The sequence below is a fragment of the Colius striatus genome, chromosome 2 (genome assembly GCF_028858725.1).
Source record: "Colius striatus isolate bColStr4 chromosome 2, bColStr4.1.hap1, whole genome shotgun sequence".
In the NCBI taxonomy this organism is placed as follows: domain Eukaryota; kingdom Metazoa; phylum Chordata; class Aves; order Coliiformes; family Coliidae; genus Colius; species Colius striatus.
The window spans coordinates 46447547-46584230 of NC_084760.1; the positions used below are offsets into that span (position 1 = coordinate 46447547).

The following is a 136684-nucleotide window of genomic DNA, read 5'->3' on the forward strand; positions in this document are numbered from 1 at the left end:
TGGGGATGGCATGGAGGAAGCCCACTGCCAGGGCTGTTAGTTCACAGCAGGATAGAGCTACTCCTCCACCCCTGGGGCCGCTGAGCAAAGCCAGGCCCCACCACAGCTGGCTGCACCCCACATTACAACCCTGTGGGGACTCCTGGGGCTGCACTGAGCCCTCAACTCACCTCTGACCCTGCACAGCTGATTCACAACCCTCCATCATCATCATCACCACCCTCGAGGGCTGCTCTTGGCCACCAGCCCGGGCCAGACCCAGCTGGGGAGGGGAGAAATGAGTCAAAGGGCAATTAAACATTAACTGCAGGCAGGAGGACAGCTCACAGGGCTTCCTTTGTTCCAAAGGAAGGGGGGTTTAATTTATAAAAAGAACACAACTTAGAACGTGACATGTGTGTGGAATGGTCTCCAAACATCTGGTCTGCTCTGTAAACAGGAGAAACCTCAAGGCTGGTGGCCAGAGTCACCTGAGGAGCAAACAGCAGGAGCTCTGGAAAGTCCCTGAGCAGCAGGAACCTTTAAACCACACCAGGCACCAAGATCTCACCCTCAAAGTGAAGTGTGCCATTCAGCAACAGCATCATTTACCCTCCTCAATGGGAAAAAAACCCCCATCAAAACCACAAAGAAACAGGTTTGAAGCCAGAGTTAAGTGCTCTCCTCCACTAGACAAGTGGGGAGGTTTCCAGTGAAGTCCAGAGTGTTCTAGAATGTGCAGAACAAGACCCCCTTGGTATAACTCATGCACACCCCACTGATTTCCCCCAGCTTTTTGTACATCAGGGAGGGGAAAAATTGAGGCATTTTAAACATTAACCTCTTGTAGCAACAACTCCCTTTGGTTATTGCTACACCAGAGGAGCAAAAAGTGTTTCCTAGCTTATTCTTTCCAGCAACCCAGCCCCAGAAACCAGAACGAGAGGAGAATGATTCTGGCTTTAAAGTCCCTTAATGCTTGCTGCCAAAAAAGGAGGTGGGGGATCTACTGTTGATTCATGATCTGTTTTGAAGGGGAAACACAGAAGAGCTGCCTTGAAGTGAAAAATAAGATATATATTGCACCGAACATAAGAGAAAACTCTTTCAAAGAGGGTAAGTGTAGAGTGGGGTGAGGACACATACACACAGTCAGTGGCTTCCATACCATAGCTTGGTGTCCTCCTGACCTTCCCTACCAAGCTCCCACAGCAGCAAGGAAAGAAAACAGAGGCCTGACAAAACCAGGGCAGCCCAGAGAATCCCCTGTTTGCTCTCCCCCAGGAACCTGGCAGCCACCACAGCTTTGCCCTCCCTCAGGAATGCAACAGCCAGATCCCAACTCACCCCAAGCACTTGTTGGGGACGGACACAGCTGACAGGCAGCTGTGCTGGGGGCTGAATTGCCTCCTCTTGGCTAAGCACCCTCCTCCTGCCTGTAAATAGCCAGGGCCACCCACACCTGAGGACAGGCCCTCAGGGAGCCTACTGGCACCTACTTAGAGCTTGTCAGCACAGTATGAGGAGAGTGCTGGGAGAGAGAAGCATGTGGCTTGAGGACTGCAGCCTTCAGGGCTCTTCCTGATGCTCAGGGGGGTGGAAAGTGGTGGCAGGAGACTCTGCTGTGAGGAGGGGGGTGCCTGGGGACAGCCATACTCCTGCAAAAGGGACCCTTCTTGGCACCACGATGGCTTGGGGAAATGGGGAAAAGGACACTCTTGGAGCCAGTTTCTCCCTACAGTGTGAAGTTTCCTCAAGGAACCCACCTTTCCCCTCTCTGCCAAAAGGGAGGTCGCTGGGGTTCAGAGGGAGGGAGACAGCTTTGCCTGACAAGTAAAACCACGCCTTCAGCAGGAACAGCCCCACAGGGGTGGTTCTGGGATAACCCAGGACTGACAACCCACTGCCTATCCTGGGCATCACCCACCCAGCACACTGATGCTTTCAGGAGCAGCAGTTTTGGGGTCAGAGATCTTGCTCTGCCCTTGCTGCATCCACAAGTTACGAGCCACACATCCAAACCCTCCCACGGCTGGTGACTCCTGTGAGGTGGGACACAGACAAGGAGGGAGAGACCTCATTGCTTCTGGCACTCACACTCACCATGACCTGGGGCCATGGATGCAGGGAGGGCTCCAGGGTCCCTCTCCCCTCCTCAGCACTCTGCCCCTTTGCAGCACCTCGCAGTTGAGTGCAGTCCTGCTCCCACAGCTGGTGCTGGGAGCACCTGTGGGCACGTGTGAGAAGGAGAGGGGTCTCCCACTGTCCTGGGGGCTATCTGGGAAGAGGGGAAGGTTTCCAGCTCAGAGTTGTTCTGTTCCCTACTTGATGTTTTTGAGGAGTGCAGTCCGGGCGTTCACCACGGCCTTGAAGGCGTCTTCGCTGCCGGGAGCCACACACTTGTCAGGGTGGAGCAGCACGGCCAGCTTCCGATAGGCTTTGTTCACTTCATCCCTGCAGATAGGACAGGAGTTAGGAGACCAAGAGGCACAGAACAGAGCCCAGCAGGGCCAGGAGCTTCCCCCAACACCCTTGTGAAGACACTTTTGAAGCATTCCCTCAGTGGCACTAAGGGACTCTGGGCTTTGAATCAGAGAATCACTTTGGTTGGAACAAGACCTTAAAGCTCCTCGAGTCCACCCCCTCCCCTCACAGTGCCAAGCCCACCACTACCCCAGGGCCCTCAGCCCCTCCTCATAATTTGGAAGTGATGCTATGGAGAAAGAGCTGCAGAAAAGCACACAAAGACACTTCTTGGTGTGGCATGAGAAGAGGAAGAGGGGGAGAACTCTTCCCATGGGGTGGATATGCCCTCCTCACTGTGGGAGTGCACAGGCGCCAATGCCCTACCCATGCCAGCCCCGTGCTTGTGCCACGTGCTGCAGGCCTGTGGAAGAGCAGGAGGTGGAAGGCAGCACAGAGTGACACTCACCCTGACTCAGCTGCGCATCACACGCCCACGAGCTCACAGCACTTCAGCCCTTTCACTCTGAGGGGGTGGATTCTGGTCCAAGGCAGATATTTGGATTCCAGGTACAGGCCATGGAGAGAGGGGGGGCAGCTCCTGAGGGAAGTGACAGCACTAATGGCACTGTAGACCTGCTCCTTGAGGGTGAGAGGAGGCTGGAGGAGGGGTTTGGCTCAAGACCTGCATCTCAGAGAGCCAACAGGAGGATTTCTGACTCTCAAATGATAAATGTTATCCAAAATTCCAGTCCCCTCCAATAAGGAGTACACAAGGGGAGTCACAGAATCCTTTTCATTGGAAAAGACCTTTAAGATCATCAATCCCAACACTAAACCATGTCCCTCAGCACTGATCCTTGTGTTTCAGAGAGAAGAAATCAAAGCATAACTCTGGTAGCCTTTTTTTAGCTGCTCAAGTCATACAGCACAAGTGGGAGATTGAATATCTAACCTCTTACAGAGGCCATCATCCCAAGGAAGGAAAGAGAAGGCTTCTCTTCTGGGAGTATCATTTCCAGGGGGAAGAGCTCTATCAATGCCTTTTGGAAAACACAGCAGCATAAAAGCTTCTCCAGGCACAAATCAGAGATTCTCTAAGCAGTTGAAGTTGGCAGGGCCCTGCGGAGCTCATCCATCCCAATCCCCTGCTAAAACAGGTTCCTCTCAATCAGGGGGCACAGGGATTTCTCAGCACTGATGAGGTCCCCCTCAGCCTTCTCTTCTCCAGGCTAAACAGCCCCAGGTCCCGCAGCCTTTCCTCCTCACAGAGATGTTCCAGTCCCCTCAGCATCTTTGTAGCCCTGCACTGGCCTCTCTCCAGCAGTTCCCTGTCTCTCTGGAACTGGGGAGCCCAGAACTGGACACAGGACTCCAGAAGAGGCCTGAGCAGGGCAGACAGGAGAAGGACCTCCCTCCACCTGCTGCCCACAATCTTCTCCATACAGCCAGTGAAGAGCAAGGAAAATCAAGCTGGAGCTGCTCTGAACACATCTGTCAAGTGAGTGACTAGAATTGGCTCAGCCTGAAGGCAGGATGCACGGTTGGGCAGCTGGCAGGGCTAAAGTTCTCATGTTCTTGATTTCCTCCTTGCCTCCAGCCTGGGAGGGATATTTGGTACTCAGGAGTTTGTGTTTCTTTTGCATTGCCTCAATTTTGGGGTAGATAATTGTGCCCAGTTCATAGATAAACCAAGGAGAGTCTGATAAGCAACTAGCCTAAAACATTAGAGGGTTAGAGAGCTTACAGACAGTCAGGTGAATGCTGAAGTCCCTCTCACCTCGTGGCACCGGGTTTGACCCCCAACATGTCCCAGCTGTCCTTGCTGCTGCGGATCCTGCGAATGGCATCTGCCTGCTCCTTGGTGAAGCCGACCCCCACGCTGGAAAGGGGCCGCTTCCCCCCATTGTCACATAGGTCAATGATGGCTGAGTAGAAATTCTGCAGACACAAGGAGGACTTTGTGTGAAAGAATGGTCCCCAAAGGCAGTGGCAGTGCATAGGAGACTCCACTGCCATCACAAGCTGTGATTTCATCCTCTAAAGCATGAGGGAGATTTGGACAGCTGATGAACGTTCACATATAAAATCAGAGAATCCTTTAGATTGGAAAAGACTTTTAAGATCATCAAATCCACCCCCTCCCCTCACAGTGCCAAGCCCACCACTAACCCATGTCCCTCAGCACCTCAGCTACACAGCTTTGCAATAGCTCCAGGGATGGGGACTCCACCAGCTCCCTGGGCAGCCTGGGACAGGGGCTGACAACCCTGTTTCATATTGTCCTGTCACTCAGCTCAGGAGCAGAGACTGTCTCCCCCTTGGCCACAACCTCCTGTCAGGGAGTTGCAGAGAGTGATGCTGTCTCCACTTAGGCTCCTGTTCTCCAGGTTGAACACCCCCAGGGCCCTCAGCCCCTCCCCAGCACACTTGTGCTCCAGCCCCTTCCCCAGCTCCGCTGCCCGGCTCTGGACACGCTGCGGCCCCTCAGTGTCCCTCTGGCAGTGAGGGGCCCAACACTGAACACAGCACTCGAGCTGCGGCCTCACCAGGGCCCAGCACAGGGGACGGCCACTGCCCTGGGCCTGCTGCCACACCACTGCTGATACAAGCCAGGGTGCCACTGGCCTTCTTGCTCACCTGGGTATGCTGCTGCCTCATCTTCAGCTGCTGGCACCAACCCTCCCAGACCCTTTCCTGCTTGCAGCCCCTCTGCCCCAGCCTGGAGCGTTGCCTGGGGTTGCTGTGGCCTACTTTTCGCTATCTGGGCCATTGGGGACTGAGATAGCCCAGTCTCGGGGAAAACAGATCCTGCAGGGGGCCTTGGGACAGACTGAGGAGGCCAGGTCACACATTGATCTCAAGCCCCCTTCAGTTCAGTGGTAGACCTGAGTAAGTCTAGGTGGGCATCTCTTCTTTGTGAGCCCAACATGGCACGAGGGATCATCAGGTATCAGCAATACAGTACTAGGCCCATCTCTGGACTGGAAAGACCATTACTGGTCCTAAGCTCAACAGCTACAGCTTTCTCAAGGTGATATTTCACTAGGAAGACAGCTCTGGGACAGAAGAGGCAACAGGTTTTCAGAGAATCCCAGAATTGCGGGGATTAGAAGGGCCCTGCAGAGCTCATCCAGCCCAAGTCCCTTCTCAAGCAGGTTCCCCTCCATCAGGGGGCACAGGAAAGTGTGCAGGCGGGTTTGGAAACCTCCCAGAAAGGAGCCTCCACACCCTCCCTGGGCAGCCTGGGCCAGGGCTCCCTCACCTCAACAGTAAACTTCTTCCAGTGGCACTTGCTGGGTTCCAGCCTGTGCCCATTACCCCTTGTCCTGGCACTGGCCACCACACAACAAACACTGGCCCCATCCTCTCCACACCCACCCTTTAGGGATTTCTCAGCACTGATGAGACTCCCCCTCAGCCTTCTCTTCTCCAAGCTGAACAGCCCCAGGTCCTGCAGCCTTTCCTCCTCACAGAGATGTTCCAGTCCCCTCAGTATCCTGGTAGCCTTGTCCTGGCTTCTCTCCAGCAGTTCCCTGTCTCTCTTGAGCTGATGAGCCCAAAACTGGACACAGGACTCCAGATGAGACCTCAGCAAGGCAGAGGAGAGTAGGAGGAGAACCTCCCTCCACCTGCTGCCCACACTCTTCTTGATGCGCCCCAGGATGCCACTGGCTTTCTCAGCAACTTTTTTGGATCCAAGCAGTTCAGGGGATATCCTGTCATCAAATCCCTGCTTCCTGTGGTGTCTGTGCCCACATCACTTTCATTTCACCTTACCTGAAACATCTCGTTGATTCCTTCTCCTGTCTGGGCTGATGTCTCAAAGTAGAGGAAGCCCCGACCCTCTGCCCAGAGCCGCCCCTCACTTTCATCCACGCTGCGGTGTTTGGCACAGTCAATCTGGAGCAGGGGTAAAGGCAGAGATCAGACCCAGGCAGGAACCACGTGCCCATAGCAGCTGGAGGAACATAGCCCCAAGGCCGAAAGCCTCACAGTGGGTAAGAGGCATGTCTGATTGGAGGGGCTGTTTGCTTGTCCTGAGGCCATATGGTAAAAAAGCACAGCAAAATGGAAGTAAAAAGGCCTTTGAGGAGTTTATCTAGTCCAGAGACAAAGTGACCTCTATTTGATCCCTTCCTGACTGATGTGTGACTACCACATTCCCAAAATCCTGTTGAAATGAGGTCTCCAGTGCTCCTCACACATAAAAAACTGCTTTTTAGGTTTTAAGAGTATGCTGGACAGCATATTTCATGTCAATTTCCTCACTGAATTCATGTTTCACTGAGTCTTTTGACACTGAAATGTTAAAATAACAAAATCAGTTCCAGTTTGTTTTCCCTGTATTCAGGCAGGCAAGCAGAACGAAAGCAAAGCTGGGACAGATGAGATCCTGTCTGGGCAGTGTACATGCATCCAGTAACAGCACATAAAGAGCACAAACCAGAGGCAAAAGTCTGCATCTGAAATTCAAGAAACTACTGGAAGTGTTTGAAAATTAAGTTCCGTTCTGTGTTGCTTCATTTCATCAGCTAAAGATCATCTGGTACAGGAAAAGCCTCATAGACAGAAAGACACAGATCTGGCTTTTAGTCTTCTAAACAACCTAACAACATCTCCCTTGCTGCAGCTGGAGCCCAACAGCCTGGGCTCCAGCTGGGAACACCGGGAGCCCTTAGGGTTTGCAATCAGGACTATGTTGCAGCTCAGCTCCCCACCATGCCCACCTTGTTGGCACACACAACGAAGACAATGTTCTCCATGTTGCCGTGGGGGCCCAGCTCCTGCTTCATCTCTGCCAGCCACGCGTCCAGCGCGTCAAAGGACTCCTTCTGCCCCACGTCATAGACCAGGATGACCCCCTGTGTGTCCTTGTAAAACTCGTTCCTCACCTGCAGGCAAGAAGGGAGAGTGTTGGCATCAACCACAGGCTAACAGCACATGGGCCAGAGGATTTGGGGGAATGCTATTAGATACCGTGATAAAAATCTTATCTCTGCTGAAGAAGAGGATCCCAGAAAAAGGACAGATGGGGAAACACAAATATTGCCCTGACTGCAAACCCATCCCAGGGAAGTGATCAACCCAGAAAAGATCCACCTCCACACACATACAAAAAGCAGAGACACAGACAAGGTGTTAGACAAACTCTGGAAGGTCTGAGAGTTGTTTAGAGACCTCTTTGCACATGTGTGATTCCTTGTGTATGAGGCAGCAGGACATAGCATCATAAAATCATTTCAGTTCTTCTTAAAATCGTTTTAGACCTTCTTGCTCTTGGCACCTTGCTGACAGGAGGCTGTAGTGAGCTGGGGGTTGGTCTCTGCTCCCAAGCTACAAGCAACAGGACAAGAGGAAACAGCCTCAAGTTGCCCCAGGGGAAGTTTAGATTGGAGCTGAGGAAGAACTTTTTCCCTGAGAGGGTTGTCAGCCCCTGTCCCAGGCTGCCCAGGGAGCTGGTGGAGTCCCCATCCCTGGAGCTATTGCAAAGCCGTGTAGCTGAGGTGCTGATGGACATGGGTTAGTGGTGGGCTTGGCACTGTGAGGGGACGGGGTGGAATTGAAGAGCTTAAAGGTCTTTTCCAGCCTCAACAACTCTATGATTCTACAACACACTACAGTTTACAAGCACTAAATGCTGAAAACACAAATCCAACAAAGCGGCATCAGTTTTCTGTCTTGTCACTCCTCCTTTGCCACATATTTATCCAGCGAACTGACAGATGAAGCCCATTACACTTTCCAAGGACTCAGAGGCTTTCTCTCATCCATTGTCTCTCATATGGATTGTCTGTGGTATAGCCAGAAAGTCAATACACACTAGCAGCTCCTACATCTAAGTGACAACTGTGCTGCATAGACCTCTGCTGATCTCATCTGCATCTGATCAGTCTTTACTGTCTTGTCTTTCAATTTCTTTATGCTGCCAGTTGTGTTCCCCCATATCCTTGCTTTCTGCTCTATTCCAGGCTGTTCTTAATTTACTACATCCCACTGGTTCCTTGTACTATGTCAGGACTCACAAACCCAAATCAATAGAGAGGCAAATAATACAGAAATCCTTTTTTGTGCCCAAAACTTCAGTGCATGCCACAAACAAATGCTGAGAGGACTGGGGAGGAATGGGAGGCTTAGGAGATAAATGAGAGTTGATAGCCAGGCAGTCACCTGACCAGTATAAGCCATTACAGCCCTCATTGTTGCCTCACTGTTTTGCCCACCCTCATTTTTTACTCTTTTCACAGAATCACAGTGGTAGGGGTTGGAAGGGATCTCTAAAGATTATCTAGTCCTATCCACCTACTAAAGCAGTTTGACCTAGATGAAGTCACACAGGAACACATCCAGGCAGGTTTGGAAACCTCCTGAGAAGGAGACTCCACACCCTACATTGACAGCTTGGGTCAGGGCTCCCTCATCCTCACAGTAAAGCAGTTTTTCCTTAAAGTGGAACTTCTTGTGTTCCAGCTTTTGTCCATTACCCCTTGTCCTGACATTGGACAATACAGAATAATAAAAAAAAAAAAAGAGGTGTTGTCCCATTCCCTTGACATACACTTTTCAAATACTAACACTAACACTTTTCAACTATTAATGAGGTCCCCCCTCAGCCTTCTCTTCTCCAGGCTGAACAGCCCCAGGTCTCGCAGCCTTTCCTCCTCACACAGATGTTCCAGTGCCCTCAGTATCTTGGTGGCCCTGAACTGGCCTCTCTCCAGCAGTTTCCTGTCTCTCTGGAGCTGGGGAGCCCAGAAGTGGACACAGGACTCCAGATGAGGCCTCACCAGGGCAGAGGACAGGGGGAGAATAACCTCCCTCCACCTGCTGCTCACACTCTTCTTGATGCGCCCCAGGATGCCATTGGCACATTGCCGCTCATGTTTAGTTTATTATCAACCAGAACTCCCAGGTCTCTGTCCACAGAGCTGCTCTCCAGCAGGTCAAGCCCAACTTTTAAATCACATTAATTGGTATTATCACATTAGTTAGCATTTATCACATTATAAACTGCTCTTTCCTGACACTCTGTACATTTTTTTTATTAGTCACAAGATGCTGCTTTGCCAAGCATCAAGAGTACAGTTATAGTTCAGATACATTTGGTATACTGGTATACATTTCACAGTTAAAACAACAGGATTACACTGGATAAACACTTAATGTTCCTTTCTGCCACTTCTAGGCCCGTTTTATTCCTTTGTTTATAATTTAAACTAAATGTGATTAGCAGTGAGCACAATCACTCCTTTGTGCCAGCTCTCCAAAGTGCACGTGGTAGTCTGTGTGTTCAGATCTTAATGTTCCATCTTGCCAGCTCCTCTGTGTAAACAGTACTGTTTCCTACTTGTATAGCAAATAATTTTAGAATGGAATAGAATATGACAATTGGAAGGGACTTAAAATGATCATCTAGTCCATCTGCAAGTATTCTACAGCACTTTGTTCATGGATTAGGATGATAGTATGCTACAAATGCCCAAGGTAAGCTCCAGAAATCTCTCAATCTGAGTAAATTTAACCTCAAGATGGGCAGCTTCAGAAGCAGAAAGAGGTACTTGGAAGTAAGAGTTAGCCAGGCGGGAGTGGCAGCATGGCCAAACCTCACACACATGGTCTCTGAGAAAGCTGCTGGGTTACTCCTTCTGTCAAGAGTTATTTGTGGCATTATTGGTTTCAATTTTAATAACTTTGTTTTCCTTTTCCTTATCAGCCAGAGGGACTAAGACGAGGTCACTAGAGCCGTTTATGCCAGTGCTGGCTGTTTCTGCCTGCGTTGATCTGCACACTCAGCCGTGTGTACGTATATATAAGACTAGTATAGGTGTGCTGTGTGTGCCCACGGGGGATACACACTCAGCCTTGGAGAGTATTGAGAAGCTGTGGCAGCTTCACCTCCATCAGGGTCCTGCATTTGACAGCCTCTCTCTGCAGGGAGTCACTGCAGTGGGGATTTCTAGCAGTGGCTTGAATTAGGTGTCTATGGCAGGAAAGAAGGGAGTCTATTGTAGCAAAGGAAGCTCCTAAGAAATGTTCCTAAGTTTCCCAACCCAAAATAAATTTCATGCTGAACTGAGGAAAGCTAATGGGTGCTGAACATTTCCAAGGTGGGCTGGCTGAGAGCAGCACCTGCCTTACCTCATAGAAGAAGGGGTGTCCTGCCATGTCAAAGATGTTCACCTTGATCTCTCGGTCTCGAACCTGCACTCTGAAAGAGAAGGGGGAAATGCTTCAGAAGTCTCCAGCTCAGCCCTTGCACAGGCTGTGCCCCAGAGGAATAGGTCTTATCTCTGCCAGCCCTATACAGAAGGCCACATGATTTCTGACACAAGCACCTTGGTTTATATCAGCAGTGGTGTGGCAGCAGGCCCAGGGCAGTGGCCATCCCCTGTGCTGGGCCCTGGTGAGGCTGCAGCACAAGCCTGGAGCACAGTCCTGCTGGGGAGGAGCTGAGGGCCCTGGGAGTGTTCAGTCTGGAGGAGCCTGAGGGGAGACAGGATCACTCTCTGTAACTCCCTGACAGGAGGTTGTTGCCAGGGGAGGTCAGTCTCTTCTCCCAAGTAACAGGTGGTAGGACAAGAGGAAATGGCCTCAGGTTGCCCCAGGGGAGATTTAGATTGGAGCTGAGGAACAATTTCTTCCCCAGAGGCTCATCCAACCCTGGCACAGGTTGCCAAAGGTCATTCTCAACCCTGGAGCTACTGCAAAGCTGTGTAGCTGAGGTGCTGAGGGACAAGGGTTAGTGGTCAGGGACAGAAAAATCAGTAAGAAGTTCTGGGTGTTGGGGTTTAATGGCTAGAAAACTGTCCTGAGAGAGTCATACAAGGAGGACAGCACTAGCCGTGGATGGAGCATGATAATGGGGAGCTGCATTACCAGGGGAAGGCAGATTATGCAAGTTACCATAGTATTAAAACAGAAATGCAGACTCTGCCATGGAAACTAAGCAGACAGGGCAGTGTGGTTACTCACAAGGTGGAGGTGTGGGACAGCCTCACTGTACCTCTTCTCTGTCTCTGTGCAGGGAGGTGCCTCCCACAGCAGATTCCTCACCCAGGCCAGAGCAGACCCACACCCATCATCTGAGATCCCAGAGATCATCCCATTCTCACAGTGGCTCATCTTGCTCTCTTATGATTCCTCACCACAAAGTGACTTACTTGGTGACGCCGTAGTCGATACCTATAGTCGCCAAATATTTTGGGACGAACCTCTTCTCACAGTAACGCTTTATAATGCAGCTCTGGGAAAAGGAAAAGGGAGTCTCAGTGGGATGTCACCATATTCCCTAACATTCACATTGACAGGGAGTTTGCTGGGTGGGTGCACAGACATTGAGTTGAGTTGGAGGCCTGTGACCAGTGGGGTTCCACAGGGATCGGTTCTGGGGCCAGTCTTGTTCAACATCTTCATCAATAACCTGGATGAGGGGACAGAGTGACCCTCAGCAAGTTCCCTGATGGCACCAAACTGGGAGGACTGGCTGATTCACCAGAGACTGTGCTGCCACTCAGCCAGGTCTGGACACACTGAGAGCGGGGCAGAGAGGAGCCTCCCGAGGTTCAACAAGGGCAAGTGCAGAGTCCTGCACATGGGGAGGAACAACCCCATGCACCAGGACAGGCTGGGGGTGACCTGCTGGAGAGCAGCTCTGCAGAGAGAGACCTGGGAGTGCTAGTTGACAATAAATTAACCATGAGCCAGCAATGTGCCCTTGTGGGCAAGAAAGTCAATGACATCTTGGGATACATCAAGAACAGTGTGTGAAGCAGGTCGAGGGAGGTTCTGCTCCACTTCTCCTCTAACTTGGTGAGGCCTCATCTAGAGTCCTGTGTCCAGTTCTGGACTCCCCAGCTCAAGAGAGACAGGGAACTGCTGGAGAGAGGCCAGTGCAGGGCTACCAAGATGCTGAGGGCACTGGAACATCTGTGTGAGGAGGAAAGGCTGCATGACTTGGGGCTGTTTAGCCTGGAAAAGGCTGGGAAGGGGGCTCTTATCAATGCTGATAAATTCCTAAAAAGCAGATGTGGAGAGGGTGGGGCCAGTCTTTCTTCTTTGGTGTCCAGTGCCAGGACAAGGGGTAATAGGCACAAGCTGGAACCCAGCAAGTGCCACTGGCACAGGAGGAGAAACTTGTTTGGTGTTGAGGTGAGGGAGCCCTGGCCCAGGCTGCCCAGGGAGGGTGTGGAGGCTCCTTCTCAGGATGTTTCCAAACCCGCCTGGACACGTTCCTGTGCCCTCTGATGGAGGGGAACCTGCTTGAGCAGGGGCTTGGTCTGGATGAGCTCTGCAGGGCCCTGACAACCCCCATTTGGGGATTCTGTGATTCTGCCCCAAGTCCCTAAACTACCCAGAACCAAAACAGCAAACATTCCCATTAGCAGCTTGCTTTCTGCAAAGCAAGGAAAGCCCGGATCCCAGCCAGGTTCGGTTATTCCTTACCTGTTTGGAGATCAGAGTGCCAAGAAACTCGTGATTTATTCTCCCACAGAAAACATTCCGCCTACAGGAGCAACATGTTCAGGGGCCCGGGGGTTGCCCGCTCCCAGAAAAGGCACGGCGAACATTTCGGCTGCCCGAGCAGACAGGGCAATGCTCGCTCAGGTTCACATCAGCTCCCACCAGCCCCACGTCTGCCCCTGACTGGCAGAGATACCGCTTAGGGAGGTCAGTCGGCTGATACCGGTCACGGAGCAATAGACGCCATCGAGATGAGCGCCTTGGAGCAGCGGCTGCTTCAGCCCTGCGCCGGGGTTGCCGCGCGGCGGTGAATACGAAGGAGCCCGGGCGTGGTGAAGGCCGCTGTCAGCACAGACCCCGAACGGCGCCCTGCCTCCCACCGCCTGTTTCAGGGCCCGCCCCTTGCCCGGCGGCCAATGAAATCCGCCGTTACAACTCGCAGCCTCGCCCCCGACGCTGTTAAACCTTCACTCCGCCCATCCTCCCGCCTGACACTGCTCCTGATTGGCTCCCGCCGGCCGACACGGCCGCCAATCCGCGGCTCTCTAGCAGAACGGCCACCTGCCCGCTGCTGTGCATTGGCTGCGGGCCTGCCCGGTACCGCCCCCCCGCCAATCGCAGCGCCTCACCTTGCCCACCTCCGCGTTCCCCATGGAGATCACTTTAATTCGCAGCGCCTTGCGCGTCTCTTTCCGCTTCGGCGGGTTCGCCTCCATGGCGGGCCGGGGCGGTGCAGGCCGGGGCGGGCCCGGTGGAAGCGGCGGAAGGAGGGAGAGAAGGAGCGCAAGAGCGCTGCGGTCCCGGGAACCGCCTCAGCGCCTTGCGCCTCTGCTCTCGCGAGACTTCCGCCGCCAACGGCCCGTCGTTCTCGCGAGAGCTGTCGAGCGGCGTTGGCGCGCGCCGCGCCGGCTGAGGCCGTCACTGGCCCACAGGGGGCGTTAGAGAGGCGCGGTGGGGAGCGGGCGGCGCCGCCGTGAGGGGCCGGGGCCGGGGCCTCTGCCCGCGCCGGGAAGGGGCTGCGCGGGGCCGCGGCGCGGGAAAGGTACGGGCCGGTGCGGGGCCGCTGAGCTCGCCTGGTGTCATGCAACGGCGCCCAGTGGAACTGGAGGACAGTGGCCAGTGGAGCTCCACAGGGATGGGTTCTGGGGCCAGTCTTGTTCAACATCTTCATCAGCGACCTGGATGAGGGGACAGAGTGACCCTCAGCAAGTTCCCTGATGGCACCAAACTGGGAGCACTGGCTGATTCACCAGGCACTGTGCTGCCATTCAGCCAGGCCTGGACATGCTGACAGTGGGGCAGAGAGGAGCCTCCCGAGGTCTTGCAGTGGGGAGGAATAAGCCCCTGCACCAGGACAGGCTGGGGGTGACCTGCTGGAGAGCAGCTCTGCAGAGAGGCACCTGGGAGTGCTGGTGGGCAGCAAATAAACATGAGCAGCAATGTGCCCTCGTGGGCAAGAAGGCCAATGGCATCCTGGGGGCATGAAGAGAGTGTGGGCAGCAGGTGGAGGGAGGTTCTCCTCCCCCTCTGCTCTGCCCTCCTGAGGCCTCATCTGGGGTCCTGTGTCCAGTTCTGAGCTCCCCAGCTGAAGAGGGACAGGGAACTGCTGAATGAAATGGCCTCAAGTTGCCCCAGGATAGGTTTAGTTTGGAGATAGCGAAGAACTTTTTCCCTGAGCGGCTTGTCAGCCCCTGTCCCAGGCTGCACAGGGAGGTGGTGGAGTCCCTATCCCTGGAGCTATTGCAAAGCCGTGTAGCTGAGGTGCTGAGGGACGTGGGTTAGTGGTGGGCTTGGCCCTATGAGGGGAGGGTTTGGACTTGATGTTGTTAAAGGTCTTTTCCAAATGAAATGATATTATGATTCTATGATAGGCCTGGGGTTGGGTCTGAGTCCACTCGCCTCTCTGGGGATCAAGGGGAGAACAGTAGCCAGCTCACCTCTGGCAGGCCCTGCCCTCCATTTCAGTTTTCAGAAGGATGGCTCCTGTCCTGGCCCAGCTTCAGGGACTCCTGAAGCACCATGTAGTCTGATACTGGCCCTTCCTTGTTTCTGAGCACCCCAGGCTATCTTGCTGTCCTGGTGGGCTCAGTTGCGGGGGTTTTTGTGGCCCTGGAGAGCTCGAGGTAGAGAAAAGCAGTTGGGGATTACATCTCTTGTCCTTCCTGACATAGAGAAGTGCTTCCCCCCAGCCTGGAAGCCCTCTCTCTTGCTTCAGCTGGGTCTGTGCAGGGTAAAGAATAGTCAGGGAGATTGGGCAGGATGCAGCTCACAGCCATTCTGTGAGGGTTTAAGTGCAAATAATGGATTTGGTCTTTTTTAGCTGTTAGTGGACTTCTCATAAAACAGGTTCTTGAGGAGGGGACATTGCTGGTTGCTGAGACATGTGGCCTTGGGTGACACCAGAGCTGGCAGTGCCCCCCTGGCACTCCGGGATCTGGCCTACAGTGTCTGAGTAAAGGGGCCTATCGCTGTGCAAGGGCTAATCTAGGGCAGGGCCATCCGTGGGGACCCTCATTGTAAATGTCTTTAATTGCTCCTTGTAGCCCAGCAAGATCCTGTGAAGAAGGGGAACCTTAGCATGATGCCTCGAGGACAAGGTACCAAGAGGGGACACACGGCTGGGGGTCTGGAGGGCCCTTTTCCCCGGGGCAGGGCATAGCCATCTTTTGGCAAGGAGCTCCCCAGGCACACAGTTTAAGCAACTCTCAAGGGACTTGACAGAGATGGATATGGGAGGGATTTTTATTAGTTGAGATGCCCTGAGCTTAGGGATCCTGAGAGTCTCCCCTGCCACATCCTGCTGGAAGCATGTCTGGCTGTTTAGTGGCCTAGTCTGGAAATGGGAAGTGGTAGAAATGTGTGCTAGGGGAAATGTGGGCTGTCATTACTGTATGCTATGAACAAGGCATGCTGTCTGTTGAGTCCTTGAAACTTTTTCTGGCTTCCTCCTGACTGGCAACTGAGAGAAGCTGCTCTCTGGCAGGTCTGTTTTAGGCTGTTTGGGATCTTCTGCCTCATTATTGTGTGCCTAGGTGGGCAAGTGTTGGGCCCCTCACTGCCAGAGGGACACTGAGGGGCCAGAGCGTGTCCAGAGCTGGGGAAGGAGCTGGAGCACATGTGTTCTGGGGAGAGGCTGAGGGCCCTGGGCGTGTTCAGCCTGGACAAGGGGAGCCTGAGGGGAGATGTGATCACTCTCTGCGACTACTTGACAGGAGGTTGTTGTGAGGTGGGAGTTGGCCTCTGCTCCCCAGTAATGAATGACAGGATAACAGAGGAAACAGCCTCAAGTTGCCCCAGGAGAGATTTAGATTGGAACTCTGAGAGGCTTGCCAGCCCCTGTCCCAGGCTGCCCAGGGAGCTGGTGGAGTCCCCACCCCTGGAGCTATTGCAAAGCCGTGTAGCTGAGATGCTGAGGGACATGGGTGAGTGGTGGGCTTGGCACTGTGAGGGGAGGAGGTGGACTCGAAGATCGTAAAAGTCTGTTCCAACCATAATGATTCTATGATTCTATTTGTTCTCATAAATCTTTGCCAAAATAGTCCTGCAAACCATCTCTGGGTGGTTTGTGACTCCAGCTCTGTTCTCCATGTCATCTTATCTTTAGCTTTCTTATCTTTAGTTTGTTCCTCATCTTCCCGCTGTCTGGCTGTGTGATGAAACTAGGAACACTTCTGTCTGCCAGTTTAAGCTTATTCCTTTAACCCTTCCTCTGCTGGTCCTGTGCATCCATGTAGAGACTTTTCAGTTAATAATGGGTGTCTTACATGTTTCTTACAAATGTTTCTTACAAATGTTTCTTACGAATCCATCTGGCTGATTTGGTGAATTCAGCTCTTCCTCCTTGAGATACTGACTGGGGACGCCTCTGGGCAGCTCCTTGCCTTGGCCCTGGGCTAGTGTCTACCTTCCTGAGGCATGAGGGATCCTATCTGCTCACGTTTTATAATCCCCATTGCCAAACAGGAGGCAGGTGCTGCTCTGCCCTGATCCCAGCTTTTTAAGAAAGATGAGGTTGGGGTTTTTTTTTGAGCTTTTCATCCTGGTCCAAGCTTGTCCTTCATTTTTTATGGAGATGAGGAGAAAGAAAGAAGGTTGGTTGTTTTTTCTCTTTATTTTGGTACCAGATATAAAGCCCTTTGTGAGGTTTTCTCTGGGTTGGGAAGACCAGAGCCCCTCTATGCCTGGACAGGAGGATGATTGGGATAGCTTAGCACTGATTTTGGGCAGCATAAGGACTTATGGCAGCCCTGCCTACTTACAGGTTTGTGATATGACAACAACCACCAGACTAGCATCTTTAGGGATAAACAATTTATTTCTAAATAGCAGTACAGTAATAAATACAGATCAGTACTGCAATTATCTGGGTCATAATGACAGAAAATACTGTAATTCACTTATATGAGGCAAGACCTCATATCCAGGCGTGCAAAGACTTGCACAACCATGGCTATTGGGCAGACAGGGAGCAGAGCACAGCTTCTTCTCTGGATAAGTGACTTGGACCAGGCTTGAAGAATCCCAGATTCCCTGATGGGACTGTCTTCTTTTAATTGTTGTGGTGCAGAAACACCATTTGGACTTGTTAATGCATCATCACATCCCACCTCTACTACCTTTCCATGCTGGTTCTGTCCTTGGCATGGATGGGTCTTGGAAATAATGTGTGGGGCAATTCAAGCTTTGCATTTCACGCTTTGTTTGGATGAAGAAAGAGTAGTCATCTTGTTGTAGGGATGTATGGCCAAGATTGATGGTGATGCCTCCCACCTCCCTTTCTGGGAGTGTTGGGTGTGGAAAGAAACTGAGAAACCATTGGAATAGTGCAGGCTGAAAATCTGGGGCTAATAAGTAATGAGGTAGCTAAAACAAATAAGAAATGGCTCAAATAAAAATAAGAACTGGGAGATGTAGACAGACATTGAACATTCCCATGGAGGTGGGAGACCACCTTGAAGGGCATTCCCAACAGTCACATTTCACTGTGTGTTGAGCATGTTCCAGGATTTGTGTGTGAACTGGGATGGACAGGTATAAACATTTGATGTGCCTGTTCCCTTCCCTGCTTCTATAACTGATGTAAGGCCGTGTGCTGCAAAAAATCTTCCGTCAGAGAATGGAGATAGGAGGTATAGGCAGTCAGAGTAGTATAGTTATAATCATATCCAGGTAGGGTAATAAAGTTACAGATACACAAATAAACTAACATAGACCACAGAATCCCCAAATGGTGGGGATTGACAAGGCCCTGCAGAGCTCATCCAGCCCAAGCCCCTGCTCTAGCCCTGTTAAATTGCCCTGTTCCCCTCCATCAGGGGGCACAGGAAGGTGGGTTTGGAAACATCCTGAGAAGGAGCCTCCACACCCTCCCTGGGCAGCCTGGGCCAGGGCTCTCTCACCTCAACACCAAACAAGTTTCTCCTCCTGTGCCAGTGGCACTTGCTGGGTTCCAGCTCGTTACCCCTTGTCCTGGCACTGGCCACCACACAACACTGGAACACTGTCCCCATCCTCTCCATGCCCACCCTTTAGGGATTTCTCAGCACTGATGAGATCCTCCCAAGTCATGCAGCCTCTTCTCCTCACAGAGGTGTTCCAGTCCCCTCAGTATCTTGGTAGCCCTAATTTCTGTATGTACTGTCAATATCTACAGAAGAATATGAAGCTTGTGAGTGTACACAGCCATTCCTGTCACACACCAGTGTCGTCTCAGCATGTCGTTGGGTGCAGTATGAAATCACAGGCTCCCCTGGGGAACTAAGATGTGAATCAGAGTCTCTAAAAGGATTTTTTTCACACCTGAGCCCCAGTTGCGGCTCAAGGACACAAGCTTCAGTGTCTCCTGGTCCTCCCTTGCTCACACTCCTTTGGGTCACCACTGCATCATGTGATGACAACATGATTTAGATGTTTCCACCTGTGTGTGGGCTGAACCTGCATTGTTCATGTGAGCGTACCCAACGTTTCTGGCTGGTGTAGGCAGGATTTTTTGCCCCGTGGCTGAACTGGCCCCACCACTATCGTCACTCTGCTGTGTTTGTTGGTCTGGAGTGTGTACATAAAGTTGTGGTGGTGGCAACCTTGCACATGTCCCCTGAGTATTCCTGTGGGAAAGAACCAGTGGTGTTTGGGCAGGAGAGGCAGAGCGCGACTTAGTTTCTCAGTGGTGTTCTGCTGTGTTGGGATGGGAGGCGGAGTGGTGCAGCACCATCCCCAGGCTTTCTGATTGGGCAGAAAAACAGCATTTCTCATCTGTGGATGTCTGAGGCCCAGAAGGCATTGGAGATGGTGTTGCAGCCCTCACAGCCTGCAGCAGCATCTTCTGGAGCAGGGCCAATGCAGGCTGATAGCCATGAAACACCAGTGCTCCCAGTAGAGACACCCACCCATTGCAGATGGAGGGAGGGCAGTGCTTGGCTTTTTGGCAGAGATGCTCCTCCGTCAAATGCCCGTCCCCTGTGCTGGGCCCTGGTGAGGCCCAGCTCCAGTGCTGTGTTCAGTGTTGGGCCCCTCACTGCCAGAGGGACACTGAGGGGCCGCAGCGTGTCCAGAGCCGGGCAGCGGAGCTGGGGAAGGGGCTGGAGCACAAGTGTGCTGGGGAGGGGCTGAAGGCCTTGGGGGTGTTCAGCCTGGACAACAGGAGCCTGAGGGGAGACATCATCACTCTGCAACTCCCTGACAGGAGGCTGTGGCCGGGTGTGTCAATCTCTGCTTCTAGGCTACAAGCAACAGGACAACAGAAAACAGCCTCAAGTTGCACCATGGGAGGTTTAAATTGGAGATGAGGGATGATTTCTTCCCCAAAGGGTTTTCCAGCCCTGTCCCAGGCTGCCCAGGGCTGTGGTGGAGTCCTCATCCCTGGAGGGATTCCAAAGCTGTGTAGCTGTGGCTGAGGGTTAGTAGTGACTTTGGCAATGCTGGGGGAACAGTGGACTCGAGGATCTTCAATGTATTTTCCAATCTCAATGATTCTGTGATTCTTTCTGCTGCTGCAAGTGATCCACCTGTGTGCAGCATCACCTCATGCTGTGTCATTGTCCCTTCTCCCACTCCTTGTCCCTCCTGTGCAACACACATCCAAGAAATGGATCCTTGTGCAAGAAATAACTGGGATTCATGTGAGAGGTGGAACGTTGTGCCTGAAAATCATCAGGGTGCAAGAAGAGCCCATCCCTGGGTGTTGTGCAAGCGATGTGGTGAGTATTGGTGCCAGAACAGCCATGGGTGTGCATGAGGTGCTGCAAACACCTCGAGGCTGAGGGCAGAGGTGCAGAGCAGTCATGGGGAGCTTGCCTGGGGCCTGGGACCCAGCTCTGTCCCAGGTGCATGGCTGTGGAAAGGATGCATGACTGATGCTGGAGACCCCGCTGCGGTTGCTGCAGCAGGTCTGTGGCCATGGAAACAGCTGCAGGAGAGCAGGGGGGATGCAAGGAAAGAGGGAGCAGACGGACCAGGGATGGATGTGGCTGACAAAGAGGTGCCCAGGGTGAGCCCAGCTGCAGCTACCTCTGGGTCACTGCCTGCCCCCAGCACCTCTGGCCAACTCCCTCTGAGCCATCCCAGGGCTCAGGGCACAGCAGTCTGTCTCTGCCTCGTATGCCTACCCTGCCTGCCATGCTAAGCTCTCCACATAATTTCTAAGTCCTAGGTGGGGTACATCTTGTGTGTCCCGAGAGCATCCCAGGCCCCAAGGTATTTGGCATTGCCCTTGCCTGCTGGAGGGGTGCGGGAGGCTGTGCTGGACCAGGGAGGTGTGCTTGGACTGCTCTGGGCCAGGCTGGAGTGTGTTGGAGTTCTACTTGTGGAGGTGACAGGTAGAGGATGAGAGGCAGTGCTGGCTTAACTCTCCTTCATCCTTGTCTTGCACCAAGATTCAGGAGGAGCCACATGCCTGAGGTAGCCTGGCCCCCCACTTGAACCTCTCTGAGTCTGTCCCAGCTCTGGCAGGATTGCTTGTGTCTGTCCTAGGTCTTTGAGAGCAGAACTTCTGCTTGGCTTTTCCAGTGGCAACAACTTTTGGGGTTCAAACCAGCCCTGTGTGTTTTGGATGTGGTCTAGGGGAGGACACTAAAGGCTTGTTGTTGGTAGAGCTGGTGCTGGTGTGAGTGGGTGCTGTCCCCAGATCACCAAGGTGACTGTGGGAATTTGTTTCCTTGCCTGTTCTGATGACCACTGTGTCCTTTCACAGCAAACTGATGGCCTCACGCATCCCCATGAGCCAAGGGACAGGAGTTCCTGGCCTGGGAGAATTTGCCACATCTGCTTCAGACTCTTCCTTCATCATCAGGTTTTATTCTAAGGCTTTAAATTCCTAATAAAAAGTATTTTGTGAATGCCTCTGGGGCTGGGCCTGACTGAAGACACTCAGGAGGCTCATCCCTCAGCCTGTGACTGCTGCCATGTCCCCTGTGAAAGTCCCCTGGTCTCTGGGGAACATGGATCTTCGTGCGACTCCTCCACCACCTGGGGAATCGACCACACAGATCAGTTCCCAAAATGGTTTAATTAAAACATAATTTCCCTGTGAGGAGGCTTGTGAGGCAGCAGCTATTGCCTAATTAGATGATCCAACCCGGGGGCTTTGCTGTGTGGGAAGAGATGCAGCAAAAAGCTCAGGGAAGGGAAGATCTGCAGCAGCCTGGTGCCAGCACCTCCCTGGCACCCTGCTCCTCCTCAGGTGCCCTGTCCCCTTGAGCCTTGTGCTTTTCCCCAGCCAAAGCCCAGGGCAGCATCTTTGCTTTGTTGGGTCACTTGTGACAGGGTCTGGGCTTGGGCTTTACTGGTGGGTGGGTCTTGCGATGCATGGCACATGCCATGGCTGCAGGGCAGCTAGGGGAGGTGTGAGGGGCTCTGGCATAAAGTCCCTTGTGTTGGCCTGGACAGCTGGGAAAAGGGTGGAATGAGTCCAAAGGGTGGGAAAAGGTAAATGTGAAAGAGAAGAATTTTATCTGTGTCAGGCTGGGCATTACTGCATAGCAATCAGCAGTGCCACACTGTTCTGTGCCATGCTTTGGTATGTTACATACACCGAACTACACCAAACCTTCCTGAACGAGGCTGTGCCACAATGTGCTGTGCCATGAGGCAGGCTGAGTGCCAGGTCCTGCCCTTGGGCCACAGCAACCCCAGGCAACGCTCCAGGCAGAGGGGCTGCAAAGCTGCCCACAGGGAAAGGGCCTGGGGGGTTGGTGCCAGCGGCTGAAGATGAGGCAGCAGCGTGCCCAGGTGGGCAAGAAGGCCCATGGCACCCTGGCTTGTATCAGCAGTGGTGTGGCAGCAGGCCCAGGGCAGTGGCCGTCCCCTGTGCTGGGCGCTGGTGAGGCCGCAGCTCGAGTGCTGTGTTCAGTGTTGGGCCCCTCACTGCCAGAGGGACACTGAGGGGCCACAGCGTGTCCAGAGCCGGGCAGCGGAGCTGGGGAAGGGGCTGGAGCACAAGTGTGCTGGGGAGGGGCTGAGGGCCCTGGGGGTGTTCAGCCTGGAGAAGAGGAGCCTGAGAGGAGACATGATCACTGTGTGCAACTCCCTGACAGGAGGTTGCAGTGAGGTGGGAGTTGGTCTCTTCCTCAATAATGAATGACAGGACAACAGAGGAAACAGCCTCAAGTTGCCCCAGTTGAGGTTTAGATTGGAACCCTGAGAGGTTTGTCAGCCCCTGTCCCAGGCTGCCCAGGGCTGTGGTGGAGTCCCCATCCCTGGAGCTATTGCAAAGCCGTGTAGCTGAGGTGCTGAGGGACGTGGGTTAGTGGTGAGCTTGGCACTGTGAGGGGAGAGGTTAGACTCGAGGATCTTGATGGTCTTTTCCAACCGTAATGATTCTATGCTATGCTGTGCCGTGCCATATCTTGCTGCCCTTCTGCAGCCCTTCGCCCTGACACCTCTCCACGTCCTGCCCCTGCCTGGCATGCAAGTGCTGCCATGCCCCAGAACATGGCAGCTTTTTGTGCCTCCCTCCTCCAACTCATCCTCCAGCAGAGCCCAAATCCTGGGAGCTGTGGCAGTGACCAAGATGGGAATGCCATCATCTCCACACCTCGGCTTGTGGCTCCCCCTCTCTCTCTGCTGCTTGGGCTGTCAGGTAAGAAGAGACCCTGCGTTCTTATTTATGGTGCCAAGCAGGAGTCACAATTTTTGGAAAGTGACGACTACACAGGTGATGAAGCATGGGAGTAATGCAAAGTAAAATCACCTCGGGGAGGTATTTCCCTCCTCCCTCACCCCTTCCCAGCACTCTGAACCCTTTTTTCTGGCATCCCTGTCTCCCTAGGGCTGACTGAGCCTCCCCGCATCTCACTCTCCAGAACTTTCTAGAAGCAGTGACCTGGATCTGTCTGCATTTCCTGCGCCGTCCCCCTGCAGCCCTTGCACATGTCTGTATTTTGGGAGCCTAGTGCAGCTCCCACCTGCCTGGGCTGGCTGTAGCTGGTGCAGGGAGAGGCCATGGCGTTCACAATTGCCACTCGGGTGTCTGCAGATGGCAGGGCTGGTGCTCTGTGGAGCTGGCTGGCCGTGAGCTGGGGGGAGCACATGCAGTATCCCCTCCCTACAGGTAAAATGGGCAGGTGATTATTGCCCAGGAGAATAAGCCCCCCAGTGCTTATTGCACTTTGGGGTGCTTATTGCCCAGGAGAAGCGCTGCTAATAGTGAGCACGGGAAGGATGGAAACCCCACTGTGAGAACCCAGGGTGCCTGAATGGGGCTTGCCGGAGGAAAGGATGCTCGGGAGCTCACCGCTGTGTTATTGGGGGACGCGGGGGACAGGACCGAGTGGATCCCGGCAGGCTGGCAGCCCCTAGGGCTGCTCCCGCCCGTGGCTTTACCCCCGGGCAGCCTTGTGCAGGGGGACAGCGCGGCGCCGGTGCTGCGGGGCGGGATGCCCGGGCACCATGACGGATGTTGCGGTGGCAGGGGCAGGGGGCCCGGTGCCGCAGGGTCCCTGCCGTACGGGGCCGTTACCGGGCGGGGCGGAGCGGGGCGGGGCGGGGCGGGCGCTGCGGCCGTGCCGGCGGGAGGAGCCGCCGCCGCGGGGACGCCCTCCCGGTGCCGCCCCCGGCCGGAGCCCTTCGGTGGGGCAGAGCCGGGCCGGGCACCGCCGCCTGCAGCCGCACCGAGCCGAGCCGCGCCGACGGCAGCGGCCATGTACGGTGAGTTGCCCGCGGGGAACGAGCCCGGGCGGGCGGCGCCAGGCCTGGGCTGGTAACTGGGCCGATAGCGGGGCCGTGCGGGGCCCCCAGCCTCGCTTCCCGGGATCTTGGTCTCGTCCCCGCTCCGGAGCAGGGCTGTGCAACCCCTAGGGCCCGGTGAGGGGTTCAGCGCTTCCAGGGTCAGGGGAGATGATGCGGTTCACCTTTCGGTTACTGGGGACGTATCCCTTCTTTGGGGTGGGGGGCAACTCTATGCTATGTAGATCTATGCACCCCCCATTTAGAGAGGCAGGTGACTGTTCTCTGGGATTGAGGGGATTTTGGTCTTTTTCAGGGCAGTGCACCCCTGAAGTTACTGAGGGGTCATCCCCTCTTTGCATTTGGGGAGACTTTGGTCCTATATAGAGCTGTTGATTTCCCTAGTTACTGGGAGTAACCCCTCGTTATGTTTAGGGGGACCTTGATCCTGTATAGAGCTGTCCATGTCCCTAGTTACTGGGGGTGACCTCTCTTTGTGTTTGAGGAAGACTTATGTCTTTTACAGGGCTGTGCACCCTCCTAGTTTCTGGAGGATGTTCCCTCTTTGGGGCAGAAACACACACTGTGAGCCCATAAAGGCTACAAATGCCACCCACCCCCCCCGTCATTGGGGCATTGCCCCCTTCCTGAGGGACCATGGACTGTTAACTCCCCCTCAACCTGAGTCTCTGGGGTCATGTGCTCCCCAGGGCTGGAGAAGACCTTACTTCTCTACGGAACTAACGACCCCCATACTGGCAGGGATCACTCAATGGGGTGGGTGCTGTATGGATGCTATAGCCTTAGATGCCATGTAGGGCTTTTCAGCTCCACCTGATTAGTCAAGAGGGGGACAGAAATGTCACCCACCACATCCCCCAAGACCAAGGAGGATCTTGGTTGTATATATGCCCACCTCTCTGCGATACAGAGGAGCTATCTGGTCCCTGGCACAGGGCAGACCTCAATCCCATATAGACTGCCACTTCCTGAGGTGTTGGGGGCTCGCTGTTCCTGTTGTCAGCCCTCTATGCAAGGTGGCATATGAGGTCCCCTGGCCCCAGCCAGGGGTGGACGGGGCGGGTGATGCCACGTGTGTAATGGGGAGCAGCTGGCAAAGCAGCTGGCAGCCCCCCCGGTAGCTCCCCCGGCTGGGCAACAGGCCACGCTAAGCTGCCGGGAGCTTTTGGGAAGGGCTGGGGGGGTGGCTGGGTGGCTCTTAAATCCTCGTGCCTGCTGCCCAAGCATCCTTCCTGGGCTGTCAGCACAGGGCGAGCACCACGGAGGAGGGAGCCCCTCACTGTTGCCCTTGTCTGGCGGCTCCCAGCCCAAACTGATGGCTGGGGAGTCTCTTGGGTGCTGCCGACCCAACCCCATCTCTGCAGGGTGCTGCGGTGCCTGGGGGGTGAGTGAGCGGTGGAATACGGTGTGAGGGAGGGAGATGGGTGGGCAGGGTACTGTCCCCCATCCTGAGTCATGGGGTGCTCATTTTGGGGCTCAGTGCGGTACACACAGATGGGGAGGGGCGGTCCTGAGATGCGTTGTGATGTGGCGCTTACCTCCTGTGGGGAAAGGAGTGGAGCCGGTGGGCTTGGGGAGTGCATTCCTACCCAGTGGGGCCAGGGAGAGGGAAGCTGAGGCAGGACACGCGAGTGCCGTTCGTTCCCTTTCCTCTCCTCCTCAACGGTGCTGACTCCTCCGTGGCCTCCATTGAGTCATTCAGGGCTCCCAGCTGGTATTTTTCCACTCACAAAATGAGGGGGATGCTTCCCACCTCTCCTCAGCTGTGTCAGTGACTGCCACCTGCCCTGGGGATGCAGCCCCTCTGCAGCCCCCACACGCCAGAGCTCCCTCCCCCGCTCTGACTGCAGGATCCCCTGTCTCTGGTGTGGGCTGGCAGCGATGCTTTCACTGTGGGACAGCCAGCCCCACGTGCTCCCGATGATGCCTTTTCCATCTGAGCTCCCCACCTTGCTCAGGGCTTTTGCATCTATGCTGAGACTTGCACCAATTTTGGAGAAGGAGGGGATTCTTTTGGCGATTTGTGCTGCCTGCAGGCAGAATTTGTGGGGAGCTGCAGTCGTCATCAGAGCAATTTGCAGCAGCCTGGAGCAGGTAGTAATCTGCTCTGCCGGGGAGCTGCAGCCCCTCTGCAGACCTGGGGGAGAGCTGAGCCGTGGCACCCCAAGAACCCCACCAGCACCCCTGGTGTCAGCTTCTTCATCTGGGATGTGACATGTTCTCCTCCCCTGGGATCCTGGCTCAGTACCCACTGGGAATGGCAGTGCCACATCAGGTTACAGCTCTGCTAGCATCTTGAGGAAGCCACTTGCTTGGAAATACCCAGCATTTCCTTAGAATGAGGAAGGGCAGAGCATCTCTGGGGACCTGAATGTGACTTTGAGGACAAACACCAGGCTGGTGCCTTCCCGGGTTAGCACTCGTGGCCAGGCATTGCAGCGACTCGTGGTCCTGGAAGACATCCAGGAGCTGGAAAGCGCTGTGGGATACTTCGGATGAAAGGTGCATTAGGAATGCACAGGATTATTGGTATCTTTTTAATCTCTCATTTAACTATCTCTTGGCCTGGGAGATGGATTAGATGGGTGACTGGGGACAGGTTGTTTTTCTCTGTGGACAGGACAAAGTGGAGCAGGACACTTGCTTTGTTATATGAGGGAGATGTGCTGCCTCCCTGGGAGATGATCAGAGGGGCAGCACAGGGGGTATAGGCTACCTTTTGTATCCACTCATTCTGCTGAGCTGGTGTTTGGATGTGTGTGGCAGGAGCAGCATGGTTGGCATGGCTGTGCCTGGCACCCATGGTTTATATGGGGCCATGGTGGTGGCTGTGCACACAGAGCAAAGCTGTTCAGGATCTGTGCTCGTTTTCAGCCAAGCTCCAGTTTCCTTTAGCAGTGAAAATGTGGGGGCCAGGCTTCAACCACGGCTGTGCCAACACCTGGGTGACTGGAGTCGTGCAAACCGCAGTTTTATGAACCAAGCCTTCAGGCTGGTGTCTCCGTCTCCGGTGGGAGCTTGCTGTCCCAAGCCAGGCCTGAGGATTAGCTGCTCCACAGGAGGTTTCACACCACAGGAGCTGCTCTCAGGCTTTGGCTGGCAAAAGAACACACTTACCCCATACTTGGGGGCTGCAGGAGCCCAGTGCTTTGTGTACCCAACCCTCAGTGACCTTCCTGCTTCGCCGCCGTCTCCAGGAGCCTGGGCTTTCATTCAGAAATATGTGCAGAAGGCAGAAGGAGCTCGTGGGGCGGAAAGCGCTTCAGCTGACCAGGGACACAGCCGGAGGGAGAGGTGTAGGGGGAGAGCAGGAAGCTGCAGACATGGAATGGGCTCAACATTTCCAGGAGGGGTTCCGGGTGCCCCCCATACTGCCAGGAATCCCAACCCTCTGGCCCCACAGTTTGTTTCCTCTCCGCTCTCTCACTTTGCTTTCTGGCCGCTGTCTCCTCCCACGACATCGAAGCTGCAAATAGAGAAGGTTCCCTATTTTTTTATATGTAGCTATTTTTTTTGTCTTTCAGCAGCAGCTGGAGCAGGGGAAATGAGGTTTTTTGGCTGCCCTGGGGACGAGGCGTTGTCCCCTGCGAGCAGTCTGGGGCTGCCAGTGTGCCACTGAGTCACAGCCAGCAGCCGCACAAGCTGACGGGTTTTACACTAAATAAATAGCACTCAGTGGGACTGGATGGCTCAGCAGGGGAATGTCAAGTGCAATTAAGCTCTTTTAATTTTTGGGGGGGGGCTTTTTTTTTCCCCTTCTATGCTTTTTAACTAAATGATCTGAAAGTGCTCGTAGAGGGAAAATGGGGCTGTTTGTGGTGCTGGCAGCGCTGGGGGCTTTCCTGAGCCTCCTAGCCATGGCTCTCACACTGGTTTGTGTTAAACCTCAGTGCCTGTGACCGACTCCAGGGCTCTTTGCCTGGTGCATTTCGTGATGGCATTACCTTGTCCAGTCAGGATTTTAACCCCTGCAGTGAAGATGGGGACTCCTCTACCCAAGAGGGGATTGTGCCAGGCCAGGATCTCACATTGCTCACCTTGAACCTCATCAAGCCCCACTGCTCAAGGGCTCTGGTGATTGCTTGCACAATCAGCAATTGCACCAGAAAATGCACTTTCAAAGATGCTCTGCTCTCAGATGAACCCTTTGCTGAGCCCTTTGCAGCGCTGTAGCTCTGTCACAGGTCACTCAGCTTTGGGGATTGGAGTTGCTCCCCCTCCACAGTGACTGTGAACAAATCCCAAAAGGCTGGAGGGAAAGTGTGGCTGTGTCCGGTCTCATCACATTTCTGCCTCCCTGTAAACCAGGGTGTTCAGTCAAGTTTGCTGCCAAAAACTAAAACGGCTGTGGGCTTTGATGTAGTGTTTCTTGGGGAAGTAGGAAAGCGCAGAGATGTGTGTGTTCAGCACCTCACAAAGGTCCTTATTGTGTTTTTTTGTTGAACATGCAAAACAGGGCAGGGAGTTTGCATGTGGGGTTTGGATTTAGAGATAAAAAAGTATCTAAAAACCTTTCAAACTTGCAAAGCTTTCCCATGTCCTTGGCCATTCGCATCCTGCAAAATGAACCCGGCTCTTAATGAAGCAGTCTTTGTTGCCTGGCACTGATGCTGCATGGCCCTGATCTAGGTGGACCTGCTTTAGCAGGAGGGTTGGACTAGGTGATCTCTAGAGGTCCCTTCCAACCCCTACCATTCTGTGATTCGGTGATCCACCTTCCTCAGAGCTTCCCCACCTACGTGGTCTGGACCAGATCCACCACATCCATGCGACACCCGGCGAACATCTTACGATGAGGAGAGAGTTTGAGTGAACCTCCTATTTAAGCTCTTTTCTCCCCCAAGTTTTCCTTCTGCCATGTGTTGTATAATGAAATCGGGCACCCATTAAGGTGCTTAACTCCCCTTCTTCTCCCCTGACGTTGTCACTGCCAGCATGCCAGGTACATAATGCAGACCTCCCGGCCTGCAGCTCTGCCTTTAATGGGTGGTTTCCCCTGTGTGCAAAAGGTTTAATGTGGTCTTAATGCCCCAGTCTAATCACTGCTGTGAAATATTAATTAATCTGGCGGCTGTGGAAGCTCTGCACACTGCAGTGTCGGAGTTGCAGGCTGGGTTGAACAGGGAAGTGTAAATAACGGATGGCTGGATCCATCACTTGTGTAAATTGTCAGTGGGGCTGATTTATGTCCCACCACTCCCCACAGAGTTGTTCAAGCTGGATTTGATGCCTGCATGCCTTCAGCTGTCAGCATTTGGAAAGGGGGAGAATGGGAGTTTAAGGCAAAATCCAGGTGGGATTCAGAGCTGCTGGCACCAGTGTGAATCACAGAATCATTACAGTTGGAAAAGACTTTTAAGATCACTGAGTTCAAACACTCACCTCACAGTGCCAAGCCCATCACTAAACTCACCCATGTCCCTCAGCTATGCGTCTTTTAAATATCAGGGATGGGGACTCCACCACCTCCATGGGCAGCCTGCTCCAATGCCTAATAACCCTCTCAGGGAAGAAGTTCTTCCTGATATCCAATCTAAACCTTCCCTGGGGCAACTTGAGCCCATTTCCTCTTGTCCTATCATTCATTACTGGAGAGAAGAAATCAGCTCTAGATTCAGCCTCCGGAGCAGCTCTCATCTGAGGGGTCCATGCGTGGGCTGAGGTAACCCTGGCTCGGAGCTGTGCTCTGGGGCTCTGTGTGGAGCTGCCTCACCCCCCTCCCTCCCTCCCTGCAGCTGTGGTGTGGCTGTGTCAGTGGCAGCGAGGTGAGAGCGATGCATGGAGGAGTGCCAGGGGGAAGCTGCGAGTTTAATTGCCGAGCTAAAAGGCTTTGAGGTGACGGTGCCCACTGAGTGGGCTGCGGGCGATGTCTGGGAGAGCATTTCCCTGTCTCCAGTGTGCTCCCGTCCATCCCGCTCAGCGACATGTGAAATCCAGCCTGGCAGTGGCAGCCTTGGCTCACCAGTCTCGGGCGTCTCTGCTCTTCCTTTGCTGTCAGCGCCTTGAAATATTTCCCTGTCCCTTCATGCTGGCGTCAAGAGATGTGGCTCCCTGTGATCAGCGCTGGCTTGTGCTGCCCTTGGAGGTTTGGGTCTTGAAAGTGTCTCTGCTCACAGATGAGCTGTCAGCTTTTCTAACACCCCCTTTGCAGATGCTGACTCGTACCGAAGGGCTCTCGGATGAGCGGCGATTAACGAGCATGGAAGAGAACAAGCCCTGGCTTTGCAGCCCAAGCCTTTCAGCAAAATCAGGAACTATCAATTAACATCAAGACATTGCTCTGAATTACAGACCTGTGGGAGTGAGCTGGATTTGGCTCCCCAGTTCTTCCTCCCACAGTAAAGGTGAACCACCCAGGGTCCCCATCTTTTCATGGCTGCTCTTTTCCATCAGCTCTTCTTTGCACTGGGCTGATCCAAACTGCTTGACCTGGCTCCTGTCCCGGCCTGAGGGCTGCCCTTGCTGTCTTTGCCCTGTTCCCAGCCTGGCATGCTGTGAGGAGGGCATTTGCCTTGGTTTTAATTAGTGCCTAGTGTGTTTGGCTCTCTTAAATGCGATTAGAGAGAGATTTACTGGCTTGGACTACAGCTCTGCCATCCGTGGGGCCACGCTGATGTATGTCTGGATCTGCCTGGGCTCTGAGAGAGTGAGAGGGCAAATGGAATCTGGCTGATGGGTGCAGAAGCTGGATTTTTAGAGTAGGTTTTCCTGCCTCTTAGGTTGGTAGCAGAAGCTCAGAGGAGCACCTGAGCAAGCCATTCCTTCCAGAGAGCTCACACCCATGCTTATGGCTGTGGGCTTTCCCCTGGGAATGACTTTTGGGGAAGAAGGGGATCTATAAGCAGTGCCCTACATCTCTTTCAGTGCTCACCATTCCTCTTGGCACTGAGTCTCTCCCTTCTCTTTGCCGACATTGCTTGTTTCTTGCCTTCCTTGATCTATTTTTTCTCCCTTGCCCTGGGGTGGATGGAAAATAGGACTGGTGGGTCTCTGACACGACTTGAATGTTGCTCAGTGGCATTTCTAATAACAGGGAGATTTCATCCTTTTCCCCGGGCAGGCTCACCCATTGGGTGCCAAAGTGCCAAGAGAGTCAGAGTGTGGGTACGAAAGAGTCTCGCATTGGCTGCATAATGAGATTTTGCTGAGCAAATTAGGACAAGGTCTCTGGGTGGATGTGGGGCTTGGGGGAAGACAACTGTGGGCTGGTGGTACCACCCCTACCTTCAGGCCGGTGTTTTTGCTTGGGGTTAAGAGAACGACTTTCATGGGATATTGGGTTTAATGAAAGGATTTTGCATGATTTAATTATGTGCAATCAGTTGGAGTGCCCTGATTAAGTAAATTCCAGTCCTTGAACAATATAGCCATAAGGTTTTCCAGCCATGCTTAATGTAAGGTTGCCTTTGGAATGAGGAGAGGAGATTAACAGGAGAAGGCTCAAAGTTCGAGTGCATGGTCATTCCAGGGGGTGAGCTGGGCCTGTGTCCTGTTCTAAGCTGGCCATACTCAATATCCAAAACCCCAGTTATAGCTGGTGCCAGTGACTGCCCCTCTGGGAAGCACATGCAGTGAGTTTATCTGAGAGCCTTAGGGCTCATGGCGGTGGCAGAGCAGCTGAGTGGGGGTTATGCTCACGAGTCAGTCACAGGGACTGAAAGACTGTAATTATTCTCAATTAGATGACTTTCTGGGAGCTGAGCTATTAAAGCAAGAGGCCCTTTTGGCTCTCTTTGCCTCCTGGCAAGAATGCAGATGGGACCGAGTGACACTGGAGAGCCCAACAAATGCCACTGGAGTGTCACAGGCGAGTGCAAGATGGAGGTGACAGACGCATCCTGGGGAGCTGTGGGAGCAGATGCTGCTTCAGGGTTTCTCACCTTATTGCCTCCACAAGGAGAGGGTCAAATAATGTTTCTCCATGACTCAATTTACCTACTCTTTAAGAAAACATGAGCCAGCAGCGTGCCCAGGTGAGCAAGAAGGCCAGTGGCACCCTGGCTCGTGTCAGCAGTGGTGTGGCAGCAGGCCCAGGGCAGTGGCCGTCCCCGGTGCTGGGCCCTGGTGAGGCCGCAGCTCGAGTGCTGTGTTCAGTGTTGGGCCCCTCACTGCCAGAGGGACACTGAGGGGCCGCAGCGTGTCCAGAGCCGGGCAGCGGAGCTGGGGAAGGGGCTGGAGCACAAGTGTGCTGGGGAGGGGCTGAGGGCCCTGGGGGTGTTCAGCCTGGAGAAGAGGAGCCTGAGGGGAGACATGAGCACTCTGCAACTTCCTGACAGGAGGCTGTAGTGAGGTGGAGGTCAGTCTCTTCTCCCCAGTAATGAATGACAGGACAGTTGCCCCAGCTGAGGTTTAGATTGGAGCTGAGGAGGAACTTTTTCCCTGAGAGGGTTGTCAGCCCCTGTCCCAGGCTGCCCAGGGAGCTGGTGGAGTCCCCATCCCTGGAGCTATTGCAAAGCCGTGTAGCTGAGGTGCTGAGGGACATGGGTTAGTGATGGGCTTGGCACTGTGAGAGGACGTGGTGGACTCAAAAGAGCTTAAAAGTCTTTTCCACGTGAAATGATTTGGTGATGGTATGAAAATCTGTGTCCTTGGTTCCCACAGCGGCGGGCTGCCAGCAGGAGGAGAGCGTGACGCACTGTGCAGCTCTGTGCTTGCGCGTCTGTCGCATCCCTGGATGCTGTTTTGGGGTCAGCTCTGACCTGCTGAGCCTCCCCCCTTGCTAACGCTGCCCGCAACTAGCGATGCCTCCTGTGTGGAACAGGAGAGCTTTGGACTTCAAGGACCTTGAAAAACCACCCCCATCCCACACCTCGGGGCCCTCCGAAATGCCCAACTCCCCGCCCGCCCCCGCGTCCCAGTGCAGACGCCGGCAGAGCAAAGCCAGCGCCGTTCCCAGCTGCCATCAGAGCCGCCTCGGTGACTCAGCAGCCGTGCTGAAAGCTCCCTTATTTATTTAAACGGCTGAGCTCCCGCTTGGCTGAGCATCCCTCGCAGCGATGCTGCCGCTGGGCTGGCCTCGGCCGCCACTCAACAAGGAGGAGAGCGATAGCCGGCCCCCCGAACCCCCCGATTCGCTCCTGGTGCCATGGCTTTGACTACCTGGGCTCTCGGCCCTGCGCTGCGGCTCTGCGCCGCCGGCCCTGCCTGCTCCTGGGAGATGCTGCCTATGGCCAGAGCAGGTACCTTCTCCCTTGCTTTGCTTTTCCCCGGGATGCTGGGTTGGATCTCCTGGGATGGGGAAGCTGCTCTGGCTGCTGCTGCTGACCTTCAGTGTCATCTTGTCTAATTTTTTCTTAAATAGTCTGTGCCAGGCTGGGCTGGAGGAATGTGTTGTGGCTGGGGGGTTTTGCCCTCATGGGTGGATGCCTTGTTCAGGACAGGAGCTGTGGCTGCAAGGGTATGAGGGGTCAGGGTGGTGGGTGCTAAAGGAAACTGGTATGTGAGAAGAAATGTCTGAGACCCGTGTTGGGTAGCCTGGTTTTGCAGGGTAGGGGGGTCTATTGCCAGCCCCAGAGTTAGAGTTTGGTGCCTGGAGAGGGGGGGTCCTATATAGACCAAGCACAGGGCTGATTTCAGCCCTGGCATCAGTTGGGTTTGTTGCTCCCTGGAGAGTTCTTGGAGAGAGGAAGTAAACCAAGGGCAAAATCTCTTTCTGTCATTTTTACTCTGCTTTTTTAAGGGTGTCTGTCCCTCTGTGTGTCCAGGCAAGGGTTTGAGGAAGGAAAATTTCTGTTTTCATGTAGACAGAGTAAAAGTGCCCTTTCAGTGCCCTGCTGCAGGGAGCTTATCGTTCTTACTAGACACCAGAAGGTCTCCCCTAAAGGCACCACACTGGCCTTCTGCTGGGCTGTGGTGGGATCCTACCTGCTGGTGGCCTGATTTGCTTTGGATTGAGCGTCGTTCCTGCCTTCCTTGTCCAGACTCAGTTCATCCTCCTGCCCCATGGGACTGATGAGGCACCCAGGTCCCCTCTCTGGGAAGGTGCTTTGTCTCTTTCGCTCTTTCCTGCTGCTGCTTTCTTTAGGTGAGGTCTTAAAAACTTCCTACTTCTGGAAGACGAGGTCATGTTAGGTGAGAGGGAAGGCAAGATTAGATTTAACGATGCAATTATTATTGATGGGATCTGTATTGTATCTGCTCTTTATCTTCATTCATCAGGATGAGGATGTTGGATTGGGAATGCAACTGAACTCTTTGCTCTTCTCCCAAGGCCAGGAATGGACATTAATGCCAAAAATACCCTAAAGTCACAGTTCTGGAAGTGAGGGAATTACCAAGGTGGCAGTGAGAGGTGGAGGGGACCTGGCTACTTGGCTGATGGGATGACTTAGAGGGAAACTCTCCAGGTATTTTGCAGGAATTGCTCATGGCCCTTGCTGGGGTGCCAGCAAGGTGAGATAAGTCACACTGCCTCGGCCCTCCCAAGCAAGGGGAATTTATTAAGAGGATTCAGAAGATAATCAGACACTTGTCTGTGTGAATGGCAAATGAGAATTTATTAAGCAGCCAGATTAAAGGTACTTTGGAAAAAGAACAAAATCGATTGAAGGCAGCTGAGAGTGGGGAGGGAGAGCAGCAGCTATGAGACTGAGAAAATATAGGATAGTGGGAAGAATCATAAAATAGAATTGTTTTAGTTGGAAAACAGCTTGAAGATCCTCAAGTCCAACTCCTCCCCTCACAGTGCCAAGCCCACCACTAACCCATGTCCCTCAGCACCTCAGCTACATGGCTTTGCAACAACTCCAGGGATGGGGACTCCATCACCTCCCTGGGCAGCCTGGGACAGGGGCTGACAACCCTCTCAGGGAAAAAGTTCTTCCTCAGCTCCAATCTAAACCTGCCCTGGTACGACTTGATAGGAATGACCTCCATCAGGCATAAGATTTAGTTCTGCCCTGAGAGAATCTGGCTTTGAGCCCCCATGCCAGTACGAAGGCTTTGCAGGGAGAGCACAGGAGGTGGAAGGAGCTCTTTGTCACCACATTCTTGGGCCAGGGCATCCCAAAGGGGACCCACAAAGCAAATGACAGCTTTCAGGTGGGGTGTGATTTGCCTCCACAATGTGGGTAGCTGCCGTCTCTCAGGAAGTGAGTGAGGCCATTGCAGGAAGTGAGTGGTGCCTGTGCCTGAGCTCATGCGTTCCAGCAAGAGCAGTCACCGGCTCCCACCGGTGCAGCCTTTGTCCCCTCAGCTTCTGTTTCTCAGCAGCGGTTGCCAAAATTCAGCCCCAAATTACTCACACTTCCCTGGGTTCCCAAAGGCTGACACCAGTCTCCTTCACAGGGTCCAGAACCTAAGTAATGCCAGGCCCCAGGGAAAAAATGCATTGAGGAGGGGGATCCTGGTGTGCAAAACCCTCAGAGTAGCACTGAGGAGGCTAATGCCTCCAGCTTACTCTTTTTTTCCCTCTTCCTTTATTTTTTTTTTAAACAAACTGCAGACATTCATAAAATGGTGGGGGTTGGCAGGGCTCTCCAGAGCTCATCCAGTCCAACCCCCCCTGCTCAAGCAGGTTCCCCTCGATCGGGGGGGCACAGGAACGTGTCCAGGCAGGTTTGGAAACCTCCTGAGAAGGTGCCTCCACACCCTTCCTGGGCAGCCTGGGCCAGGGCTCCCTCACCTCAACACCAAACAAGTTTTTATTCATCAGTGGCCAGGAGTCAGGAAAGTGCTGGTAAAGCTGTATGCAGGGGAGTGTATCATAGTGGAGGTGCCCATGGATGTTGAACTCTCTGGTGCTGCAGCCATCCCTGTGCTTTGTGTGTGTGGGAGCACGATGGATGCTCGTGAGTCCACCTGGACCACTGGCCATTCCAAAGCCAAAAGCAGGGGCATCCATGACTTTTGTGGCCCTGAGAAACAGGCTATGTCTCAGGAAGAAATATCCAGGTCACAAATGATCCTTTCCTCTCTTGACGGCTGCCTGAAAGCTGTCACAGCCACATGTGAGAGATTTGGTGCTAGGGCTCATTGCTTTGCTCTGTGTTGGGTGAAGCTGATGCCCACTATTCACTGGCCTATGGAATTGCTGCTGCTGAGAGGGGGTTTGTCTCTCTGAGACAAACAGCTGAGAGTCTGTGCAGGGCACGGGTTGTGCATCACAGACAAACTGCTGTCATGTCTGAAGCCCCTCAAAAAGAAGGGCTGGGTACACTTGTGGTAGTGTCCTGCAAAACACAGATCACTTGGTGTCCCCCTCAGGGGAGAGGGACCACACTCTGGAAGCCCAAAGTGAGGGGGGCAATGGAAGGTATTTGGTGTTTCTCATCAGCTCAGCTTTGGAGTTGTAAACAGGAAAATGTGTTTTCCTTTCAGAGCCTTCATAAGATAGTCTCTCTTCTTGTTGTATCTTGCTGTCTCCAGCAGCCTGTGCTTTTTGTCTCTGCAGGCTCAGTGGGGAATGCAGGGCAGGTTGTGAGTAGCGTATCCTCATGTGAATGGCTGGAGGAAAGCTCTTGGTCTGAGGACCTGCTAAGGAGGATCTTAAAATACAGACACACAGATTTAGGGGAACTTTGGATGTCTTGGTCTCTGGGGGCAGCGTTGTTGGGTGTGAGAAGCAGATAACCCTACAGTGCTATGTTATATGATGCTGGTCACCAGCAATTCCCTGCTTCTTAGCTGCAGTTTGCTTACCGTGGGTTTTTTGGCTGCAAAACTCGGGGGTGTCATCAGCTTGGTGTCCTGTCCTCTTCCTGGGCTTTCCCAATGAATGCAAGGATTTTTTTTCCACTGAGGCCACCTTCATGCAGAGCTTTGCCTGGGGACTGATGGGCTCTGTCTCCTCATTTCCAGGTGTGTGCGGCTGCTGCGGCGCTCTGCGTCCTCGCTACAAAAGACTCGTCGACAACATCTTCCCTGAGGACCCAGAGGTAAATGAGGTGCTGCATTTCACACACCAAAGCTCTGAGGCTCGGGTTGCAGGGATGTTGTGTGACCTGCCCAGAAACAGCTTCTGGGAGCTGGGTGGTGCTTTGACTCTGTAAGTCTGTGCCTGGAAGGATGGATTTTCCTTTAAAGCCTGTTTGTGCATAGAAATGCAGAAGCAGCTCCTCCAGCCACATTGGCCTGGAGGGACAAGTTTCCTTTCCCAAAGATACTGGGCAAATATCGTGCATGGATGGATGAATGGATGTGAGGATGGATGGATGTGAGGATAGGGGACTGGACCTGAATGCGTACATCCTTCTCTTTGCAGGGTAAGGAAGGCATCTTCTATGAGCAGGGGTCTCTTGAGGCCTCAGCCAGGCTTTCAAGCTCAAAAGCTGCTTATGCTTCCAGGATGCAGGGAAGTTAGTCCCCAGCTTGCTGCCTCAATGAATTGGAGATGGGGAATGCCCTGCCAGCTGCTCTTGGAGCAGCCTAAATCCAGCCTCTTTGTCTCCTTTTCACAGCAGAGATTCAAAGGCAGTGGAAGAGGGGCTCTCAGCTGGGGGTAATGAGGCTGGGATTACCCAGGGAGGTAGTGAGTGCCTGTTTTGTCATGGTCTTGGCAACAAAACTGAACAGAGAGGAGGGAGCACCACTGTTTTCCACGCTATGGGGGATTGGGGCTGGCAGCTTGATGTGCTTGTGTTGCTTGGCCGGCCTTTGTAGCCTGGAAGTGGTGATGTCCCCATTTGCCTCCCATCTCCTTTGGGGCTGGGGCATTGCTATGGACTGACAAGTAGTTTGTATTTACAGTGTGGGGTGCTCGATGGAGGCTCGCACTGGGGTCACCTCTGGTTGTGGTGCATCAAAGAACCCTCAGCCGAGGCTAGAGGCAACCCTCGTTTGCCTTCCCTGGGGCACAATGAGTGGGGAAGCTCTCAGACAGGACTGGTGTGCTCCAGATCTCCAGCATCACTGACAAGATTTGCTACGGAGGTGCTCCTGATATTTGCTGGATCTGGCGGTGAGGCTATGAGCCCCTGCACTGCTCTCTTTCAGGATGGGCTGGTGAAGACCAACATGGAGAAGCTGACATTTTACGCCCTGTCTGCCCCAGAGAAGCTGGATCGCATCGGCGCATACCTCTCTGAGCGCCTGATCCGGGACGTGAGCCGCCACCGCTATGGGTAAGGACTGGGAGGCTGTTTCAGCCCCTGCCGTAATGATGATACACCACTAGATAGAGGAAGCTTGGGTGAGTGGGAGGATGTATGGGGTATGCAGCTTCTGCATGCTCCAAGATGTCCTAAAGCTACAAGCACATTACAGAGAGAACTGAGTGTGTTCTGCCTCGGAAAGTGAGACATGCAGGGATGTGCAAAGTTCTTGCAAAGTTGCAAGGGCCCAGGCAAGCTGGAAGCCACGTAATGTTTCCCAGGCACCATATTCTCCATGCTTGAGGAGTCTGTGCATGCATGGTGATGGCAGAATTGCCATCTTCAGGAGTCTGTGGCACCTTCCTGGCCTTTAAAAGCCCACAGTGGCTCTTCTAGAGCCAGGTGGAAGTCTGGCTAGGTATTGGCAAGCGACTAAACAGGGTTTAGTAACTTCCTGTCTGCAGCTTGCTTGGAGTTATTTAGGACAAGCTGGGGTGTGTTGCACCCCATGCCCATCTCTGTTGAGCTATGATGACGTGGCACAAGTGGGAGTGAGGATGAGGGGCAGCACTATGGCGCTTTCCCAGAGAGCACGTGATGGGGAGGCATTGGTCTGTCTCAGGATTGCTTTTTACTCTGTCCTGCTTATCTGCCTGCCTGGGCCCCCTTCCCTTCATCTTCCCTCCCCTGAGAAGCATCACGTCTAGCAAGGCTTTGCTGTGTTTACTGCAATGAGAACAGCACCTGTCTGGAAATAGTATGACTGCCCTGGTTAGAAACTCGGGGGGAGCACGGGAGGGCTCTTTCCCTTTGAATTAGCTCCTGGATTGACTCTTGTTGTCTCCAAAGCAAAGCCATGGCAGACAAACACGCCTCAGCTTCATGCCGTGAACTTCAGCCTGTCTTATCCTGGGGGAAGAGAAGCAAGCAGCCTGCCTAAAGAGTGTTAAAGTTGGAAAACCTTCAAAGCCTCATCTGCATCAGCCATCATCGGGAGTGACAGGACATTCAAAGCTCTGCCTGATGTTCTGTGGTTAAGTGGCTGTTAACAGGCTCTGCTTGCTATGTTGCGAAAAGAAAAGCTTTCAAAGATTTTTTGACATCTAATGACAAGCCTCGGCGGGTGAGGGGGGAAGAGGAATATATTCCTTCCTCCACAGCCTGTGCATATAGGCACATAATTGGGTTGGAGCATGAGCTAATTTTCAAAGTCTAACTTTGAAATGCCTGAAATGGGTCTGGATCAACCTTTGGTGTTGGCTGGAGCAGGAGTCTTGCCCTGTGCAGATACCACAGTTGGGTTTTAAGAGAGTGGCTGAGCACGTGGGTTCCTGTCCTGCATGTGAGACAAAGGGAGCCTTGAGCTCAGGACGGTTGAGTGTCACAGAATCAAAGGAGAAAGTGCTCTGGTTTGAGTTTGCAGCAATGCAACCCACCACCTCTAAGAGGATGGCTGGGGCAGTGCCAAGGTGACAACTTCACCAAGTGTTCCTTTTCTCTCTTGACTCCCAAAAGAGAAGCCATACTATTGGAATAATGTTGGGCATAGAATGCTGTTTTCAGCCTTGTTTCCAACAAGAGTCACAGAATCCTAGGATGGTGGGGGTTGGCAGGGCCCTGCAGAGCTCATCCAGCCCAAGCCCCTGCTCAAGCAGGTGCCCCTCAATCAGGGGACACAGGAACATGTCCAAACGGGTTTGGAAACCTCCTGAGAAGGAGTCTCCACACCCTCCCTGGGCAGCCTGGGCCAGGGCTCCCTCACCTCAACATCAAACAAGTTTCTCCTCCTGTGCCACTGGCACTTGCTGGGTTCCAGCTTGTGCCCGTTACCCCTTTTCCTGGCGCTGGCCACCACACAACAAACACTGGCCCCATCCTCTCCACACCCGCCCTTTAGGGATTTGTCAGCATTGATGAGGTTCCCTCTCAGCCTTCTCCAGGCTGAACAGCCCCATGTCCTGCAGCCTTTCCTCCTCACAACGATGTTCTAGTGCCCTCAGCATCTGTGCTGGCCTCTCTCCAGTAGTTCCCTGTCTCTCTTGAGCCAAGAAAGGAACTTGATTCTCTGTGCTGATTGTTGGTTGCTTCTTCATTTTTTTTTCCCCTCTGGGCTAGTTTTAACCCACTTTGACAGATGGGTAGGAGCCTCACAGATCCAAGAAATAAGTTGGCTGCTTATTTTCACAGCATCTTGAAGAGCTGCAGTGGTGCCTGAAGGACAGGCTGTAGTGTGAGCTCAACCATGCTACGAGACACCAGAGAATGTACTCGAGACTGGTGCCAGATTTCAACAGCTATGGTGTCTCAGGAGCAGGGTTTGACCTTTCTGTGTTTTACCAGCTGGAACCTGGAAGTCCAAACACCCACAGAGGGCAGTTGTCTTCCCAATTGCCTTCCCAGTAGCTGGGCAGCTCCTGCCAGCAGTGCTACTGGTGAGCTCTGTGCTTGTGGGTTTCCCTGTTGCAGCCCTAGTTGGTGGCTGCTACATGCTGCCTTGTCTGCAAATCCTTTTGTGCGAGGAGCTGGTTCCAAACAATAAAGGTTAAAGGAGGAATTGTGCTTGATATCAAGAGATTTGGGCTTACAATATCCTGCTTTCAGCCGTGGCAGGAGATCTGGGTTCAATGTGAGTTGCCATGGTACAGATTCACAGCTGCACGGAGGGCAGAGGTCAAAAGGAGGTTGTAAGGAGCTGCAAAGTTTGTTTTACTCCCACCTCGAATCAAAGTCTACTCAGAGTAGTCAGAGGTTGGGATTTGCTCCTTTGTCAGGCTGTGTTCACACAGTGGGCAACCAGCAACTGGAAGTCAGCATGGAGATGGGCAATGAAGGTGGACAAGAGGGGCCTCAAGTTGCCCCAGGGGAGGTTTAGATTGGAGCTAAGGAAGAACTTTTACTTCCCTGAGAGGGATGTCAGCCCCTGTTCCAGGCTGCCTGGGGAGGTGGTGGAGTCCCCATCCCTGGGAGAGGTTGGACTCGAGGAGCTTAAAAGTCTTTTCCAACTGAAATGATTCTGTGGTCATTGCACAAGCAGCCCATCCAGGGGCTCCAACCACCACCTTGGTAATGAACCAAATGCTGTTGATGCAGAAAGCACCACAGGACCAGTCTGTGAACAGACTTGGGCGGAGGAACTGCTCCAGTTTGTCTTGGAAATATGAAGCAAAACCCAAGAAATTATTCATTTGCAGTATGATGAACTTACCGCTTCTGGAATGGGCACCCCATTGAGATTCATCACTGAACACGAGGTTTTTACAGCTTCTTCTTGGAGGCCGGAGTGCAGCAGGACTGGTTTAATGAACAGCCTAAGAGACGTGCTGTGGAAGCTTGGAGTGAAACTGGTCTGTGGGTGAGCTCAGCCACAGGAAAGGTGGAAAAGGGTTGTGCTGTGCTCAGGGAGGCTTCCTGCATTGCCCAGAGACCCGTCACGAGCGCATCCCCTCTTGCTGCTGTGTTTTGAGTCAGATTCTGGGCGTCCCCTCTCTCTGTTCAGCATGCAGAGCTAAGACTGAGTGACATCCCTGGAGTAACATAGGAGGAGGTAATCCTGGTGTTGGCAATGCTGAATTCTGGTCTATGCACTACTAGAGGAAGCCCTGCTCACTCTAGGAACTTCTGGGCTGATGTGAATATGCTTTTTATGGCGTATTTAAGCACACCATTTCTGGAACACATCAGTCTAATTCAGTGTTCTCATCTTGTCCCTCCTTCCTGGTCAGGACCAGCTGGGTCTGCAAGAACAGTTGGTTGTGATGGTGAGCCCATTCTCTGCAAAGTCTAGTGCTCCCTCATAAGATATAAAGACCGATTCAGAGCAAGGGAATCCCATAAGCAGAGTGGAGGGAGATGCAAGGTGTTGATTCTGTTTCAGTTGGTTCTTTGCTAAGAGGAGAGATGCTGGGAACAGCATCTAAAAATATCCCAAGGGTATTTTGGGTGTAAAATTTTTCTCCTTGGGGTTGGCCAGGGCAGGAGGTTAGTGTTTTGCTGATGGGCACCCAGGTGATTTGGGAGAGGGGAGGAGGAGCAAGGCTGTGGGCCCATGCTGCTCTCAGGGAGTGACCCTGGCCCCTGCCTACTCCCAGATACGTGTGTATTGCCATGGAAGCCCTGGACCAGCTCCTCATGGCCTGCCACTGCCAGAGCATCAACCTCTTTGTGGAAAGCTTCTTGAAGATGGTGGCAAAGCTGCTGGAGTCGGAGAAGCCCAACCTGCAGATCCTGGGGACCAACTCGGTGAGTAAGGAGTGCAGTGGGAGGTGGCAGTGCCCTCCTGACTCTGCCCTCTGCTTTCCACCCCACCTGTCACTCTCAATACTCTGCCCAGTGCCAGGGAAGGAAACCTTGTTAAGAAGGGATAGGGAGCAGCTGCAGTGGAGGGTTTATGGTGTCCTCTCTCACATTTATGGTGTATCCTGCCATATGTGAGGTTTCTGAGCCCTTGGCTGTGCTGCCTGTGCAGTGTCCCTGCGGTTTGCTGTCTGTGACCAGTCACTGGTCTCTGATCCCTGCTGACATGCCTTCCCTTTCTGGAATTTAGCTTTGCCTAAACAAGCCTGAGGACACAGGGCCTGTCAGCAGTTTCAGACAATAGGCCAACTTAGGAGGTAGTCCCCATGGATTTTGGGAGCTCTTTGTGCTCAGAGAAGGGATGGCTTAAACAGAGCAGCTGCTTGCAATAGCTGGTTTAGTTAGACTGGGGATGTGTCAGTCACAGGTGTAAAAGGAGGGGAAAGGAAGTGCACAGATGTGTCCTCCAGGCATCCAAACTATTGATCTTAGCTGTCAGCCAGCAGCCACTTGTGCATGGCCTTTCTGCTGGTTTTTATTGGGGACACTGTGTGTACCTAAGAGCCAGGCTTGTGAGGGCTCTGCCAGTGCCCAGTAGCTTGGCTCAGACAATCGGCATCTCTCCTTGCTGCTTTTTAAGAAGGAGTTTAGATAGAGTTGGTCGTCCTGTGGGCAGGAGGCTGGGCTGGGTGGATGCTCTCTTCAGTGCCGAGGGATACATGGACAGCTCAGCCCTAAGCTTTAATTTGTCAGCTGTGTGTGACAGGGAAAGGGATGGCATTGTTTCTGCTGATGCCTCCCAAACAAGGCAGCATTGTGTCCCACAGTGCTTCTTCCCTCCAGGAGCTGTCACAGTCCCAGACGTGGAGTTGTAGATGCCTCTGCTCAGGCATAGGCAGCAGAGCAGGGATATTTCAAGCCCTGTTCTCCCTCTCAGCTAACTGCTCCCAGCTGAAAGCAGTGTGAGCTGCTCATTGGTAAACCTACAAATGCAGAGTCCTTGGAAAGCAGGAGGATTGATCTGTCAGTTGAAATGCGCTGCCAACACCAGCCTACCATTGCATTTCACTGTGCTGATGCTGGAATAAGCGCCCGGTATGCTGCAGGGGTTGCCTGGGAAAGCCCCTTGCAATGGGAACAGGGTTTGCATACACATCTCTCTGCCCAGGGGTAATGCAAGCTCCATGGGAGACCAGAGGGGTACTAATCGCTGTGTCAAACCTCTTGAGAGAAGTGCCAGACCTTCCCGGATCTGTCTCTGTCAGACATCTGGGTCTCTTGTGTTCAGTGTTGGGCCCCTCACTGCCAGAGGGACACTGAGGGGCCGCAGCGTGTCCAGAGACGGGCAGCGGAGCTGGGGAAGGGGCTGGAGCACAAGTGTGCTGGGGAGGGGCTGAGGGCTCTGGGGGTGTTCAGCCTGGAGAAGAGGAGCCTGAGGGGAGACATCATCACTCTCTGCAAACACCTTGACAGGAGGTTGTGGCTGAGGGGGTGTCAGTCTCTGTTTCTGAGCTACGAGTGACAGAACAAGAGGAAATGGCCTCAAGGTGTCCCAGGGGAGGTTTAGATTGGAGCTGAGGAAGAACTTTTTTCCTGAGAGGGTTGTCAGCCCCTGTCCCAGGCTGCCCAGGGAGCTGGTGGAGTCCCCATCCCTGGAGCTATTGCAAAGCCATGTAGCTGAGGTGCTGAGGGACAAATGGACTTGGCAGTGTGAGGTAACTTGATGAGGTTAAAGGTCTTTTCCAACCAAAAGGATGCTGTGATTCTATGACCCTACCTCGTTTTAGGGGTACCTTGAAGGAAATCTTATGTCTTCATCATGACCTCATCCCTGTAAGAGCCACATGTTTCGGTTGCCTCGAGTAGGAGGCGTTGCAGCAAGACAAGATAGAGCCCATCCTCATGTTTCCTGCCCCTGCAGAGAAAGCTTCCTGTGTTCAGGTACCTGTGGAGATAGGAATGATGCTTCTAGACCATAGATAGGTGTTTTCTTAGCAATGCTGTCATTGCAGTCAGGAATCATGAGAATCTCTGAATGGTGGGGATTGACAGGGCCCTGAGGAGCTCATCTAGCCCAAGCCCCTGCTAAAGCAGGTTCCTCTTGATCAGGGGGCACAGGAACGTGTCCAGGCTGGTTTGGAAACTTCCCAAGAAGGAGACTTCACACCCTCCCTGGGCAGCCTGGGCCAAGGTTCCCTCACCTCAACACCAAATAAGTTTCACCTCCTGTGCCAGTGGCACTTGCTGGATTCCAGCTTGTTGCCCCTTACCCCTTGTCCTGGCACTGGCCACTACATAAAAAAGTGTTGCCCCATCCTCCTCACATCAGCCTTTAGGTACTTATGTTGAAGTACCCTTTAGGTACTAAGTGTTGATGAGATTCCTCCTCAGCCTTCTTTTCTCCAGGCTAAACAGCCCTAGGGCTCACAGCCTGTCCTCCTCAGAAAGATGTTCCAATGTGAGTATTTTAATGAGGAGTCCAGATCAGGAGTCCAGATCATGCTTTTTTATTTGTGCCTTCCCAAGCATGGCAGCAAACAGCACAGAAAACTTGTGAGCATTTATAGACAAGTGAGTAATGAAAATGAGACGCTTCTTCCTAGATCTGCTAATGAGGAACGTGCCTCAGGCTCGTGCTTAATTAGAGGGTGCTGTCTCAAGCAATCTTCACAATAACGGAGCTGATGGCAAAGGCGGGAGGAGGTTGTTTATAGAAACCTGCTTCCAGTGAGTCACTCTCCGCGGCGTGAAATCGCGCCTGAGACGCGTCTCCCTCCTCTCGCAGAGCCAAAGGGGTCGGGCTGTAGAGGGGCTGATCAGCCCCCTGGGCTGTAAATCCATCCTCTAATCCCTGGGGTGAACATATGGAACTGCAGCTGAAATCCACTTTGGTTTCTCATCCTTGTTAGGAGGCTGCTGGGCCACCTCCCCGCTTTGGGTAGGAACCATCTCATTTCCAGCTCAGTGTCATTCCCATTTTATTTTTCCTTGAACCAACATTGATCTTTCATTTAAACAGCTCTTCCCCCGCCTTGATGTTCCTCTTCTGATGTATTTATGTCTGATATATTTATAGGTGCAGTGTTATCCCTTCCCAGCCGTTGTTTTGCTTCTCCCAGGCAGCTGTACTCCTCATGTTTCCCCTCTGCTTGATCTCTGCTCGTCCCAGTTGTGTTTCAGTTGGAACTTGTTGGCTTCAGGCATGGGAGCCCCAAGCTGCCCAGCTCCACACCCATTCAAACTGCAGCAGAAATATTGTTGCATTTCAACCTTTTAAACTCTTTCCTCATTGAAGATACAGCATGAAGCTGCAGAGCAGCTTTTTAACAGGGATGAGATGCCTGTTGGTGAAAATAAGTCACATTCCTCTTTTCCTGCTAGCCCAGCTCTCACTGGGTCATTTCTGTATGTTGCAGAATCCCAGAATGGTGGGGGTTGGCAGGGCCCTGCAGAGCTCATCCAGCCTAAGCCTCTGCCAAAGTAGGTTCCCCTCAATGGGGGACACAGAATAAGGAGCACCGATGAGGTGATCCAGTTTGGTTGCCCGATGGCATGAAACAAGCTGCTGTCCTCTGCATGGATGTGGGATTGATACCTGCAGATGCTGTCTGCAGAGAAGCCTTTTCCTTCCTTCATTTCACAATGTTTCTTGGCCACAAGACTTTTGTGTGGCTCTCCCGGAGCTGCTCCAGTGAGCCCCATTGCTGCTCCTCACTCTACATCCAGTCCTTGCCTTTGGTTGCACATGGGGTTGCCATGAGCTTAAAGAAACCCCACTTTGTGTGCTGCCTGGTACAGAGGTTTCTTATGTAACAACATTTTTCTGGTGAGTAAGAGTTGTTTATCAGTTGGAGCCAGTCCTTGCACTCTGGGAACAGTTCCTGGTGGGGCTGAGCTGCCTCTTTGGCTTGTGCAGAGCCAGCCCTTGCAGATGATGGTATTAATAGCCCAGCGCAGCGAGTGTGTGCCAGTGGGCACGCATGTGACCTTGTGGGCTGCCTTTGCCAGCTGCAGAAGAGCACTTCTGGGGCCCTTTGCTGCCTTCCTGGCAGGGCTGGATGCCAGTGAGTGCAGAAAACAAGAAGTGACAAAAGTCTGAGGAGATAGTCGGGGTAAGGGAGGAACTCCTGTGCAGCGTGACATCTCTCAAAGGTACTTAGAACCCTAAGAAATGCCAGGTGGGCAGATAACCCCTTGGAGGTTGGTTAGGCCCTCCCAGCTGGATGAGGAACCCAACAGTCCTGATGCTTTGACCCAGGACAGCTTACCTGAGTGATGGGTGATGGCTCAGTGTGACCACAGAGTTTCATGTCATGCTGTCATAAGCAGTGGGGCTGCACAGGTATCAGCTCTGCATTGTTGCCCTCTCGATGTTGCTGGGCAGCATTAGCAGGTGGGGTGGTTTAGGGGATTGCTTGTATAGCAATCACTGTCACAATCCCTTCATCTCATGCCCATTCAAACAGCCTCAGCTGCCCCAGTGTGCTGAAGTTGGGTGCAGCTTAAAGCACAAAAGCAGACAGCAGATTTCTCTGCCTGAAATCATTGAATCAGAGTACTTTGGGTGGAAAGGGACCTCAAAGCTCTTCACACTTCAACCCACTGCCTTGGGCAGGGACACCTCCCACCAGACCAGGCTGCTCCCTGCCATATCCAACCTGCCCTTGAACACTGACAGGGATGGGGCAGCCACAGCCTCTCTGGGAAACCTTGTGTCAGGGCCTCACCACCTTCACAGCTTGGAAGAACTTCTTCCCAAGAGCTCATCTCAATCTCCTCTCTGTCAATTTGAAGCCATCACCCCTTGCTCTATCACTATGGGCCCTTGCAAATCTTGCCAAGCAGCTTCTTATGCCCTTGTTTTGAGTGGGAGGATAGAACATCAAGGATTTGTTGGCATGATGCTTATTCCAGGCCAAGGATAAACCTCATGCATTTGCAGCACCAGGTGCTGTTGGGTGGATACTGAATGCTCTGTATGTTCCAGCCAGAAGCTGATGCCGTGGATTTTGTGGCGGCTCTTGTGCCATGGAGGTTTTATTTATTTTTCCTTTCTTAAAGTTGCCCCTGTCATCTTGACTGGATGAGCTGACTTTCTCCCTTCCTGCCCAACTCTTTTTTTCTCATCCTTTCATGAATATGTTTTGAAATTCAGAAGAAACCTTGAAAACGTGTTTATCCTTTCTTCCTGCTTAATTCTCTCACTGAAAGCTTAACAGCCAGATCTGTTGGTCAGCTGACATTTCTGGCAAGCTCCTGTTGGCGTGGCCACACTGGAAGGGAGTGAGGGGACCTCATGCTGGATACCACACAACAAACACTGGATGCTGCAGGTGGGGTCTGGGATGAGGTTAAGAACCTGCTTCCACTTGGTTTCTCTACTGGCATTTCCAAGGCTGTTTCCACCCCCCCCCCCCCCCCACCCCCGCAGCAAGGCTTGGAAAATGTTAGCCAGGTTTTGTGCTGCCTGAAGAGATGGAAGGAAGCTGGGAGCAAATTTATCTCCTGTTACTAGTGTGTTACATATTAGGGATCCCTAACTGAGAGGGGGTTGCAACCCTAAATGCCCTTTACAGGGAACACTGAGGCTTACGCTGAGGTTTGCAGCATGTATAAACAAGCTTGGGTGCTGCTGGAATTTGGTGGGACTGAGTGGTGACATATTCCCACATGGGGACCCCGTGTCCTGTGTGCCACTGGACAGCCTGACTCATGCTGAGCTGCTGTAGGGAAGAGCTCTGTGTTACACTGATGAAGCCCAGAAATGTTTGCTGGTTTATAGAGGAATTTTAGGGATATTTCTATTGTCTTGCCCTCTGGGATGACCCCCTTTTGCTTCTCTCCCAGTTTGTGAAGTTTGCCAACATCGAGGAGGACACTCCATCTTATCACCGCAGCTACGACTTCTTTGTCTCCCGCTTCAGCGAGATGTGCCACTCCAGCCACGATGACCTTGACATCCGGACCAAGTGAGTGCCACGAGCAGGGTGTCCCTGGCCCTGCCAGCTCTGCCTTCTGGGAGAGGCTTTCATAGAATGGTGGGGATTGGAAGGGTCCTGCAGAGCTCATCCAGCCCAAGCCCCTGCTCAAGCAGGTTCCCCTCCATCAGGGGGCACAGGAACATGTCCAGGAGGGTTTGGAAACCTCCCAAGAAGGAGCCTCCACACCCTCCCTGGGCAGCCTGGGCCAGGGCTCCCTCATCCCAACACCAAACAAGTTTTTTCTCCTGTGCCAGTGGCACTTGCTGGGTTCCAGCTTGTGCCCGTGACCCCTTGTCCTGGCACTGGCCACCACACAACAAACACTGGCCTCACCCTCTCCACACCTGCCATTTAGGGATTTCTCAGCATGGATAAGGGCCCCCCTCAGCCTTCTCTTCGCCAGGCTGAACAGCTTCAGGTTCCACAGCCTTTCCTCACAGGAAAGATGCTCCAGCCCCCTCAGCATCTTGGTGGCCCTGTGCTGATCTCTCTCCAGCAGTTCCCTGTCTCTCTTGAGCTGGGGAGCCCAGAACTGGACACAGACCTCCAGATGAGGCCTCACCAGGGCAGAGGAGAACCTCCCTCCACTTGCAGCCCACACTGTCTTCATGCCCCCCAGGATGCCATTGACCTTCTCGCCCACAAGGGAACATTACTGGCTCATGTTTAGTTTGTCATCAACCAGAACTCTCAGTCCCCTTTCCTGTGCCTTCAGCCTTTGCTCTTCCTGGACAAGCATCTGCTTTTGTGGATGGGTTGGATGGAGGCTGCATGGACTAATTTCTTTGTACTGTGATGGAGATGTACAGTGATTCCTCAGAGCTGAGTGCACTCAGGCTGCTGTTCTCTACCCTCTCTTATTTTCCAAACATTAAACCCTGTTATGACTAGATAGGAGGATGAAACAGGAGCCTGGAAAACAGAGCAGCACATCCCCAGCCTCTTTTGCTGTGTCAAATATTGTGTGCAGCATTACACATGTGTGAGAGAAGTTGATTCTGCACTTGCTGTCCTGAGAGCAGGGCAGCTGTGCTCACTCTGACCTTGACGGATGGCAGGGACAAGGGTCAAATGTGCCCTCAGAGTTCCAACTTCTCTTCTTTGGGCAAAATGTGAGCAGGTGAAATGCGGACTCTGCCTGTCATAGGGCTGCCTCAGTGTACCTTTGAGCATTTATTGTCTTTGCTTCAGGGACACAGCCTGCAGACAGCTGAATCTCAGAGCAGGAGGTAAAGACGTTATCCTGGTCCTGAAAGGAAGGATAATGATGATGGGAAGAGGCCTCCCACTCTTAGGAGAATGAGTGTTCACTCAAAAACTGCCTCCTGCAGCACCGTGGTCTGTTATTTTCCCTGTTTAAAGGCAATTCCATCTCTCTAGACAGCGTTGAGGACTGACTTGCAGGAAATGTACCCTGGAGGGATTAATTATGACTAAAGCAGACAGATTAATGTTGTTTACTGCTGCCAAGGCCAGGCCTGTCAGTGGTGTATTTAAAAAGACACGACGCTTGAAATCTCCCCGTGAGGCCCTGATGGCGTAGCACCTGTTGCTCTCGCTGGGAAGCTCTGGGCAGGATGCTGCTGCTGCCAGACAAGAGCTTTAAGTGGAGCCCAGATGTCAGGCAGCATTTCAGCCCATCGTGATGGTGGTGTTCCTGGAGCTGCTGTAGCAGGGACCAGTTGCTTTGTGGAGGGGTAAAGCCCTGAAGTTCACCACTCCTCATGGAGGCTTATCCCCAAGGACCAGACTTACCTCCTTTTAACACTGCAGTTTCACAGAGTGGGGTTTTCTTCCTTAATAAGAAAACAATGCAGAAAGCTCATTATTTTCACATGATATTCAGGGCACTGGTGATGGTGGCTAAATTGTATTAGAGACTGGAAGAGAGAAATTCTTTCAGCTCCTGTAATTAGAACGGAGTGCACGGCTTTCCTGGGCTCTTGGTCCTCCTCAAGAATTGGGTCTCAGTCAGTTGATCACCTTGATTGGATCTGCAAAATATGTTTTTAATACCTCAGAGCGGGTTGTTTAATACATTTATTTCTGCAGATAAACACATGCTGTCTTTCTCAGCTATTAGCCCTGAGTGTTGAAGGGCTGGTTTCAGACCTGCGAATCTGCAGTGTAAGGAGTTTGTTATTGATTACTTTATTGACTAGAGCAGAGTAAAAATTTTTGGACTCAGAAAGGACACAGGTGTCAAAAAGCACTTTTATTTCCTTGTCATTCAGCATCCTCATGGGTGCAGCTCACCTCTACAGCTGCTGGGAACAGGGGAAAGAACCCTCCATGCATGCTATAGCCGTAGAATGGAGACTTCTTAGGGCCAAACCCAATCCTTTAGGGAGACCGGACTCACTGGTGCCACCTCTCCGTCATGGTGGATAGTGTATACAGTGGACATCTGTGGCTGCTGCTTGCTCCCAGGCTTGCTGTGAAAGACAGTGGATGGGAGGAGGCTGCTGCTGCCAGGATGATTTTAGCTGCTTCAGAGCCTTTCCCACTCACGTGTTGGGCTGGGAGAAGCCACATCACAGGGGATGTGAGGAAAGAGGATTGCCCTGGTGTATATCAGGCCTGGAGCTGGGAGCTGGGGCATTGCCTGGGAGAAGGCCAGTGACATCCTGGCCTGTATCAGGAATAGTGTAACCAATAGGACCAGGAAAGTGATTTTCCCCTTGTGCTGGGCCCTGGTGAGGCCGCAGCTCGAGTGCTGTGTTCAGTGTTGGGCCCCTCACTGCCAGAGGGACACTGAGGGGCTGCAGCGTGTCCACAGCCGGGCAGTGGAGCTGGAGAAGGGGCTGGAGCACAGGTGTGCTGGGGAGGGGCTGAGGGCCCTGGCGGTGTTCAGCCTGGACAACAGGAGCCTGAGGGGAGACATCATCACTCTCTGCAACTTCCTGACAGGAGGCTGTAGCGAGGTGGGGGTCGGTTTCTTCTCCCCGGTAATGAATGACAGGACATGAGGAAACAGCCTCAAGTTGCCCCAGTTGAAGTTTAGGTTCGAGCTGAGGAAGAACTTTTCCCTGAGAGGGTTGTCAGCCCCTGTCCCAGGCTGCCCAGGGAGCTGGTGGAGTCCCATCCCTGGAGCTGTTGCAAAGCCGTGTAGCTGAGGTGCTGAGGGACATGGGTCAGTGGTGGGCTTGGCACTGTGAGGGGAGGGGGTGGACTCGAGGATCTTTGAGTTCTTTTCCAACTGAAATTGTTCTGTGATTCTATGAACCCCTCCAGTAATGCAGAAATCACTGTCTTCTCTCCAGAACTTCTGGCACAGTTTCACCCATGTATCTGGGTGTACAGAAGCGTGAAATAAATTATACTATAGAGATATGTAGCCTTTTGGTGTCAATCTGTTGTTCCCCAGGATCCGAATGTCTGGTATCAAAGGCCTGCAAGGAGTGGTGAGGAAAACAGTGAATGATGAACTCCAAGCCAACATCTGGGACCCACAGCACATGGATAAAATTGTGCCCTCGCTGCTCTTCAATTTACAGCACGTGGAGGAGTCCGAAAGGTGAGTGTTTGCTGCTGCAGTGACCCACCTGCTCTGCCAGTGGCTTCAGGGCCCCAGGGCTGCTTTTGTCAAGGTTTTGCAAGGCAGAGGCTGATTTGTATCTGCAGCTTGTGAAAAACAGCCAGTGGCCAGAGGGGAAACCCTGTGAGTACCTCAATGAAGGATGCTGTGGGCAACGGGAGCTTTTCCTGGTGCCTGGTGCCATGAAGGCTCCTGTGGACCCTCTGTGCAGCCCTTGCGGTTAAGGCAGGCTGTTTGCAAAGGCTCTGAGCTGCCTGCTCAGTGGGCTTACCTCTGTGAGGGATTCCTGCTTAATGGCTACTGAAGCAGTTACTGTAAAGCCAGTCAAGAGGAATCTCAGGAACTGAAACCTGGCTTTGGTCACTGGAGCATTCTTCTGGCGTGACACCCCTCTGGCTGTGTGCTTGCCACCAGCTGGGTGTTTGAGGGAGAGTTGAGAAACAGGCATGGATTCTTCCTGGGATTTTTCTTGTGAAGTTTTAGAGAGATCTGAGGGCTTCCAAGATGCTGAGGGGACTGGAACTTCTCTATGAGGAGGAAAGGCTGCAGGACCTGGGGCTGTTCAGCCTGGAGAAGAGAAGGATGAGTGGGGACCTCATCAGTGCTGAGAAATACCCAAAGGGTGGATATCAGGAGGATGGGGCCAGTGTTTGTTGTGTGGTGGCCAGTGCCAGGACAAGGAGTGGGGGGCACAAGCTGGAAACCAGCAAGTGCCACTGGCACAGGAGGAGAAATTTGTTTGGTGTTGAGGTGAGGGAGCCCTGGCCCAGGCTGCCCAGGGAGGGTGTGGAGGCTCCTCAGGAGCCCCAGTGTGGAAAAAGGGAATGAATCTCGTCTGTGGGATGTGTGTGTTCAGGGTGACTTGTGCTGAGCTGTGACTGCTTTGCTTTTCTGCCTCTGGCAAGCTGTGTCCACCCTGGGAGGACATTATGTCCTGTGTCCTCACTGTTAAGATCCTTCCCCCTCCAGCACTGAGCACTGTGATCATCCTCCCAGCCCCAGGGACGTGGGGGCTGTCCCTGCTGCCTGGCACAGCCTGGTGCTACAAGCAGGGCCATCACATCCCCCTCCTCTGCAATCCATGCACCCGTGCTGCTCTCTGAGCTGGCTCAAATCCAGCAGTGCCTGATCACAGGACTTCTCTGGGACAGAGCTCCCCCATCTGCCTGGCAGGTTGGCATTTGGCTGCTGTGGGGTGGCAGTGGGCTGTGTGCGAGGTAACCCACAGCCCTCTGCAACATGAGCTGTGGGCAGACACCATGACCACGTTGCTCCAGCCCCTCCCTGCCCTGGGTTCTGTGCCTCTTCTCCCCCACTGCTGCCGCACACTCAGTGCCACTCTTCTCGCCCTCCTCTGCTTTGACAGCCGCTCCCCCTCCCCGCTGCAAGCCACAGAGAAGGAGAAGGAGAGCCCCACAGAGCTGGCAGAGAGGTGCCTGCGGGAGCTGCTTGGTCGAGCGGCGTACGGCAACATCAAGAACGCCATCAAACCTGTCCTCATGTAAGTTGGGCACTCCTCATTTTTAGCACAAGGGAAACTGAGGTACGAGGAAACAGCCAGCGTGGCCCAGAGCTAGGGCAGAGACATGGGCTCCTCAGGCTCTGCTCGGCATGCAGATGGAGGCTGGGTTTCAGGCTGAGCTCTCATTTTTGTATGCAATGAGGAAGATGGCATGGGGTAGATAAGGGTGATGGAGCTCTGGCCCAGGCTGCCCAGGGAGGGTGTGGAGGCTTCACAGGAGGTTCCAAACCCACCTGGACACGTTCCTGTGCCCCGTGATGGAGGGGAACCTGCTTGAGCAGGGGCTTGGGCTGGATGAGCTCTGCAGGGCCCTGCCAACCCCCACCATTCTGTGATTCTGTAAAAAGTCACCCTGGGGAGGAGTTTGTGTCCCTACCCTAACCTGCAGTGTTTGCTCCCTGCTGCTTCTAGCTATCTCTGGTGCTTAGAGTTGCAAGGTTTACGGGACTGACACTTGCTTTCTCCTTCATTTCCTCTCTTTTCCCAGCCACTTGGATAACCACTCGCTCTGGGAGCCGAAGATCTTTGCCACCTGCTGCTTCAGGATCATCATGTACTCCATCCAGGTGAGGAGCTGATGGCACCTCATGCAGTGCTTGGAAGCGCCCGCAGCTGCCACCACAGCTGAGCTGAGTCAGAGCTGCTGCCGCCGCATTGCTGCATCCCACAGTGCCGAGACTGAGCCCTCCCAATGAGCTCAGGCTACCAAATGTGCCCCAAAATGGGCTGGAGGTGGGCATGGGCTGGGTGGAGGGCAGCGTGGGCCCCGTGGGGATGTGGGGAAAGGGCTGAGAGGTGTTAGCCTGGCTGTGTGCCAGCTGTGCAGGGTTTGGATACTCATGTCTCAGTCCCAGGACTGATTCCCTCTCTCTCACTGAAAAACAAAGGCTTGCTGAATCAGATGGGGTAGCAGCGTGCTGTGAGACACTCTGAAGGAAGCAGCTGGGCTCTGACGGAAAGCTACCTCTTTCCAGATCACTGCTGTGTAAATCAGCCCAAGTTCCTCATCCCTGCAGGAAAGGAAAGGGGCTGTCTGGGGTGAAACGTGACCTTGGCAAATCATGCCAGGACCTGCAGCCTGGCATCCCTGTCCTTAAACATGGGGATGCTCAGAGACAAACCCTGCCAGGCTTGTCTTCTCACTGCAGCCCATGGAAATGTAGTTTAGGTAAACCCCAAAGTGGTGGAAAGAGGTCCATCCTTTCTTTTTCCATGTGGATTTCTCTCAATACAACTCTATTTACATGAGTCCTTGCTTACTCTTGGCCATGACCCTGCTCCCACACTACAGAGCCTGTCCCAAGCCTACTGCCCCACTGCACCCCTTTGGGAGCTTGGTTTGCTACAGCCCTGCCTGGAGAGCTCTTACAGGGGAAAACAAATCACTGCCCCCTGCTCTCGTTTCTTGTTTTTAATCCTGCAAACTGTCAAACACACTTTACAGGAATACTAGATTTTACAAGCTGCCGTTAATGCACATTGGTGATGTAAGGTCACAATAACTCAGCAGGACACTTTTGAAGTGTAGATGTGTTTGGGAAACCCTGGTAAAAATCAAATCTTTTTTTCCATGAAATCCCCAGGATTTCATGTCATTATTTCCTTAGATCTGTATGGCTCTTTAGATTGTTTTTCCTCTGCAAATTGCTCAAAGTTTTTGCTTGGTCCTGTGAAACAGGTTTCTTCCAGGTGCCCCCTCTCATTTTACATCCAAAGCTGAAAAGAAAAGAACCTGACAGGGACTCAGAGCAGGATTCCTCCCCAGTAGCTGTGTGGGTTACAGAAATGGACTGTCACCTCCTGCATGAGGTACCCATGCTGACCTCTGTGCTCTCTCTCCAGCCACAGCACTCCCATCTTGTGATCCAACAGCTCCTGGGGCACTTGGATGCCAACAGCAAGAGTGCGGCCACGGTGCGTGCAGGCATTGTGGAGGTCCTCTCAGAGGCAGCAGTGATTGCAGCCTCTGGATCTGTTGGTAAGTGGATAAATGAATCCTCTCTGTCTGTCTTTTCACCCTTTTCATAGAATGAAAGAATTGTTTCTTTTGGAAATGGCCTTTAAGCTCCCTCAGCCCCTTCCCAGCACATTTGTGCTCCAGCCCCTTCCCCAGCTCCGCTGCCCGGCTCTGGACACGCTGCGGCCCCTCAGTGTCCCTCTGGCAGTGAGGGGCCCAACACTGAACACAGCACTCGAGCTGCGGCCTCACCAGGGCCCAGCACAGGGGAAGGCCACTGCCCTGGGCCTGCTGCCACACCACTGCTGACACAAGCCAGGGTGCCACTGGCCTTCTTGCTCACCTGGGCACGCTGCTGCCTCATCTTCAGCCCCTGGCACCAACCCCTCAGGCCCTTTCCCTGCGGGCAGCTTTGCAGCCCCTCTGCCCCAGCCTGGAGCGCTGCCTGGGGTTGCTGTGGCACAAGGGAAGGAGTTGGCATATGGCCTTTAGCAACCTCTGCCCATTGGCTTCAGCCCATTGATCCAGCCTGACCAGGGCCTTTTACTTGCAGTGGAAATGGTGAAGAGATGTCAGAGGTTTGGGCTGGGGACTGGTGTGTGCTCAGGTGAGCTGGTAATGGGAGATCCAATCTGGAGCACCTAGAGATGCTGGAGATCTGTGCCATTTTAGTGCTCCCAGGAACCACAACTGTACCTATATGCAGTGGCCTAAACCTAGTGGGCTGAATGCAATGCCAGCCTTTGCCTTCGTAGCAGAGGACAAAGGGATTTTCAGGGACTTGCCATGAATATGCTGAGCTGGCAGTGCTCCTGGAAGGGCATTTATATTCTGTCTTGACGAGGGAAGCTAGTGGAGGATAAAAATCACTCTGTGTCTGCCAAAACTCTTATTCAAGCTATTTATGGGGTGACGGGGTGTATAAACCACACTGTCCTCCTGCCCTAGGGCCCACGGTACTGGAGGTGTTTAACACCCTGCTGAGGCAGCTGCGACTCAGCATTGACTATGCACTGACCGGCAGCTACGACTGTGCCGCTGGTGTCGGCACCAAGATCATCAAGGAGCACGAGGAGAGGATGTTCCAGGAGGCCGTCATTAAAACCATAGGTGAGGTGTCCCGTGGGCTGTGCTGGTGGGTGACTCCCTGCACAGTGGGTGTCTGCCTCGTGCATCTGCGGGATTGTCTGGGGTAAAACAAAGTCACTCTCCTAAAAGCAAAAAGTCACACAAAGTCATAAAATCCCTGGATAGTGGGAGGTGGAAGGGCTCACTAGAGCTCATCCAGCATACACCCCTGCAGATTCCCTCCATCAGGGGGCACAGGAACGTGTCCAGATGGGTTTGGAAACCTCCCGAGAAGGAGCCTCCACACCCTCCCTGGGCAGCCTGGGCCAGGGCTCCCTCACCTCAACACCAAACAAGTTTCTCCTCCTGTGCCAGTGCAACTTGCTGGGATCCAGCTTGTGCCTCTTACCCCTTGTCCTGGCACTGGCCACCACACAAAAAAGACTGGTCCCATCTTCCTGACATCTACCTTTTAGGTACCTATAAGTGTTGATGAGATCCTTTCTCAGCCTTCTCTTCGCCAGGCTGAACGGCCCCAGGTCCTGCAGCCTTTCCTCCTCACTCAGATGTTCCAGTCCCCTCAGCATCTTGGTAGCCCTGCCCTGGCCTCTCTCCAGCAGTTCCCTGTCTCTCTGGAACTGGGGAGCCCAGAAGTGGACACGGGACTCCAGATGAGGCCTCACCAGGGCAGAGGAGAAGGGGAGAAGAACCTCCCTCCACTTGCAGCCCACACTCTCTTCATGCCCCTCAGGATGCCACTGGCCTTCTTGACCACGAGGGCACATTGTTGGCTCATGTTTAGTTTGCTGACCACCACCACTCCCAGGTCCCTCTCTGAAAAGCTGCTCTCCAGCAGGTCACCCCCAGCCTGTCCTGGTGCAGGGGCTTGTTCCTCCCCAGGTGCAGGACTCTGCACTTGCCCTTGCTGAACCTCAGGAGGTTTCTCTCTGCCCCACTCTCAGCCTGTCCAGATCTGGCTGAATGGCAGCACAGTCTCTGGTGAATCAGACAGTTCTCCCAGTTTGGAGCTATCAGGGAACTTGCTGAGGGTCACTCTGTCCCCTCATCCAGGTTGTTGATGAAGATGTAGAACAAGACTGGCCCCAGAACCGATCCCTGTGGAACCCCACTGGCCACAGGCCTCCAACTTGCTTCTGTGCCATTGAGCTCCAGTCTCTGGGCTCTGTCATTCAGCCAATTCTATATCCACATCACCATTCCCTTATCCTAAAAGCAGTGCTGGGAAGTGAGGTTTTTGTGTTTCAAGTGTAGCAGTGGATTATCAGCAGGTGGCATTGCAGCCCCAGCCATCTCCTGCAGAGCCACTCTGTGCAGACAGAGTTGTGTTTCTCCCTGGGCAGGAGACCCTCAACAAGGCCAGGAAAGGAGGGAAAGAGGCCAGACATCAGCATATGCCTCAGCCCCAAAAAAGGAAGGGGTAGAGGCAGATATTGGCAGCATCATCCTAGCTAGGCCTGCCCCACCTGGAAGTGTTTGGATGGGTCTTGAATCACACTGATGATAAATCTGCCTGTGGATGCAGGATCCAGGCAGGCCTTGTCCTATCCCAGCCTGGCCAGGGCAGGTGGGCACATCCCATGGCACTGGGTACTTCTGGGGGTGGTGGGCTAGGCCTTGCATGCTACCAGCTCCCTCTTGTCCCTGCAGGGTCCTTTGCCAGCACACTGCCCACCTACCAGCAGTCTGAGGTGATGGTCTTCATCATGAACAAGGTGCCACTGCCCTCCATGCAGCACTCCATCGAGGCTGGCAAAGCCGGGTGAGAACAGAAACCTTCCTCCCTCCTCATTCTAAGCCCTGCCCTGCTCTCCCTGACACTCTCCCTCTGTGTGTGGATGTAAGGTTTTGAACAAAGCTCAAAGTTCTGGGGAGCTCCTGAAGCTGTTCCCACCTTGAGGTGGTCTTTGGGGACAAAGTGGGATGTGGGCATGTTATTGGAAAGTCCAAGCATCAAGAGCTTCTACAAAAGGGCAAGGGAAGGTGAGCAACATGTGCTTTGGTGTCCCAGGTCCCTCTCTGCAGAGCTGCTCTCCATCAGGTCCCCTCCAGTCTGTCCTGGTGGTGGGGTTGTTCAGATGTGATGACAGAGGCCCCTTGAAACATTGAAGCATCAACGAGGAAAGGTGTTTACAGACAGTAGTGCTGCAGCTGAACTCTACATTTCTTCAGGTACCTGCTGAGAGATTCAACTATCAGGAGCTCGGTCCTGGGGTGTCATCCAAAACACCAGGAATTACAAATAATATTCAGGAGCGTGACTTGGGATGTCTCAGGGCAGTGAGGTGGCTGCTGGGGAGTCAGGGCTGCCATGGCTTTTGTGAAACTCGTGTGTGGCTTGATGGGACTGGCTGCTCATCTCTGCCTTCCCCCACTGGTGCGTGGCTCCTCTGAGCTGCCTCAGAGCTTTTCTTACCACCAAGTGAGGGGTGGTTATTTATATCCAGTGGTGGAGGAGGAGAAGGAAGGGAAAACACCCAAACAACAGAATTGCTTAAGAAGTGTGGGAACAGACCACGAGAGCTATTTGGAGCGAGGGTATCAGTGCTGAAACATTTAAGTATGTAGCAAACAGATTTTCATGCTATATTTGTCTTCAAAGTATGGTCAGGCTCTTCCCACTTGTCTCTGATAGGGAGCCTTTGCTGGCTGATAGGAGGCACACTCTGCTCCTTATTCACATGAAAGTGATTCCTGACACCCATGTTCAGTCCTGAGTCCCAGGATGGAAGACACACTGGGGGCTGGTTGCCATTTGGTCAGTGCACCTTTCCTTGCGGCGGGGGCAGAATGGGACTCAGCCCCAGAATGGTGGTCACTTCTGGGTGCTGGGCTGGCTGTGCCAGGCTGTGTGTCACTGCTCCTCTGGCAGCTCATCTGACACTGTGTGAAAGATCATGTTTGGTTTGGATGTGCAGGTGAAGCAGGATTTTGCAGAGGAGCTGCAGGCTGAAGTTCAGCTTGTGGGGATGCTGCTGTTTTTGTGTAGGTCAGAGAATTATAGAATTGTTTTGGTTGGAAAAGACTTGTAAGATCATCAGATCCCTCCCCTCACAGTGCCAAGCCCACCACTAACCCATGTCCCTCAGCACCTCAGCTACACGGCTTGGCAATAGGTCCAGGGATGGGGACTCCACCAGCTCCCTGGGCAGCCTGGGACAGAGGCTGACAACCCTCTCAGGGAAAAAGTTCTCACTCAGCTCCAATCTAAACCTTCCCAGGGGCAACCTGTGACTGTTTCCTCTTGTCCTGTCACTTGTAGCTCAGAAGCAGAGACGGACTCCCCCTTAGCCACAACCTCCTGTCAGGGAGTTGCAGAGAGTGATCATGTCTCCCCTCAGGCTCCTCTTCTCTGGCCCCTCAGTGTCCCTCTGGCAGTGAGGGGCCCAACACTGAACACAGCACTCAAGCTGCAGCCTCACCAGGGTGCAGCACAGGGGACGGCCACTGCCTTGGGCCTGCTGGCCACAGTAGTCCCCCTGTAGCATGAGACAACTTGGTAATCCCTTGGAACCTCCCTGAGTTCCCCCAGAGCCCAGACAGCGGAGAATTCAGAATTTGCTCTTTTTTGCATTAAAACCCCCTCACTTCACTGAAATTCAAGTGTGGTTTGTGATGGCTTTGTGAAAAGCAAGACAGGAGTGAGGAGCAGGGACATCTCCACGGACAGAGGCCCTTGGGCTTCCTCTCACCACTTTTTACCTGCTTAGAAGTGACCATCCTGTTGGGAGCCAGTGCCTGATATCCCTTGGGAGTCACTGTGCGATAGAGATGTCCAGATGTTGGGATACTGCCTTGTTTGTGTTGCCTGTGGCAGGATGTATACTTTGATATTCATCATTCCTTTAAGAGCCTTTCTGCTGAGTGGTAAACCTAGAGCTCATTTGCTCGAGATTGTGGCTGTTTGTGATGATGGCTCTTCAGAAACTGATCCCGCCCTTTCTTGGGCTTTTCCATCCTTTCTCTTGTCTTGTTTTCACCTGGATTTTACCATTTGTTTCTTCTCTCCATGGCAGGGAGAACCGGAATCGACTGACACAGATAATGCTTCTAAAGTCCCTCCTTCAGGTATGAATGTGTCACTGTGCCCACAGGAGCCCCCTCCCTACGAGATCCATGGGGTCCCAACTGCTGGCATGGAGGAGCAGAGCTGGAGAATCTTCTCCCCCCAGTGGTGGTTTATGAAAAGCTCAAGCTGAACTTCCCTACTTGCATCTCCTCTTTCTTGGTGTGTTTTAACCCCTCTCAAGTGACACTGTCACATTGCCTCCCATTTTCTTTGATGTTTGCAGGTCTCTGTGGGCTTCCAGTGCAGTAACATGCTCACAGCGCTTCCCAGTGTCTTCCTGGACAGGCTGCTCTCTGCAGCCCTGATGGAGGATGCTGAGATCCGCCTCTTTGTCCTTGAGATCCTCATCAGCTTCATCGATCGCCACGGGAACCGGCAGAAATTCTCTCCCATCAGGTATGTTCCCTGCCTGGTCTGGGACCTGCAGAGCAGGCTTGGGAGAGAGATCTGCTGGGAATAAGTCTGGTACCGGTTCTGGGGTGGTTTAATGCTGCAAATCAGGGATCTGCTGAGAACCAGATGAGTGGGGAGGCCTCTCTGAGACTGCCCAGAGGTATGTGGGACTACAGGATAGGTGCAATAACCTCCTTGAGTGGGTTAATCGACTGCTGGGCACTGGTGGTGTTTTACCTTGGAGGAAGGAGACTACAATCCCAGATAGAAACATCTCTGTGGGTTTTGCTGTGGTCCTGCTCAGCCACTTTGCCTGAACCTTTTGTCCTCCTGAGCACCACTGCCTTGAAATCCTGCAATGAACATGTGAGTTGCTCAGATGGGTTTTGAAAACCACCGTTGGCTTCCTCCATTGGTTCCTCCCAGGCAGCTCATTCTTGCCAGTAGCTCTCAGAAGTGCAGGAATGGTACCTCTCCTCTCCAGTCTCTGAGTTTTCCCTTCCACTTGGTCTAGGTCTAGGTCACCTTGATCTAGGTGGACCTGCTTTGGCAGGGGGGTTGGACTAGATTATCTCTGAAGGTCCCTTCCAACCCCTACCCTTCTGTGATTTTATGATTCTTGGCCTTTCCTTGCAGCACCATCAGTGACATCTCGGTTCTGAAGCTGAAAGTGGACAAATGTTCCCGCCAAGATACTGTCTTCATGAAGAAGGTAGTGTCAGCATCTGGGTGAAACTGTCCTTCTGCAGACCAATGTGAGGACTGTGCCTCAGTTTCCCCAAGTCACACTGGGTCTTGCAGTACCATTATGCCTCTAAACCTGGGAATGTCCCTGGGAAAAGCCAGTGGAATTCAGTCTCCATCAACGCTTCATGCATGGACCTTTCTAGACTCTTGAATCTGTTCTCTGCCCCAGGAATGCATACCCCAGGATGTGCTGGTATCCAGAAATTATCTATCTGGTGGCTTTTGAAGTTGTCTTATTTTATTTCTTTTTATTGTCCTCTCTGTGACTCCATCATAAGACACGTCCAGCAGTGCAGACTCCTCTGGAGCTCACCTGAGGCCAAGAGAGGATCAGTTTATTACCAGGGAGCAGCAGTGCAGCCCTAAAACCAAAACACCTTGCAGACCTGAGGTTCCCTTGCAACAGGCTCTGTCCTATGCCTTGCTATCAGCAGTGTGTCTCAGGGCTTTATTTTTCTGCTGTGATTTCTATAATGCAGCAGAGACATCCTTCCCTTGGGCTCTGCTCTTGGACCTGCCTGTGCCTCTTCCCAGCCTGGGTACCAGCATTGAACAGTGAAACACCAACTGATAGTCTCAGCTCCCTCTCCCTGAGGCTTTCTTCGCTTGCTCAGTGACAGGAGGAGCTCTGCTCTCTCCTGCATGGATGAGAGCCCCTTTGCTGAGCCCTGCTTTGTTTCTTTGCCTTGCTGCCGCTATTACTCAAGGAGATGCATGGGAGGTAACCACATCTCTCCATGTCCCAACAGCATGGCCAGCAGCTCTACCGGCACATCTACCTGATCTGCAAGGAGGAGAGCAATGTGCAGGCTCACTATGAGGCTCTCTACAGCATGCTCATGCTCATCAGCATTGAGCTGGCTAATGAGGAGGTTGTGGTGGACCTCATCCGCCTGGTACTGGCTGTGCAGGTAGGCAGCGGGGAGCTGGATGTGCCCTTGGGTGGGCAAGCTGTGATGTGATAGCAAGGAGTCTCTGGGAGGGGGTTGTTTGGGGATTGAGGTCTCTGAGGAAGGGCAATGAAAGTGCCTCATCTGCTCTGAGCCTCTCCTGCCATAGTGACATCAGACAAACATGCTGAGGAGAGACCCCAGTCACCTTGGCAGCCTCTGAAATGCTGCAAAGGCAGACTCCAAAAGCTGTGGTGTTTGGAGAGTGTACAGTGCCGTGAGGCACATGGAGACAATGGGCTGAGGCCAGTTTTATGAGGTTGCCTGAGGCCGAGGGCTGGGTCCTGCCCTTGGGCCACAGCAACCCCAGGCAACGCTCCAGGCTGGGGCAGAGGGGCTGCAAAGCTGCCCGCAGGGAAAGGGCCTGGAGGGGTTGGTGCCAGGGGCTGAAGATGAGGCAGCAGCATGCCCAGGTGGGCAAGAAGGCCAGTGGCACCCTGGCTTGTATCAGCAGTGGTGTGGCAGCAGGCCCAGGGCAGTGGCCGTCCCCTGTGCTGGGCCCTGGTGAGGCCGCAGCTTGAGTGCTGTGTTCAGTGTTGGGCCCCTCACTGCCAGAGGGACACTGAGGGGCCGCAGCGTGTCCAGAGCCGAGCAGCGGAGCTGGGGAAGGGGCTGGAGCACAAGTGTGCTGGGGAGGGGCTGAGGGCCCTGGGGGTGTTCAGCCTGGAGAACAGCAGCTTCAGAGGAGACATCATCACTCTCTGCAACTCCCTGACTGGAGGCTGTAGTGAGGTGAGGGTTGATCTCTTCTCAGTAACAACTGAGGGGACAAGAGGAAACAGCCTCAAGTTGCCCCAGGGGAGGTTTACTTTGGAGCTGAGGAGGAACTTGTTCCCTGAGAGGGTTGTCAGCCCCTGTCCCAGGCTGCCCAGGGAGGTGGTGGAGTCCCCATCCCTGGAGCTATTGCAAAGCCGTGTAGCTGAGGTGCTGAGGGACATGGGTTAGTGGTGGGCTTGGCACTGTGAGGGGAGGGGTTGGAATTGAGGAGCTTAAATGTCATTTCCGACCACAGCAATTCCATGGTTCTATGAGACCCTACTGGGGCCTTGTCCATCCTTGTGTCATGGGGTTGTCTCTCTGTTACAGGAGATTGCCCAGATCAACGAGGATAACTTGACAGAGTACAACCGCTGCGCACTCTTTGCCCTCTGTGCAGCTTACCTGAACCTCATCAGCCAGCTCACCACTGTGCCCACCTTCTGCCAGAGCATCCATGAGGTGAGAGGGAGGGACTGAGGATGGGGCTGCAGCCTCATCCACTGCAGCCCTCGCATCGACTCCTGGCCACCTGTGGGATTTGAGCTTGTCTCCTTGCTTGTCTTCTGCAGGTCATCCAGATGCGACAGAAGGAAGCTCCCTACCTACTCCCCGAAGACGTTTTTGTGGAGAAACCCAAGTAAGAGCCTGGATGCTCTTGGCTTGTGCTCAGAGCAAGCCAAATGCCAAGATCTGCTCCCTGCCCTTCTCTGGCAGTGGGATGGATATAGATCTTATATGTCATTATATGTCAGTATGCTGCCAGCTCAAGGATACCTGCTGTTGGCCAGTTCTGTAAGGCTTAGATTGGAGATTGGGAAGAGGTTGGACTTGATGAGCTTAAAGGTCTTTTCCAACCGAAAAATTCTATCATTCCACGATCCCTAGGCCACTGCTGGCTATGCTGTCCCATTTGTGCTACCACAGCCTTGGCATAGGTCACATTTGATGGTGAGGTTCCTTACAGTCCCCAGTGAGTGCCACTGCTCTCTTGAGATGCTCCCTGAGCCCATCTGTATCCCTCATGGTGGGTCAAGAGCCCTTTTGGGCCTCTGGCTTTGCGTCAGTGGGCACAGAAAGAGTGTCAGGCATGCAGCTGTGGTGGAGCTGAGCAAAACCACAAGATCCCTCCGTTTCTGCCCCGAAAGGACTGGAAATCCTGCTGGCATGGTTCTCCCAACCAGAGAGATTGTTTTTTCACTGTCTTCATAGGTTGAGCAAGAGCCTTGACCGCTTAGGCCCAGAGGTCTTCTTCTGGCAGAGCAAGATCAGTGAGGTGCTGGGAGGCAGCGGCTACAACTCGGACCGGCTCAGCACACCCTACATCCCTCAGCTGACAGGTACACAGCACCTTGGGCAGCTCTGGGAAACTGGTCTCTTGTGCTACCCAGTTATGGAGGCAACAAGTTCTTGTGCTACCCATGGGCCTGTTGTTTTTCTGCCCTACCTTTAGAGGTGTAGCCATAGGGAAGCTGAGGCACAAAACAGTGAAGTGGGAGCTTCTTGGGGTTGCTACATGCATGACAGGCTGCCTATGGCTTGGATGGACCTACTCTGTGTTGGGTGGAAAACTGGCTGATGGCTGGGCCCGGAGACTGGTGGGGAATGGAGTTAAATCCATTTGTTAGCCAATCACCAACGTTGTTCTCCAGGACTCAGTGTTGGGGTCTATTGTGTTTAACAGCTTTATCAATGATCTAGATGAGAGATTGAGGGCACCCTCAGTCAGTTTGTCTCACATGAAGCTGTGCAGGAGTGTAGATGTGTGTGAGAGCAGGAAGGCTCTTCAGAGGGCCCTGGCCAGGCTGGAGTGATGGGCCCAGGGCAACGGGATGAGGTTTAACAAGGCCAAGGGCTGGGTCCTGCCCTTGGGCCACAGCAACCCCAGGCAACGCTCCAGGCTGGGGCAGAGGGGCTGGAAAGCTGCCCACAGGGAAAGGGCCTGGGGGGTTGATGCCAGGAAAAGGAGGATGAGGGGAGTCATGATCACTATGTAGCCATCAACAGGAAGTTGTAGTGAGGTGGGAATTGGTCTCCCTAGGACGAGGTAGGAAATGATAGGACGAGAGGAAATGGTCTCAAGTTGCCCCAGCTGAGGAAGAACTTTTTCCCTGAGAGGGTTGTCAGCCCCTGTCCCAGGCTGCCCAGGGAGCTGGTGGAGTCCCCATCCCTGGAGCTATTGCAAAGCCGTGTGGCTGAGGTGCTGAGGGACATGGGTTAGTGGTGGGCTTGGCGCTGTGAGGGGAGGGGGTGGATTTGATGATCTTCAAGGTGTTTTCCAACCAAAATGATTCTGTGATAGGAATCATGATGCCCTCTGGGCTTGGCTTAGTCCTCAGTTCTACTGACTTGGAAGAATTTGAGTGACTGCCACCCTGGAGATGGGACATGTGTCAGTGTTCCATGGAGGCTGCCTGTGCCCACCCTGCTACCTCTTCTGCCCTTTTTTGCCCTCCCTAGATGAAGATCGTTTGTCCAAGAGGAAGAGCATTGGTGAGACCATTTCCCTACAGGTCGAGGTGGAGTCAAGAAACAGTCCTGAGCGAGAGCAGGTACCATATTATGCCATTTCTGCAGAGGCTGCTTGATCCCTTCAGCACTGTGTGCTTTTAGAAGCCTGACAGTGTGTAGTTAAGATTTATCTAATTCTTCATTAGCTAGACAGGGAAGACAAAATATAACGAAAGACTTATGAGTAGAAATGAGGATGGGAAGATTATTCAACTGGTACTACCATGGGCAAAACAGACTTGACTTGGGAAAATTAGTTTATTTATTGCTAATCAAATGAGAGGAGGGCAATGATAAATTAGAACTAGATCTTAAAATGTCTTCCCCTCATGGCTCCCTTATTCCCAGGCATAACTTTACTCACAATTTCCTTTCTTCTCCCCCTGAGCAGTGCAGGGGGATGGGGAATAAGGGGGCATGGTCAGTCCATCACAGATGGTCTCTGCTGCTGCTTCCTCTCGGGGGAGGCCTCCTCACACTTCCCACTGCTACACTGTGAGGTCCCTCCTATGGGAGACAGTCCCCCATGAACTTCTCCAAGGTGGGTCCTTCCCATGGGCTGCAGTTCTTCGTGAACTACTCCAGCAGACTCCCATTCATGGACTGCAGTCCAGGGGCAGATTGCTCCAGTGTGGGTCCCCCATGGTGTCACAAGTCCTGCAGCAAACCTGCTCTAGTGTGAGGTCCTTTCTCCACAGGTCCAGCCAGGCTAGTCCATCCTGAAAAACACAGTGCAGGTTACTGGGAAGGATATCCCTGATCTTTGAGGACAGGATGTATTTTAATGCCAGAATAAAGCCCGGGACACTGGTTCAGGGTTTCTGCTGTGTTTTGAGCCTCACCTGCTTTTCCCCTTCCTTTAGCGAGCACCAGCAGAAGAGATCACATATGAGACGCTGAAAAAGGCAATAGGTAAGAGGTGGAGGCTGGCCTGCTCTCTATAGGGGTGTCCCTGGGGGAGCTGCTCCCAAAGCCATGTGTTGGAGACCCTCTCCTTGGCTTTCTAGCACTGCTCAATCTGTGCTGTCTGCTGGGGAGATGGAGATGTGGTGGTCCTTGTGGGTGAGGAGCAGCTAAGAGCCATTTCCCCTCTGCTTCAGTAGACAGTGTCGCCGTGGAGGAGCAGGAGCGGGAGCGGAGGCGGCAAGTGGTGGAGAAGTTTCAGAAAGCCCCATTCGAGGAGATTGCTGCCCACTGCGGTGCCAGGGTGAGTCAGGGCTGGGGCACCCTCAATCCACCCCCTCTGCTTGGGACAGGCTGGCAGTGATGACACAGCTCTGAATTTTGCCAGACCACCCTCCCTCTGCCCTGCACAGCGCTGTTCATTCCTGTGGTGGTTTAGCCCTGGCTGGCTGCCAGGTGCCCACCAAGTGCTTCTATCATGCCCCCTCCTAAACTTGACAGGGGAGAGAGAAATATAACAAAGGGCTCATGAGTGGAGATAAGGACAGGGAGATCACTGAGCAGTTACCAGGCAAAACAGACTCAACTTGGGGAGAACTGGGTTGATTTATTAACAATCAAAACACAATAAGGAAATGGGAAATAAAATATGAACCTTAAAACATTTCCCCACCCCTCCCTTCATCCCAGGACTCTCCCTCCTCCCCAGCAGCAGCGCAGGGGGATGGGGAATGGGGGTTATGGTCAGTCCATCACAGATGGTCTCTGCCGCTGCTTCCTCTCAAGGGGAGGCCTCCTCACACTTCCCACTGCTACACTGTGGGGTCCATCCCACGGGGTCACAAGTCCTGACAGCAAACCTGCTCCAGCGTGAGCTCCTCCCTCCCTGAGTTCCCTGGTCCTGCCAGGAACTTGCTCCAGTGTGGGCTTCCCACGGGGTCTCAGCCTCCCTCGGGCACCCACCCGCTGCAGCGTGGGATCCTCCCCAGGCTCAGGTGGGTCTCTGCTGCCTCGTGGCCTCCATGGCTGCAGGGGCACAGCTGCCTCACCATGGGCTGCACCACAGCTCACAGAGGAGTCTCTGCTCTGGTGCCTTGGCATCTCTTCTCCCTCCTTCTCCACTGACCTTGGAGGTGTTCTCACATTCTCACTCCCTCCTGCTGTTGCAGTTTTGCCTCTGTGCAGCAACTTCTTCCCCTTCTCCAACCTGTCAATCCCAGAGGTGTTACCTCCATCGCTGATGGGCTCAGCCTTGGCCAGCAGTGGGTCCATCTCAGAGCTGACTGGCACTGGCCCTGTCACATACAGGGGAAGCTTCCAGCAGCTCTTTGTTTAAAGAAGCCCCCTCTGTAGCCCCTTGTTACCAAAACTTGTCCACACAGACCCACTACAGTCCCCTTTGCACATCTGCAGTCACCCCACTAACACAGCCCCCATGTCTGTTACAGGCGACGCTGCTGCAGAGCAAACTCAACCAGATCTTTGAGATCACCATCCGGTGAGTTGGGGCAACAGCCAAGCGCCCCGTACTAAGCACAGGTGTTGAGCCATCCGGAAACCTGCTTGCTGGAGCGTGGGGTGCCTGACCACAGAGACGGTGCTGGCTGTGGGGCAATAGGAGCCACATGTCCCCCAGCATGGAGGTCGGGGTGGGTGCCAGACTGGGGTTGAGGCCTTGGTGGTGGCACCAGGGGAGATTTAGATTGGAGCTGAGGAAGAGGTTTTTCCCTGAGAGGGTTGTCAGCCCCTGTCCCAGGCTGCCCAGGGAGCTGGTGGAGTCCCCATCCCTGGAGCTATTGCAAAGCCGTGTAGCTGAGGTGCTGAGGGACGTGGTTTAGTGGTGGGCTTGGCACTGTGAGGGGAGGGGAGTGGACTCCAGGAGCTCAAAGGTCTTTTCCAACCTGAATGATTCTGTGGTTCTGTGATTCTGTCCACAGATGCTTTGCTTCCTCACCAAATCTCTCTGTAAACCACCTCCTTGTGTTTCAGGCCACCTCCAAGCCCCTCTGGCACCATCACAGCCGCTTACGGACAGCCCCAGAACCACTCTGTCCCGGTGTACGAGATGAAGTTCCCGGACCTATGCGTGTACTGAGGGCAGCCGTGCTGGTAGGGCAGAGCTCCCCAAGGACCCGAGGGGACAGCTCACACCCAAGAACCTCCATCCTGGGGAGAGACTGCTGGCCCCGTGGGGTCGGGATGGGTGGGGACACTCGCACTGAGGCCACCCCAAAATTCTTTGGCACCACAAACCCGTCTCCAGTACTTTTATTTCACGTCCCTCTGCCTCCTCCATGCATTGCGGCGGTTGGCGGTACGGGAGGCTCGGGGCACAGCCTGAGGTGGGTGTTTGCTGTGACTTCCCTCTCTGCCTTCCTCTTTCGGGAAGGTGAGAGGCGATGCTCTGGTTCCAGGCAGAGCATGTACATCTTCCTGGCTGAAAACAAACCTATTCCCTGGGGAATCCCTCCTTGCATTGTGTCGGCCATGGCAAGAGCCCCTGGCAAGGGGCAAGGCTGAAGCTGGAGGGGATAAAAAGCAGGAGGGGAATTGGGGTGCAGTGTGGAGACCCTGGCACAGACCCAAAACCACAGCTTGCCCAAGCTGGTGCTTGAGGTGTGTTGCTAGAGGGGGAATGATCCCCATGTACAGCTCCCTGGCCTGTGAATTTGGATCTTCCTTCAGCCTCTGAGTGCTTCACGGTGCCCCGATGCCCTGGTTGGAGGAGGTGCCCAGTGCAGCACCAGGGTGGCAAACCCCCATCCCACTGTGGGGGCACACAGCAGCCTGGCTGGTTCCAGGTTACTTGAAAACACAGTTTCTGTGGGAAAACTCACTTTTTTTGGGGAGGGAGAACCTCTAAGAGCTATGCCTCTCGCCCAGGTTGCTGGTAGGAGTGTGATGGGATGCCTGGAGCGGTGACACAAGGCACAAGCAACCACCATCCTGGAGAACATTAACACATTAACCCACTGTTTTCATACTTTTGAGTTGGGTTGTTACAGTTTTGATGTTCCTGTCCCAAAGAAAGAATTATTTATGGGGTTTTTTTTTAGCAGAATCACTTTGACAAAGTTCAATCTTAAAACAGCTGAGCCATAACTACAAAGAAACTCCAGTGATGCAGGGAATTAGCTGCTATAGGGAGGGTTTTGCAGGGTTCACCCTGCAGACCCTGTATCTGACTGGGTTTTCTTATTGTACAGTAGGATAAAACTGGATTTGACTGGGGGAAGGAGAGGAGTTTTACTCGAGAATTTTGCTTTAGACACACATGGTAGAAAATTCTGGATCCTGCCAAACCCAAACTGCACGGTGAAGATGGTAGGGATGAGGAAGAAAGGTCAAGTGGGGAGATTTAGTGGTTGGTGGAGGCATTTGGTTGTTCAGAGCAGGTATTTAGCTGTTGACAGGAGGTATTTGGTCATTGACAGAAGGTATTTGGTCTTTGACAAGAGGTATTTGGCTATTGGCAAAGGGTATTTGGCCATTGATAGTGAGTATTTGGTCATTGGCAGAGGGTATTTTGTCATCAATGGGATATTTGGTCATAGGCAGGGGGTATTTGGTTGTTTGCAGCAGGTAATTGGTCATTTATGAGAATATTTGATCACAGATGAGGGTTATTTGGTTGTTCATAGCAGGTGTTTGGTCATAGGTGAGGGATATTTGATCAGTGATGGGGGAGTATTTGGTCATTGACAGAATCTCTCTTGCTCCCAAACACCTTTCAGGTGTCGGTGCACTAAGGCTGTTTGCAAGGTGAGTTTGAGAGCATTCAGTCGGACGGACACTGCCTGCAGCTTTCCCCCCGACACCCTCTCAGCAGCTTGAGGGGCACAGGGGTGTCTCCTGTGAGCTCGGGCAGCCCCTTTCCCTCCAGACAGACAAGTTGCTTCTCTCATTGCCACGTGGAGAGACACGGAAGGGTCTAAAACTGGAGCTGCCGGAGCTGCTTCCGCATGTCGCGTTCTGCCCTGGCTCTGGGTTGCTTCAGCCACCACCCATTTCTCTGCCTCCTCTCCCTGCAGCTCTTCAGGAGATTATTTTAAGCTGTAATTACACATCACCATTCCCTTTTTATTTGTTTTTGGCCCTCAGTGGCAGATAGAGTTTGCTGTTGCACTGAGGTCACTGCTTGTTTGTGTGCTCACGCTGTAATCCAAGCTTAGGAAATGATCGAGTTTAAGAGGACAGGAAGAACAAGGGTTTATTTCAGTCTCTGGGCTTGTAGGGTGTCTCTGCCTGTGCCAGCTCTGCCCAAGGCTACCCCCTTGCTGCTGCCTCTCCTCAGGGTCACTGCATGTCTCCATCCCCCTTTTTGCTCCCTGGGTTATGCCTAGTCCTGCTGAAGCCTGACTTTAGGCTGGGGCAGCTTTTGGGGCCAACAGCAGGAATGTGAAGTGGGCTGCTTGGGGAAGGAGGGTTTGCTGCTATGGCTGTTCTGATGAAAAGCACTACAATTTGTCACAAAATGCAGCAGGAAAAGCAGTTATCCAGATTATGTGTCTGTAGGGAAAAAAGCCCCACACCTCCCAAAGTCTTCAAAGGCCACTGAGAAGGTGTGAAGATGAGCCCAGGGTTTGCTCGTGCTGAAAGAAGGGAGCCACGGGGCACATCCTGGGGTGCACATCATCCCTTTGGGGCAGAAAATACCCCTGGCCTCTGCTGTAGGGGGCGAGGCCGAGGGTTATCCCTCTGGTCCCAATGCTTTTCCCTTTTCTCTGCTCCATGGGACACAGCACCGGGACCGAGGCCATCCCGGCTGCACATCCCACGTCTCACCGCTGCCCCCTCGCGTTTTGGGACCCCAAACTCTCCCTGTAAATGTTCTCCCTCCAGCCCCAACCACACACACGCGGTGTTAAGTGACCTGTTTGTAAATCACCTTTAGTTTAGATACTTGTGTACGTGTCAAAGACAAAGTATATTTCTGTAAGCCCAGCAGGTTTAGGTGCATGTGTGTTCCCATCGCTGTATTTCGGAGCAGTGTGGCGTTTCTGTGTGTAGCTGAGGGCGAGTTTGGGAGGGGGAAAGGGTTGTTGAAAGGGCCCAGAAGCTATTGATCTTTTCAAATGCCCCCTCTTCGTGCCCTTTGTGAATAAATGTTGATGTTGCCACCATAGGGGTTCTGCTGACTCGGTGTCTTCACAGTGGCTCTCTGCCCTGGGAGAGGAAAAATGAGGGGTTGGAGAAGTCTGTGAAGGATGGGGTGAGGAGGAGAATGGCCTCGGCTGGGGATAAGTTTCCTTTCCCCAGCCCCATGCCCAGGATCCAACTCAAACCCCACTCCATCATCATTACACTTTGGGATTGAGTGTTTCTTCCGGTTTTTATCCCCCTCATCTCGCAGAAGCTCCTTGTGTGAGGAGGGGGGGAAGGTCCTCGCCTTCCTCTCAAGCATAACTGAGTGTGAACCCACTCAGCAGGGCCAAAATGGGAACTAAATCACCCAAGTAGCTATCTGAGGGGCCCAAATGTATGTGGCATACCCTGTGCCATGCTGCTCCCACAGCCTCTCTGCTCCTCGACTCATCTAAGATGTCTCTTGCCTCAGAAGAGGGGAGAAAAGTGTAAATGAGCCCTATTTTACTTGAACAATCTTTCCACTGTGTTGTCCCAAATAAATGGGTATGTCCCTTCCCAATGCCTCTCCTGTTTGGGGCCTGGAGGGTGGTGGGTTCATCTCAGTGGGGCAACTGCAGCTCCTCTGTGTGGGCTTCCTGGGGGGAAATCCAAAGCCAACACAGGGGAGCAGCCTGATGATATTAATGCTACTGGGAAGCACATTTTAAAAAATGGGAAGAGAGAATGTGATGCTTTGCCATTTTTGGGGTTTATCTGGCGGAGGTGGTCAAGGTTTGCTTCCCCGTGAGACTGGTTTTAAACTTGGTCCCGTCCCCAGCCTGTGCCCATCCTTTGGTGTTGTTACTTGCCAAAGACTGAGGATTTTGTTAGCACTTGGACTCCTAGTTCATTGTTTAATGGGGAATAGATGAGCTTACCTGAGATGTGGGTGCTGGCTAGGTCCTCAGGGCAGTACCAGGCGGCTGCTGCGTTTCATAGAATCCCAGAATCCCCAAATGGTGGGGGTTAGAAGGGCCCTGCAGAGCTCCTCCAGACAAGCCCCTGCTCAAGCAGGTTCCCCTCCATCAGGGGGCACAGGAACGTGTCCAGGCAGGTTTGGAAACCTCCCGAGAAGGAGCCTCCACACCCTCCCTGGGCAGCCAGGGCCAGGGCTCCCTCACCTCAACACCAAACAAGTTTCTCCTCCTGTGCCAGTGGCACTTGCTGGGTTCCAGCTTGTGCCCATTACCCCTTGTCCTGGCACTGGCCACCACACAACAAACACTGGCCCCATCCTCTCCACACCCACCCTTTAGGGATTTCTCAGCATTGATGAGGTCCCCCTCAGCCTTCTCTTCTCCAGGCTGAACAGCCCCAGGTCCCGCAGCCTTTCCTCCTCACACAGATGTTCCAGTGCCCTCAGTATCTTGGTAGCCCTGCACTGGCCTCTCTCCAGCAGTTCCCTGTCTCTCTTGAGCTGGGGAGCCCAGAAGTGGACACAAGGCCTCCGGATGAGGCCTCAGAAGGACAGAGAAGAGTGGGAAGAGAAGCTCCCTCCCCTCAGGATACCACTGCCCTTCTTGCCCATGAGGGCACGTTGCTGCTCATGTTTATTTGCTGCCCACCAGCACTCCCAGGTCCCTCTCTGCAGAGCTGCTCTCCAGCAGGTCACCCCCAGCCTGTCCTGGTGCAGGGCGTTGTCCCTCCCCACGTGCAGGACTCTGCACTTGCCTTTGCTGAACACTCTCAGCCCCTGTCCAGATCTGGTTGAATGGCAGCACAGTCTCTGGTGAATCAGCCAGTCCTCCCAGTTTGGTGCCATCAGGGAACTTGCTGAGGGTCACTCTGTCCCCTCATCCAGGTCACTGATGAAGATGTTTTCCTCAGGCTGCTGCCAAATGCTGTCATTGCACTTCCTGTTGGTGTGGGGCTCCTCTCTGGCACTCCCTGACAGTGTGCATGAGCTGACCCTGCTGAAATGCAACCCAGCAGTGTGCCCAGAAGTGGTGGAGCCCCACAGCTACCTCCTCAGCAGCTCCCAAGATGGGGTTGCCACGTTGCCCTTTCTCCCCCACACCCCAAAACTCTTTCCCAGCTCTGCCTTTTTTACCCCAAGCTGCAGACTTTTACTTTGCAATCATTTTCCCTGCCTTTACAAGCAGCAGGCCCTTCCAGACTATTGCACACACCGGGTGGGCTTGCAAACAAATGTGGGTTTGAGGGGGTTTTTTTCATTAGAATTCTTTTAATCTCTCATTTACAGTATTGTACAGCTCAGTGAAAGTACGAAAATCACCTGTTGTGCTCCGGGCAGGGCCCTTTCCCCACTCCCTGTGCATGTCCTGTGGGTGCAGTGAAGGCGCTGATGTCTTTATCCTCAACCCCTTCCCTCCAGGAACCCTGGGGAGCGGACAGAACCCTTTGGAGAACTAATTAAGAACAAGATAACGAGGGAGATCTCAAAGTGTGACACATGCCAGAGGGACATACAGCTACTTGGGGAGGTGTGGTGGTGGCAGTGGGGGGGATGGGGATGGTGAGTGCCCCTCGGGCTCTTCCCCCCGCCACTCACTGCCCCTTCTTGTAGGCGCTTTTGACGATGGCGTTTTTGAAGAGAGTCACTAGAGGGGTCTGGCTGTGCTCCGAGCTCATGAAGCCGCCGTAGCGCTTGTCCTTGGAGGGTGCGCGCCAGCGGAAACGCCGCAGCTGGAAGGAGCCGCCGGCCGCCTTCTCCTCTTCCTCTTGGCCTTCCTCCTCTTCCTCCTCCTCTTCTTCCTCCTCCTCTCTCTCCTCGGGTGCTGCCCCGGTGCCGCCGAGCACGAGGTCCCGCCTGAACTCCAGCGGGTAACTCTCGGCCGACTCCTCCTCCACCCCGTTGGGATAAACCTTGATGGGTCTCCTCTTGCGGCCCACCGGCTTCCCCCAGCGGAAGTGCTCCATGGAGTAAGAGCGTTTGCCTTCCTCCCGCTCCGGCCCGGCTCCTTCCTCTTCCTCGCGGCGTGCGGCTGGGCCGGCGGGCGCCGCTGCCAGCGCCGGGCTGCCCCCCGCAGCCAGCTCCTCACGTTTGTGTCCCCCCACACCTCCCGCCCCACCGCCGCTGCTGTTCCGCCGCCCGAACTTGTTCCAGCGGAAGTGGCTCATGACGTACTTGCGGACGCTCTCGGAGAGGGGCTGCAGGTGCCCGTTGCCCGGGTACACGGGCGCCTCGGCAGAGAGGTCGGCTCTGCACGCGGCAGCACACGCCTGGCAGGGGTTGGAGGGGACGTGAGTATCAACCAGAGAATCACTGGACCCCCCAATGGTGGGGGTTGGCAGGGCCTGCAGAGCTCATCCAGCCCAAGCCCCTGCTCAAGCAGGTTCCCCTCCATCAGGGGGCACAGGAACGTGTCCAGGCGGGTTTGGAAACCTCCCGAGAAGGAGCCTCCACACCCTCCCTGGGCAGCCTGGGCCAGGGCTCCCTCATCTCAACAGTAAGGAAGTTACAAAGGGTGAGCACGTGGCAGGGCACCTCTAGGGGAAGAGGTTTGCATGGGGCTACTTGCACAGAGAGCAGTGTTTCACAAGGTGGTTTCATGTTTCTGTCCTGCTGAGGTTCCCTGTGCCTCCTCCGTGGTGGGGAGCTGTGAGACCTGAGCCTGGGGCATCATGGTCAGGCACTAAACCAGTCCTGGGGGACTGGAAACAGTGTTGGGGGGAGGGCACAGCCCATACTGGGGTCCCCAGAGCAAATCTGGCACCTGCACAAAGTAAGCTGCTGCACTGTCCTGCCACCCCCGCTCTCTGCAAGCATCCCTGGTCGTGGGGCCATGCCAATACTCCTGCTCCGTCCCGCCCAGAAGGGATGCTACAAGCTCAGAAGCTGATTTTGGCGTCATCCCCCAGCGTGAAGCCGGGAGGCACCTGCGGGTCATTGGGTCCAAAGCATCACCCCGCAGGGATGCGGGTCACCCCACGGTGTCAGCATCCCCCTCTCCTCCTCCCCCCGCCCACCGCGCCGGCCCCTGACTGTGGGGGGAGGGGTCAGAAAGCAAAGCGAGCGGAGGGCAGTCCCCATCCCCAGCTTACCGAAACGCCGGCCTCGCTGCTGAGGTCCTGGCATTTGCTGCTCTCCCAGCACGGGCCGCTGGCACCGGCAGGGTGCCAGAGCAGCAGCCCCAGCACCACGGACAGGCTGCTCCACACGGCGCTGGGCATCCTGGCCGGGGGCTTACACGGAGGGGGGCTGTGGGCCCAGAGACCCTGCAGGAACTAGGGAAAAAATGAAACAAGAAAAGATCCAATCCCCTCTTTTACTTCCCTTCAGGAGATTCTTGAATGCTTTCTTTGATGTGTCCACCTTTACCCGCTCCTCTTTTGAAGCTGGGGTTGCAGTAGCGGGATGCCCTTCACCGGAGGGGAAACTGAGGCACGGAGAAGAGAAGGCAACACCTGAAGCTGCCTCCCTGCCTGCACCCACACCCCTCTGCTCCTGCTCAGCAGCTCCAAAAAACAGGCAACTTTTCCTCTCTCCCACTCCCTTGCCTCTTCCTTTTGGCTTCTGAGCCAAAAGGCATATCTCTCTGAATCTCGGGTCTTTTGTCAGCAGTACTGCCGGTGACAGTCGCTGTCAGGAGGGGATTGCTGCATCGTCCTCCTGAGAACCTCGTGAAGATGAGTGATGCTGCAAAGGGGAAAGCATTAGGCAGCTGTTTTCAGCTTTCATCCTTTGCCAGCCCCTCACTGCTTGCAAAGCTGAAGCCTCTCAAACAAAAAGAAAACGTGCTCCCTCCTGACCTGTCCCGTGATGCCCCTTGGGCGTCTGTGAAACTCCTGCATGGTGGGAGACAGTGGCAAATTACATGGAATTAGGATTAGAAGAGTAAGATGTGGCTGTTTTACATTGGACAACGTTGAAGTTGTTTGCTTGGCTTTTGGGAAGGTCAATGGCAGGTGCTGGTGGTGTTTCAGTGCCCCAGGGGCTGCCAAAATGAAGGCAGGATGCAGCTGAAACCCCGGGGCTGAAGTTGCTGTTGTGCCATGAAGGATGAGGTTGGGGTTGGTTCTCGGACACCCATGGGATTGGTTCCATGAGCTCCAAAGATGCTCGGGGTTGTTTTCCCTCTGCAAACCTCACCTCTTGCCCAAGCAGCTGGGGACTCAGTGCTCCAACTAAGTGGGGACTTGCCCCAGGTCAGTGGGGACTCGTGTGCTCCTCTCTACTGCAGGAGCTCTACGGGAGGAAAACTTCACCTCACATAGAAAGAAAACAGAAGAAAAATCTCATTTGGGCCCAAAACGTGTGGCTGGAGGGGAGACTTGACCCTTTCCCTCTGGTGCTGGAGCCGCCAGGTCAAGCCTGGATGGAGGAGACTTTGGCAGGTTGAAAAAGCAGCCCCTGATGGTTATGACAACAAATAGCGGTTAGGAAAAGAGGATAAAACAGTGAGAGGGATCAAATTGAAACGTAAAGGTTTAAAGACAGAAAGACATTCTGTCTTCTGCTCTAATTTGTGAGTGTTGCTGCTCGGGATCCCCCAGCACAGCAGCACTGAGGATCCGGGCGGCAGCGGACAGCAGCTCTGGAACACGTTAACAGCCAATAATGCAAATAAACCCGACGGACAACGGAGGTGAGAGGGCAGCAAAGCCGGGGGGAAAGGGAGGATGTGTGTGTGTGGGGGTGGGAGTGGGTTTTCTAGCCCCTCCCTCGCTGGGAAACCCCTGCTCACTGCAGCCTCACCCCCCCGCAGTGACCGGTCCCCGACATCAAAGCCATCATTTGGCAAACTTTCTTTCCCCCATCCCGGCACGCCAAAACACATCGGGTAGAGCCCAAGGGTTGGGTCGCTGGGGCTTTGACGGGGGGGGGGGAGCTTACCGGTAGCTGGGGAGTGGGAGCCCGAGCGCTGCCACCGCAGTCCCTCAGTCCCCCTCTCCTGCTGAGCGTCTGGCACTCGGCCGCTGGTCCCGGCGGCTTTTTATACCCCCCCAAGACGATCGCATCTGAGAGAGAAGGAGGTGGGGGGAAGAAAGGAGGTGGGGGGACGAGAAGGACCATTCGAGGTACTGAACAAAAGATGAGCAAGCGCCGGCTGCGGCCCCGCGGCGGGCGGAGGGATTAACATCTCTCGGCGAGCCGCAGCCGGCAAAGTTTTTTTTCCGAGCGATGCCGCTAATTGCGTTCACAGCTTTGGAAGTGGGGGGCGGAGGAGGGGGGAAGGGGCAGGGGAGGGGGGAAAGGTGGATGGAAAGTCCTTCAGACGACACCAACGGCGGTGGGTTTGGCACCGGGGTGTTTATTCCGGACAGGAGCATCCGTCACTCCTCGGGCTCAGGCGTGGGAGGGTTTTCGTGCTTTGATGGGTGCTGAGGATTTGGGGTTGTCTTTCAGGGGGATAAAAGGGGATTTGGTTCAAAGTAAAGCTCTCGGGTCAGCAGAGGTTTCTCAGTCAAGCTCAGACATGGAGCTTGATGGGCCATATCTGATGGGCCAGAGAGTCCCGTGGCCACCAGCTTTGAGTGCAAAAGCAGCCAGGAAGGCATTTGCCAGCTTTTCCAGAGCACAAGACAGGGCTTTGGGATGCAAGAAGAAAGTGAGGACAAGCAGGGTGAAGCTCAGCCAGCTTCCCCCCTGTCTCTTTCTGCACCCACCAAACTCCATCCTTGCCTCTCCACTGGACCACCTTTGGGTGGCCCAGGGGGACTCCTGGTCTCCCTAGGGTTGGCTTTGGCTACTCTAAGAGCAGTGGTGGCTTCCAGGAGGCTCTTTCATGCATCTTGGCCAAGCCTTGCGTGGTGAAGTGAGAGGGGATGCTCCATCCTTTATGAGGCATGATGGCACCTTGGAAGGGATCTGGGCGTGACAGGGGATAGAGTGATGGGGAAACTCATCCAGTGCCAACTTTCCAGCCTCCCCAGACAGCTGTCTTGTGCCTGGAGATCTCAACTCTCTTTTTCCACGCAAAAGAGGATGGTGACATGCAAACCACCTCTACTGTAGGTTTGCTAACTCCTGTCTCTGCCCTGGGACCGCTTTGGCATCAAAACACGTCTCAAAAACCTGCTAAGTCCCCCTTAGATTAATAGCAGCAGGATGGTGCTCAGAGCTGGTTTACCATGGTTTGCATGGCCTTTTGTGCTCCATCTCCAATGTGCTTGAGGCAGGTCTGACCTCTCCACAAGCATCCCAGGGTGACAGCACCAGTCCTCAGCTGTGCATCAGGATCAAGGGATGAGTTAAAGTTTGTAAGGTCTTGTCTTCCAGCTCTGGACATACCCAGGTAGAGAAAATACATCTGCATGGGGATTTTCCATGTTCAGGGGTAATTTCAAAGGTGGCCCTTGAAGGCTGGAGCACCTAACAGCAACTTTTAGTTGATCTGGGCTCAACCAAGAGCTGGTCTTAGGCTATGAGCATCTCTCTTGCCAGCTCTTATGAAGCATAGCTGTTGACTTTCATGCTTATGAGAAGACAAACTGCAGGGCCCAGTAAAGCCACATACGGAGGTTTACCAGTGAGGAGCAAATGTGGTCTCACCTTGGGTGGGCAAAGGATTTGCTTCTATTTTACTCGACAGAGTCATCTATAGAGAAAGGAGCCACTCCAAAAGCAACCTTCTGGGGAGAGGAGCCCATAAACAGGACTCTGGAGAAACCCGGAGAGTGGTTGAGCCACTCTGTACAGACATCTGCCTCGGGGTGCAGGTGCTCTGTGCTACAGAGGTCTCTGGAGGTTTTCCCCTTTCCACTGGCCAGAGAAGAGGCTGAGAAGAAACAAGAAGGAGGTGCATTAGCAAGATGCAGGTGTGTGAACCTCTTTGCCAAAGGGTATTGGGAGGGAACAGAATCCCTGGAGTACCCCAGGCCGGGATGAAACCCTCCATAGCACGTTGCTAGATGCAAAGCAGAGGTTCAAGGAAGAGCCTGTAGCATTTCAGTTTGCTTCACACCTTCTCTGGACCCTCGTCCTTCCCAAATCCATCCCCAAACCATCCCCATCTCACCGCAGTGCCCACAACTGCGTCAGCTGCTGCCGTCCTCCCTGACGGGTCCCCGGGCCTGCAATATTTTCCGTGACGGAGAGCTATTCTGAGATACTTTATGGCCCAAACCGGAGCTATGATTCCCACTTTAAAGGCTCTTTCATCTTCATTAGGCCAATCTGAGTAGATTATGTTTATAAAGAAGAGGCCAAATCTGTTTAGGAAACCTCGCTGAGTGGAGCGGCTGCAGGTGAGGGACTGAGATGAAGCATCCATCCTCTGCCTCAGCTTCGGCAGCCTGGGCCGGATGCTGCTGAGCTCTCTGGCCCTTCAGACCAGAGAAAATCCCATTAGGAGGAAATTCTTTCTTCTTTCTTCCTGAGCAGAGGAGAGATGAAGACCATCCAAGACCATGTAATTACAGTGCAGAATCAGCATCCTCCAACCCCTGCACCGAGCATGGCTGGCAGCAAGGCCTGACCTCAGGGCTCAGCAAACTGCCCAGCTCTGGAGGCCTCCGTGAGTTTGCAGATGACACGAAGCTGTGTGGGAGCACAGATGTTTGTGAGAGCAGGAAGGCTCTTCAGAGGGCCTTGGCCAGGCTGGAGCAATGGGCCCAGGGCAATGGTAATGAATGACCCAACAAGAGGAAATGGCCTCAAAATGTGCCAGAGAATGTTTAGATTGAAGCTGAGTAAGAACTTATTCCCTGGAAGGGTTGTCAGCCCCTGTCCCAGGCTGCCCAGGGAGCTGGTGGAGTCCCCATCCCTGGAGCTATTGCAAAGCCGTGTAGCTGAGGTGCTGAGGGACACGGGTCAGTGGTGGGCTTGGCAGGGTGAGGGGAGGGGTTGGACTCGAGGATCTGAAATGATTCTGTGATTTTATGATCCTTCTTCACTTTAGGGTTGCCTTGAAGGATATCTGATGGCTTCACCGTGCCCTCATCCCCATAAGAGCTACCTGCGTAGTATGTTCAGCCATTCCTAGCAGGGCTGGACATGGGGTTAAGGCACCCATGGGTGAATGGCCTCATTAGCAATGTGATTTCTGACCTTTCCCTTTTCATTTGGAGAAGAGGTGACACCTGAGTGTGAATGAGCTCCAGGGGCGGGTGTGAAAATCGCGGCTGGGCTCAAATCCTGCGGTACTGTGAGGCAGCCATCCCATTGGGCTGTAAACATCATTGTCACAGCAGTGAGAGGGGCTCTGGGGCTTGCAAAACCCCTTGTGATGGCCATGTAGGTCTGTCCTAGGACACACACATCCCTCTGGCACAGCCACGTGCTGTTGGGTGTGGAGATAGTCACCTTCCCTATTATCTCAGGACAGGTTTCTTGCCGTGCTTTGCAGGCAGTGGCCCCGTACATGGTTCAAGTGGCTTTCCTGGGCTCAGCACCCACTGCTGCTCCTTCCTGGGTGGAGTAGGAGTGATGCTGAGGGCCCCGATCCATCCAGACCATCTTCATCTCGTGTTTGGTGGAATGGGATAAGGATGGATCTCCAGGGCAGGTGCATTAAGGGCTTGTAACTAAGTACCTTTTGCTGCAATGCTGTCCTTCACCAAAGGCAAGAGGAAATGGCAACAGGAGAGGGAGTTGCAACAGGAGAGGTTTAGGTTGGAGATGAGAAGAACTTTTTCTCTGAGAGGGTTGTCAGCCCCTGTCCCAGGCTGCCCAGGGAGTTGGTGGAGTTCCCATCCCTGGAGCTATTGCAAAGCCGTGTAGCTGAGGTGCTGAGGGACGTGGGTTAGTGGTGGGCTTGGAACTGTGAGGGGAGGGGATGAACTTGATGATCTTAAAGCTCTTTTCCAAACAAAATTAATCTATTATTCTATGAAATAATACAGCCTCCTCTGGGCACAGACACCACCCTGTACTTGGGGTCCTTCATGAGCTCTCCACAAGTTGCAGGGGAGCAACCTCTGTCTCACCAGGGCAGGCAGGGCAAGTGCTCTAGCACGCCTTCTCTCTTACCTCACTGACCTAGGGGCTGCATAGTCACCTCTGTCTCATCCAACTCCTTCCACCACCTCCCAGAAAGAAAGCACCTCCTTCTTCCAGCTTCTTCTTCTTAAAAAGTGGTGCTGGAGGTGCCCAATGCGCTCAGCCCCAGTGGTGGGTCTGACTTACAGATGGTGAAAGGTTCCATTTCTTACAGGAGCTGCCAATAAGGTCCCTTCCCTGGTACCAGATGTAGCTCCTCAAAACTCCATGACTGTAGAGTACAATGAGCAGAGACCCAGGAGTCATCCAAGTGAACAGAGTGTTGAGTTATCTCCCTAAAACTTGCATCACTTGAAGATTTTAAAGCCAGAAGACATTGATGGTAAATCTGAGCCTTGGAGCCAAAGACCAGCTGATCACTTGTGTAGGATTAGGGCCTTTTTGGCTACATAAATGGAGGTGATCACGTCTTTGCATTCCTGGAGCTGTGATTTCCAGCCAGCTTTGACCAAGGCATCCCTTCTAAACCTAGCTGTGCTTGCCTTGAGTTGTTATCAGATGCTGAACTACAATCCACACACCTTACTCCTGGAGGAGAATGCTGATAGTTGCTCAGTTGTAGCCTCTCTGATGGAGAAAGCACAGCTCTGCAGCTGACCAAGCAGGCACGTAGTACCACATGTAAGTTCATGTGAAGGTGCTGATCTTCACAGCAAGAGTAGCCTGTGGCAGCCTGCAGAAGAAAAACAGTCCTCCTTTTGTCTGGGACACGGCCTACATGAGGTTTGTTGCAGGGAGAGCGGTCTTTTTCCTTTCTACTGATTTTCTTATTGACTTATGAGGCGTGATCAACTTATAAAAGCATGACCAGACCTTTTTAGGAAAGAAATGATTGTGTGATGTGTAAAGGAATGGTACCCGCTGTTGCTCTACCTGAACTTACTGGTGCCAACACCTTTTCCTCTGCACTATTCATTTGCTAAAATCCATCATTGTGCCTGATTCTCTCTGTCTCAAACTGGGCACTTCTCTAGGAATAGACAGCTAAAGGGATTTGAGGATGGGAATGACGTGGTTCTGATAGCTTTGCTCATAGGTGTTTCCTGGCACTCTCTTTTCTTCCTGATGTTTCAAAGAGCTTGAGTCACGTCACCTCAAAGGGTAGATCGTGCACTGACTATAATTGCAGGATCCATGCAAACCTTTTGCTGGAGCAAACTCCTGGAGGAGCAAGAGTCCTTTCAGGCTGAACAGATTTGTTTCTGCTGCTCTTCTGAGTTCATGGACTCTTCACTGCAGCAACTTGTGCTCATTAGGAGGAGAGCCCGATAAGCAGCGCATGCCCAGAGCAATCTGAGGGTCACAGTGTTTAATAGCCCTTTATGGATTTCTTTTCCAGTGTTCCCTTCAAGCCAATCAACTCTCAGCACCTACAGCATCCTTTGGCTGGGGGCTGCACAGCCCATCTCCCTGCTCTGCAAAGAAAGACCTCACTTTCAATTATCAGAGCAACATTTCCAGTGACACAAACACTTGAGAGGATGCCTGCCTTGCTTAGCAGCTCTTCAGCATCCTTCATGACTCATAGAATTGATGCTCTGGTGGGTACCAGCTGCACATCTTGCTTCAGGGCAGGGTATGTGGCACCAGATTGGCACCAAGCAGAGTGTCATGGTGACTTGGGGAGCTTGGCTGGAGTTAAATGGCTATGGGTGACTGTGGTGGAAGGCTGGGGGATGTTCCCAGGCAGCAACTGCTCTTGGTGTTGATGTACCTGGTGAGCAGAGCCAAAGACAAGGAGAGAAAGGCTGCCTGCACCTGGGAAGCAGTGTGCGTGTCTCCAAAAGATGTGGCAGCCTGGAAAAGCAGGTGAAGGAACAAGAGCACCTTCTGTCTTTCAGTTTCCTTCAAAAAACAGTGTGTCGTTTGGGATTTGCAACTGGAGCTGTGGACTTTTCTTTCCAGGGAAGGTGTTGGTTTGCACATCAGTTTTTGAAAATCTCTTGGCATATTTATCCCCTGTTGTGGATGAATTTCCCCAAATATTGATAAGCTGGAAAATGTCAGCATGTTCTGGTACTCCAGAATCCCCTTGTCTTTCTCACCTCGATTTTTCCAGACAGCAAATTCATCCCAGCTGGCCAAATCCTTTCGGGAAAGCCCTGTCCTGCAGCTCTGTCTTGATCCTGTCAGAAATTATGACAGGACTCTGTAGCTTGATTTTCCATGGCTTTGGAAAGTTGGAGTCAGGCTTCTCTTGGCCATCACAGCTGAGCTGGCTTGAGCTGCAAGGAGGAAGAAGGAGAAAAGGAGACTGAGGGGAGACCTTCTCACTCACGGCAACTCCCTGACAGGAGTTTGTGGCTATGGGGGGTGTTGGTCTCTGCTCCTGAGCTACAAGCAACAGGACAAAAGGAAATCGCTCCAAGTTGCACCAGGGGAGGTTTAGATTTGGGATGAGGAACAACTTCTTCCCCAAAGGGCTGTCAAGCCCTGGCACAGGTTTCCCACAACTGTGGTGGAGTTCCCATCCCTGATGGGATCCCAAAGCCTTGTAGCTGAAGTGCTGAGGGACATGGGTAAGTGGTGGCTGTGGCAGTGCTGGGACAATGGTTGGACTCAAGGAGCTTCAAGGTATTTTCTAACTTCAATGATTCTGTGATTTTATAAGGGCTGAGGCTTTATTCCTGTGATGCCTCTTTCCTCCTGGAGTCCTGCAAGGGATCAAGGTGATGACATTCCCCAGTGAGGACCAAGCTGGCTCAGAGGAGACTCTCAGCTGCAGAAATAGCTACTGATCTTTGGGCAGACGAGCCCAGAACATTACAGAGTTTGTCCTGATTTTGCCCCCTAATACCAGTCTCCTTGGACAGCAGTGAATGGACAAACACCACCAAGACCTTTCTCTGGTGCACCTAATTTTCTCACACGACACATCAAGCATGACCAGGCATCACAGGGCATCACCTGGTCATAAGTAGGCATCATGAGGACATTATCAGGGCATCACCAGGATTCACCAGGCTATTATTAATAGGGTATCACCAGCCATCACCAGGTCATCACCACAGCATCACCAGGCATCACCGGGGCATCACCAGAGTGTAAACAAGGCATCACCAGGATATCACCAGACATCACCAGGCATCACCATGGCTCAAAACCCTGTTCATTCCCCCATTCAGTACTCCTGCAAGCACAGAACTACAAACCAGAAATTGAGGGTCCTGACACCCACTCATTGCAGTTTATATCCCCCTCATTACACATTTTTAAGGGAAATACAGTTGATTGGGTGTTTTTCTTGGAAATTTACAAATATCTAAAGGGTGGGTGTCAGGAGGCTGGGACATCCCTTTTTTCTATGTGCAGCTAGCAACAGGACAAGGGGTAATGGGATGAAGCTGGAACACAAAAAGTTCCACTTAAACATAAGAAAGAACTATTTCACTGTTCAGGTGAGAGAGCCCTGGCACAGGCTGCCCAGGGAGAATGTGGAGTCTCCTTCCTTGGAGGTCTTCAAGACCTGCCTGGACACGTTCCTATGAGACCTGATCTAGGTGACCCTGCTTCTGCAGGGGGGATGGACTAGATGATCTCTAAAGGTCCCTTCCAACCCCTACCATTCTACGATTCTATGATTCTATGAAATGCAGAGGATTGAAAATACCTGTTTGTTTTCTCTGCAAAGACTCAGCTCTGTTGTTTGTGGAGTGTTTTGAGACCTCTCAGAGCAGCTGAGCAGGGCAGGAAAAGGACATCTGCCTCTCTGGATGGGGATGTAAGAGGCTGTTGCAGGGTGAGGTAGCACATTGCATAAGGAACCCTCTGTGAGGGGCACCTCTTGCTTGATACGTAGAAACATAGAATCCCGGCATGATAGGGGTTGGCAGGGCCCTGCAGAGCTCACCCGGCCCAAGCCTCTGCTCAAGCAGGTTCCCCTCCACGTCCAGGTGGGTTTGGAAAACTCCCGAGAAGGAGCCTCCACACCCTCCCTGGGCAGCCTGGGCCAGGGCTCCCTCACCTCAACACCAAACAACTTTCTCCTCCTGTGCCACTGGCACTTGCTGGGTTCCAGCTTGTGCCCCTTACCTCTTCTCATGGCACTGGCCACCACACAACAAACACTGGCCCCATCCTCTCCACACCCACCCTTTAGGGATTTCTCAGCACTGATGAGGTCCCTCCTCAGCTTTCTCTTCTCCAGGCTGAACAGCCCCAGGTCCCGCAGCCTTTCCTCCTCACTCAGATGTTCCAGTCTCCTCAGCATCTTGGTAGCCCTGGGCTGGCTTCTCTCCAGCAGTTCCCTGTCTCTCTCAAGCTGGGGAGAAGATTCCAGGTGTTGGTCATAGAAAAAACCCAAAAAGGCAGTAAGTAAATGTTGCACCTTGATTTTAGAATGAATTAATCTTTTTGAGCTCCTGAGTTTGGAAATTGTCCTGCAACCATACCCCTGTCAAAGGGGAATCCTGTTCCTGCAGAAGATAGTAGAATCATTGAATCATCATTCATGCTGCCTTGCTTCTCTTTCTGAGGCAGTTACATTCTCCAGTATCACACACATGCTGTACATGCACATGTGTGCACACACACATGCACACACACACACACACACACACACACACATGTGCACATCCAGTGCCAAATCCCAGATTACTGCCCGTGCTCCTAAGAGGGATTATGGCTTCTTAGGGAGGGAGATGGCTTTCAGCAGGGTTTAAGAGCCTGGCAGAGACTTGATTCCTGCAACCCTGAGCTCACAGTGCTCGGGGCTGCATGGGAGAACTGCACCCAGCCCCTTCTGCAGCCCCGGTGACACTCAGCCATGTCCTGTTTCCCTCTTTCCTGCAACTTCGTCTTTGTTTAAATCACACATTGGAATTGCAGGAGGGAAGAGAGAATGGGTGAGAGATCTGGGAGATTGCAGGAAGCCAAGAGAGGAAGAAGCCCCAAGATGCATGAATCACCTCTCTCGTGCCTTCGAGATGCTGCCTCTGCCCAGGGCTGGTGCTCTCAGGGAGGATTAAGGGCTTAGCAATGCCCCTGCAGAGCCGGATCCCTACAGGATCCCAAAGCAACCTCAAGACCTGCGGTGCCTTCCTGAGCACAAGCAGCTCCCCAGGACCCTAAACCTCTGTCTGATGTACCCTGCCCCCCTTACCTTCCCAGGGCAGGGCATCTCAGGGCAGTTTTGCATCCAGGGCTTGGAGCCAGCAGAGATCAGCTCTCAAAGACTCAGGGTATGGCTTTTGCTGGTATTTGTGGAGTGTGACTGGAGGCAGTGGAGCAGCACTGAAGTTTAGTCTGATTTTGGGGCTCCCTGGTCTTCAGGAACCTCTGATCTGCCTCTTACTGCTGATTATTTCAAAGCAAATCACTGATTGTCGGTGTGAGTGGTGGGACTTAATTCGGGTGATCGGAACCCTAAGAGGTTGGGACAGGTAGAGTTGACTTAGTTTGACGTTTCCTCCAGGAGACCGAGGCAGGGTCAGGGATGGAGAGTTTCCCAGGAACACCTTGAGGGGGGGGGGTCACTTCACTTAGTTGGGCAGCAGATAGAAATGTAGAAGCATTGCATTTTTTCGACATTTCTCTCTCAAAGAGAAAGCTGGTGGGTTGTTTGCAGCCTGAGGGAATGTGAGCTGTTGAAAGATGGCTGCAGGCTCATCAAGCACAGGAGAGTCTGCAGCACCTGAGCAATGGTCATGGAGACCTCATCTCCTCTAGAAACTACAGCAGATGGAGTGGGATTTGGGATGGAGGGTGAAGACAACAAGTTGCATGCCCATAGAAACGTTGTGCCTCCCTGCATTTGGAAAGAAGCAGAAGAAGATGTGCTTGTGGCAGAGGAGGATGGTGGTGGCACGGGCTTCATGCTGCTCATCACAGCATGTTGGGAGATGGATACCCAGCAACAGCTATTCCGCAGCATGGTGGAATGATCTGCATCCTGGGCTTTAGAAGGAGTTAACCAGTGGCTACCTGAGGCTCTTGGTGTTGGTTTCGATGAATTCTGGGCTTCTGGAAGGGTTGTAGCTGATGTCTCCCAAAAGAACAAGGAAGGATGCTGATGATAGGCAGCCCAAAACCCGAGCACTCAACCTGGAGGCTTTCAGAGCTGTTATCTCTCTCGGCATCACTCAGGCTCTCTCATTGAATCCCCAGCCCCCTCCTTTCCCCTCCTGACTGCTGAATGCTCCCAGAACGACTCAGACATCAATCGAAGGCAGCAGCAATGCCGTGCTTTGTCTGCCTGAAGAGGTGGCTGCTCCTCGAGCCCCGGCAGAGCGGCTGGCAGGGAGCTGCCGCCAGGGACCATTTGCACATCTCCCTTTGTGAAGGAGCAGCCCTGAGCGAAACACCACTCGAGGGGCATTGAATGGAAACGGACGTTCGCCTCTTCCATGTGGCACTCAGCGCCCGTCTCCGCCTCTGACGCTAATGATCCGGACGAGGGGTGGTTCGGGGATCTTCTTTTTTTGCCCCCATAATAATGAGGAAAAGAAAATGAAAGGGAGAGGGATTGGAGGAGGAGAGGTCAGATCCATTTAGGAGCACCAAACATTTATGGGAGAGTGCCTCCTGAGTGGCTGCACAAAAGGGCCTGGCTGTAACTGGCTCCATCCCTCCTCCACCTCCTCTCCCCCGCCACCTCCGGCCATGAAAAGGGAGAACCAGAACTCTAGGGCCTCTGTGAAAGATGAGGATAATGGATTTCATTGTAGACAAGGATGTTAAATGTCTGTCCACTCGTGTGCAATAAAAGAGAGCTGGTCTTTAGCTAATCATGCTGGAGGAGCTCTTGGCTGGGATTCGAGAGATATTCCCCTTGTTTTCTTGCCCTGATACCCCTCCCAAAAAAGGGCTGTCTGTGGGGTGCAATTCATCTTATCTGGGGTGTATGAAGAAGAGTGTGGGCAGCAGGTAAGGGATGTTTTCCTCCCCCTCTCCTCTGCCCTGTTGAGGCCTCATCTGGAGTCCTGTGTCCAGTTCTGGGCTCCCCAGTTCCAGAGAGATGGGGAACTGCTGGAGAGAGGCCAGTGCAGGGCTACCAAGGTGCTGAGGGGAACGGAACATCTGTGTGATGTGGAGAGGATGGGGCAACACTTTTTCTGTGGCCTCAAGTGACAGGACAAGGGGTAAGGGGCAACAAGCTGGAACCCAGCAAGTGCCAGTGGCAGAGGAGGAGAAACTTGTTTGGTGTTGAGGTGAGGGAGTTGGGCACTGCCCCAGGCCCCCTGACACACTATTGACTTCTCCAAGCCACCCTGGATGGTTGGATATTGTAACAGAGATGTTCCGTTTGCTGGAGATGCCAAAATCAGCCCAGGAACACAGTCCCAATTCATGTGCTGGCAGAACTCAAGAGGCAGCACATCCCCCTGCTCTGCCCCAACCAATGATCTGCAAAGACAAAGAAAATAAATAAAACCTGTTTGTCTAGTATTTTTACAAGCTGAAAGCAAAGCTGGGAGCTGGTTATGGGCTGGTGACCCAGCTGGGCTTAAATTACTCTTCCTAAATCTAGAGCTAAACTCGAATTTTGTCCTCCCCAGGTGAGGAGAGCATGGATCTGCTAGGCTGGATCCAGCTGTGGAGAACTCAGGGCAGGACATGGCCCCATCATGACATATAGGATCAGGATGCTCAGGTGTCACTCAAGCTGTGTCCTCCCCTTTTCACACACAGATCTCTAGCCTCCTTCCGTCCTTGCTGGGGGCCACCAGCGATGCAAGAAGGTCCTGTCCATGGAGGTGACAAGTCCTCCAAAGGACATTCATGTCCATCTAGGATAGCTGCTGGGGGAGCCATGAGGTTCAGCACCTTCCAAACGATCTGAGCAGACACAGGCTAATGAAACTCTCCTTCTCCAGACAGTTGCTCTGTTTTTGGAGGCCGTCTGAGGTAATTTGAGTACCTCCTTTCTGGGAAGCAGACTGGGAACATCGTCTGGAAACTCTTTTCCTTCGGGGAAGAAAACTGGACAGCCAATATTTTTGTCTAGGATGGAAATCTCTGGATTTCCATGCAAACCTGTTGGCATGCCTCCCTTGCCAAGGCAAAGAGGAAGCCCCGGGCTGGTGAATAAAATCAATGATGACTGTTCCCTGCTTTGAGCCTCTGTCTATGGCAAGGTTAGGAAGCTTCTCCCCCAAGGTTAGGAAGCTTCTCCCCAAGCTTCTCATCCCGCTAGGATGGGGCTGGATGAATCTGCCCTCTCCCCAGAGTGGGACAGAAGGTTTCTAGGCGAGAGAGATGTGTTCCCTCCTGCCGAGGCACCAGCTTAATCTCCTGTGCACTGATAAGGTCACGCCGGGACCTGTGCTCCTCCCTCCCGCGCATCGTCTGAGACCAGCGGCTCTCTTGGCCCTATTTATAGTGCAGTGAGAGGATCAGGGGGAATAAGCACTTAGTGTCCCCTAAATCATACCCCCCTCCTCATGGCCAGTCACAGCTCTCTACTATCTGCTCTCGTCGCTGGAGAGCCTGGACAGGACTTTTAGAGGTATGTGGGGAGCTGGGGTTCCGCTTGCTGGGAGCCGGGTTGCTGCTGGGGAGCCATGGCATCCCTTCCAGTTCCCCATCCTCACCAGAGTGGGACAGAGGTGGCTTTTACTCATGGGAAACCTTGAGAGCAGACCCAGAGTGAAATGCCGTGTCTGGGAGCTGAGGGCAGCTTTGGCTGCAAGGGGAGCCCAATTTCTCTGGAGAAAAGGGACCAAGTCATCTGTCTTGGCTGGATGGTGGCCAGACCACCAGCCCTTCATCCTGTCTTGGACCTGAGCCCATGTAGGGCAGTCAGCCCATGGCCAGGGTCCATCCAGGCTGCTCTGAGGACGGGTTGGTGGTCTAACCCTGCAGAAGAGTGAGTTGGTGGTCTGGGCTCCCAATGTATATGGCCACCAGTCACTTGATAACACCATTTATACTTACATCTGCCAAGAAAATTTCATACACAGGGACATGGGCAGACCCCAAATCCATGCCCTATGTCCCTGGGCCATGGGGGTGGATGGAAGAGAGGGGGATGCTAGAGGTGGACAGCATGGCTGAGAGGACTGATTGGCCTCGATCTTAAAGGTCTTTTCCAACCAACCAATCCTATAATTCTCATCCTTTCTCTCCACCACCCATCTCCTAGTTCTGGTTCCCATTGCAGGGAGTAACATGTAGTGGGATGCCTCGTTTGGGAAAGCCAGCTCCTTCCCACACGTGGTCCTCTGTGGGCAGAAAGCCCTACCTCAGGGGGTGATCAGCCCCAGCCAGACCTCAACGCTCTCCAAGCCAACCAGCAGCTCTGCAGGAGGGGACACGCAGCCCACGAAGCCAGTGGAGCCCACCCAGGAGAGCAGAGGAGCTCCTCACAAAGCTGGTCCCAGTTTGGTGACGTCAGGGAGGATGCTTCATGGGGACAGGCAGGTCCTTTGCCTGATCTGGGATCCTTACTGATGCTCTCTTCCCACACAGCTGCAACCTCACCCTCTAGCTCTTGGGAGGAGACCCGGTGTTATGCCCCGGGGACTGCTGCCTTCCTCCCCAAAGCTGTCTGATGCTAAGCCACGTGGGGTGTTCCCCGGGGACCATCCTCACCTCCCTGATGGAGACCTGCCCCAGCACCACCTCTGCCGGGGCAGGGTTGCTGTCCTTCATCCTCGTGGCCGTGCTGAGCAGCCCGTCACTGCAGAAATCCCTTCCTCTGGCATACGGGGACCACGAGGGTCCCCAGGAGGGCACGGGCCTGATCCAGTGCGGGGAGTACAGCAACCAAGTGCTGCCCAACGGACGCTGCAAGATCGTGGCCACGCTGCCGCAGGGGGACGAGCAGAGGTGCCCGGACATGTTTCGTTGCACTGATGAAGTGTCCTACTGGCTCCATGAGAATGAGGAGAGGAAACAACAGGTCCTGGAGCTGCGGGAGCTGATTTCGGAGCTGCAGGAAGAGCTGAGGAACCACCGGCACCGCATCAAAGTCCTCGAGCTTCAGGTAAAGAGCTGTGCTTTGCAGACCCACTCACCATAAGTGCCCACGGTCTCTCCCCGTGCCCTCCCAGCAGCCTCCACCCAGTGAAGCTTATGGTGTTGTTCTGACCATGGGCTGGGATATCCATTAAACCCCAGTTGCCCTATGGTGATGGTTCAGGAGCCTTCCAAGCTGATCTTTCTTAACCCTGGTGGTTTAGCCCTGTCTGGGTGCCAGGCACCCACCAAGTCCTTCTATCATGCCCCCTCCTCAACTGGACAGAGGAGAGAGAAATATAACAAAGGGCTCATGAGTGGAGATAAGGGCAGGGAGATCACTCAGCAGTTACCATCAATTGACAGACTCAACTTGGGGAGAATTGGGTTGATTTATTAACAAACAATCAAAACAGAGTAGGGAAATGGGAAATAAAAAATGAACCTCTCCCCACCCCTCCCTCCACCCTGGGTCTCTCCCCAGCAGCAGCACATAGGGATGGGGAATGGGGGTTACGGTCAGTCAGTCACAGATGGTCTCTGCTGCTGCTTCCTCTCAGGGGGAGGCCTCCTCGCACTTCCTCTGGTACACGGGAGACAGTTCTCCATGAACTTCTCCACCTGGGTCCTTCCCACAGGCTGCAGTTCCTCACAAACTGCCCCAGTGTGGGTCTCATCCACAGGGAAACAGTCCCTCAGGAACGAGCTGCTCCAGCGTGGGTCCCCCACAGGGTCACAAGTCCTGACAGCAAACCTGCTCCAGCCTGGGCTCCTCTCTCCATGGGCTCCCAGGTCCTGCCAGGAACTTGCTCCAGGGTGGGCAAGTTCCCTCAGGCACCCACCCTCTCCAGCATGGGGCACAGCTGCCTCACCATGGGCTGCACCACAGCTAACAGGAGAATCTGAGCACCTCCTCCCCCTCCTTCTCCACTGGCCTTGGTGTCTGTGGAGCTGTTGTTCTCACATTATCACTCCCTTCTGCTGCTACAGTTCTGCCTCTGTGCAGCCACTTCTTCCCCTTCTCCAGCCTGTCAATCCCAGAGGTGTTACCTCGGATGGGCTCGGCCTTGGTCAATGGTGAGTCCATCTCAGAGCAAGTGACTGGCACTGGCCCTGACACACACAGGGGAAGCTTCCAGCAGCTCTTTGTTTAAAGCAGCCACCCCTGTAGCCCCCATTACCAAAACCTGCCCATACAGACCCACTACAGATCACTCACTGGGCTGATGATGAGATGGACAAAGGAACCAGTAGCAATGTCAGTTGGAAGAGTCTTGAGCCCATGGGGCAAACAGCACCTTTGTCTTTGCTCTTGGAGGAGATGAGATCTGATTTTGGAGGTGATAAGATCGGGCCTGGTGGGTGATTTGTTCTCTATTTGGCCTCCTTTCATCCTCACCCTTGGGCTGTTTGAGATGGTCATGCTGTTGGGTGGGTATCTGTGCTGTGAGTGTCTCCATGGGAGAGATGTTCCTGGGGTGAGGGAGGGAGGTGAGTCAGGATGGGTGCTGGTGCTCAGGCAGACCCACTCAGTGCTCCCTCACCCAGGGTCCCTCCTGCTCTGTTGATCCTTGACCTCCTTCCTGCTTTCTCACCCAATTTACACTGCTCCTCTCCCATTTTCTCCTTGCTCTTGCACTGAGACATGCTGACGTTACAGGTCTTTGGTCTCTCAGCTTCCCACACCCATCCCCTGGTGACATTTTATCCCTTAGGACTGCTTAATCCGTCCTTCCCCAATCCTAGCTCCCCATGCTGACCCCAAAACACACTTCTGTGCTTCACTGACCTCTCCACCTCTGAGTCGAGGATTAGGATGGATAGTAATGTACTAAATATTTCCCCAAAGCATTCATACTCGTTCTTCATTTCCCTGCTTTGAAATGACTCACTGAAAGGCAAAGTGTGCAGTCTGTGACAGGGTCTCTGCAGAGCCAGGGGGAAGAGGGAGGAGAATCTCCCTCTGGAGATGCTGGTTGCCTGATGGTGGCTGTAGATGGATTGGATTGATATTGGGTGCTCAGGTGAGGCAATTATTTGTGGAGCATAGGCTCTGAGTTCATTGCATATCCAGGCCCAGATCCTGCACCTCCTCACCCTGCAGGTCTCCTCTCCCTGCTAGCTGGTACAGATTGAAGTTTGCTAATGAGTTATTCCCCTAAGCATCCCATCATTAGTTTCACTCAATCCCACAAGCCCATAATACTCATAATTGTGTTTCCCCTCCTTTCATATGTATTGCAGAGTTCAGGTGGACTCTCTTCAAAGCTGTCTCAGCAGGTCCCTTCCTGACCCATCAGCAGTGGCTGGAGCCTCTGCTCTTCTTTATTACCTCCCCTATCACCCACCTGGTAATTTATGTATCTTTTTCCTTAGTTTATTATCCCTTTTCCTGCTATTTGCTGGGAAAATCCTGTCACTCCAGCCCATGCCTGGAAGCTGGGGAGAAGCTGTTGGACAGGGGTGCTTCTGGAGCAGCAGCAAAGGGAGATTCCTCCTACCCAGCTGTGGTGCCTGCCATGCAAGGGTCACCATGGCATCCAACCATTTCATAGAGATCTGAGCAGTGAAAGCAGATATATGGTGCTAGGACTTCTTGGATGTCTCCTGGAGGATGGGAGGAGTTGGGAGAGCTTGTTTCTCCCCAACGGGAGCCCAAGTGAGCAGCTCAAAAGGAGATGTGTCTACTGTGGGGTGCTGCTGTGTTCTTCATCACACAAGGAGAGTAGAGGGACACAGGGTGCACCCAGGTGTCCTGGAGCAGACAGGTCTCAGGTACTCATTGGTGTTTCCTACTTGGGGGACAGTGCCAACAACATCTGTGCCACCAAGATACTACCACATTCAGAAAGGGGATATCCTCTGAGATATTTTGAGGTCATTAGTAAAGAGTTTTAGACCTTGGCTGGAAAAGGCCCTGAGCAACTGGATCCATCTTGGAAATTAAAACAGAATGGTCTGAATTGGAAGGAACCTTAAAGATCATTTGGTTCCAACTGCCTACCATGGGCAGGGACACCTTCCACTGAACCAGGTTGCTCCAAGCCCCATTCAACTTGCCTTTGAACACTGACAGGGATGGGGCAGCCACAGCCTCTCTGGCCCTGCTTTTTGCAGGGGAGGTGGGTTAGAGACCTCCAGCCATTTCTTCCAACGGTTTTCTTTCCATGAGTTTAAAAAAAACAAAGGGGATGGGAAGCCTAGAAGAAGGAAGAAAATAAACTCTGGAGGGTTTAGGTACTGAGCCACTCATCTCTGCTCCCCACCATCTTCAGGACTCTCTCTGCTAAGGAGATTATCTGGCCACTTCCCTGCTCCTATGCCCAGCCTGGGAAGCTGCTCTCCTCCTCCATCCCCTTGCACTTCCCAGGAGCTGCCCTGCTGAGGTCCCCTCTGTGTCACCCTGGGTAGGTCTCCTCCACCTCCGTTCTTCCCACTGAAGAGCTGTTTGCTCCAGTCTTCACAAATCAGCCTCCAGCTGCTGCTGGTTGGTCTGCCTGAGGTTGCCCATCAGTATTCCTCCTGGAGCTCAGCGTGGGCTTGTCTGTCCAAACAGAGTTATCTCTGAATTCAGCATCCCTTTCTGAGCTGAGCAAGTGCAGCAGACTCTTCCAAGGTCACAGCTCCTCTCAGGCTAACAACTCAAATTGGATCAGATGGGTTGATCCCATCTCTGCCGTGTTTCCTTCCTTCCATGCGATTTAGGGAGCAAAACGAGCCCTCTCCAGCCCTCTGGGTGCATTTCCAGTCCTACTGCATTTGCATGGATCATGGAATGGTTTGGGTGAGAAAGAACCTGTAAAGATCATCTTGTTTCCCTTCCCTGCCGTGGACAGGAACATCTTTCACTAGATCAGGTTTCTCAAAGCCCCATACAATCTGCCCTTGCATACTTCCAACGATGGGACAGCCACAACCTCTCTGGGCAACCAGTTCCAATGTCTCAGCATCCTTACAGTAACTTCTCCCTTTTATCTAATCTAAATTGATCCACTTTTAGTTTACAGTCATTTCCCCTTGTCCTGTCACTACTGGTCCTGGGAATAGCCTTTCCATTTTTCTTATAAGTCCCCTTGTAAGTACTGAAAGGCTGCAATAAGGTCTTCCTAAAGCCCTCTCTTCCCCAGGCTGGACAACCCCACCTCTCTCAGCCTTTTTCGTAGGAGAGCTGTTTCAGCCCTCTGATCATTTTTGTGGCTCTCCCCTGGACCCACTCTGGTAGGTCCATGTCTTTCTTGTGAGCTGGACACAGTACCCCAGCTTGAGTGTCTCAGGAGCAAAGTAGAGGAGGAGAATCATCTCCCTTGACCTGCTGCCCACGCTTCTTGTTATGCAGCTGGGGCACAAACAGAGCGGGATCCTGCTGTCCAAAAGCAGAGGGATGCAGTGAGGGGAGCAGCATCAGGGCATCATTGCAGTGGCCTGGCTGTGCTGGTTTTAATCAGCAGCAGGAAATAAATAACACAAAAAAACCCACCCCAAGTATCAAGTGTGGAGGAGGGGGTTGTCTGGGAGAAAGCATCATGGGGTTTACTCAGAGAGCTGGTGCGTGGGTGAAGGGAGCTGGAAGGAACCTGTATCAGTCACAGCTCACAGGGCACATGGTGAGGGACAGCTGATTTACTGTAGAGACGGAGATGTTGCAGTCCTGAGAGGGAAAGCACCATGTCATTACACATCATAATTTCCACTTTGCCCCTACCTACCTGGCTGCTCTGGAGTCTGGGATACAGGCAGGCTGGGTGGGCTTTCAGCAGTGCCACACAGGCACTGGGAAGGGTATTACAGGGCTACCATCCGTTACTGGTGCAGTTGCCCAGTGGTGGTGGTGCCATCTCCTGGGAACAGCAAGCTGGGACCTGTCCTGGCAGGAATGAGGACTGAGGTGTGAATCAAATCCTGGGAGCAGCTGCAAGGGAAGAAAACATGCTGTGGTCATGCAAATCCCTTCCAGCTGAAGGAAATCCCCAACCCTCAGCAGCACTGCTGCAGTCTGGCAGGTAATGATGAGTCAAGTGCCAGATCTCAGTACCCCCAGAGACATTTAACAAGCCACACGCTTGTGCAGACACCTGAAAATCCAGATTTGCTCCTGATGCTGGAGTCAGGGAGGTGAGAAAGTAAACTGGTTTCTTTTCAGAGTCTTGGGGTGACCTGTGAGCCCAAGGCAATGATCTAGAGTGGGTGATGGAGGAAGAGATGGGCAGGGAAGGGCAGTGCTGATGAAGAACCAACATCCCTTCCTGGTGGATGGGGGTCTGAGATTGACAGACCCACAGGAGGGTATTGGGGAGCACATTGCAAAGATGCGGCAATGCCCAGGGGAGGATGAGGAGATTCCCAGGCTGTTGTGGGATTCTGGAGGTGCTGTTTAAAGCCTGCTCTGCCATCTAATGGACAGGGAGCACTGAGCAAAGGAAACGAGGGTGTCTGAGGCGGCTGCATCTGTGGCATGCTCAGTATGTGCCAGTGGAGCGCAGGGTGCCCATCTGCTGGTGTTAGCTGTGGGCATCTCCAGCCAGCTTGTGTGTGTATTTTACACAGGATCAAAGCCTGTTTGTCCTAAACACAAGCAGCAAAAGTTTCATGAGAGGAGCTGGAGTCCTGTATCGCACTCACTCCATGCACAGCATGGATGAGGTCGTTGCTTTTTGCAGGGCACCAGCCATCACCCCAAGAGCAGGAGATGGCTCATCATGCAACGTGTTTGAGAGGCTGTGGAGCTCTTTATAATGTATAAATTATTGTATATGGTTCCAGGGAAGACTGGACAACATTTTGGAAGGAAAACCCAGCTGTGCTGGCATTGCTAATTATGTAGAAGCCCCATTCATGTTGTGTTTGGAGAAGAAGCCCAAATATGCTTGTCCCGTTCTTGCAGCCCAAGGCTTGCAACATGTTTGAGAAGCTGTGGAGTTCCTTATAATGTTATAAAATGTTGTGTATAGATCCAGGGAAGACTGGACAGCTTTTAGGAAGGAAAACTCAGCTGTGGTGGCACTGCTAAATATGTAGAGACCCCATTCACTTTGCAACAAGTTGCAGACTGAAGGGTGCTTGGAGAGGAATCCTCAGTGTGCTTGTCCTGCTCTTGCAGCCTTAGCCTTGCCTGTGCGTGCGCTGCCTGCACCAGAGCCTGAGAATATCAAGTTGCCTGTGCCTCCCAGGCTAGGCTGGGGTCTGGTACAGGGCTGCAGGGTGAGGGTGAAGGCACCATCCTTGGTATCCTGGGTCTCTCCTGAATGCTACTCTGCCCTCTTGCTCCTGTGCTTGTCCATCCACGGAGGTTTTCAGGGCCATGCCCCTGGCTTTGCACTTGTCCCCAGGTATCCCCCCATCCCTCCTTTTTCCCTGCCACAGCACGAGGAGGCCGCCGGCCGGAACCACAGTTTGGCTCAGCGGGTGCAGGACCTGGAGCATCGGTACAGCGAGGCCAGCACCCTGCAGCACATCCAGGCCACGCTGCTCTACGACATGCAGGCGCAGATAAACAACATCTCCGTCCTGACCGACTGGGCCTGGCGCAACCCCACCTGCCTGGGCCCTGCCGAGATGAGGCTGCAGGAGGAGATGCACCATCCAGGTGATGGGGGGGCTGCTGGGGCTGGCAGGGAGGGGAAGCCTCACCCTTACATACTCTCTCGAGGTGGGGCTAAAGGAAATGATACTAAGGTTCATAGAATCTTGCTGTTTGGCCACAACAGCCTTAGGCAACGCTCCAGGCTGGGGAATGTGTGGCTGGAGAGCTGTCATGCAGAAAAGGATCTGGAGGCGTTAATTGACAGCAGCTGAACGTGAGCCAGCAGCCTTCCCAGGTAGCCAAGAAGGCCAATGTCATCCTGGCTAGATGCCAGGCTGAGGGAGCCAGGGTTATTTAACCTGGAGAAGAGAAGGCTGAGGGGAGACGTGATCACTCTCTACAACTCCCTGACAGGAGGCCGTAGCGAAATTAGAGTTGGTCTCCTCTCTCCAGTAATGAATGACAGGACAAGAGGAAATGGCCTCAAGTTGCCCCAGAGGAGGTTTAGATTGAACATTGGGAAGAACTTGTTCCCTGAGAGGGTTGTCAGCCCCTGTCCCAGGCTGCCCAGGGAGGTGGTGGAGTCCCCATCCCTGGAGCTATTGCAAAGCCGTGTAGCTGAGGTGCTGAGGGACATGGGTCAGTGGTGGGCTTGGCACTGTGAGGGGAGGGGGTGGACTCGAGGAGCTTCAAGGTCTTTTCCAACCAAAATGATTCGATGATTCTCTAATTCTATGACTAGCTGAGACCACCTGACTGAAGTATAGATGGCTAGGGCAAGACAAAATAAATCCCACCTGACTTATCTGTTAAAAAATGTCTTTAGGCTTTCTGAAATGGTTTCTGATCCCCTTTTAAGACCAAATCCATAGCTGGTGTGTTACAGAGGTTTTCAGCTTCAGAAGAATCTCTGAATCCAGTATTATTTGTCTGGCTCTGCATGAAAATGATGCTACTTTTTGTTGTGTGCCCCTTTCTCCACACTGTGCATTAAACACAGTATTTCTCTGGTTTGTCTCTCAGAGGTGAAGCACACCAGGAACTGCCCCATTGACTGTGCTTCTGTCTACTACAATGGACTCCGTCGGTCTGGGGTTTACAGCATCATGCCCTCAGTTGGAGGGATGCCTATTGAAGTGCTGTGTGAGATGGACACTGAAGGTACTGCAGGAGGCATCTACAACATTTTGAAGCAGAGTTTTGGGTGGAATTTGCTCTGCTGAGAGAAACCTGGGAGTTCTGGTGGGCAAGCAAACTAAACATGAGCAGCAATACGCCCTTGTGGGCAAGAAGGCCAATGGCATCCCAGGGGGCATGAAGGGAGTGTGGGCAGCAAGTGGAGAGAGGTTCTTCTCACCCTCTTCTCTGCCCTGGTGAGGCCTCATCTGGAGTCAGGTAGCAGCAGTCCTTGGCAGGCTTGGGCATGCCTAAGGCTTGAGACTCAATCCAGTTGGGTGATGGTAGTCACCCACATGCTGGGGCTGGATCTTATATTGCATGAAGATAGCGCTCTAGCTACCAACCTAAAGCTATTTTAGATGGAACTCCTTATCTAGAGTCCTGGCCCAGGCTGCCCAGGGAGGGTGTGGAGGCTCCTTCTCGGGAGGTTTCCAAACCCACCTGGACACGTTCCTGTGCCCCCTGATGGAGGGGAACCTGCTTGAGCAGGGGCTTGGGCTGGATGAGCTCTGCAGGGCCCTGCCGACCACCCCCCAATCAGGGATTCTGTGATTTGTTTAACCTGAGAGTTGTATCTTATATTTGAACTATTTCTAAGCTACTTCACAGCCGGTGAGAGTAGCATCTCCAGAAGGGCTCTTCTCCAGCGACAGAGGACTCATCCTCTCTGCTGACTAAAGGAAGAATTTGGATGAATACTTCAAACCAGAAATGTCTGGTTTGGGGATTCAGCTGTCTAAATACAGACATTTAGTACTCTTTGAGATGTCTTCATACATGCTAGCAGAAATAACACAGGGTTTGGGGAACAAAAGCCCTTCTGGAGCAACAGCTGGAGTATCTCTGGGTAGTTGAGGGCTGTGTGTGGCAACTAGTAATTGTAACTGTGCTGAAGTAATGGGGTGTGTGAATCTCTCCCACTGATATTTTGGAGTGAAAATGAATGAACAGGCGACTTCCCACACCGTTAATATTTAAATATCCATACAGAGCATATTGCTGTCACCTCAAGGCACAAACCTCCTAACAAAACAAGGTTTCAACGCTTAATTTTTGGAAGAACAATGCAAATTTTCAGGGAAATGGGGTAGTGGATTGTCAGTCCTTTGTTCCATGACTCTACTTCAGCCTGGATGGATGTGTCGCACCAACAAGTCCCGTGCTGGAGGAAGGAGTTGAGCTCCCTACATGTAGGCATCTCCCCTATTGGAGGATCTACAGGTGATTGTAGCTTTGGGATGCACGTGCCTATTGAGAAACAGGCTGTTTGGACAATGTGGTCTGTGTTATGTCATTACTATTATTTGCATGACCATCAACATAATCTTGGACACTGTAGAGTGACAGGCTGTACAAACAGCAAATAAAAAGATGGCCCCAGTTGTGTGTGTCCCCCTGCCCCCCACCCCACCTCAAGCTTACAATATTAGAATAAAATGAGAGAGGAGAGAGGGATTTGGACAGATGGGAGAGCAGATGGAGACAGTGAGGCAATACTGGGAGAGCTTGTGTGCCTCTGAGGTGCTGCAGGAACAGTACACAATAATCTCCAAACTCCGGGATCTCTAATTTGTCCCTGTCCCAAAGCATTTGCCTCCCAAAAACTGCCATCTCTCATTTCAAACGGGAACACACAACGAAACAACATGGGAAAAATGGGAGACTCTTTCCATGAGCTATGATGGGCATTGCTTTTTATCCATGTGCAGCAAACAATGCCGTGTTCTGCTACTTGGTGGGAGGACACGTGCCAAGGAATCACCTTGCTGAGCTTGAGACCGATCCTCAGAGATGCCATCTGTCAGGGGTCTTCCTGGATGTTGGACCCTTGGATGTTTCCTAGGGACTCCTATTTTATCTTAGCTCTCTCCTGGCAGGTGGGGGCTGGACAGTCATCCAGAGGCGCCAGGATGGTTCAGTCGACTTCAATCGGACCTGGAATGAGTACAAGGAGGGCTTTGGGGACCTCAATGGCGAGTTCTGGCTGGGCAATGAGAATATCCACAAGATGACAAGCCAAGGGGATTACTCTCTGCGCATCGACCTGGAGGACTGGAACAACAAGCACAAGCATGCCTTCTACCAGGTCTTCAGGTAGAAAGTGGGATGGCCTTCCCTGTTCTCACAGACACAACTGGTACAGTGTTGGGAGACCTTCAGGCACAGGAACCCCTTTTATCAGAGTGATTGTCTAGAGAGCTTTTCAGACTGGGCCTAGGTTGCCCATCCATTCTTCTTCACCAGGCTGCAGGTTGAAGCTAGCAAATGTACCAACATCCACAGCCCCTGGGAAGGGGAGCCATAGGACCTAATGGACAGTCCCCAGCTGCTTAGGGGTATCTTCTCTGCAAAAATTATTGCTCTCTATGTCAAAACCAGGGGTTTGAATCCCATGGCCTTGCTGGGCAAGTCCTCCAGCATCTCTCTGGTTTAGAGTTGTGTTTTGATTTTTACCCTCCCTACTCATGGCTTTTACTTGATGGACCTGATGTAACATCCTGCAGTGTCTACAGCTCTTCCCCTCTTCTGGTGTTTTATTTATCCATACCACATTAGCCACATCCTTTCTTAATCAGGAGTGGCCAGGTCCGTCTGGAGTGTCCCAGATTAGTTCTTTCTGTGTCCCTACAGGAAATGCTTGTGGGTGACTGTGGAGAAATCCTCCATAGGAGCATAGCCAAGGGAACACTGCACCTTATGGACACTTGAAGCTTGAGGGCTTCAAGTAGACCCGAAAACTGCTGAAGCTGTTGGAAAAAAAAAAACCAACCAAACAAACAAAGCAAACAATTCCACAGCCTAAATGTGCTGTGAAGCGTTCTCTACCAGCAAGTGTTTACTCTATGTGGTCACTCCAGCTTTTCTCATCAGATGTCATGTGCAATAGCAGTGACTTTCAGCCTTTGCTAGCCCCAGGGAAAACGACTAATTAGCTCAGTCCAGGTTATGAGTAGGATGCTTGTAACATGGAGAGGAGGCAGAGCAGCGTAATTAGAGGGATTGTCCTGCCAAAGCTGCCGCAGCCCTTTGTTGTGGTTTTTAGAGTCACGGTCTGCCCAGGTCAGACCTATGACAAGTGCCCTGAGTCATGACAGAATCATGTGTGTCCCACAGAAGAGGAAAAATACAATACCCTTTGCTTTTAGAGGTGATGAATCATAGCGGGGAGGCTGGCCAGAGCAGCTTAGTGATTGCTAGGCAACACCAAGAATGTAGTACCCAGGTTGGAAAGGAGACTCAGACACTCCCAGTTAATCAATCCCACCTTTGTTGCTTGCAGCATTGAAGACGAGGCAAACTATTACCGCCTGCACGTGGATGGGTTCAGCGGCACGGTGGAGGATTCCTTTGCCTGGTACCACAACAAGAGGAGCTTCAGCACACCTGACTCAGGGAACATCTGTGCTGAGATTTCCCATGGAGGCTGGTGGTACCACCAGTGCTTTTTCTCCAACCTCAATGGGGTGTATTACAAGGTAAGGTGGAGGGGTGAGGATGGAGCACAGAGCTGGGTTGATCTTCACATCACAGCAATCCTTCCTGGCTTGACCAGTTTCTCCAGGGAGAAAAAAAAAAATGAGTGCTGCCCATCCTGATAATGTTTCCATGCATTTCCCATGCCTGACCATCCTTCGTTCTCTGCATCACAGGGCGGACGATACTCCATTAAAAACCGCAAGGTCCTGGGGCCAGATGGTATCGTGTGGTACTCCTGGAAGGACACAGACTACTACTCCCTGAGGAAAGTGGTCATGATGATTCGGCCACGCACTTTCCGGCCCCACCTCTCCCCATGAAGGAGCCTGGGATGTTCTTCAGCTCATTTCACATTAAAGGTTGGGAACGGAGTGTTGGAAATGGTTTGCTGTGAGCAAAAACTGATGCTGGAGATCCTGGAGGGACCGAGCCACCATGTCTGTTGCTGCTTGTTTGACAGTTGAACCAACAGCAGAGGTGTCAGGGCCTTCAACAAGTATTTGGGTGGTGAAAGCACTCCTAAAAGCTTGGAGGTGATTGGTGAGAAGGACTTTGCAAAGACAAGCATGTGGCTTGCTGTTTCGTTGGGTGGCAGCAGTCCTTGGCAGGCTTGGGCATGCCTAAGGCTTGAGACTCAATCCAGTCGGGTTATGGGTGTCAGCCCCACGCTGGGGCTGGACCTTATGTTGCATGAAGACAGTGCTCTGGCTACCAATCTAAAGCTATTTTCTTCGGAAGCAAAGAACCAGTAATCCTGTATGACTTTTCCACGTGGGATGTGATGGACCACGTAAGATGAGTGTCTCTCCAGTCTCAGCAGTTTCTCTGTCCACATCACCAAGTCTATAGGTCCAGCACTCCAGGGATGTGCTAGGGTGGCTCCGAGGTGCTCAGATGGCTCTGAGGAAAGCTGGAAGAGCTTGTGTGCTTCGCCCAGAGAGTGTTGTGGGCAAATGAGGAGGCAGGTCTGTAGTGACTCTTGCCTTTTCTGGCAGGGATTGTGTTCCACACGTGGACTTTAGCTAGCTGTGGTATTAATACTTCCAATGAAAAGGTTTAAAAATAAAATATGGGGAAAGTTTTACACTTTCAATTGCAGTTTTACCTTTCCACTCTTCCTCTGGCAAAGAATGCGGGGTGAATTTCCTATTCATCCTAAAAGTAGGAGTCATCAGACACCATTTTAAGTCTGGGTTTTTTTACTGCCTTACTCCAGATAAAGAAAATTCATTGTTGCTGTCTTTTGATTTTCTATTTGTAGTTGCAGAGAAACATCTTCCCTTTTTTCCTGACTTTGCCTCATCACAGGGTCAAGAGGTAAAGGCTGGGGCTTGGGCCTCAGCCCATATTGTGTTTGGTGATGAATATCCAATTAGATTTTATACCTTTTTTCTGTTTGATGTGCACAGATGAGTTCAACGAGGGTTCAGGGAAGGGGAAAAGCAGATGTAGTAGAGACAAAGCACTGTTCCTGCCAACTACCTGTCTCCTGCTTGATGCTCTTCTGGCTCCCCGATGGCCTCTCTAGTTTCTACACTATCATGGACCATATTTTGCCTGGAACACCAAATCAAGGAGAATTTCTCTTCCAAGCATCATGCAAAATAATATCCTCGAGTTATTAAACCGATGTTATTTGTCTTTCCCTCTGCCAGATTTGCATTGGTAGTTTTCCTTGGGTGGGGGAAGTGCCAAAACATTTCTGATGGTGTTTGGAAGTTGTGATAGACTAGTCAATGCTGCTGTTGTACCATCACTTGCCAGCAGTGGGAGGAGAGATTTCTTGCCTTTTGGCATGCATGTCTCTGATACAACACCATTCCGTCAGGACTGCAGGCATTCAAAAGACCCTCAGGGCCTCTGGTTAAATAATACCCTACTCAGAGATTCCTAAATCACTTGAATAAGCAGAAACCTAATTAACTAATCATAGAATCACGTTATCACTGTGGAGCTACAATCTTATTAAACACTATGGTAAAGGCATCGCTCAAATCTTACGAATCACACCCTACTACTGCTGAATTACAGTTTTACCATCATTCTCTCCCTGCAACTCTTCATAACAGGGTGCAAGTGTCTTCCAACTTCTTGCACTTGGATATAGCTCTGATGGACAGTTCAGTGAGTTGTCCAAAGGCATCCCATGCAGCTGAGTACCCAGGTCACTATCACCACCGTCTGTAGACATCCATCCTCCAACCATCCCAAGATCTCATCCTCCTGTGTTCTTTACCTGGTTTCTTTTTCTTTTCTGTTTCTACTTTAGCATCTGGTTTTGTCAGCCCAGTCCACCCCTAGTAACTTTTGGTTTTCCTTATTGGTCTCAATTCTGCTGAATCCATACCCAATTTTTGTTGTATCTGATGTCATGATTGAAGCATTCTTGCCCTTCAATGGCATTACTGATACGGTTGCCTGTATACAGGTGACCACGCAAGATGCTGCAGTCCAAAGCTCCCCTACAGTCACAGGATTCATAACTGTCTAAAACAGACTGTTCAGCCTCAGAGCTGATTCCTCTACCTTGCCTGAACAGCTTCTCACACACAGAAAGTCTGCACTGCTGGAAGAGCAGAGAGAATAATGTGATTTTCATACTGGTTTGGACTGCACACTGTAACCTATTAGATGGATATTAGGAAATTTCTTCCCCCAACCTGTCCCAGGCTGCCCAGGGAGCTGTTGGAGTCCCCATCCCTTGAGGGATTCTAAAGCTGTGTAGCTGTGGCTGAGGGATGTGGGTTAGTGGTGGCCATGGCAGTGCTGGGGGAATGATTGGACTGGAGGATCTCAAAGGCCTTTTCCCACCTCAGCCATTCTATGATTCTATGATCCTTGCCTTCTAACAGTTTTAATCATTCCCTGGTCACCAGCAAGTTATGGCACCAATGCTCCAGCTGCACCTCAGTTCCATCTTCCCCTGAACAAATGGCTGGTACCTTGCCCAGATTTAGAATTTCTGAGGAAACAGCGCAAGGCTATGGACTGTTCCTTACCACAACCGAGTCTTGGTAAGTAATGAACAGCATGCTCAGCTCTGGAATCTTACCTAAGTGATCGATTGCAGATATATAATCCTTTAGACATTAACCATTGGCCAAGTCTCTGGTTAAGTCCAGGTCCAGAAGCACCTCAACTTCCCTCTAAGGAGTGTAACTCACAAAGTTACACTTTGTGAACATCACAACTCAATGGAAGGTTCTACCTGGAAATTTTGTCTGACTCTACGCAGTAAATAATTAATATACGTTTCCACAAAATCCTTTTAAATCACTGGTTATTGTCAAACTTTGTTGAACCATTGTTTTGTATCAGTAAACATCTTGCTGCTCCTCTCTTACAAGTGAAGTGTGTCACTCCTTCGGGCAACATATGGGCATAATCAGCAGGATGGCAAGTAGAATCAGTGATTATTTGTGGATCCAAGGATTGAACCTGAGTCCCAGCTTCTCAGGAGAATGGGCTCCTGACAATTAGCATAATTGAAAGCCCTAAAAGACCACCTGAAAGTAACCAAGGGACACAGGAAGGATGGAGAAGAGGAGCTATCTGAGAGATACTAGGTGATAATGCTCAAAAGGCTATGGGAACTGGGACTGTTCAGTTTGGAGAAGAGGACACTGCGGGGGGGATCTCATTAATATTTACAAATATCTAAATGGTGGCTGTCAGGAGGTTGGGGCATCACTTTTTTTGCTATTGCATCTAGTGACAGGACAAGGGGTAATGGAAAGAACACAAGAAATTCCATTTAAACGTACAGATAAACTATTTTACTGTGAGGTGAGGGAGCCCTGGCCCAGGCTGCCCAGGGAGGGTGTGGAGGCTCCTTCTCTGGAGGTTTCCAAACCCGTGCGGACACGTTTTTTGTGCCTCCTGATCTAGGTGGACCTTCTTTAGCAGGGGCTTGGGCTGGATGAGCTCTACAGGGCCCTGCCAACCCCCATTCTATGGTTCTATGGGACTGCCACAAGCAACTCCCTGCAAGGGCAAAATTAAGGCACTGCATTGTTAACTACGACCCTGAAACTGGCTGGGATCCTGCACCGTCTGAAAAACAAAACCTGGGAAGGAGATCACAAAGCAAGACCCCTGAAAGAAGGAACAGAAACTAGATCAAAAAGAAACAAGTAATAAAAATAACCCCCCCACAAAACAAAACCAGAATCTCTAGACTGAAGGGATGAAGGATGGAAGAAAATGTTAGTCCCAGGCATGCCTAGAGACAAGATTCAAGGTCTGGCATTATTTTGAGTCTGACCAAAGCTTCCAAAAACAGGGAGATAACAGTGAAAGGGATTGGCATCAACACCTCTGATGCCTCCCCCTAGAAAAGGAGACTTGGGGAGGAACTGCACAGCATGAAGTCACAAAATGAGTAATGCCTGGAAGGCAATTGAGTCTGCCTGCCCAGAAAATGGAGGCTTATCAGTGGAGAAGTCCTGCTGCCCCATGTGTTTTTAATTCCAGTTGGTCCTCAAGGACTATTGGCCAAGTTTTCAAAAGATACCAAAGCACAAACTTCAATATTAACACAAGATGCCAAAAATCTGGATGTTCTATCCAGAGGCCAAAGAGTTAAGATTAGTTTTGTGTGCCCAGCTGCCAAGGTCAATTTGTCTCCTGCGTGAGAAGCTCATCTTGACTGTTTGCTCTTCAATGAAAGATCACCACAAAAATATTTTAGGCTTTGATGTTTTGAAGGGCTGAAGCTGGTGCCTGCTGAGCATCCATCCCAGCCCCAGTTGGAATCAGTGTGGGAGCTTTGTGCAGCCCCTGCATACGGTCTCACTCCCACAGGACATGAAATTGTACCGATATAGAGGAACTTCCCATGAGAAGGTGGGGGAAGTGACAGCAGTGGTGTGGCAAACACTAAATAAAGCAGAAACAGAGATTCCACATGGAAAATGTCAGGGACCAACCAATAAGTAAAAATCTGAGATATCTGGTGAGTACCAGGCAGGGTTCCAGGCTTTGAGGAAGCAGTGCTTTCTTCTAAGCAAGAAACTAAATCAAATGCCCCTCTATACTCAGTCCCATGTGAGGGAGGAAAGTGTGTCTGGCTCTTTCTTCCTCTCTTCCCCTTCGCACTCAAACTAACACCTGCCTCATTAATTTGGCTGACTTCTACATATGTGGACATGTAATATTCCTGCTGAGGAGCAGGGGCTGGCTCTGGCTCCTGCTGAACGTTGTGTGCATATATCTTCCTGGAGGAACAGCTACAACAACCTGGTGTTGGTTTGGCTCATAGCTACCCAAGAGTGAGGAAGGTTCCAGGACAGTTTCCATTAACATCTTAGCTCAATGTAAGTACTTCCATCTGTGTGATAATCAGGTCTCATGTGTGTCTACTGGAGATGGAGGTTTATGAGGGCCAGCAACCCATGATCTGTGGGTGTCCAGTCTGGTGGCTGCGAAAGGCACCTCAATTGAGACTAGAAAAAAAATGCAGGAAAGGTCTCCTGTGTTGATGATCATCAAAGTATCCTTGATTGAGAATCCATGGCCATTGAGGGACCCATCGAGATGGGTCTTCAAACACATGGAGAGAAAGGGCCAGGGATGGAGAAGAACAGAATCACAGAATCTTAAGAGTTGGAAGGGACCTTGAAAGATCATCCAGTCCACCCCTTCCTGCCAAAGCAGGACCTAGAGTAGGTCACACAGGAACTGGCCCAGGCAAGGGCCAAAGAAGTCCAAATTTGCTGCAGTCACATCAAGCTGGGGTTGTTTGGGGCATTTGGGTAAAACAGACCTGTGCCACTCATGCACGTGCTGCTGCCTCCCATCCTAATTCCTCCTCTAGTCCCTTTCCCCTTCCCAGTGCAAGTGATACTGGGATGCCTCCCCCACTAAAAAAAATCAACCTCACAGAGACACAAGACACTGCACAGATCATGAGAAAACGAAAGAAATGCCAAGGCAGTTTATTTACAACCATTGTGTACAAAAAGAAAAGGACAGCTCGTGCCACAGCCAGAACAGTCCCCTCCATCTCCTTTGCCTGCTGCCATCTCCCCTGCTCCCCTCCCCAGGCTGGTCTCCCTGAGGTCTGAGTGAGCATTTTGTGGCACAGGTAAAGAGACACAGTTCCCTCCAGACATGAATCAGAGCTTGGAAAGCCTTTTCCTGGCCACAGTGGAGACCAAACCCTCTGTTAGCATCAGGGTTGGAGGCTGATGAGGTGCCAAGGGCATCGTGGCACTTGGACCACTGCCTGCTGGCAGCTGGGGGAGGAGGGCATCACCGGGGGGATTGCACAAGAGCTCTCACAAAGCATCTCCCGGGCTGGTCATCAGGTGTTGAGGGGTCTCAAACTGGCCTTCCTCCTACTCTGGGGTCACTGCAAGACGCCCTCAGTATCCCCTGTCGTCGTTGTCTTCTTCTGCTGTCCGTTGAGGCATTTCCATCCCACCTCTGGCTCTCCAGCCTACGCTCCCTCAGCTCCTTTTTCCCTCTTTGATTTTCCCCGTCTCTCCCATCATAGTTTCCACAGCCTTGCCGTGTTTTTCTCTCCATGAGGGTGATTTCCCTTCTCAAATAACCATCTGAGCTGACATCTCTAAAAGCCCATGGCTCTCCAGCTGCACTACAGCAGAAAAGGAGATTTCATCCAAGAGTTCCCAACAAAGATAATTCTCATGAGGTTCTCACAAAAAAAAAAGAAAAAAAAAGAAAAGAAAAAGGAAAAAAGGCAGCTCTTTGGGAAATCAGGAGGAAGTTTTTCAATTTCACCCTTAAAAAGGATCATCAGTATCCCCCACAGCCAGATAAAGCCTTTGGAGCGAGTAAGCCTCACTCTCTGACCACTTCCAATGGGGCAATCTCCTCTACCCCTTCCCCAAAATGGTTCTGCAAGGTCTGTGGGCAAATAACATCCTCTCCAGGCAAGAGGTGGGAAAAAGGGAGGGACGAACACCCAAGAGATGCTGCTGCTGCCCATCGATGAGATGGATGGAGGAGAAGAAAAGAAGCCAGAGGAATGCTCGCTTGCCCACCCTGCCTGAGCAGCACCAAATGAAAGTCACACACGACGCACATTTCCCCCTCCCCAGTATCCCTCCCCACCTGCTTTGTGTCCCTGTCACCCCCCCACACCACCACCACCACCACCTCGGTTTTAACCTGGAGGGGCCACCTCCGCCTCCTTGCCACCCCTCGTCTGTCTCCTCTGGACCTGGTTGACCAAGGAGGTGGGCATCCCAAAGCCGACACCCTCCCGCCCACCCTCCCTTCCTTTTCTCTTCCCTCCCCACCCTCCCTGAAACAAATAGGATGGCTTCACTTGGTCAACTCGTTACATTCACGAACAAAGAAAAGCAGAGGAACGTCCACCCTTCCACCATCAGGCCTTCCGCTTGCAGCGGCCTCTGCCACCTCCCCCGGAGCTGTCAGTCCAACCATCGCCTCTTTACCTGGAGGCTTCTTCCTTGAGCTCCTTGTTTTTCCTCACTTCTTCCGCATGTTTGTCCTGTGGGAGGGAGCGGGGAGGGGGTAGGAGGGAAGGAAGGTGAGGAGGGACACACTCGTTAGCTGGACGGACATCGAGGTCCCCAAGGGCAGCGGCTTCGGAGGGGTTCGAAGGCACGAGGGCGTTCGTGAGGTTCATCCCCCGAGGGACACCAACTGATGGGGTCAACAGCATCCTCTCCTTCCCTGGGGTGTGTTTTTAAGGACTGTGGAGGCACTCGGGGACAGACTGTCCTCGCCCTCTAGCTAGGAGGTAGACGTCAACCAGCCGGGATGGACCGGGAGCCCCAAGGATGCTGGGGTTAGCTTGGATTGTCCTTCATTATCTTGTGCTCTCTGCCTCTGACTCAAGGCTAGCTGAGGCGTTTGGAGAAGGGCACTGGGCGAGCTCCTTGCAGAAAGGATGTTTTGGAGGGAGCTGGAGGTGGTGAGGGTGGGGCCTTCCGTGCTGAGGTTGGGAACAGACCTGCTTCAGGGAGAGAGAAGAGGTCTGCACAGGCTGGCAGGGTGGAAGCGTCTCCTAGCACAGCAGCACGGACCCCTCCAGCTCCGTTGGGGAGCTGATGGCTCCGCGGCCTCTGAGGAAGGGGCCAGGGGAAGATCTGCCACCCGGGAGGGAGGAAAATTGCAAGAGGTGGCTGAAGAACAGCACGGTGGGACATAGGGAAAGTAAAGGTTTTGTGTGGCTGTGGCCAGGATACGGGTCCCACCTCTGTGTCCACCAGCTGTTTGTGAGCCTGCAAACACATGAGGCTCAGTGGCTCCCCAAGCAGGACCCTCCCACCCTGTTCCTGCGTGATGGGAAGGGAAGAGAAGGCCCTCCCCTGTAGTGGTGTCCCCAGGGGATAACGGCACCCCAAGAGCCATGCAGGGTGCCCAAGTGTCCTGTGACGCCCTCCTGCACCGCTGTCCCAACATGTCCCCTGACCCCACCTCCTCACTGGGCCCTCACCTTCTCCTGCAAGCGCTCCAGCATGGCCGCTAAATGAGCCTCACGGTTCTCCTTGTTGGACTCCATCTTCTGCGCCAGCTTCTCCTTGGCCATTTTGATGAAGTTGTTGTTCTCCTCGATGGCCTTCTGGATGACCTCCCGCTCATGCTCCCGCTTCTCTGCCAGATGCTTCAGCAGCTCAGCCTCTTGGTACTGTGTGGGTAAAGAGGACATGGTGCCCATGGAGACCACAGAGCCAAAAGAAGAACTTCTGAAGAACTTGTTCCCTGAGAGGGTTGTCAGCCCCTGTCCCAGGCTGCCCAGGGAGCTGGTGGAGTCCCCATCCCTGGAGCTATTGCAATGCCGTATAGCTGAGGTGCTGAGGGTTAGTGGTGGGCTTGGCACTGTGAGGGGAGGGGGTGGACTTGATCTTAAAGATCTTTTCCAACCAAAATGATAAACTCACTGCCACAGAATTGCAGAATGATGTGCGCTGGAAGAGACCTCTACAGATCATCTAGTCCAACCCCCCTGCTAAAGCAAGTCCTCTGAGGTTAAAGTTGCACATCCTTCCTTACAGGAAGGCACTAAACCTACCTTCCTCCTCTCCTCTGCTGCCTCCAGCTTCTTCTGGATCTCCTCCAGGGAGGGGTCACGGCGCCGGGGCAGGGAGGCATTGAATTCGGGGATGCCATCAAAGGAGGGGGGCTTCAGGATGACCTCGAAGGACTGGCCTGAGGTGCGCTTGTTGAGCTCGATGACTTCCATGTCGGAGATAACACACCAGGTGAGGTCTACCGTGTCTGCTGGGAGAGGGGCATGAGGCTGAGCGCTGGCACGGGGTGCATCCCATCTCTTCTGGCAAACCATTTTGGAGTCCCACACCTGCAACATCCCCAAGGAGCCCCTGCCTTCCCTAATCTCCACGGGTTTCACCCAAATCCCCACACACAGCCCTGTGATTCAGCCCCAATGCCATGGGTTGTGGTTGGGACTCCAAGATACTCATCAAGGGGGCTGAGCTGGGCATATTTGGCCAAGCTGAGGGGCCTGGGTAGCTGCTGAAGGGAGTAGGACAGGGTTCAGTCCTTCTTCAGGGACTGGAAATGGGACCATGAAGCCCCTTTCCAGCTGCCCTCCCAGATAGCCAGGAGGAACCCCCCAAGGCTGAACATGCCCCTTCATCACCACTGCTACCTCTGAGGTGAGGCCGAACCACCCAGCACCATCTGCCTAAAAATCCCAAGCCCACAACTGAAGCTTCATGCTGTGGGGAGGACCCTGACCCAGCTCCTACTTCCAGCCAGTGCCCACAGTGAGCCACCTCTCTCAGTTTGGGGATGATGCTGCTCATGCCAAGGGAGGGTCTGCAGCCACCCACATTCACACGCCTCTTGACCATGGGCGGGCAGCGGGGTCTTACCTTCATACGTGTATGTCGTCTTGTTCAAGGGGTCTGAGAGGAAACAGGAGCAAAACAGGGAGACGAGAGGCAGCTCCTTCATCTTCTCTTTGTAAGCTGGGAAGAGAAGGTGGGGTTGGAGTCAGAGAGATAGAGGGTCCTGCCAGGGGCTACCAAATGCCAGAGAACATAGTGACTGGCACCACAGGGATGTTGTAAGCATCCCAGTGCAGGGGGTAGCCTGGAGCAGTTTGGATGGGGCCCTGTTCAAATTAGGGGTGCCCCAGCATGGGGGAGGTGGCAGGGTTGGGTGGTTGAAGGAAGGTAAGCCATACCAGCCAGAGTCATGGTGTGGAGATCCTTGGGTAGCTACAGCAAGAATGTTCCTGGAGAAGGAAAGAGACAGGATGAGTGTGGGGTGTGCCAGGGGCTGGGGAAACTGGAGTGGTATGAGGGGGATGCTGGTGTGATGGGCACATGGATATGATGGGCACAAACTGATGTGATGGACATACACTGATGTGATGGGTACGTGCCATTGGGATGGGATCAGACTTGATGTGATGGGCACAAACCAGCAAGATGCAATGAGCACATGCTGTTGTGATAGGAGCAGACTGGTGTGATGGGCACAAACCAGTGAGGTGCAATAGGTACATGCTGTTGTGATAGGTGCAGACTGGTGTGATGGACACAAACCAGTGAGGTGCAATAGGTACATGCTGTTGTGATTGGACCAGACTGGTGTGATGGGCACAGACTGGTGTGTTGTAAGGGGTATGTTGTGTTGGGGTGGAAACATACTGGTGTGACATGATGGATATGTGGTGTCAGGATCAGACCATACTGGTGTGATGGGCACAAACTGGTGTGATGTGAGGAGTATACGGCATTGGGATGGACATTGGTGCGATGTGACAGGTATATGCCACAATGATGGGCAGAGATTGCTGTGATGGGCACAAACTGGTGTGATGGGAACTTGGTGTTGGGATGGGACCAGACTGGTGTGACAGGCACAAGCTGGTGTGGTGGGCATTCATGTGTGGCATACTGTGCAGAAGCTGGGGAGGTGGGACAGGCACACACATGGTATGATGGGATGGGCAGACACTGGTGTGGTGTGATGGGCACAAATTGGTGTGGTATGATGGGATGGACAGACACTGGTGTGGTGTGAGGGGCACAAACTGGAGTGGCTTGATGGGATGGGCAGATACTGGTGTGCTGTGATAGGCACAGACTGGTACGACAGCAACAGCCTGGCACACACACATGTGTGCCTGGAACACACAGCCATCCTCACTCTGGGCTGCACAACCCACACGTGTGTCCACACACAACCCCTCCCAAACACGCATCATCCCTTTGCACGGCCTCTGCCACGACCCGAACCCATCCCCTCTGCAACCCTCACTCATGTCTAGAGACTGTCTGGGACCTCCTCCCCAGGGGTCCCAGGGGTCTTGGTGGCTGTGGCTCAAGCGTGGGGGCATCTCCAGGACCTCCCCCATCGCCATCCCCAGGGTGCAGAACCCCAGGGTGAGCTCAGGACCTGACGTGGAACAGTGCCACGCCGAGACTCGTTAAAACCCAGGGCCATCCGCCTTTCCCAGAGTTTCTGGGGGACACAACCAGGGTGTTGATGGCATCAGAGGGGTTTCCTGGTGGAAACCCCCTTCCCAGGCTGTGCCAAAGCAGGGGCTGGGTTTGATTTTTGGAATTAATTGGGAAAAAAATAACCCTTCTTTGACACCTAAATCCTGACAGCCCCCCAAGGAAGGGGCAGTAGTCATTGTGGGGGCATTCCTGGACCATCAGGGCACTGCCAGCTCCAGCAGCCACAACACACCCTAATCCAGCTTGACCTGGGGGAGTCCTGAGAAATCCCAGCTCCTCCTCCCCCCATCCTGCTGGATCACACCAGGAACTTCCCCACAGCTGCCAGAGGCTGATGGAGGCAAAGGAATGAGGACAACATTTGAGAACACCTTCCCTGGAGGTGCTCCCCCTTTTTTTAGGTGACCCTTGAAGCCAGAGCTGGTCTGGCTTGGCGGTTTCCCAAGGGTGTATACCCCTCTCTCTCCCTCCCTACCACTGGTAAGCAGTTCTTGCCAAGCAGGGTGGGGATTCTCTGATAGCTAATGAGGCTGTGCTGGAGCTCTGACATGCCAGGAGGCAGCTGAAAGCATTTGCCTTGATCTTGCCTCCACAAATTCTCCTTTTTGGATGCATTTCATCATAAAGAAACCTTTCCTCCAGGCATCCATGCCCTGTCTGGGGGATAAAATACATCCATCAGACCCAAAATGGGGAGGAAGATGCCTGGTAGCTGGGAGGGATGCAAGAGGTGGGCTGCCAGCCCCCCTCCTCCTCCTCGCTGGATGAAGATGCCGTTGGAGGTTTTTGGGGACTGCTCCAAGAGGGAATCCCCACCCCCCTGCTGAGCTCCCTGCCCGTTCCCCAGCGCCGGGGCACCCCCAACACGCACCCCCGGCCCGAGGGGAGCGGGATGCGGTTGTGAGCCTGACGCTGCTGTTCCCCCGCACACTGAATGTCCCCCTCTGGACTGAAAACTCGCCCCAACCCTCAGCACAGAGAGGTTGCGGGAAGGATCCCGCTCCCGGCGAGATGCACATGGCGGGTCTGTTTCCCACCCCCATCTCCACTGTCCCTCCCCTCTGAGACAGTGCGGACCCTCCCATTTTCCATCCCCTTCCTTGGAAAAAGCCCCCCGGGGAGGAGACGGAGGAGCTGAGGGGGCTCCCCGCTCTGTTCCTCAAGCTCGCTAAGCGATGGACGCAACGGCAGGATGGCAGCCGCCCCCTCCCTGCCTCCACCTCGCTGTTTCTCCCCCTCTCTACAATAAATATGTCACCTCCACCAGTATCTTGCCCTCATCAATAATTCAGGCTGGTCTTGCCCTCCAGGGAAGGGGAGAGGGCACATTTTGGCATTTTGGAGGTGGGAGTGGTGTCCGGGTGAGGCAACTCACTCCCCTCCTTGGGGTCCCGAGGATGCTGAGGGGCTCCTCCGGCAGATGCTAAGGTGATGCGAGGGGAAGGATACTGAGCCCCATCTCTGCACTCCCCTCGCACCGTAGCAGGGTAGGATGGGGGGCGGGGGGCACTCCCAGACCCTCCTCTCATTCCTGCGGTCGGGGTACATGGAACACACCCGGCCAGGGAGGCGGAGGGGTGAGTATTGTCCAAAAACAACGGGGTCATAGGGGTGGCGGGGGGGGGGGAGGGGGAATCTCTCTAAAAAAGAGGGGAGGAGGTCGCGGTGGTGGTCGCAGAGAGGAAGATGCTGGAGGGATGGGGACAAAGAGGGATGCCACGACATTCAGGGACTCCTTGGAAAAAAAAATCATCTCCCTCCTCCCTAAAAAAACCAAAAATCCCAACTTTTCAACCCTTCGCTTTCCAGAAAAAAAACCCACTTCACCCCACCAGATCAAAGCCCCCACCCCAGCAAACATCCTCCCCTACCCTGCCACTCACCCCTCCGCCGGCGCTTGGGCTGCTCCTCCGCGTGCGCCCGAGCTCATTTAACACGGGCGCGGGGGTCTGCGCGGAGCATCCCAGCGGCGGGGGAGGTGCGGGGGGAGAACGGCCGCCTCCCCCCCACCCGCCCCCATGACATCACCTCTGCGAGCAGCGATTGGAGCAGCCGAACGGCCTCTTCGGATTGGCCCCGCGGCCGTCCGAACCGGGCACCAGCCCGGTGACGTCACGCAGAGATGCTATTTTCGGGTTGGACCTGGGATTAAAAAAGAGGAGAATAAAAAGGAGAAACAATTTGGAAAAAAAAAAAAAACCACTAAAAGAGGGGGAAAAAATGAAGCGGGGTGGGGGAGGCGAAGTTGGGGTGCATGGGGATGGATTCGGTCTGAAAAAGGGGGTTTTCAGAGGGTTCAGGGGGAAATGTGATGGGTGGAAGGGGCTGAGCACGTGGCAGACGAGATCAGGCTCTGCTGAGGAGTGACAAAGTGAGAAAGAAGAGGAGCCCGAGGGCTGAGCAGGGACATCTCCCGTGGGGATGAACCATCCCACTCCTTTCTCACTCCACGGCTGCAGGGAGTCCTCTCCACACCGGGGTAGCAGTGGGCTGTCCTCTCCATCTCCACCCCTCCCAGGCTGCCAAAAGCCTGGTGTGACCCATTGCCAGCCCTGAAGGCACTTGAGGACTCATTAGCCTCCCAAAAACCTTGGAGAGGCCGAGATCCAGATCTCCAACCTACTTTGGTGCGATGCTGGGAGAGTGGAGGTCTCCGGGGAGTCCCCAGAGAGGGAGGTCACCCCTTCAGGGCTGTGTACTTCCTATAATTTGACTCTCCTTCCCCCAAATCTGCTTCACCCTGACCTGTTTCTCACTGGCGGCCGTGTCTGATGGTGATCACAAGCCCAACACCTCTGGGGAATTGTGTAGGTATCTTTAGGCACCATCTTCCATTATGCAACCCTTCCTTCCCTTGGGAATACATAGGGTACCTTTGTAAAGCCCACAGCCTCAGGATGTGGGGTGACCCAGCTGAAAATGGAGGGTAACACTGCACGGGTGACACCGTGGCCCACGGATGTGGCATCCGTGACATGTCCCGCTGAAACCCAACGGTCTCCTCTGAAGGTATCCTCCAGTGCTCAGGTGAGGAGTGAGACCCACACCTGGAGCTTCCCCCATCTCAGGAGGGTTTGGGTGCCTCGGCAAGTGTGGGTGCTGCAGGTAGGGTGCTGAGGAGCTGCAGAAGGAACAGCCCTGAGACAGAGGGGCCAAGGGGAGGAAAGAGTCAAGAAGCAGAAGCCAACTGGGTGACAAAGAGCCATTGTGGGAACCCACATGGCAGTGGGACAGTCCTGCCTGTGGCTGGCACTGGGCTCTGTGACACCCCATGGCAGAAGGCAGGGGTGCAGGGGGCTCTGCTCAAGAGCTCCTTTGAGATTCCCATGGTCCAGGCTCAGGGCACAACCCCTCCTCATCACCCCACATTGATGGCCACAGCTGCCTGTGGCTGGAGATGTAGGAGCCCTGAATGGGGGGGTTGTCAAATCTGGGGGTCACATCACCTCCTTGTCCACCACTTCCACAAGACCAGCATTTGAGGGGAGGTAGAACTTGGTTTCTGCTCCAAGAGACCCTTAAATAAGGTCCTGGGGACTCTTGGTGGCCATAATCTTTAAAGGCTGTCACCCTTCACCCCACAAAGCTTCCTGACTATTTCTACTGCTGGGAACTGGTTTGATTTTTTTTTTTTTCAGTAGCATGTGCTGAGTGAAACTGAGACACAGAAAAAGGGAGACCAAAGAAATTTGGGTCTACCCAGGGTGGTGGGGACTGTAGGCTGCCCCGGGCCATCCCTTTCCCATCCCCACCAAACCCTCCCTGGGTTCAGCCCAGCATGAGACCCTCTCCAGCAGAGGAGGTGGCTGGAGGAAAGGTTGGCAAAGCTTCAATATTCTCAGATCCTTCATCAGGAAGAGCCACAGGTTTGGATTTTCTTTATCCCAGGATTGCTGGTCTTGGGAAGAGCCGGAGGAATAGATCGCGAGTAGATCCCGGCGATCCGTGCCAGGCTATAGGCTCAGCCCCATCTCGCCCTCCCCCGCCCAGCGCCGGGCACTCGGGTGCAGGATCCGTTCCCAGACCCCTGCGTCCTCCCCGGGGGCTGTGACACATCGGGAAACCTCCTTTTGGGGAGAGGCGGGGGTCCTCAGTTGTCCCCCGCCCCTCCGGGATGCGCTGGTACCCGGGGCGAGGAGGGGTTGGGAGGGGGCGGGCAGGGAAAAGGTGGTGTCCGCCCTCGGATTGGGCAGAAATTACATCATCGCCGAGCTCCGAGCCAATGGGAGAGCCGCCTGCTTCTCCGAAATATCGCCTGTACGTTTGGGGGGGGGGTGGGGGGGGAAGCTGCCGGGGGGATGGAGAGGGGGATTGTCTGATTGCGTCGTGGGGAGGGGGGCTTCATCGCAGCAACCTCACCCCCTCCCGGTTGGATTCCAAACCCCTTTGCCCACTTGGATAGCGGGGAGCCCCAATAGCCCCACCCCTCACTCACTCACCCTCCAGCCACTCGTGGACCAGCGATGCCCACCCAGCCCCGGATGGAGATGGGGATCCCAGGCACCAACGCCGGCTGGAGAGCAGCCCATTGCTCCCTTCCTCAGGCGTGAGCAGCCGAAAATGATGCTAAAATAATACTGATCATTAGTGAGACCCTTTTAATTGCTGCAAGGAGGATGATTTGAGCTCAGAAAAGGTCCTGCAAGTACCCAGCATATCCCGGGAGGGCTGTCAGGGGTCAAGGAAGGATGCAGTGGCTGCAGAGGAGGACACCAACTGTCCGCCCTGTGCCACGGTTTTCTCTAAATTTGTCCTCCAATGTTCTATGTATCAGCACTGGGCCCTGGTGAGGCCACAGCTCAGTGTTGGGCCCCTCACTGCCAGAGGGACACTGAGGGGCCGCAGCGTGTCCAGAGCCGGGCAGCGGAGCTGGGGAAGGGGCTGGAGCACAAGTGTGCTGGGGAGGGGCTGAGGGCCCTGGGGGTGTTCAGCCTGGACAGGAGGAGCCTGAGGGGAGACATCATCACTCTCTGCAACTACCTCAAAGAGAGTTGTAGTAAGGTGGGGATCAGTCTCTTCTCTCCAACAATGAATGACAGGACAAGAGAAAATGGTCTGAAGTTGCCCCAGGGGAGGTTTAGGCTGGACAATTTCTTCATCAAAGGGTTGTCAGCCCCTGTCCCAGGCTACCCAGGGAGGTGGTGGAGTCCCCATCCCTGGAGCTATTGCAAAGCCGTGTAGCTGAGGTGCTGAGGGACATGGGTGAGTGGTGGGCTGTGGCAGTGCTGAGGGAATGTTTGGACCTGAGGATGTGAAAGGTCTTTTCCAACCTCAATAACTCTGTGATTCTATGTGTGAGCAAACACTCAAACCCAGGGACACAGCACCCAGTGCTGCAGGTTGGCTGCTGTCTTCTGGTTCAGTTCCAGAGCAGACATCTATGTCAACGGGACCACCAGCTTTGCTGCCTTGGTTTCCACTTAAAGCCACTGCTCTGCCTCTGTGCAAATGGAATTCTGGCCTTGATGATCTTAAAGGTCTTTTCCAACAGTAATGATTCTGTGATTCTATGAAATTAAGCTCAGGGGAAGGAGCAGGTATCATTTCTTATACTAAAAAAAAAAAAAGGTAGAGTCTTAGGGCAACAACCAGTTAATTAATTAATATCATCTCCTGCTAATATCCTTTTCACCAAATGATTCAGAAAAAGAGTAAGAATGTTTCCATTTTGTCCTTCTGGAGTGGTGGCCCATTTCACCCTTTATGGCTGTTTTTACACCTGGTATCTGCTCTGGCACTCAAAACACCAGAGAGAAACTCTCCCTTCAGACCCAACAAAGTGAAACAACCCATCCTCTTCTAGCTCTAACAGCTCCGAGAGCTTCACCACCTTTTAATCATTCCCAGATAATACCCGAATTGCCTACAGGATGACCAAATTTCCTGGAAGTAACAGTTTTTCTGGGGGTGATGGGCAGCATTGTGGTGTGGTGCAGGGAGGCAAATGGCATGGTCATGACAATCCTTTCCTTTCCTTTCCTTTCCTTTCCTTTCCTTTCCTTTCCTTTCCTTTCCTTTCCTTTCCTTTCCTTTCCTTTCCTTTCCTTTCCTTTCCTTTCCTTTCCTTTCCTTTCTTTCCTTTCCTTTCCTTTCCTTTCCTTTCCTTTCCTTTCCTTTCCTTTCCTTTCCTTTCCTTTCCTTTCCTTTCCTTTCCTTTCCTTTCCTTTCCTTTCCTTTCCTTTCCTTTCCTTCCCTTCCCTTCCCTTCCCTTCCCTTCCCTTCCCTTCCCTTCCCTTCCCTTCCCTTCCCTTCCCTTCCCTTCCCTCCTCTCCTTGTATCCAGGGGATGCTCAGTTGGAGACAGATAACGTCAGCTGCTGTAAGGGAGGCGTAGGGCCCTAGGGTTGCCCCCGCATAGCTACCTCCCACATCTCCCTTTTGTTTTTTCGGTCTCCAGCTCTTGTTCCTAAGGAGCACGCTATGCAAATGGGAAGAAACCATGGAAACCAACCATTAATATCAGCATCCTGCCGGAGACATTGTTGAGCCTGGCAGTAAGGGCAGCACAGGCAGCACAGGCCACAAGGCACTCCCCTTTCCCCCAGAGATTCACGTTTAAACCCCAAGGGCTCACCAGGATGCAGGAAAAAGGCTTTTTTCTCCCAGGACATCACCTTCAAGGAGGTACTCATTTATGTTTTTTCTTGTAGAAGGGACACACATGCTCCTGCCTGTGTCCAGCCAATCCCAGCCCCAAGGCAAAGGCCACCATACCCTGTTTCACTCACAAAAGGACACCTGGAGCCCTGCAAGCTGCAGCACTGGTATAAGCTTGGAAAAGCCCTCAGATGGTTTAAATTCATATTTCCATCCCCCTGGGCCAGGAGATAACACTCTCCCTGAAGCTTTCCCAGCTTTGATCCATGACAAGAGATGGGGTGTAAAAGGACCTGGGAGTGTCAATTAATGGCAAACTAAACATGAGGCAGCAGCGTGCCCAGGTGAGCAAGGAGGCCAGTGGCACCCTGGCTTGTATCAGCAGTGGTGTGGCAGCAGGCCCAGGGCAGTGGCCGTCCCCTGTGCTGGGCCCTGGTGAGGCCGCAGCTCGAGTGCTGTGCTCAGTGTTGGGCCCCTCACTGCCAGAGGGACACTGAGGGGCCGCAGCGTGTCCAGAGCCGGGCAGCGGAGCTGGGGAAGGGGCTGGAGCACAAGTGTGCTGGGGAGGGGCTGAGGGCCCTGGCGGTGTTCAGCCTGGACAACAGGAGCCTCAGGGGAGACATGAGCACTCTCTGCAACTCCCTGTGACTGGAGGTTGTAGTGAGGTGGGGGTTGGCCTCTTCTCCCCAGAAATGAATGACAGGACAAGAGGAAATGGCCTCAAGTTGCCCCAGGGGAGGTTTAGATTGGAGCTGAGGAAGAACTTTTTCCCTGAGAGGGCTGTCAGCCCCTGTCCCAGGCTGCCCAGGGAGGTGGTGGAGTCCCCATCCCTGGAGCTATTGCAAAGCCGTGTAGCTGAGGTGCTGAGGGACATGGGTTAGCGGTGGGCTTGGCAGGGTGAGGGGAGCGGTTGGACTCAAGGATCTTCAAGGTCTTTTCCAACCCAAACGATTCCATGACTGTATGATTTGGGCACAGAGAGGTGCAGAGCCACATCAGAAAAGCACAGTTTTTATTAGTGTTTAAAAAAAAACCCAAAAACAAACCAGGCAGTATGTTCTTTTTTTCCCTTTTGTTTGTTTTTTCCTGAGGAAAGCTGCAAAAGCATCTGGAGAACCTAAAATGCAAGTGGAGGCAGCGGTAGGAGTTGGTGTTGCCCACTAAACTGGGACATCCTCGTGGACACGGACACGGAGGGGGCAGATGCGCAGCGGCTCGGGCAGCACCCCCACGGGTGTCCCCCCCACGTAGAAGTAAGGGCAGACAGCATCGCCAAACTTCTCGTGGAAGGTGTAGATGTGGCTCTTGCGGTCGGCGTCGTAGAAGGAGAGCTCTCCTTCGTCACAGTCCAGCTCCACTCGGATCCGTTTCAGGTCGCCCAGGGCCGCCTCTGAATGAGCCGAGTTGGAGGCCCGGCACATCTCGCTGTCCTTCCCGGGAAGCCGGTAGATGTACCAGAAACCAGAGCGAGCATCGTGGTGGAAGGTCCAGTGGGTGCCATTGCGTGGTCGGGCGACACCCACTCGCCAGTTCAGGATACCACCCAGGTCCACCTCCCAGGTGTGGAAGCCCTTGGAGAAGCTGCACGAGCCCAAGATGCAGGGGGCCGAGGTGAAGCGCTCGGGATTCTCCACCAGCAGCTTGTAGCCCGTGTTGGTGACACTGGAGAGGTCATCAGACACCGAGAGCCAGCCTGCTGCTGAGTTGGGGTCGAAGCTGAAGGGGACTGTGGTGGGGACATGTGTGTTAGAAGCCTGGCTTGCTGCAGGGATGAGCTTATGGGAGGACCACAGCCCTGTAGGTATCCATCCATCTAACCATCCATCCATCTACCCATCCATCCATCCATCTGCCCATCCATCCATCTATCCGCCTATCCATCCATCCATCATCCATCCATCCATCATCCATCCATTCATCCATCATCCATCCATCCATCCATCCTTTCCTAACCCCACACAAAGGCTCCTTTAGCCCTGGGACAATCTTTTTTCAAGGGGACCCAGCTCCTCACCTACGGTGATGATGTCTAGCATCTTCTTCCACACGTTGTACTGCAGTGAGCCCAAGTATTTTGAGACATCGAGGAGCATCCCTGAGGCCACAGCCTCTGGCTTCTCGGCTGTGCAGGCAATCCTGGGGAAAGGCAGAGGATGGAGACAGGTCAGGAATGGAGGAAGGGGCAAAACTGGGTCTCATAGTATTCTGTGTTTTGGTAAGGGCTTTCTCACCAGCACCCTACATCTCTTCCTTCACGTTGGGAAGGTCACAGCATCAAAGCCCCCCAACACCAGTGACTCAATGCTTCCATCAAGACCTGCAATATTGCTTTGTTTCTGCATGTGTGTTCACCCTGTCCTGCCCAGAGGCACCCAGGGGTGCTGTCTGGCCTTGGAGACCCCCAGCACCTTCTTCTGCTGGAGCACCCAGACCTGGAGGGAACTCGTGTATGGCACAGAAACCTCACTCTGCAGCCAGGCAGGATGACAGGACAAGAGAAAACGGCCTTAAGTTGCCCCAGGGGAGGTTTAGATTGGAGCTGAGGAAGACCTTTTTCCCTGAGAGGGTTGTCAGCCCCTGTCCCAGGCTGCCCAGGGAGCTGGTGGAGTCCCCACCCCTGGAGCTATTGCAAAGTCGTGTAGCTGAGGTGCTGAGGGACATGGGTCAGTGGTGGGATTGGCACTGTGAGGGGAGAGGTTGGACTCGAGGATCTTCAAGATCTTCTTCAACCAAAATTATTCTAGGATTCTAAGAAACCCCATCCAGCCCCAGGGAGGGGATGTGGGAGCTCAGCCACCCCAAGCACCCTGTGCCACCAGGAGAGACAAGGACTGGGACTTACCTGCGCTTACGGTTCTTGTGGCTCTGAAAGAGAGAGACACAGGCATCAGACGCCCATTCGTAAGCAAAACACCCAAAGGATCACCCCTCAGTGCATGGGATAGTATCCTGGCAGGGCTTTACCATGAGGAAGGTATAGTCATCCTCTTTGAGGTCCCTCTGGAGCTGCCGGGCTTCGTTGAGCAGGGCTCGGCTCTCCTCCGCCAGCTGCTTCATCTTGCCCTCGATGAGGTTGTGCTTGTGCCGTGTCTCCTCCTGCAGCTGAGCCAGCAGTGCCTTCTCCTCACTCTGCAGGAACTTGTGCAGCTTCTCAAACTCCTTCCTGATCTGCTCCTCCAGCCGCATCGCTTCGACCTGCCCCACGTGGGAATGTCACCACCTCCCTTCACAGCACTCCTGACTTCCCTGGGAGTCCCACATCCTCCCCATAAAATGCTCCTCCTGAGCCCTCTGACCAGTTACAGCACTCAGGGACTCACTGGGACCACACTGCTCTCCCAAAATCAATGTCCCAGCTGCTGCTGCAACATCCCAGCCCCATCACCTGGCCTTCATTTCTCCATCCAAGTCCTCCCACCTTCCCTCTAGCATTGCTCTCCTCACTCAGGGGTGGAGAAGCCCAGTATGGGTGCAGCACTCCAGCCCAAACTCAGCTGCATTCCTACCCAGGGCATGTGCACACATGTGTCAGGATCAGACCCACTGCCTCCCTGCCGAGGAGCAACCACGCACCAGGTTGTGTTTGGAGATGGACTCGTAGGAGCGATGCACAGCCCCGAAATCCTTCGCCTTTTCCCGCAGGGATGTCTCCATGTTCTTCAGCTTGGCCTGCAGGGAGGAGATGCCTTCAAGCCCTTTGCAAGCCTATGCCCAGGGTTTCCAAGGCAGAAATACAAGAGCCCCAAACCCAGAAGGACGAATCATGGAATCACAGAATCATTTTGGTTGGAAAAGACCTTGAAGATCCTCAATTCCAACCCCTCCCCTCACCCTGCCAAGCCCACCACTGACCCATGTCCCTCAGCACCTCAGCTACACGGCTTTGCAATAGCTCCAGGGATGGGGACTCCACCACCCCCCTGGGCAGCCTGGGACAGGGGCTGACACCCTCTCAGGGAAAATGTTCTTCCTCGACTTCAATCTAAGCCCACCCTGGTGCAACTTGAGGCCATTTCCTCTTTTACTGTCTTTCTCATCTTTTTCCCGTCTTTTCTGTCCAGTTAGAAGAGACTGACCCTCACCCCACCCTCAACTTTCAGGGAGTTGTAGAGAGTGATGTCTCCCCTCAGGCTCCTGTTCTCCAGGCTCAACACTCCCAGGGCCCTCAGCCCCTCCCCTGAAGACTTGTGCTCCAGATGCTTTACCAGCTTCGGTGCTGAAGTTAAGCAGGATTCTTCCTCAATCCACCCTTTCCCCTCCTGCAGCCGAGGTCTCTGGGGTGCAAACACGCTGCTCTAAGCAGCGAGGCAGAGCAGCTCTGCTCCGTGGGGAATCCTCCCCCTTGTTTTTATGCCCTGCTCCTGACACACTGTCAAGTCCCCGCCTGCCCCACTGCTGCAGGCAGGCACTGCCCTGCTCCCAGGGAGGCTCAGTGCTGCAGGCAGCCTGCCAAGCCTTGCAAAACCACAGCCCTGAGGCCTCCCCGCCACATTTGAAATCTGGCTCATCTCCCATGGGCTGAGTCAGGGCAGCAGTTGGGAACATGGCTGGTCCTGGCACGATGCCTGGCTGCCTGCCAGAGCCCTCCTCACTCCTCCTCCTCCTCCTCCTCCTCCTCGCTTCATGTCCACGGGGCTCCCTCCCCATCCCGCGTCTGTCCTCGGGTGGCGGAATTGTGCAACCCCCATCCCAAACACACTCCCAACCCCCATCCCAAGCAGCCTCCCAACCCCAAGGCGTTGCTGCAATAGGCAGCGTGGCTGCAGCCAGCCCAGCCCAGTGCAGGAAGAAGGAGCCAAGGAAATGCTAGGCCAGGGCCAAACCCTTCTCCTCTTTCCTGCAAAGCCATGGGCCGTGCCCTGGGGGCACAGTGTGGCAGTGGGTCACTATTTGAGGCAGGGAGAGCGTGGGGCAGCAGCGTGGCAGGGACACTCCCGTGGGGACTCACTCCCAGCGTGGCTGCTTCACCTTTCATCGCAGCCCACTGGCAGGCACAGCCCTGAGCCTAAGCCATGCGCTGGCAAGTCGGTGCCAGGGTGTGTGCAGGCCACATCCCTCCAGATGCCAAGATGCCTCTCCACACCACCCGCGCCCTCGCCCTTCCTGGAGCAACCCCTCACCCTGAAATCAGCCGCCGTCTCCTGCACCGGTCGCATCTTGTGCCCTTCGTGCTGCTTGGAGCTCTGGCAGATGAAGCACGTCAGCTCCTTGTCCTCCAGACAGAAGAGTTTGGCTTCTTCGTGATGCAGGGGGCAGAGGGCAGCCGCCCGCTCTCGCCGCTGCCCCTCCTCCTTGATGATCATCTCCACCAGGTTGTTGAGCGTGTGGTTGACGCGAAGGTCGTCGAAGGAGGAGGTCTCTTTGCAGACGGGGCACACGTGGTGCCGGTGCTCCCAGGAACGGCTCACGCAGCCTTTGCAGAAGTTGTGGCCGCAGCAAAGCGTCACGGCTTCTCGGAAAGGCTCGTAACAGATGGGGCACAGCAGTTCCTCCTTGAAAGTGGCCGTGGAGGATGAGGCCAAAGGCACCGAGCCGCTGGTCGAGGGGTCGGGTCCTTTCTCCATGCTGTTGGGCAGAGAGGGGATGGGGGAATGGAGGCTGGAGCGGGGTTTTCTGAGAGCCCCGGCTGGAAAAACAGCCCGGTTCCTGATGCAATCTGTTTCCTGCCTGTGACTCACCCGCAGCTCCCTCCCCGGGCAGGCATCGCCTGAGTGACACCAGCCTGGGCCACTGCCGGCCGTCCCGGGCGGGATACGACCGCTCCGCGTGGAAGGGACTGGGGTGGCCGGATCCCGCGCGGGTCTGGTCCTGGTGCCCGCCTCCCACCCCCGCAGTCTTCCCCCGTGCTCCGACCTAGAACCCACTCCCCGTGGTCTGCCTCGGTATCCAGACCCTCACCTCCGGGCTACTCCGGTGCTCAGACCGGGACCCACAGGTCCAGGGAAGCGCCGGTGCCCAAGCCCCCACCCTCGGGGCACTCCCCGCCCTGTCCCCACCCTCACTCCCGGTGCTTTTCCCCGGTGGCCAGTCCCTCACCCCCGGGGCTACTCGGTTCCTGGACCCATACGCCTATCCCCGGCGCAGCTCCGGTGCCCCCTTACCCAGACTCCCTCCCCTGAGGCGGCTTCGGAGCTCAGACGTCCATTCCCGGGCTCTCCCCCGATCCCCTGACCCGCACCCCCGGGGCTGCTCCGGTGCCCTGACGGCGACTCCCACTCCCAAGGCTGCCCCGACCACAGCCCACGGGACAGCCCTGGTGCCCGGACCCCGGTGCCGGTGCCGGGGGGAGTGCTCAGCGCCGTGCCCCGGTGGGGCTGGGGGGAGCAGGGGATGTCCTACCTTGCCGAGGGCGAGCGGCAGCGCTTGCAGCGGTCCCTTCGCCGCGACGCGCGGGACGGAGCCCGAGCTGACGCCAACAGCATCGCCGAGCCGGGACGCGTCCGGTGCTGGCGGCGGACAGAGCAGCCGGGAGGGCGGAGCGGGGCGGGCCGGGGGCCGAGCTGCAGCCGCGGGGGAGGGCCCTGGCTCTGGACCGGCCCCACTGACCCGCTCTGCCGGGCCCTCCTTGTCCGCCGCGCCCCTCGATTTCAGCCCTTCTGTTGCTGCAGAGCATCTTCACCGTTCCAAATCCCCCCCATCCCTCGCTCGTCCCGTTTAGGAGGATGGTGGATTACGACTCTCCTGATACTCCCTCAGTGGGGCTGGGACGGCTGACACCCACTTGTTCTCTCCCCTCTTTGATTACAGGAGCTGGAACTTGCTCCGTGCTGGGTTCCTCAACATCCCCCGACTCCGGGAGCTGCTGCCTCGGCAGTCCCGCGAGCCTGGCGGAGTGAGCCGAGATGTGTAGGGTGATGTCTGCTGCTCCCCTGTTCCAGACAGCGTGCTTATCTCTGCCTTCCGGGCCCCTAAACCTTTCCCCTGCCTTCCACCCTCTCAATTTTGGCCTTTTTTGCCACCTTTCTGCCCCATGGATCCTGCTGTACTCCAGGGCACAGCGAGGAAGCTATCCCATGGTGTCACCAGGCCTTGAAGGTGGCCACATTCCCTCATGGAGACCAGGAGAAAAGTGAAAACTATTCTAGGGCACAGATACCCAGTAAGCAAAAAAAAAAGACCAACACAAATAGTGGTGTTTTTCTGCTCTGGTATGAGAAACACCTCGTGCTGTGCTGGCGTTAGGCAGGGGAGTCAAGGCTAAAGATAAAGCTGTCAAGGAAGCCTGGACTCGGAACAGACATAACTAGTATGAACAGAGGAGTAGGAGGGAGTCATAGATCACAGAATCGTTTTGGTTGGAAAAGACCTTGAAGATCCTCGAGTCCAACCCCTCCCCTCACAGTGCCAAGCCCACTACTAACCCATGTCCCTCAGCACCTCAGCTACACGGCTTTGCAATAGCTCCAGGGATGGGGACTCCACCAGCTCCCTGGGCAGCCTGGGACAGGGGCTGACAACCCTCTCAGGGAAAAAGTTCTTCCTCAGCTCCAATCTAAACCTCCCCTGGGGCAACTTGAGGCCATTTTTTCCTGTCCTGTCATTCGTTACTGGGGAGAAGAGACCGATCCCTGCTTTGGTCTGATCTCACCCTGGGAATGCAGAAATTAGGTACAGATGTAGCAGCGCTGGGAGCAATGAGGGAAAAATAATTGGGAGTGGGTTGTCTGGGAGGAATTTTGGGGGGGATAGAAAGGTGATGGGGCAGGAAAAGTGGGGAATAAGGTGTAAAATCAGGTAAAGATGTTGAAGATGCTGATCACACACATACTCATGGCTCAGGTTTGGGAAGGGTTTATTAGTCCCTGCCAACAGGCTCTGGTTCCAGCCATGGCTTACGGCAGAGAGAAGCCATGTCCTGGCCCTAGGCACTCACTGTGGTTGTCTGGGGCTGGCTTGGGGCAGGTCCATCCACTTAATGGGAGGGCAGAGCAGCCTGTTGTTCTCCTGTTGGGAGAAGCACCGTGAGGATACACATGTTTGAGACCTCTCTTTGGGCACACACCTGCATGTGCCCAGGCTGGAGGGGAAGAGGGACACTGTCCTCACCCTGGAGCTGAGGTATTCCTCCAGCAACAGGTACAGCTCCGAGTTCTCTTGCTGCAGGACAGCAGTTTCGGTGAGCAGGGTGGCCCTATGTGACAGGACCTTACTGGGTAGGGAGGACAAAGAGTTGGTGTGGCCATTTGGTGCCAGCACTGTGGCCAGCCCCGTCACGAGCCTTGCCCTGCTCCCAGATTCACTGCTGAGTACTCACTGATATTCCTCTAGTGCCACTGCCAGTGCATCCCACAGCTTCAACGTTGGCTCTGGGATAACGTGTGCCAGAGCTTCCCAGTACTCCTCGTCCTTGGAGCTGTCTCGGATCTGCAGAGCCTCCTTTGCTGGTATCTCCTCCTCCCTGGGGGTCAGAGAAGAATCACAGATTCCTAGCATGGTGGGGGTTGGAAGGACCCTGCAGAGCTCATCCAGCCCAAGCCCCTGCTCAAGCAGGTTCCCCTCCATCAAGGGGCACAGGAACATGTCTTGGACACCTCCTGAGAAGGAGCATCCACACCCTCCCTGGGCAGCCTGGGCCAGGGCTTCCTCACCTCAAAAACAAACAAGTTTCTCCTCCTGTGTCAGTGGCACTTGCTGGGTTCCAGCTTGTGCCCGTTACCCCTTGTCCTGGCACTGGCCAACACAACAAACACTGGCCCCATCCTCTCCATACCCACCCTTTAGGGATTTCTCAGCATTGATGAGGTCCCCCCTCAGCCTTCTCTTCTCCAGGCTGAACAGCCCCAGGTCCCACAGCCTTTCCTCCTCACTCAGATGTTCCAGTCCCCTCAGCATCTTGGTAGCCCTGCACTGGCCTCTCTCCAGCAGTTCCCTGTCTCTCTGGAGCTGGGAGGCCCAGAACTGGACACAGGACTCCAGAAGAGGCCTCAGCAGGGCAGAAAGCCCTGAGACTGAGCAGTTCAGGAGTGAGGAACACCCTCGTACTCTCAAGCTGTACTGAGCTCCATGGCCATCCTCACATCAACGAGCACAACCTCGCAGTGGGTACCCACCTCCCTTGTTGCTCTGCTTCTCTCTCCGGACTGCTGGTCACCTCTTGGCTGTCCCTAGTCACCCCTCTTGGGCATTGTCTGTACCTCCTTGTCCTGATGGGACCCTTCTCATCCATCTTGTAGGGGAAGATCTTGCTCCAGCCAGGACAAAACAGTCACCCCTAGCCCTGCTTGACACCCCCAGAGCCCCTCTGTGCGCCAGTCTGGCTCCTTCCCAGCAACAACAGCCCCACTCTGCCCCTACTCCTACCTCAGTTTGTCAAAATCCCTCACAAACACTTTCAGGATCTTTAGGACATCATCAGCATGGATGTACGTGGCTGGAAGGGAGCCTGGTGAGCTCTGTGGGGATCTGAGCTCTCTCTGGGTACTAAATCCACCATCCCCTCTGTCCTCAGCTGGATCCAGGGCATCTTCTTCACTTAGGCTGGCCTGGCTCTAGAGGAAAGGCCAACAAGCTGAGCATTGTGCCTTCCACCACCCTCTCCTCCCCAAGATCCACCCCTGAGAGCTTCCAGATTCCCACAGCCTCATTATTTTGGTAAATTTAGGAAGCTGAGGCGAAACAGTTGACATACAAGAGGCTTTGTTAATCCACAGCAGAAGATTACAAGGCCTCAGCCCCGGTACATTCACTGCCCTTGTCTGATCACAGGGAAACATTTCAGGGTTAACACGCTGGTATGGGGAATTAAAAGAGCTTTTGTAAAGCATTAAAATCAGTGGTGCAAAATTGGGATGAATTGAGAGTTTTCTGAAGTTGAACAATTTTATGAGAGCTGAGGCCTGAGGCCACAAACTTCAGGGTAATAAAACACTGGGAGTCATCTGGTGCTAAACTAGAAGAATGAGGAGAAATGGTCCTGCCTGAAGTTAAAAGACCAATGATACTGAGGACACCCAAGTGGAGATAAGAGGATTGTAAATCTGCAGGAGCAGAAACTGAACATTCCTAGATAAGAACAGAAACCATCTGGAGACAGAAAAAAAGAATAAGAAGATCCCAGACTCAAATCTTACAATTGGTCCCAGTCGTTGCAAGAGGGGAGGGAAACATGTATTGTCAGGGAACAATAACCCAGGGATTTCTTGGTTCTGTTCTTGTAAGAGGGATCCAGCTCAAGCTGTAACAAACTGACTCTGTGCCAGAACCCAGAGTCTGAACTTTTTGTTGTGGTCAGGGGCTAATTAGGATCCAGCCCTGAACTCTCTCTTGGAAGGAGTTTAGAAAGTGAAGGGGTCCAGCCTAAACCTCACAAATTCCCCTCGGAAACTCTTCCAAGAGCTGGTCTGCTTCTCTGCCTTCCCTGGATCCCTGTCTCTGCTGTCCCTGATGGTCCCACCTGGCTGACAGCAACCTCCTGGGCTTTGTACTGCAGGAAAAAATCCAGCAGCTGGTACAGGTCATCTTCACTGTTGATCTCGAGGGCCTGGGGAGCAGAGGAAGCAGGTTAAGGTCCCTCACAGACATCATGGGAGGGGGAGCAAAAGCAAGAGCATTTCCCTGGGTGTCCCTCCGGCAAGGCAGGGGCCAGTCTAAGAACTTGTTAGTGTGTTAGTATCTGTGGATAAGAGAGAGGCTGAGAATAGGCTGGAGGGGCCTTGCTGATGTTGTTTAATTCCTCAGCAGGTTGGCTTTGAGCTGAGAAGGATCTGGCCACAGTGCTTGCCACCCTCTCACAGTGCTCCTCTCTCACTTGCTGCCCCAGATTCCCACCCCCACAGGCCAGCGGGATGTGGGGCAGAGCTTTTCCCTGCCTGCAGCCCCTGCCCAAATCCCAACTCACTGCAAAGATGGAGTTGAGCTTCATGAGAGTACGCTCATGCCTCCCCAGTGCACGCAGGGGCTTCAGCAGCCTGCTCTCCATGAGGAAGCCCTTGGGAGATACAAAGAGAAGTGAGTGCAGAGAAACAGCATCTTCCGTCCCTGCCCAAGGAGGCTGAACAGGGATGGTGGGCAGCAGGGGGCTGGCAGGGCAAGGACACTCTGGAACAGCCCCACAGCAAACAGTGTAGATGGAGTCATCAGCACGGGGAGGCCCAAAGGATGTCATGATCTGAAGCTCTTGGTGACTGTGCCCAGAGACGGGAAAGAGCCTGGAGCAGCAGGTTTGCTTGTGCTGCCTTTGGCCTGGGGAGCTGTGCTTGCTAATCCCTTTCATTAGTATCATATACGTGCCACACACAGTTGGAAAGATCTGTGGATCCTCCACCAGGCCCTGGGGCAGCTCTCTGACCACAGGCTGCCCGGCAGGGCGAGGCAACGTCATGCAGAAACCTTCACCCCAAAACATGGAGCTTGGAAGAGATCCTCTACAGGCTGTAGGAAGCAGAGGAGACCACTTCTGCTCCCTGATGAGGGCATCTCACGCACCGACTCGTCGCTCACGAGCTCCAGGATCTTCTTGGCTGTCTTCTTGGAGATGTTTCGCAGAGCTGAGACTCTGTCCTCAACATTTACTGTGTTGTCTTCTCCTTCTCTACTGCCCACTTCTTCCTTCTCCTGCTTACTCCCTTCCTCCTCCTGCCCGCTACAGCTGCTCTCTGAAACACGGAGAAAGAGGGGTGAGCAAAAAACCTTAGTGCTTTGACTGCACTCCCCAGTCACATCACTGCAGGAGTCATCAGGGAAATCAGTTGTTCCCCATGACCTGGAAAGCACTCAAAAAATATTGAGACATGACTTGGCTCTTGGTCAGCTTCTCTGGAACTGGGAGTACTGGGCAGAGTAGAGTGCAAAGATCACTGAACTGGCTTGGCATGAGCTGTCTCAGGGCTGGGGACAGCCCAAGCCTGGGTTGGCAATGCTACCCTGCAATGGCAAGGACAGGAGTGACAGGAGGGGCTGTCATAGAATCACAGAATCCCAGCATGGTGGGGGTTGTCAGGGCCCTGCAGAGCTCACCCAGCCCAAGCCCCTGCTCAAGCAGGTTCCCCTCCATCAGGGGGCACAGGAACGTGTCCAGGCAGGTTTGGAAACCTCCCGAGAAGGAGCCTCCACACCCTCCCTGGGCAGCCTGGGCCAGGGCTCCCTCACCTCAACACCAAACAAGTTTCTCCTCCTGTGCCACTGGCACTTGCTGGGTTCCAGCTTGTGCCCATTACCCCTTGTCCTGGCACTGGTCACCACACAACAAACACTGGCCCCATCCTCTCCACACCCACCCTTTAGGGATTTCTCAGCACTGATGAGGTTCCCCCTCAGCCTTCTCCAGGCTGAACAGCCCCAGGTCCCGCGGCCTTTTCTCAGAACAAAGATCCCCTCAGCATCTTGGTAGCCCTGTGCTGGCTGTCTTGTTGGAAGGAGAGACTCTCCCAGTGACCCAGCTGTGCCAAGGGCACTGTGCGTCCCACCTGCCAGGACCTCTGCAGCCAACTTGCTTGCCATCCTCTTCGACTTGTAATGCCCTGGGGGGCCAACATTGTTGAGGAACCAGTAAGAAGGCTCTTCCCAGGGCAGCCCCAGCTGCTGGGTGTGAATGATGCGATCTGCATCCAGGGCTTTCCTCATCAGCCCTTTGGCTTCCTCCTCGTTCATAAGCCAAATCTCTGTGAACCTCTCGGCGCTGCTGACAGCAAAGTGCCTGTGAAGAAGGGAGATGGCCCATGAGAGGAGGCTCTCTGCCCCAAAACAATGAGTCAGCTCCCCCTGCACCTCAGGTGCTAGGGGGCCTCGTGGAGGGGGACTTTGATGCCCACACACATCCCACCTCATTCTCCTCTGTACCTCCTGGCACTGCCCCGTGATGCGCGCACAGTCAGCTGCCAGGCTCTGGTTCTCCTCTCTGAACTGCTTCTCTTGCCTGGCCATTTTGGTTCTCAGGTTATTGAGCAGACTGTGGAGCCTGGAGTGGGACAGCAAACCTGTGCATCAGTGAGGAGGTACTTTCAGGCATATCCAGCTTGTACAAAGGCTTTGGCTTATCTACTATGTGCCTACTCAGTGTCAAGCTGTGGCTGACCCTAATGCAGCTGGCACAGGTTGGTCGTGACCAACCCATTCAAAGTTCTTTGGGGATGGCCCTGCACCTGCCCAGGGATATTTTTGGACAGAGCTCGTTGGGCTGTGCTAGGTGATAGGCTCCCAAAAACCAGCAGATGGGAGGTGGTGGTAGATAAAGCAGAATTCATCTTCCAGGGTTGGATTTTTACCGGTTGAGCTTCCTCTTCTGCTGGGATCTGATGATGGTGTTCTCCTCATCCTGCTTCTTAAGCACCTGAAGATTGTACTCCAGCTTCTCCTGATTCAGGTGATAGACAGCTTTCACCTGTTGGAGCTGCCTCTCCAGGTTCTGGCATTTCAAAAAACAGGAAAACAAGCTGTGCCATCAGCAAAGGCCACACCGGAGCCTGGATCCTACCGATCCTGCATCTCCAAACCCCATCTTCCCATGGATGGTTCCCCAGCTAACCCCTGACCACAGGGCATTACTGATGGGTGAGTGAGGGAGGTGTTGCTTGTCCCTAAGACCATGCCTGGAGAAGGGAGAAGGGATTGAACTTGTACCCACCTTTCACTCAGTGGGGCACTACTTTGGGCCTCTCTCCTCAACCTCACTGCTGATTTCCATGGCAGTTTTAGGAACTGCACATCTCTGAATTAACCAGAACAGGCTCAGAAGTTATTGGAGGAAGGGAAACATGGGAGGACTGACCACATGAACTCCAGGTCTTCAGGAAACCAGAACAAACCAAGTAACTGAAGCATTTGTGATGGCAGCACCTTGCTGCATAGCCTAAGGGACAGGAGAGAGGCAGTGAGCTCTCCCCTTTGCTGCAATGGAGGAAACACCTGAAATTGACACATTTCTCTCAGCTTCCCAGCACCTAATTTGTTCAACATGAGATGGAAAGGGAGAACCACTTCCCAGTTTCCTGGGGCTACTGCTGTGGGCTGGGAGGCGTCACACTCTCCTCATGATTACCGCACTCTGCACAGTCCTTGACTTGTTCTCAGTCCAGGGGAATCTCTGGGGGCAGCTCAGGAGTCCCGAGCTGTGGGCTAGAAGCAGGAAAGACACTGGTACCCAGGTTAGCTGGCTCAGAGCTCTCCTGGGTACCCCTACACACAACAGGGAGTGTACAATCCATCTAGGACGACATCCAGAAGCAGTCCCACCTGACAAGGATCAAGGCTTGACTGATGAAAAAGTAGAGGCAAATGCCAGCAGGGCTAAGAGGCCTTCTCCCTGCAGCAGATGGAGGAAGACCATGGCCTAAACCCTATCTTTAAAATGCTGATTCCCATCTAGTGAAAATGGAGAGTACTCAGTAACCCTCCAAACCACAGATCTCAACTTTAGGTCTCGGCTCAGCTCCTTTTTCAGAGACACCTCAGGACGACGATATCACAGGTTAACCAGGAAAACAGGTATTTCTAACTTCTCTTGTCTTACTCTCCCTGAACTGGAAGGGTGAGGTCTGTGCTATGCAGTCACACAACTGCAGTGCTGAAGGGAACAAGTAGGACATCTCCTTCGTCCCTCTGCCCTGCAGAGGGAACAACTTCAGCAAATCAGTCCGGGCAGAAGTTCCTAAACCTCTGTGCCAAAGAGCAGCAAACTAAGAGCTCAGCTAGCCACCAAGCAAGTCCTCAACACTTCTAGGCTTTCCTAGCTTGAAATCTCAACCCTACATCTGCATGCCAATTTCAGTTTTCTCTGTCAAAACTCAGCCACTTTTTTTCTTGCATCTACAGTGGACAGAGAGAAGTCATTGTCCTCCTCCATCACGCAGAACTGGGTGAATTTGGAGACTTATCACCTCCCTGCAGAAATCCCTTCCATTGCCAAAGCAGCCTCAACCTTTCAATCTTTTCGTAGAGATCACTTGTCTACTTGGTCTATTCTCCCACCCCTGTTCCCAGGAAACAACGAGGACATGTAGAGAGAAAGGAGAGAGGACTAATGACCTTCTCTGACATATATATAAACCCTCCCATGACTACAGGTAAAGGCAGCAGGTCCATTTTCACACCAGCTCCACACCACTGCCTGTGACCCTCTCTCTCTAGTGTGTTGTAACCTCCCTCCCCAAAGGGCTCAGAGCCATCTGTGAGCATTACACTCTCTGTGTCTCCTTCCAGGTTATTAATACAAAGGTGAAAAAGCTGCAGTCAGGACTGCCTTCCCTGGACTTGCCTTTTTAAGCTGAGAGGGTTCCTGCAACAGTAAAATTTCACCTGAAGTTGTGCAGAAACCTTTAGATATCATCCCCCACTTCCTTCCTGAGCTTCCTATGGGGACATCCCATGGGACAAACAGTGAGTCTTACTAAAGTCCCAGTGCAACTTATCCTGTTTTCACCATTCAACCCAGAAAACACCATTCAACAGCTAGCAGGGAAGGTGCCAGTAGGCCAGGCTGAGTGATGCTGGACAAAGCCAAACCCAAGAGTTCAGGGCTGCTGTCCAGAGGACCAGCAGGATAACAGCAAGCCACAGATGCACAGAATCCATAAGACTAAAAGGCATCTGTATAGAACCATAGAATGGTGGGGGTTGGAGGAGCTCTGCAGATCTCATTCAGCCCAAGCCTCTGCTCAAGCAGGTTCCCCTTGATCAGGAGGCACAGGAAAGTGTTCAGGTGGGTTTGGAAACACCCCGAAAAGGAGCCTCCACACCCTCCCTGGGCAGCCTGGGCCAGGGCTCCCTCACCTCAACACCAAACAACTTTCTCCTCCT

The 136684-nt window shown here is 53.4% G+C and overlaps 7 protein-coding genes and 1 long non-coding RNA gene across 14 annotated transcripts in view; 3 read left to right on the forward strand and 5 right to left on the reverse strand.

The window, feature by feature from the left end:
• Window positions 1-989: 989 nt before the first annotated feature.
• Window positions 990-13738, reverse strand: DNAJC27 (DnaJ heat shock protein family (Hsp40) member C27). 3 transcript variants are annotated; one of them, XM_061990845.1, is made up of 7 exons: window positions 13533-13738; window positions 11604-11686; window positions 10582-10651; window positions 7173-7337; window positions 6223-6345; window positions 4223-4383; window positions 990-2433 (listed from the first exon to the last, which is right to left on the reverse strand). In XM_061990845.1, the coding sequence occupies exons 1-7, from the start codon at window positions 13617-13619 to the stop codon at window positions 2301-2303; spliced, it is 822 nt and encodes a 273-aa protein (XP_061846829.1). In that variant the 5' UTR covers window positions 13620-13738; the 3' UTR covers window positions 990-2300. The 3 variants fall into 3 exon arrangements, with proteins under 3 accessions (XP_061846829.1, XP_061846831.1, XP_061846830.1); XM_061990846.1 differs by having other exon boundaries at window positions 2382-2433; window positions 4190-4383; XM_061990847.1 differs by lacking the exons at window positions 10582-10651; window positions 11604-11686.
• Window positions 13739-13880: 142 nt separating this feature from the next.
• Window positions 13881-21174, forward strand: LOC133624836 (uncharacterized). Its single transcript, XR_009818171.1, has 4 exons — window positions 13881-13945; window positions 15447-15500; window positions 19986-20099; window positions 21092-21174. It is a non-coding gene; the product is annotated as an uncharacterized LOC133624836 (long non-coding RNA).
• A 2780-nt stretch (window positions 21175-23954) lies between these two features.
• EFR3B (EFR3 homolog B) lies at window positions 23955-70696 on the forward strand. Of its 3 annotated transcripts, none has more exons than XM_061989781.1 (23): window positions 23955-24045; window positions 36883-36959; window positions 38017-38144; window positions 42203-42353; window positions 48255-48376; window positions 51756-51905; window positions 53293-53427; window positions 53936-54014; window positions 55291-55426; window positions 56354-56515; window positions 58142-58253; window positions 60508-60559; window positions 60784-60956; window positions 61590-61665; window positions 62450-62611; window positions 63737-63868; window positions 63979-64046; window positions 64619-64746; window positions 65867-65958; window positions 66781-66829; window positions 67018-67124; window positions 68269-68318; window positions 68810-70696. In XM_061989781.1, the coding sequence occupies exons 1-23, from the start codon at window positions 24039-24041 to the stop codon at window positions 68913-68915; spliced, it is 2454 nt and encodes an 817-aa protein (XP_061845765.1). In that variant the 5' UTR covers window positions 23955-24038; the 3' UTR covers window positions 68916-70696. The 3 variants fall into 3 exon arrangements, with proteins under 3 accessions (XP_061845765.1, XP_061845766.1, XP_061845767.1); XM_061989782.1 differs by having other exon boundaries at window positions 67021-67124; XM_061989783.1 differs by having other exon boundaries at window positions 55297-55426.
• Window positions 70697-74390: 3694 nt separating this feature from the next.
• On the reverse strand, window positions 74391-76081 carry POMC (proopiomelanocortin). The gene is made up of 2 exons (XM_061989726.1): window positions 75953-76081; window positions 74391-75130 (listed from the first exon to the last, which is right to left on the reverse strand). Exons 1-2 carry the CDS (start codon window positions 76079-76081, stop codon window positions 74456-74458), a joined length of 804 nt encoding a protein of 267 aa, XP_061845710.1. The 3' UTR covers window positions 74391-74455.
• Window positions 76082-91341: 15260 nt separating this feature from the next.
• Window positions 91342-103244, forward strand: LOC104561873 (angiopoietin-related protein 7). The gene is made up of 6 exons (XM_010207717.2): window positions 91342-91776; window positions 98109-98331; window positions 99292-99429; window positions 101325-101541; window positions 102728-102923; window positions 103098-103244. The coding sequence occupies exons 1-6, from the start codon at window positions 91342-91344 to the stop codon at window positions 103242-103244; spliced, it is 1356 nt and encodes a 451-aa protein (XP_010206019.2).
• A 6969-nt stretch (window positions 103245-110213) lies between these two features.
• STMN4 (stathmin 4) lies at window positions 110214-116306 on the reverse strand. 3 transcript variants are annotated; one of them, XM_061989846.1, is made up of 6 exons: window positions 116240-116306; window positions 113072-113122; window positions 112758-112853; window positions 111932-112137; window positions 111356-111547; window positions 110214-110404 (listed from the first exon to the last, which is right to left on the reverse strand). In XM_061989846.1, exons 2-6 carry the CDS (start codon window positions 113082-113084, stop codon window positions 110345-110347), a joined length of 567 nt encoding a protein of 188 aa, XP_061845830.1. In that variant the 5' UTR covers window positions 113085-113122; window positions 116240-116306; the 3' UTR covers window positions 110214-110344. The 3 variants fall into 3 exon arrangements, with proteins under 3 accessions (XP_061845830.1, XP_061845829.1, XP_061845831.1); XM_061989845.1 differs by having other exon boundaries at window positions 111932-112140; XM_061989847.1 differs by lacking the exon at window positions 113072-113122 and having other exon boundaries at window positions 111932-112140; window positions 116240-116271.
• Window positions 116307-121947: 5641 nt separating this feature from the next.
• TRIM35 (tripartite motif containing 35) lies at window positions 121948-127393 on the reverse strand. The gene is made up of 7 exons (XM_061989829.1): window positions 127292-127393; window positions 126073-126517; window positions 124526-124621; window positions 123917-124147; window positions 123795-123817; window positions 122967-123088; window positions 121948-122678 (listed from the first exon to the last, which is right to left on the reverse strand). Exons 1-7 carry the CDS (start codon window positions 127372-127374, stop codon window positions 122113-122115), a joined length of 1566 nt encoding a protein of 521 aa, XP_061845813.1. The 5' UTR covers window positions 127375-127393; the 3' UTR covers window positions 121948-122112.
• A 1428-nt stretch (window positions 127394-128821) lies between these two features.
• The window catches only part of DRC1 (dynein regulatory complex subunit 1), a 15815-nt gene continuing 7952 nt past the window's right edge, over window positions 128822-136684 (reverse strand). The window contains exons 8-17 of the mRNA XM_061989603.1: window positions 134155-134294; window positions 133713-133847; window positions 133357-133586; window positions 132377-132546; window positions 131790-131879; window positions 131346-131432; window positions 130253-130440; window positions 129207-129350; window positions 128999-129101; window positions 128822-128896 (exon numbers count right to left, since the gene is read on the reverse strand). Coding sequence (XP_061845587.1) covers window positions 128822-128896; window positions 128999-129101; window positions 129207-129350; window positions 130253-130440; window positions 131346-131432; window positions 131790-131879; window positions 132377-132546; window positions 133357-133586; window positions 133713-133847; window positions 134155-134294 — 1362 coding nt within the window. The remainder of the gene's footprint in view (window positions 128897-128998; window positions 129102-129206; window positions 129351-130252; window positions 130441-131345; window positions 131433-131789; window positions 131880-132376; window positions 132547-133356; window positions 133587-133712; window positions 133848-134154; window positions 134295-136684) is intronic.

Bases quoted from the DNA above. Each gene is read 5' to 3' on its own strand.
- STMN4 (XM_061989845.1), bottom strand. The intron at 112,141-112,757 runs GTAAGACCCCGC...CCCCTCTCCCAG, and splicing joins GACGACATACACGTATGAAG to CAGACACGGTAGACCTCACC. The intron at 110,405-111,355 runs GTGAGGGCCCAG...TCCCTCCCACAG, and splicing joins TGGAGCGCTTGCAGGAGAAG to GACAAACATGCGGAAGAAGT.
- EFR3B (XM_061989781.1), top strand. The intron at 64,747-65,866 runs GTACACAGCACC...TGCCCTCCCTAG, and splicing joins CTACATCCCTCAGCTGACAG to ATGAAGATCGTTTGTCCAAG. The intron at 65,959-66,780 runs GTACCATATTAT...CCCTTCCTTTAG, and splicing joins ACAGTCCTGAGCGAGAGCAG to CGAGCACCAGCAGAAGAGAT.
- DNAJC27 (XM_061990845.1), bottom strand. From the start codon at position 13,619: ATGGAGGCGAACCCGCCGAAGCGGAAAGAGACGCGCAAGGCGCTGCGA. The intron at 11,687-13,532 runs GTGAGGCGCTGC...TCCTTTTCCCAG, and splicing joins GGAACGCGGAGGTGGGCAAG to AGCTGCATTATAAAGCGTTA. The intron at 10,652-11,603 runs GTAAGTCACTTT...CTTCTCTTTCAG, and splicing joins ATCGACTACGGCGTCACCAA to AGTGCAGGTTCGAGACCGAG.
- POMC (XM_061989726.1), bottom strand. From the start codon at position 76,081: ATGCCCAGCGCCGTGTGGAGCAGCCTGTCCGTGGTGCTGGGGCTGCTG. The intron at 75,131-75,952 runs GTAAGCTGGGGA...AACCCCTGCCAG, and splicing joins GCAGCGAGGCCGGCGTTTCG to GCGTGTGCTGCCGCGTGCAG.
- TRIM35 (XM_061989829.1), bottom strand. From the start codon at position 127,374: ATGCTGTTGGCGTCAGCTCGGGCTCCGTCCCGCGCGTCGCGGCGAAGG. The intron at 126,518-127,291 runs GTAGGACATCCC...TCTGCCCAACAG, and splicing joins TGCCGCTCGCCCTCGGCAAG to CATGGAGAAAGGACCCGACC. The intron at 124,622-126,072 runs GTGAGGGGTTGC...TCCTCCCTGCAG, and splicing joins AGACGGCGGCTGATTTCAGG to GCCAAGCTGAAGAACATGGA.
- LOC104561873 (XM_010207717.2), top strand. From the start codon at position 91,342: ATGCTAAGCCACGTGGGGTGTTCCCCGGGGACCATCCTCACCTCCCTG. The intron at 101,542-102,727 runs GTAGAAAGTGGG...TGTTGCTTGCAG, and splicing joins GCCTTCTACCAGGTCTTCAG to CATTGAAGACGAGGCAAACT. The intron at 102,924-103,097 runs GTAAGGTGGAGG...TCTGCATCACAG, and splicing joins TCAATGGGGTGTATTACAAG to GGCGGACGATACTCCATTAA.